We start from the raw sequence: 144,179 nt of genomic DNA, 5'->3' as shown, positions 1-144,179 counted from the left end.
TTCCAGACTCCGAGCTGATACTGAGCAGAAAATCCCAAATATCACTTTGTCCGACCCGGGCTTTGAACCCAGGACCTCAGAGCTCGTTCCGCGCCTGCAGTACAACTACGCCACCGAAGCTTTTTAAACATGAGATAGGATAAATAAAGAAGAAAAATAAAATACCTTTATTTCATCCAAAATTGTGAATAAAATCTTAAGGATTAAGCGAGCACTAAGAAAGAACTAATAAAAGAATAAGAAAAAATATTAATAAAAATCAGGAAACATAAATGTTAAGAGCCTTAAATTATGTTCTTTGTGTGCGATTTTTCCACTGTTCATAGTGGATTGTGGTATTTGACCTTTGCAATATTGTAAAACTCTGGCTCTAAAATTTTCATCTAGCATTTTGCGCTTTGGCATTTTATTTTTTTTGTGGGCGGTGGGCGTATGCTGTGCCTTTGTGGAATAAATGAAAATTGGATGCAAACTATACTTCCATATTTTAAGTTGCTGTAGCAAGCGAATCAAACGTGGTATGGCTAGGTATTGAATTGAATCGTTAATAAAGTTTTTTATATTCATACCTTCCTACTGTTATTTTTCAAAATATCGTGTTTATTCTGTAAATGTCCACAAAAGAATGTGTTATTCTTGTAGATTCGATATTAAAATTGAATTTTAATGCTGGATATATACTGGGATGTAAATGCGATGGTACTACCAAACCCTAAATTCTGTCATAGTGTAAGTATGTCTTAATTGTAAAATATACACAATAGAACTGACAAAAATAGGCCACCGCAATCTACTACACAAGAACAACAAAAACAAAAGACTACCTGAAAACAAAACATATCAAGATTCCGTTTTTAAATTAGCACCGAAAAAATGCGGTACCGTTTCAAAGTGCAAACAAACATGCACTAACCTTTATGCACACATTGTTCAAGATTCACAATGCTGCTAATGTAAGAGTGCAATGACTTCCATTCTTGGCCGACGACTGATTTTTTTTAATACATCGACCCCATCTTCCATAGTGTTATTGACGACAAATCTCAGGTTGTAACTAAAATATTTACAACTCTAATTTGACCGGCCCGAAGTCAGTCAGTTTTCATCCTGTGCCTAATATAATGGCAGAAACTACCTATGGCACCGTGACTAATTTCCATCAAGTCAAGATAATATACAATGACCTCCTAAGAAGAAATGACACTTGTTTCAAAAGAATATCTGGGCGCCAAGTTCCAAGTTTGTTCATTACAAACAATAACACTAAGACATGTATGCAGGCACTGTTTCAGGATTACGATAAAGGATTTAGTTTAATGGCTTTGGACGTGGGACATTTTTGAATAATATGGCATAGCAATACAAAAAAATATTATAATTACTAAGAGGCAATATTGCTTATGTACCGACAAACTTCAATTTTACTATGTCATGGTGGTTTAATTGGCTTTCTGTGCCTTTGCAACCGACCCTCTCTGTGTGCAACCTCTCTGATCCGCAAAAGCTATGCATACAAAATCATGTTTACTTTATATTTCTGACAGCAAAGGGATGTGTAAACATCATTATTGTGCGATGGAATTTAATAAGCATTTGCAGTAAATTATGCAATTTTGAAATTGTGTTTTTGTTTATTTTAAAGTGACAACATTCAGAGAATAAGTTTTGGTACAGAATTACAGATAGGTCGATTGTACGTCAAAGTGTAACCTTAATGAATAATACTTGAATGAAAAATAATATTATTTTATGTCGAACGACCATAGCAAGTTAATGTTGGTTATATTGCTTTTATAGAAACTCCATTTAACCTTATTTTAGATATGACCACATGAAACGCAAGCTTTTTTTTCAGAAGCAACCGCATGGCCAGTAAAATTGAAGGAAACCGTACAAAACCTGAGTACACTCTAGATTTTTTTATTTTTTTAAATTATGGATTCACCGAAATGGCTCATAGATGTATTGAAATAAATTGTTAAGATTAAATCTGTATAACATCGCATTAGTATTAACTGTTATGGTGTTATAATATATGTATAAATAAATAAAAAAAACATATTTTCGGAATACTCCTAAAAATTGGGGCTATTTAAAATCATCCACTACCGTGATTGGCATGATCTAACTTCATTTCATTCCATCAATTTCAAAGCCTAAATGTTCTTCTTACAGTTCAGAGCCTTATAGGATTATTGCAGTTCAGATTGCGTTATCAATTGTTTACAAACTGCTTTCGACGTTATGAAAAATAAACGATTAGTACATTATAATCACGTTTAGAGGTACTGGTAACATCAACAAGTGTGAATTGTCCTAGGCATATTAAAAGCTGTGAATTCATCGATTCCTTCCACGCCACAGAGAACTGACTTCCACAAATAAACATTTCGTAATCTTATGTTATTTGCATAATGGGAGCATTTCCTATGTTTTGCATTATGTAACGGCCGACGCAGCTCTAATCTGTTTATCTATAATTATGATTGATCTATGTAATAAGAGAGTATCGATTGTTTATGTTGCATTTGGGCCACCTTGTACTGTAATACGAGTTCACATTTTTACGAGATATCGAGGCCGTCAAGGTGTTTGCGAGATTGCAACTTGCAATCTTTGTTGACAAGTAGATATTGCGTAGTTTACAATTTTTGATGATTATTGAAATCTATTATTGTTTCATACGTGCACCAAGTGAAAGAAATGCGTAGCTTATTAGTACTAGGATGTTTTGGGGGCAGAATTATAAATTCTAGATACTTGATTACTAGGTTTATGACGAAAGAATGTATGATATTTCATTTTGTCTGTTAAATAACTGCATCTAGATCCCATGTTGAGTCTGACGTGATTCAAACTGAGAATTTTGTATTCGAGATTTGGAGCTTATGGTGTCCTCATAAGGTCCCTTCTGTTTGTACATTTGTGGATATTATTATATGTTCTGGACGAATCGTTCTAAAATTATCCGCAGTTACTCGTACCTGTTTAATGTCACCAGCTAATGGCAGCCGGAATCGGCTCAGATATGTGTGTCGTGCTAATTTCAGACTAAATGTAAGTTTTGAATGCGACCACGTTGATGTTTTAACGATACAAATAATATGTCCATTGATTGTACGAGATGATGTTGGGGTCGGTACCACCGAACATAAGACCTTTTTATATTTTTAGTCAATCTATAGACTTAGGCTATGCTATGGTCAGGTGGTGTTCATCTAGTAAAGGAGGTTGGCACAACTTTGACCGTAATCGTATGATCAATGTCTTGTTATTTGGTCTCACTGGACTATGAAAGTGAAGGAACAGAGAGTGTACCTGTGTATTGCGCACTCATTTGTGCACTAAAATATCTCCTGCGTACCTGGCTGATCTCCGTTGAGATTGGCAGGCCTGGCCGAAATTCGTTTAAGAAGAAATCTATTAATCAAATTCAGAATATTCTGATCAGTCTGTCGCAACTTCATAGTAAAAAATAAATGTATGAAACGAGACCAAATTTTAATGGTGACTATATTTGTCTCGCTCACTTTCTTAGTGTTCCTCACTCTCACCCACAATGTCATTCGAATCATTGTCTATGCGCTCTGTGTCAATCAAATATTACCGGCGGTATCATATTTTTTAGGTGAAAAAGTGTTCATTTACCAAGTGTATTACTACAAATAGGTGTTTCAAAGTGTTTATTCGGATTTAGCGTTATTCAGAACATTTTATTTATAAGAATGGCTTATAGAAAATGTGTAATATGTGGTTTGAGATCGGAACGTAAAGATGGCATAAAACGTTATTTTATAGCTAGATTTCCTCTAGATGAACGTCGGTAAGTTGGAATTTCTTTATTTAACAGATCTTTGTTTTGATTTTCATTCTTAATCTTAGTTTTTTCTCTAATAAATTAGTTTTTGAAAGTTTTAAATCAGGGAAATAGTGTTGGGAAACAGAATATTTACATTATCGATATTTTTACTTTCAGGTGTAAAGAATGGGTAAAAATGGCAGGAAATGAGGATCTAGCTTATTTGCCCATTGAAAAACTTAATCAGTTAAAATTCGTTTGTGGAAAGCATTTTAAAAATAGCGATTTTAAGAAAAAAGGAACACAGCTGAAGAAAACGGCTGTACCATCAATAAGGCTTACTTCTAAGCCACTTCCAGACTCCATTCTGGCAGAATTTCCCTGTCACCTTTTCAAAGAACAAGTCTCACGAGAAGGTTAGCAATTTAATAATTAGAATGTCCTAATATTTTTTTATACTTTATTATATCCACTAGTTATATGATTTGAGTTAAGGTTGTGATGTAGTTCAATTGTTGGCAGATGAAAAATCTAACCCAATGCTTAAATTGACTCTTTGCAGATGAGCCATCAACTTCTTCTATTCCTCAACCTCACGTTCCACCCATTTTAGAACAACCGTTACATTCTTTTACTCAACACGAAGAAATTGCTACGATTGAAGAAGCCTATCATATTTTTAACGAAGATGATGTTCCGCCAGTGCAATACACCGTGAATATTACTACAAGTGAACAATGCACTATTAAGAAAGGTTTGTTATAACTTCAAATTTATGTTGTGCTTATTAATATTTTAAATATCTATTTTTATTGCCAGATTGGTAAGACTTTATTTACAAATACAATATTTTTTTAAATTATGTCTGTAAAGCAGATTATCTACTTTAATGAAAAGTAAGTGAAGGCTAGTACCAAAACTAGAGAAAACTTAAATATTTGTTATAATGACAATGTAATTACCCCATGACAACTCTTTTTTGATTATCTTATTTAATTTCTGATTATCATTTCAGATGTTCCATCAACATCTTCAATGGATTTTTTACCAATAAAATCAACAGAACTTACATTAGATGGCAGCAAAAAAGGTTAGTAAGCTAAATAAATTCTTTTTATTTTATGTATAATGTCGCCTTAAATTTAATTTAGATCCAGATTTTCATTAATGATCGGGTTTTTAGATTTTTTAATACAGTGCTTTATTGTTATCTTGTTTCATATATTGCTCGTAGACACTTGAACTTGCATTGTTCAGGACAAATGTCTGCCTCATCTTTCAATTTTCTCTAACTTTCAATGTTTCTGGTTTAACCAAATAAAAGCTTTTTTTTTGCAGCTGCGCAAATAAAGAGTAGGCGACCAGAGAAAATGTACGATCAAAATGTCTCTCCACGAAAAAAGAAACTAATGAAAAAGGTTGAACATTTAAAATCGAAAATGAGAATATTTAAAAAAAAGGCAAAAATGTTCGATAATATTGAATCAAAATTTCTTAAGACGATGATGTTTTCAGCAATTAGAAATCAAAATCGTTCTGTTCTGGGCAAACGATGGTCTGAAGATGAAAAAGCTTTAGCCATAGCAATGTATAAAAAATCACCGAAATTATATAGGTATTTAAGACATTTGTTACCCTTACCTAGTCCAAGGACTTTACAAAATGTTCTTAGTAAGATGCCAATACATCCTGGATTCAACAAAGTAGTTATTGATCATCTCAAAAGAAAGGCAAATGAATTATCGGGTAAAAATAAAACCTGCGTTATTTTATTCGATGAGATGTCTTTAAAAAAGAGGCTAATCTTTAATTCTGCTAATGATAAAGTTGAGGGCTATGAAGATTTAGGAGAACATGGTCGATCGGGAAATTTAGCTGATAAAGCTTTAGTTTTATTATTACAAGGTGTGCATACAAATTTTAAGCAGCCGCTTGCACACTATTTTGTCAAAGGTACAATATCTTCAGAAAAATTAGTAGCCATTATTAAAAATGCAATTAAAATTGTTACCGAAATCGGGTTTAAAGTAATCGCGACTGTCTGTGATCAAGGCCCAACGAATGTTGGTGCTTTAAATTTGCTCAAAAAGTTATCTGGACAACCCGTTGATAGTAACTCTTACTTGGTGCATAATGAGAGAGTTTATATAATTTATGATGTACCTCATTTATTCAAATCGATCCGGAACAACTTTTTCGAAGGCGGTATTTTGGTTTTTGATGGAATTAAAGCTAAGTGGTCACATTTAGTTGAAATTCAAGAAAAAAATAGTAACACACTCCATTTCAAAAAAATTACACCGCTGCACGTAAATCCTAAGTTTCGCGCTAAAATGAAGGTAAAACTAGCCGCACAAATACTAAGTAATGATGTATCTGCTATTTTGAAATTATTTGCTGAAACATTTGATGTTAATGTAAAAGATGTTGATGGAACATTAAAACGTGAGTCAATTTTGCAAACCGCCAATGTCATTCAGCAGTTAGATAGATTATTTGATATAACTAACGGTCCAGCATCAAAAAAAGATGTGAAGAGAGGTATACGCGTAAATGTATCCAAAAACAGTATACATCATAAGTTATGGCTAGAGTTGAAAAAGAAAGTCAAATCCATGCACTTTTTAAAATCTGATAGTCGACTAAGATTAAGAAACGTCCGATGTGTAAATGGGTACTATACAACTATATGTTCTCTTCAAGATATTTGGAACTACGTTCAATCAATTGGATTTAAATTCCTTAATTTGCGCCAACTCAATCAAGATTCTTTGGAGAATCTTTTCGGTTTAATTAGGCAACATTCTCCAACAAACCAAAATCCGACATGCCACCATTTTACCGCTGCACTCAAAACCACTATATTAACAAAACTTAGTACTCCTATAAGGGGAGCTAATTGTGACCCTGATGATAACCAATCGATGTTAGATTTTCATGATTTGGTATTTAGTAAAAAATAAGAATCAGAAGATTTAATTGGTGTAGAGCACTCGTATCACACAGTTGCTTATGATATAGACGATTATTTATGTGATAGCAACGATGCTATTTTACATTTACCAGATATATAGATGGATGTAGAAAAGGATTTGTTTGAACGTTTGGACAAACAACCAGCTGTTTATGTTAGCGGTTATTTGGCCTCTGTACTGGTTAAAGGCACTAACTGTCGTAAATGTTGCGACAGTGTAAGGACGTTGAAGCCAGAAAAAGAGAAAATTTATAATTATATAGCCCTCAAAGAATGGTGGAAAGATAAGCTTTCCCTTACCTATCCAACTCTAAATCTCTGTAATACTGTAAACTCATGTGTATCTGTATTTGAGCGTGATGTGAAACACTGGTTATATATCAATGACATAGTTAAATATTGTTGTGTGACGATGCATAAAGAAATTAATTTAACATGGGTGTGTGACGAGCACAATGGCTTCTTCATAGACGCTTTATTGACCAAATTGTCCGTTTTACTTATAAGAAATGAATGTTATAAAATAAATATGGCTATTACCGAAGGGGAACAATCAAATGCAGATATAAATAAAATTGCTCAATTAACGAGTTCAGCTAAGTAATATAGTATTAGAATAATTGAAATGAAATGATTTATTTAAATCCGCAAAAATGTTATACATTATTAGATTCCGTCAATATCTTTCCACCATTCTTTGAGGGCTGTATAATTATAAATTTTCTCTTTTTCTGGCTTCAACGTCCTTACACTGTCGCAACATTTACGACAGTTAGTGCCTTTAACCAGTACAGAGGCCAAATAACCGCTAACATAAACAGCTGGTTGTTTGTCCAAACGTTCAAACAAATCCTTTTCTACATCCATCTATATATCTGGTAAATGTAAAATAGCATCGTTGCTATCACATAAATAATCGTCTATATCATAAGCAACTGTGTGATACGAGTGCTCTACACCAATTAAATCTTCTGATTCTTATTTTTTTACTAAATACCAAATCATGAAAATCTAACATCGATTGGTTATCATCAGGGTCACAATTAGCTCCCCTTATAGGAGTACTAAGATTCGTTAATATAGTGGTTTTGAGTGCAGCGGCAAAATGGTGGCATGTCGGATTTTGGTTTGTTGGAGAATGTTGCCTAATTAAACCGAAAAGATTCTCCAAAGAATCTTGATTGAGTTGGCGCAAATTAAGGAATTTAAATCCAATTGATTGTACCTAGTTCCAAATATCTTGTAGAGAACATATAGTTGTATAGTACCTATTTACATAGCATTTTTCTTAATCTTAGTCGACTATCAGATTTTAAAAAGTGAATGGATTTTACTTTCTTTCTTAACTCTAGCCATAACTTATGATGTATACTGTATTTGGAAAGACTACATACAGTACATGAAAGAGAGGAGAAAAAAAAATACAATTGTTTTTTTTATTGTTAAGTTTGACTGAATAAATATGTTTATTTGTACTCACTTCTTTATTTTACCATAACCTAGATTAACCGTCTCGAATCCGTCAATGACAACAGTACTGTCATAGGCGGTTTCGCGACGACAATAAAATATATTTTGTTTTCATTCTGTTGGATATTCTGGATATGCAGATTATTATCGATTTCGATGTTCCTACTAACTGCACAACACTATTTCGTTTTTAATCTTATGTTGGTAGCACTTTATGATGCTCGTTATTGTCGTTACTTTGCCTATGCTAACTTAGCCCTGTTTAACGTTTCTTACATTTATTTTTATATATGGAGGTCCCGTCTCTTCTTACGTAGTATTTGTATTCTCTTTGATTCTGATTGCACTTTGAATACTGTCAGGTGCACGCACGTGCAAGTGGCGTGTCGGGTTAAAATAATTGAACTACAAAATATGTTGACTGTTGGTTTTAAAATGTAAAATAAATACATAATATTGTTATTACACATTATATATATTGTTTGTAATAAAATAAAATATAATGCTTTATTCATCACGTAGTTGAAAAAACTTTGCACTTGTGACTAAGTCAAGGTATGAGAATATGTAATTATTACTAAAGTAAAGTCACTTATATAATTAAAGACATTTTATATGGGACATAAAATAAATGAAAGACTATAAAGTAAACGAAGAAGCCAGCTCAGGCTGGCAGTAAAGAAGAAATAATAAAGGTGTATATAATCTTAATAAAGATAAAGGGAGCAACGCGTCGGGATTCTCACCGGTGAGGATGATAAAAGACCTAACCTAGCTAACCTACCGGCCTTTCTCCAGCTACCTTAGCGACGACTACCTGAAGAAGAAAGACAGAAAGACACTGCGGGCTTTTTTGGCATCAATTGTCCATTGAATCTTTTGTATTTTTTTTCCAAATCTTTTGTTATTATTATCTTGTATATTATTACTCGGTGTTTGCTCGCTACTCCGTTGGCGTGTCTTTCCTGTTGCAAAAGTCCCTTAACATTGTAACAGTTCATAGCGCAAACTGTGCGACGCCAGCGCCATCTTTTTATAAATTTCAATTTAAAAAGAAATTTTGTGTAAAACATTGTGAAGGTAGTACCTGCATACCTGAGAAGCCCTCTATAGGACTTTTCAGGGTTTGTAAAGTTTAACCAACCGCACTAGGCCAGCGTGGTGGACTAAGGCCTAATCCCTCTCAGTAGAAGAGGAGGCCCGTGCCTAGAGGTGAGACTGTATATAATACGGGGTTGATTTTATTAAAATAGTAAGATAAGATAAGATTCGTACGTACTCATTGTATTGCTGTTTTACCATCCGAAAATAAACGCTGACGTTTTTTAATAATTGTTTTTTTTCCAAATTTAGAATGCATGAAATCCTTGGGTTAAATCTTAGCAACCATACTTAGGATGTGAATGAAAGTTTGAATTCAAAGTTTGATCCCTATATCGAGCCACTGAAATGATGAGTTTTTCGGACTGAAATTGAATTTGTGTTCGGGATTTATATTTGTAAGTATTTGCGATATGCTTATCGTATCAATTACAAGATTTTTTTTTGTTTATTTGAAAGAAAAATCTTTATCTAGCCATTGTGACAGGACCCAAATGAGTCATTATATACAGTACAAAAACATAATGACAAATTTGGTAGTAAAATCAAAATATATTAAAAACTATACCATAACTTAATAAATACCTATTTTTTTGGTAACTAAAAAAGTCATCTTGCAAACTTATACCACAGAATGGCTAATAATACCACAGTCCCGGCATCCCTTAGATAAAAAAGGGTCCAGCTGACGCTGTAATTGACGGAGAAGGTCAGTTCCAAAATCATTCCACATTAAATTTACCGTTTAAGTTTTATTTATAGAGAATATTTCATTGAATATATGGGTTACACTACTGGATATTATAATCTGTAATATAAAATAAAATGATATGGCAAAGTTATATGTAGCAGCTATATATAGTAACCTAAGGAAAATAATTTGTCCCATATTAAATTGTACTTCCCATACGGTGATTTATACTTCATATTTATTTGTAAATAATAATATTCTCCACAAATATACGCACATAAATGAATTAAATGATTGTATAAATATGTATTCTGTGTTATAAGTTGTTATGATTCCAGTATTTTTGTGGTGAATCGATAGGTAGTGCAAAAAACCCATTTCGATTTAACAATATTAAACCGCTTGAAAAACTACCAAAAAACTAAATAAAATATAACCTAACAGGTAACAAATAAACTTACTGGTTACCAGTTTTCGACTTGGTGACTAAATAAAATTAAGTTTGTATATTATTGTTTTCTTATATTTGTTAATTATGTAGCTAAGCTAGCAATTTTATTAGTTAAATATATGTTATTTACGGAATTTCATTCATTTTAGCAATACGAGTATGTTTTTGCGACGCTACCCAGTTGTTGGTATCATTCCATTAAAATAAATGGGAAAGTGTGTTAGTTTATTCCTTTATAAGGAACTTTAAAAAAAGGAGGAGGTTATCAATTCGATTTGTAAAGTTCTTTTATTTTTCGAAAGAATATACCTTCAGTTTGGTCCCATGATTTTTCCTTCTGTTATAACTATGCAGCTAAGAGTCGATAAATCTTACGCCACAAATCGATAAGACTTTTGGTGTCGTTTTCGAATATTAAAGAAAAATCCGAGTTGCTATTTATTTATTTTGGCAACGAAACAGATAACTATCAATGCATTACAGTAAGCTACTGATGCTAACAAGGCCGTTACGCAGTTACCATTTAAATATAAATACTTAGTTAATGAAACTAAATAAAAAAAATCTACTTATGACAACCAGGCTAGTGCTGCCAACACCTAAATTGCCGACGCCGGATAAACACGGCAAAATTCCCGGGCATTTGGGCGTAATATGGGTGTTTCCCCGGACACCACTGAACAAATATTTTTTACAACAAAAATAAAACCATCGTTATTATTTTTTAATTTTTATTAATTTACTGGCTTTTGCTCGCGGCTTCCCCCGCGTGAATGTGTTTTCCGGGATAAAAGTCCGGCTATATATTTTACCGGCATAGTACCCTACAACCTTCCCAGGGTCTTAAACTATCTCCATACCAAATTTCGTTTTGTTATACCACATTGTATGTCACGTCCCGTTCCCGTGGGAACAGGATTAAAAGTATCCTATGTCCGTCCAATTTTCAGCCAAATCGGTTCAGCCGTTCTTGAGTTATAAATAGAGTAACTAACACAACTTTCTTTATTTATATTTATATATAACAGCTTATTATAAATTTTTTTACTAAAATTTATTTCAATTTAACGCTTACCTATAAAAAAAATAATATTTCCCCTGACAGCAAAAGTGTAACTTTTTAAAAACCCCTGCCGCGGGACGGCCCTCGAGGGCCCTTCAAACTAGGACGAATCCGGAGCATTCCGGACGAATGGCAGTCCTAAGCTAGGCGCATGTGGAATCATTGCTGTGGACTCTGTAGCGCCCTGGATTTTTATGACTGACTAAAGCCTCGGTAACCTGCTACCATAATATTATTGGACTGCATTAATTCACGTTACTTCACAAATCGATTGATTCTTTTCGATTATGAAAATATTATCGATTAAAAACGTGGCCTGTATCATGCACACATTTGCCTTTTGAGAAACCGTAATCTGATGTTTACTACCACGTGGTGGACATTACCGGCATATAAGAACGTAATTCGAACCTAAATGTACTATGAATGATTCACGCATTGTCGTAACGTAAACTCCATTCACCTGACTGTACAACAAACAAGCTTTCAAATTGAAATTTCAGGGGATATTGCACTCTCTGTACAGTTAATAGCGATGTATAAGCGGCAAAACTAAATTTGTTGATGAAACGTATTTTTCTGTGGAACTGGGTCAATTATTTTGTAAACAATCGATTACAGTTTACAATTGAACAATTCCAGAATCGATTAGACGATTCCTGTGAAGAGCGCGCTATGCGGTGCCGTGCTGTCTGCTCCTGTGTTTTGAGAAATGTATGGGTAGGCTTTGTATTGTTTTTGAGAAACAATAAAGCTAGAACAATCGTTTTTCACAGAATATTTGAACAACAAGTTGATATGAGACAGGCGATTTGTGGAAGCGGATCTAGTTGCAAATGTTTAGTCTAGTCGGTGGAGTAAACTAATTCAAATGCATTCAACAACATTCTTGAGAATAGTTTGTTTTGCGACACAGTAGGGTAAGTATAGTACAAGTAAGATGAAAGATGTTTCCATACTGTCCTAATTAGAAGAATTTGCCTTGTATTTTGGTTTTATACTGGCCTCAATCGGCCTGACACACCTTTTAAATTCTTACGGAGTATTCTCAGAAGTAAGTTATAGGCACGTCACTCGCATAGTGTAACACAACGCTGTGATTGTGTAACGAGTCTGCGACACGCATCACGTACACTTGATTGTTGATATACAATATTTCGTGCAAAATAACTTAATTGCATAAATGTAAAACAATTTATGACTATAGGCTTATTAAGTACGCACTTGTTTTATAAACGTATTCAAAATACTTCACGGAGTGGTATAATTGGGTTATGTTTGGCTCTATACAAGCGTGGGTAACATGTATTTTCTAAAAGCTAGGTCATATTAATTGACCTAAGTATAAGATCCGAATCTCAAGGCATCATGGCGAGTATGCTGCCACTGGTCTGAGGGAGATTCAATAGTTCACGGCATATAGAAGTATTTTTTTTTGATACGAGCGTGGTCAAGTGACTCCACTACGCCTGTCAGTAAATGGAATGAGGTCCTGTGTTTTTCTCTCGCCATTCGACACAATTATGCCGGCCAGTATGATAGGATATATACAGGCTGATCTTGGAACGCGATACACTTACTTCGGCAACTATGGCAGGTTTTACACTTCATGTATGGTGCTCGATATTCGGGCGTTTATGAATATTTTATCACCACCTAATAAGGTTATCCTGAATTTATCTCTAAAGAAGTTAACGGTTATTGAGAGTAAGTTGGTAGGTACTTATCTATCTAGTGTTCAATCTTTCTAGTGTGCTTACGTCTATAGTTTTATAAGGCAAAGATTGTAGTTGATATTTTTTGAAACAACTGGTATATAAGTCTAAAAAATCACTAAAACGAACCTTCTACATACTCTAAAACTCTATATTAATTTAACCCCAGGAATGACCTTTCGGACCTCGCCAACAAAAGGGAATCTTTCACTAGTCGACACCATCTGGACCCCAACCCGCTTACCATCAGGTGCTACATCAGGGTTACCTTGTCAGATCCGTATAAAAATACTATGAAATTATATACCACTACATAGTATAAAACTGACTGCCTCGGTGGCGTAGTTGTATTGCACGTCCGGTACAATAGCGCTCTGAGGTCCTGGGTTCGAATCCCGGGTCGGGCAAAGTGATATTTGGGTTTTTCTGCTCGGTATCAGCCCGGAGTCTGGAAGTTGTGCCCGATATGGCGATAGGCTCGCCCCCTATCACATCTTGGGACGGAACATACTTGGCGAAAAGTGGGTGCCCTAGTTGCGCCTCTGCATACCCCTTCGGGGATAAAATGCGTGATGTTATGTTTTATGTACATAGTATAAAACAAAGTCGCTTTCTCTGTCCCTATGTCCCTTTGTATGCTTAAATCTTTAAAACTACGCAACGGATTTTGATGCGGTTTTTTTTAATAGATAGAGTGATTCAAGAGGAAGGTTTATATGTATAATAACATCCAATAAATAGTGGAGAAATACTGTTATTTTGTTATGTTATACCCGTGCGAAGCCAGAGCGGGCCGCTATGTTTTTATATACAACGTTTACAGTTTTTCTGTAGTGTATTTAGTATCAGCTTTGCACCCGTGCGAAGCCGGGGTGGGTCGCTAGTTATTATTAAATACTATGTAATTCAAATTTGAATTACATGTTTATATGTTGTTACCCGATATTACGAAGATGATATCATTAGGTCGCTGTTCCGTTTTAGGATGGCACGAGGCCGCCGCAATTAGTTCAAGGAGACAAACATGGTCTATTTATGGTTCATTATTTTAGGATACTTTAGTGTTGATTAATATTAAATATGTAGCCTACATTAGTGCGACGAAGCTGATAAAGACATTTTGATAATCTATGATTCTATTATACTTTAGTCAAAAACTTATCTGAAAGTTAAGTTGCAGGGTGATTTTAAGGAATTATAGTTTGTCTTAAATAGTTTGTTTGTATGAAGTTATTTTGAAAGTTAGAAAACTGAGGCTAATGGTATAACCTATGAAAACTTGCTTTTTGTGTACTTTGCCGTCTCTTAATTGTAACAGTTAGATGTATTTCTCGCATATATGTATTCTGGAAATGAATCGTGTAATACGTGATTTAACTCAAACTGTTTTTAGCATAAGTTATTAATTTCCGTATTTACATTTTAAACTTATACAATAATATAAAACAAAACATAAATGGCAACAATAACTACCATTACATTTTTATAGGTACAGCATAATGAACTCGTTGCACCTGGTGACCAATAGAATGTGGAGTGACTTGAGATGGTAGGATATATTTTACATTCGCCCTGATAAGACCACCGTCCACTGAACACAAGATGTTAAAACCCGCCATAGTAGTGGCTCACGTAAGTGTGTTGCATTCTGGCATCACAGCCTGCGTATATCCGACCCACAGGCCAGGTTAACTATGTCGACAGACGTGGGGTAACCATTTGTCACCAATTGGACCCCACTCCAGGTACCATCAAATGCAATTGGGTCACATTGCCTTTCTCATATTCAATAAAAAAGGACTAACTGTAGGTAGACAACTTGTGATCTAATATATTCATTAACAATCATGAAAAATATCAAGCTCATATTTTCCACTGTCGTTATTCATAAGATAAATACATTGAGTGGGTATTCGTTTTGCATAAAACTGAATGCTTAACTGTCTTACGCCATAATTTGTTGGTAAAATTTATTTACTGCTAAGATATCTTTAGCAATATTACCGAACTGCAGTATTTGCATTAATTGTAATAGTAGGCGTTTCTTTTAGCAGACGAAGTATCACAGTAAATTGATTTTGCTATGAAATTTTTGGTAGGCGTTTTATAGATTTCATTTGTTCAGAGATCTTTAATGCCTCTTTTGGTTGGTAACATACTTGCCGAAAATAAACACTGTTTTAATAAAGTTGTTACGACAGCTGTATATTCATATTTTTCAATAGGCGTACGTTTTACAAACCTTCCTGGCAACATGTTTGGTTTAGGACTGTTTTCAATGTCTCGAATGTATTATTATTGTGCCAATTTTTTCGATTCTAGTTTTTTCGATTTAGCCGGCGAGCCGCGTCTTAAAAGAGTAATTAGGAACATATTTTTGGAATAGTTTGTCAAGGTTATTGCAGTTTTGATGACTTACAATACCATTCGGATCGTAATTACCACTTTAGAAGTGATGCCATTCATTATGTGAATAAAAGATTAACCGCATAAAAGAAAATTAGTTTTTTTATAAAGGTGTAGGTATGTTTTCCCGTCATAGCTAAATGGATGTAATTCGTAATAACTTCACTTGCACGAGGCCCTACCTCTGTCTAGGGATTCATAAAGTCCACTAATCATAAGAAATTTGTGAAGGGCATTTTGCCAGCCGTAGGGCAAAAAGTCTGAAATGAAAATTAAATACAGATCTTTGATATTTATTTATCTTTAAGTAATACTCATACAAAAGTGATTTTTGCCTAGACTTAGTTACGTATTTACAATATGTGGATCACATAAATATATTTTCGGTTTATTGACAATAGCCTAGTTGGGTATGGAACGGTCTGCCGAGACGAATGTCCGCAGGTTCAAATCCCAAGGGCACACACCTCTGACTTTTCTAAAAAATCATGTGTGTATTCTTTGTGAATTTATCGTTCGCTTTAACGGTGAAGGAAAACATCGTGAGGAAACCTGCACATCTGAGAAGTTCTCTATAGGAATTTCGAAGGTGTGTGAAGTCTACCAATCCGCACTAGGCCAGCGTGGTGGACTAAGGCCTAATCCCTCTCAGTAGTAGAGGAGGCCCGTGCTCAGCAGTGGGCAAGTATATAATACAGGGCTGATATTATTATTATTATTATTGACAAACAACTATGCTATTAATTTTATGTTAGTTTGTAAGCATTGGTGTGATAAACGATGGTAAGCCTAATAAATAAAAAAATCTTACCGTAATAAGTACCTAAATACATTGTATTTGAAGATTGTATTTTATTTTATGTTTATAATCTATCTGAACTCATTAAATTTGAATATTTAATGGCTATATCTATTTATATTCTCCGTATAGTCTAGAAATAAAACTGTAAGTAAGTCGTCATAGAATAAAATCACTTTTTATCATTAAATCTGTGTTTTTTGTTATACGCGTAATCCTAAAAAATATCATACAAAAGGACTTGTTAACGAAAATCCCTTTTACCTTTTGATCTGTTATAATGGATAAGGCTTAGAGATTATTTGTAGAGATCTGTTTTCGGTATCCAAGTTAATAAATCAAACATATTATGTATTCTTGAAGTGCCTACCTACCCTTTTTGTTTCTTCTATTATAGCGGGCGATATTTGACCTTTATTTTTTTATACAGGGGAATAACAAGACGAATATGTAATGCCTTTGCCTAAGGGCAACGATTACAGTGACCTCGTCTAGTATTATTATATATTATAAGACGGTAATCTATCCATATTTATAGTAGGTATGTATTGTAAATGCGAAAGTAAGTATGTCCGAATTTAATGCTGTCACGGCTGAACCACTGAATCGATTTCCATGAAATTTGGTCTGGAGGCAGTTTGTGACTCTGGGAAAGCTACTTTTTATGCCAGAAAAATATAAAACGGAACTTTTATCTCGGGATTTTTCGTACGCGATTGGAGCTAGCTAGCTAGTAACTAATAAGCCAATAATACTTTTCAAAACGTTTACATACAATGTTCTGCGTGTTAAGGAACTGCACTCGGTACCGGAATTTAAATCTGATTGTTCGTGTTAGGATAGATGTATCTACCCAGAAAGCGACCATCTTATACGAAGTGTACATCCGCCATAGTGGCTTATGTGTTGTGTTCTGGGATATATCCGGTTGCAAATAAGCCGGGATAAATGTATCGCCTGGCCGGAGGTAATCATCTCTCATCAATGACACTCTATCTGGACTCTACTCGACTTACTATTAGAGGAGTTACTTTTCCAAGCCCTCATAAAAAAAACCGATTAACACGAAATTTTGCGAACTCTAACGGAACGTAAAAAACTTATAATCTAACTTGTGATATTAGGTACCTAGTAAGTAAATTGCAGTGGTGGGCGGCCTCCATCCAAAACTCTATTCGGCAAGTTCTTCAGCCCGTATTGCAACTTTGTAGAGTTATTTGAGCTATCTGAACGCAGATACCCATTCAGGTGTCTCATTTAATTATGTAGCATATTACATTCAGGGCTGAATATTTAATAATAAAATAAAAAAATTAATACCTCTCTTATTTTACTGACTTACTGATGGCCATTGGCCTCCTCTACTATTGAAAGGGATTTAGGCCTTAGTCGCCTACGCTGGCCTAGTACGGGTTAGCGGACTACAGATACTTTCGTAATTATTATGGAGAACTTCTCAAGGATGCCGGTTTCGTCACTTTTTTTTCCTTACCGTTAAAGCAAGTGATAACTCACAAAGAATACACACATAACTTTAGAAAAGTCGAAGGCGTGTGTGCCTGGATTTTGAAGCTGTAGACATTCGTCTCGGCAGTCCTTTTACTTCCAACGAGGCTATCATCGCCAATAATATAAATATTTTACATGAAATAAACTACACCATAAATAGAAGAAATAATACAGTTGAGCAAATAATTTTTATATTGTTAAATTACAATTTATTTGACAGTTTAGGGATAGCACATATTGAATAATGAATTTATTAATGAAAAATTTGCCCCTAACTGAATGAACATCTTGAACTTAACTGCATTCAAACTTCAACAGAAGATTGATTTATAGTTCACATCTGCGTGCTAAAAGATACCTCCTAACTTGTCACAATGTTCAAGATTAATGAACAATGAGAACAGCCCAGCGTGTGTGACTATCTACGTCGCGTTTTATTTAGTTTGAAACCTACTTATAAAATTGTCTGGTAAAATGCATAACTTTTTTGAAAAATGAAGCACAACAAATGTTTAATACGATTTCATATACTAGTGTAGATAATTTGGCTTTGATATTTAAGATATTAAAAGTTTAGATGTATTTTGATTCAATTTTTTTTCTCAAACTGAATGTAAAGTATAAAATCTTTATATTTATATAAATATATAAATATAAATTCATATTTATATAAATATAAAGATCATACTTGGCAGAAACAATCTGCCACCTTATTGAACCTTTAGGTAAAATCTCAGAGTTTATGAGAATTAATAAAATTTTGATTTATGAATATATGTTTGTGAAAATTCGGACGTGGGTAGTAGACTATTTCCTAATATCTGAGTACGGGCCTGTGTTAATACCGTCATATGGCAAGCTAGGCATTCCTTGGCGGCCGCTATGCTGTTATGAAGATATGACGTCACAGGAATTTCATTTCTATAATTAGTGTGGGGACTCGGATGTTCTGGCTTTATGATGAATTTGGTAGAGTTGTATATTAGATGTTCGATTCTTGATGGGATATATTTTACGTTGGGAGCCTTTGAGCAAACAATGGCGCCTCATCAATGACCACACGTATCTTTGGGCGCCAATATCCCATGAGCAGTGAAGCCAACATTATTGCGAGCATGACGGAATCTTCTCACTATAAACTACAACGTAACTATTTCGTACTGCATAAAGATTTAATGCATTATAAAATATTTCAAGGGTCCCTCCGTACTTCACTATACATCTACAGTTAACTTTATAGTCGCTCAACTGAACTTCACTCACCTTCTACATTTATTAATCAACCATAAGAAGAATAGCGACTCGTATCTTACACCAGTTAAAAGCATAGACGGTGCTGTTTAAAACACGAACGTATTTTTGTTTTATTTTTTTTTGTTTTTAAACAACGAGACGAGTTTGCCGTTCACCCGATGGTAAGCGATACTACCCATAAACAGTAGAAATATCAACACCTTGAATTACAAGGTATTGTTTATTCCACTGCGCTCACCATCCTGAGATATGAGACGTTAAGTCTTATTATGTCCAGTAGTTACATTGGCTACAATGTTAAACGTGAATGTGCGGCTCTTAAATACAGTAAACGTCTTAGCTAATCGAAAAAAAAGACAGATACAGTTATTTATTGGCCGTAAAATCGGTTTGTTTTTCTATAATGGTTAAGTTTATAAAGATACTACTGATTTCATTCTCTAGGTTTGTTATGTACTGTATCGATATGTACAGAAATATGATGCCATATGTAACAATATCCCAATCAGCATTTTGTTTTGATGGTGTGCACTTCCAAAGTCCACGTGAGCTGGTTGCCTGTACGTGTATTTTTAGCGTCTCTGACATCATTTTTACACCGTGCAGATTCGTAACAGCTTTCACGCCAAAAATATTTGCATCTGACACGCGATCACATGGTTTCGAATATGTTTTATCGCCTTAAATTTTTCTCAGTGCTAAAAAAAATATATTTTTGACTTCTTACCGAGTATACCAAATTGGTAGCTAAATTATGTAGAAGCTTCGATAGCTTAGTTGAGAATGGAACGGACTGCCGAGACGGATGTCCGCAGGTTCAAAACCCAAGGTAACGAACCTTTAAGTTTTCTAAAGTTATGTGTGAATGTTTATGTAGTTAGCTTGTTTCAACGGTAAAGAAAAACATCGCGAGGAAACCTGCGTACTTTAGATGTTTTTTATAACAGTTTTAAGGATATTGAAGTCTATGAATCCGGACTAGGCCAGCGTGATGGGCTAAGGCCTAATTCCTCTCTGTAACAGAGGCCGGTGCCCAACAGTGGGACAGTATGTAATACAGGGCTGATATTATTATATAAATTATTAGGTACTAATACAACATTAAATATAATAAGTTCACATTTTAGTGTTCAAAGTTCGGTTGCTATTGTTTTGCCATTTTTGTTATTGCCACTGCGTAGCACTCCATTGCCAAAGATTATGAAAGTTATCTATACTCCTCAGCACTGCGTTCGTCATACCTATAAAGCCAAAGTTACCTGTCGAAAACCAAAGTAACCATGCTTTTTATTAGATTCTAATATATACACTTTTCCATTAGATTAGATTAGATATAAATGTAAAGGAAAACACCAGTCACAAACTTAAATACCCAATGTTCTCCACAGCTTCCTAGATATCGCTCCCACATAGCCGCAATATAGCGTTGGTTGACGTCACACAAGTGTTGTCCAGGAAAACAAGCCGGCGTGGTTTTTATGACCAACGTTTTCAGATAGTGTATTGACGTGGGCTATATTGACAGCAATACTACAAAAATAAAGCCAAAGGTTATGAAGTGTAACATGATGCTATTCGTGCGATGTTATTGCGAACTGTGTACTTACATACGTATGTTAAAATAAGTGAACAAATTAAGAACTTAAATATGTCTATACATTGTCGTTTATTAAAATATTTGTTTTTATTTATCTAAAATTAGGTAAACCCTTTAAGGGTTATCTTAGGAAAGAAAAAATATTGTTGACAAGGACACAAAGTTTAAAATCGATTTGAAATTTTTAATTTTTTCAGCTATTTTTGTAGCTAAGAGTACATATATAAAAAAAAACGCGTGTCTTTAACTTGTTTAACATATGTGTGTTCATCGACAACAGAGAAAATTTATATTCCCTATTATTCGTTATAAAAATCGTATAATTTCCGATTAGTGAAGTTCTCTAGGTTTAGTGAAAACTTTTGAATACACACTTGCGATTCAGGGTAATTATACTCATAGTAAAATTATACATTTAGGTCATAAAAATACTTTTAAACACTCTGGAATTATGAAAACAGCAGTTTTCTTGTCTGGTAGTAAACATCACATCTTAAAACTGTACCAATTTTTCATCCGATGAACAAATACAATTCCCTCGGGCCTTTTATTCTAGAAAAAGACGGTCACGCGAGCAGAACCCTTTCCAAACAATACTTGTACAATAATGTTCCGAAAGTGAAAGCGGTTATAAATCATCGGGTCTCAACGCGCAGCTGCGTGACCCAGGCATTGGACTCAGCACCGGGATTGCATCAATTACTTAATAGATGTATGCGGGCACACGTATACTTGAGCACGTTTGTGGCTGTATGATCTAAGATTCCTTTGCCGTCGCTGTAAGGAAACTTCGATCGAATTACGATTACAAGATAAGTTAGATAGTATATATTTTAGCTATATTACGATCCGTCTGATCATGGTACTTAACCTTAGTTTTATGGAATGAGTAGAAAAAATATTCTTATAAATGTTTAGAGAGTAAAGGTACTGCTTAAAATCTGAATTTGGGTATATCTGGGTGTCTTGGACGTTTAACAGTGCTTGAGTCACTGTATAGACAGTTTTGTGTTAGATGCTGGTTGACCAGATCATACAGAAGAGTCATAAGCCTACAGCGTGACTTTATCTTTTGTATAACACGAACCATAGCCTTAAGTGGACTATGAGGGTTATTGCCCAAAAGGTAGAAGAAACATACTCGAACGGAATGCTTGTCTATTATTTCTAGAACATTTGAGGATGTTAGGCAAAGTCCTTTAGCAATCGCAATCACTTCATCGTTATCACTAGGGTCTTGCAGGTAATATAAATAAGAAGAATGGATGTCCTAGATTAATTTAACCAACTGTTTCTTCAAATTATTTCTATTTATACCAACTAGTTAGGGATCCAAGTAGATTCCAAAGACAGACTTTTAGGTATTATATAATGTGTCAAATACGTCTATGTATATTTTATTATTCTTATCTCGCGTAATTCGTAAATCCTCCGGGTCAGGCGAAGTGATATTGGGTTTTTCTAAGCAGTATCAGCCCAATATCTGGAATTTGTGCCTAATATATCGATAGGGTCGCCTCCTATCGAATCACGGGACGAAATACACGCGGCGGAGAGTGGGTGCACAAGTTGGGCCTGTGTCTACCCTTTCCGGATAAAATTTTATGTGTGTGTGATGCATAAATAGTGCCAATATTATTTTTCAGGTCTCGCTAATATAGGATTTCCTACAAATTATTCCTATTGTGGATTTTTATTTTGGTGATTGGTGTCTAGTCATTAGGGAGAATGACTGGGTACTTATATTATAAAATTGGTGTGGTTCTTGGTTCGATTCCTAGAAAAACAATCGTTTTTTTGTGGGTTAGTTAAAGAGATACGTGAAATGCTCTGTACTTGAATTGTATTCGAATCCTCAATATGGCGGTAGGCTCTATTACCCTAACATTAAATTCAGCTCAGCAAACATAGGCGCATTATTAGCTCCTCTGTCTATCCTTCTAGGATCGATAGGAAGGTATACCTTACGCAAAATTATAATGGAATATATTATAATGGAATATTTTCCTTTAAAATTTCAAATTACAGCAATCAAAATACGTCGGTAAACATTTTTAAAAGTGTTGATAGATATTAATAAAATTGTATAATAAATCAACAATTGTCTAGATAAAAAAATCGAAATGTATTGCTTTTACCAGCCCGCATTAGCCCTATGTTACGTGGCGAAGAAAAGACTTAACTTCTTTTAAAAATAGAGGGGTAATTAGAGGACCGATTGACTGATGCTATCATTCCCATGATTATTTCGATAGATCAGTCAATTTTTTTAAAATTTACGACGCGAATACCCGAGTTTCTATTCTTTAAATTCCAAATACTTTACTCTTCATATATTAAAGCAAATACGAATACAAATAAGACGCAATATTTAATCATTCCGTTAACGAAGTCGATCTTCTTGTTTTTCCATTGTATTCTATATGTTCATATCAAATGCCAGATGTGCTGTAAGTTACTATGTTTTATGCCTGAACACATTGGATGAAGAAGCGTATTGTAGGGTTATCACATTCAGAGATATATTCAGAGAGATAGCTTCATAATTATGTTGGAATGAAAGTCTGCAACAAATGCATTACTTGCAAATAATAACATTTATATTTAGTTTGTTCTTACTAATTTGCATAATATAATTGGATACGTTACTTAGTTTTAGGTAAACTTAATGATTATTAAAAAATATTATTTTAAAGTAAGCAGAACAATGTTTCTGCTTACTTTAAAATAATATTACTGCAAGAATGTACATAGAAAATATTTTTAATTGAAATTTATTATGATTAATTTGTAGTAAAACATTTCATTGTTACTTGAGGAGAAGCTTTACTCATTATATAGTAGGAAAATCAAAGACATTGGAAAAATTTGACGGTCATGCGGTGGTTATTTACTCAATCTATCGTAAAATAGCAAAAAACCAATGTAAAGTACTTCATATTTTCTCCATATCGTGATTTGCTCGATTTCGCATTGTAGTATATTTTCAGTAAATATGATAATATATTTGTATTAATATCGAAGGACACTGAGACATCGTGTCACACGGACGTTTCAAATAAGACATCGACTTATTACCAATTGGTAATAACTTTAGGAGCACTAATTCGGTCTGGATGTTCGGTCCATAACTGTTTATTTTATTTATTTATTTATACACTTCATATATAGATAAGTATACAGGCGGACTTAATGTCAGAGGTAATTTCTACGACAACCTAAGGGTGGTGCAGAGATAAACAAGGTAGGTGCTTTAGGTGCAATAATAATGTCTGATTAAAATAGTAAGGCAAGAAGACGAAGGTACGAGGCTTACCAGCCCTATGAGCCAAGCACGAGTGGCATCGCATCCGTGCTAGAAATCAAATGGAGCGATCTTTCGACGGAATGTTTACGTCATCTTAGCGCTGGTTGTGTAATTTTAACTCGCGCTAAAACATGTCCTTGTTCATATTTCCATCAGAAATTGAACACATGTGGAGGACGGTTTAACCGCGATAACTGAGAAATTGTTGGCAAATACGGTTGTACGTTGGTTTTATTTGACGGCTTTTTGTGCCGACTGTAAAGAGGGCTTGGGTTTGATCTCGAGCTGAGAATGTTTCCCTGATTTGTGAATAGTTGTCCTGGTCAATGGCTAAGTATTATGGGACAGTTATAAGAGAACAATATTTTAAGAACAGTTTTAAATTTTTTTGTTGTTAATTCCTGGATAATTATCACCCGTACCTAGAACAACTAAATCATTTTGTGTGCACCTAAACTGCGTCACAGAAAATGAACAATATTTATTAATAATAACTACGCATTCACGTGGGATTTCTTGTTTTACTGTTTTGATAAAATTATCTGTCCGTTCATTCAACGTTATGTTTAACAAATTCATTAATGTTATGTACAGATGTTTGACACTATCGCGCTCGCGCTGCGAGACCGCTGACGTAGGTACTAGGTACTTAGCTAATTGTTAAGTAAACATTAGTTATTCTCTATAAGCATCTTGTTTTATTTTAACGTTACACACGCTCGTACATCGTTGCTCGGCGACATTGTGTTACATTCAGCAGTTGGGCAAAATGTTGTTTACATTTTGGGTGCCGGGTGCGTAAACCGTAAACGGGTCACCTCGTTTCCGTGTCGTTTTTTAAAAACTATCGCCCGAAAGGTCACCGGCGAGGTTCGCGAGTTCATTATTATGCGATAAATAATGCAGGATGAGCGGAAGCAGTCGGTGCGCATGCGCGGGGTCCAGTTGTCCACCGGCGCGGTGAGCTGCGCCCGCGCACCTATCTAGTCGCCGCCAGCCGCCAGGCGTCGCGCCGCACTCTGTCCCGACTCGTCTCGCGGTGCACGCGCCTCAACGCCCCTCTCAGCTTTACACGTGCACGGAATTACCCGAGCTACCGATCTACTACAGCCCCTCGACCCGGCCTTCCACGAACCCCGATAATGGACAGATAATGGCTAATTAGCCGCGCAGTTAGCCACTCGGGTTCGAGTGACAGTGAGACGTCGCGAGTGCAGTGTCAGCGCCGGCATGGCTGAGAAACACGCGCTGATTCCGGAACCCATCGCAATGTACACACAGACGGACGCGTTGAACGAAACCAAAGACATGTCGAAAAATTTAATGAGTGGTGACTTCGAAAGACAATACACCGGTGCTATAGTGGACAAATGCGATCGTAGGAGAAAAGCTTTTTTGGTTACCGGCGCGGCGGTGCTGGTCGCCATGGTGGTCGGGCTGCTGGTGCTGGCCGTGTTCCGTGACGTGCAGGTGGCACGGCTGCGGGCCGAGGTGGACGAGCTTAGCGCCAGCATGCTCGCCATCTCCGCCAGTGTCAAATCGCTCAACCAGAAGATCACTAACAACAAACACTTCAATGATTTCAAGCCGCTTGAGGACACGGTGAGTAGTATTAATTTGTCAACACGCATTACACAGCCCGAGGAGAAGGGACGCGTGTAACGAAACGAAAATAATTCGCTGTAACATTTGAGATTCGGATATACAAATACACCTTAATGTATCTAGCTCTGGACGATACTCGTTTATCAAAAGTTCACGCGCCGTATAATTCATAAAAACTGGGTTAACGGCGTCAGAATGAAGCAGTTTCGAATTCCAGATACGTCTGTGTAAGTAAACAAACTAATGATACATGCGTTTCGAATAATTTATGAATTTTCATTGAGACTAAACATTTTAGCTGCGGTTGATGGGAGCGCGGACGTGCCGCGAATGTTTGATGTCATTAAACGTGTATAGTGATGGTGGAGATAAGAAACCAGGCAGACTGGCCAAGGCGCAACAGTAGATTCCTCGGCCAAGGTTTCCGCATAAACAGACGCTATTATTATTGCCAATTGAGCGTCCGATCGGGCGATTGTTTTGCGTGGCAACTTTAATAGACAACAGGACTTCGACGCTCCTTGTTCATAAATAAACTAAAATGTTTCTGCGAAATAATACAGAGATCTTTCGGATTGAATACTATGCACATATCTTTAAGGATATAGGGCTTCTGTTCCATTGTTAAAACAGAGTCCTTTAAAGAAAATATATAGCAAATTCAATATATAAAATTATCATCCGCCTTCATTTCTGATAATTTTTATTCTGTGCTTATGTTTAATATTTAAAAGACACAATAAGAACGTAACAGAACTACTTAACATAATCATACTCCAAAACCCTGCAATATTAGGCGAATTTCGGAGGGAACCATGGGTTCCGTTCGTGTGACAAAACAGGTTTCTGGGCATAAACCGGTTTGAGATGTAAACAAAAACGCGCCGGCCGGCACTCCTCGCCCCGCGCTCCCCTGAACACAGTACATTAATGACCCGTAGCGTCGTTAATTTTTAACTTCCCCCGTATTCTTGTGTATACAATATAGATTTATTTCTCCTGGTGGAATTATGTAAGAGGATGTTGGGGATTTTGTGATTTAAATGTCTACTTATTGTCTAGTTTGTAGGATATATTATTAAAAAAGTTGTATGGCATTTAATGTTTTTAGCATTTCGCCATTTCAACGATAAGAACCTGTATTTATTACTAAACATGATAATTATAATTATTGCTCGGAATATGGCACCAAATATCCGTTCATTATGATTTGTACTTATAAATAGTCTTTAGTACTTGTCTTTAAGACCTTGTAGATAAGTCTTTAGGCAATATTAATTAACCTTCGCCTTTGCCCGCGTTTGTTAATCGCTCCAGTTGGAAAGTCCTAATAGGTACCATTAAAATCTGTCTTTCAAAGACAAAATTGTAACGTTCATTCCAATTTCTGTCTTAAGATCTGATCATGGAATATAGACTCTATCATTATAGACTCTATGTAAGTTTTTGTATGATGTAATAAACCAAAATAGAGCCAGGGTGGTTGGTATAATAAAATTCATCAGATAGATTCTGCAAGATGTGCGCAAAGATAGAACAATCTAAATAGAATCGTGACCTTGTTCAGGTGGATTTTACGATTATTCTCAGGAAATCTATTTATACGACGAACTATAAAATGTATTCGAAATGAAGCCTCGAATACATATTAATAATCACACAATTTTATGAAGGATTCTCTGTGTATTAACTCTCAGAAACTGTTTCAACATGTCCCAGTTCCAAAACAAAATAAACATTTGCCGGTCACACAGTCCACACGGTTGTGCAAAATGCATCGACAATATCTTAATCAGTTTCTACGAATAGTGTGTAGTAGAAAAAACACAGTTCAGTAGCTTGATGATGGATTTTTTAATTATAAACAAAAACATAAATAACTTTATCCATAAAAATAAACGTAAACCTCTCAACAGCCCGTGAGAAATTAAACAAGCTCGATGTGATCTTTAATGTTTACGGCGTCATGTCAGTACGCTTTGACAACGTATTAAATGGCCTATTAAAAATTTATTAGTTCTATTTGTTTTATGCATAATTAAATTGTACAGTAAAAGTGTTTCGTGGAACTAATGACATTGTAATTAGAAGAGATTTTTAGAAATGTTTATTGATTTAACACCAGACTTCTTGAGAAATGTTTTTCTGTGTTCGTTTTATAAAATTATGGTTCTACAATCGTGTGATTTCGCAAGTGTAGCTTCGAGTTTGGCCAGACTCTTGTAACATTTATGAGGATTACAATTACTTCGACAGAAATAAACGGTGAAGCTAACTTGATTAAACTTATCAATAATAAACGCGCAGAATTATTTTCTATACTTCGACGAAGTTAGTCGGATGTTATATAAAAGTTAATTGAAATGACTTCACGTGGAAAGCGAAGTTTCCGCCAACACTTCACAAGCTGAGATAAACAAACTAGACTTTATGACGGAAACTTTTTTTTATTTATGGGCACGGCAAAGTGAACCCATCGCGTGGAGACTAAAGAGATTGACGAGAAATGATTACCCTTTGGCAGTCGGCACAATTATGCCGGCCTGTTGGAACTGGATATACACAGGCTGATCCCGGAACGCGACACACTTTTTGAGCGGGTTTTAACACCATAAATATAAAAAAATCTATCATTACATTAGGCTGTAATCCGAGTAACAAATATATGATCGAAGCAGTGGTAATTAAGCGGACCATATGTGACAAAACAGGCATTTACTTAAATAAATAAAATAAGAAGATATTTGACAGTCAAGTATGGTCACTGGATCATAAAGAATTATCAAAAGGATTTTGTACATTAACATGTTTCGTTGTGTCGGGGCCTACATATTGAATCTTCGGTTGAAAAGGCATTTACGATTCAGGTTGTAAGAAACTGGATTATATAATTAAAATTAGGTATGAATGACGACTACAAAGGCCTTTTCCCTGTTGTGGGACAGTCATGGCTTCCTAACTACATACAATAAAACAGCAGAGCTTGGTGTATGTAAATTAAAAAGTAATAAAAAAGAAAGGAAGTGAATATATAACAGCAACAGAGCACAATCATCGAACTAAAAAAAAAAATTACATCGAAAATTCCTTGGTATTCTGATATAATCATTTTGATATTTTTGTACGATGAATTTTGTTTTTTTTCGGCGTGTAATTTATTCGGAACTTAAATATTTAATATGTTAAAGACATTGATCATTGATCGTTAAAAATATCGTGTAATATTTTACACGATATTTTTAACGATCAATGATTATGCGGCATGGTCGCATTTTGGCGACTTCCTGCGCTCCATTGCTACATGGAAATCTCGATTTGTAATGCTTAGATATAAAGCTAGATAGATAGACGTTTAGGTAATTCGTTTGGCGTTGCATGAATACTCATTTCGTCGAGGTTTCGAAAAACCAATAAATCGTCAATCGCCTTGCGTGCAAAGCAAAATATAAATATTTCAGACAATGTTAAAACTATCGTGTATATTTTGGGTATGTACTATGTAGTCATTGCGTCATTTTGAATGAACGATGACTGACAGCGCTGAGAGAGAAGTGTGAACGCGGTACCTAAATAAAACATATTATACTAATTCCATATGTTTTGTACAGCTATTGCTGAGCATGGCACAATAATTACCTAAAGCTTAATTAGGTAAATTAGTAATACACAGTTGTTAAATGCTTCATATTTATGCAATAAATAGCACGCAATGGATGCGGCCAAATTACATCGGTGGGAATGTATTAGGTCTGCTAATGGCGAATGTTTTCTAGAATTCCGGCAACCGTCCGATTTTATTTATTTTTAATAGTATTTTGCGAGGCGTACGGGATTGGCCAGTGGCATATAAACGTATAAATATAGGCACGTCGTTTGAAAGTTTACAAACACTTTGTTGGAGTGATGCCAGTGTGACAGAGTTTACTACGAAATACCGTCCAGCCGGGCTGATACTACGAACTTCATTAAATGAAATATGTTAATTAGTCGTTAATGAATTTGTGATGCGATAAAAATGGAACGATGTTGGTGATTTTAATTTTTATTTACATTGAAATATATTTAGCATGGTGTCTTATAATGTGATGGAAAAACCGTTACACGAAACATTGTTTAATATTTATAAGATAATTTTTTTTTAGTTATAATAATAGAAATTTTTATTACGTTTTCTCTTATATCCATCCCATGGTTGTCTGTAAAACATTGCCTTGTGTATTGCATTTGCACTTACTTTTTCTCTTTTCTTGTACTATAATTTTTGTCTCTGGAGTACAATAAAGTATAATAAATAAATAAATATGGGTTGATCATCGACACTAGCGTCCATTACCGCCTGCTAAATATTACAATATATAAACATTAACATTTAACGATTGTAAGACATTCTTATCGCAATAATTTATTTACTTTTTAATATCAGAGTAGCTTCCCTACATAAGATCGCAACAAAATACTAATCGTTTGAGAAGCGACAAGTTGAAAGGAAGATTTATTATTGTCTATACCGAGAATAGACGGAATTAAACATTCGTTTTGCGGCGAATTAAACACAAAAGGTTAGTTGTTGTTGATTTATTGACGCATTTATTATGCGATATTCAACACTTAAATATCCTGGTTGTATAAATTGTCATTATTGTTAATGTGCGATTATATTGAAGTTTTATGAAGTTTTTTATTTTTATATTTATAAAGGTGGTAGGATATATCCGCCCGGATAGCGAGCACCGTACACAAAGTGTTAAAACCTGCCATAGTGACCTAAGTAGGTGTGTCGTCCTCCGGGATCAGCCTGTGTATATCCGATTCCAACAGGCCGGCATAATTGTGGCGACTGCCGAGGGATAATCATCTCTCGTCTTCGACTTAACATCAGGTGGGGTCACTTTTCAGTGGCTTTATAAAAAAAAAAAAACTATAATAGCAACTGCTAATGCCCTTATACATAAAGTATTTTGTACTAACTACAAAATTATCTACCTACATTTATATTTTTTTTCATTTTTATAAGTGGGTATGTTGGAGAAAAATTTTTTAATTCATGAGAATAAAAATAAAATAAAAATAAAAATAAAATACTTTATTTATCACGTAGGCGAACAAAGTTGCACTTATGATACGTCAAAACAAAGAATAAGAATAATTATTATTTCTAAACAACTATTAAAATCACTTATATAACTATGGAGATTTTAAATTAGGGATAAAGTTTATACAAAAGATTAGGTACAAAAGTACGAAGTAACCAGCTCGGGCTGGCAAGTAGGGGGAAATAGAAGGGTAACGCGTCGCGATCCTCACCGGTGAGGACATGAGCCCTAGCCTAGCTAACCTACCAGCCTTTCACTAGCTACCTAAGTGATGACTACCCGAAGAAGAAAGGCAGAAAGAAACTCCGGGCTTTTTGTCATCAATTGTTCAGTACTTCTTTGTATTTTTTCCAAGTCTTTCTTGTACATAGTCACAATAGTTATATAAGCTAATGCACGCACATCACCGTTAACATGGGATAAGATGAAATCCAATCGACTAAACCTGGAGCGGCATAAAATAAAATTAGCGATAGCAAATAAAAGAGAACATAGATTCATACTTAAATAACGGCGTACAGCGTGCATTCGCCTACATTTACAATCATAGTTTTCAATCATGAGAAAAGAAAAAAATAGTGATATTGAACAGGCAAACACAACATGATCGGGTGGTCGTCTTTCAAAAATTACATTTCATTAAGATATGATATGATTATGTCAAATTAGAACTATAGAAATGTCATTATTATAAAAAAGCATGTGAGACATGTAACAAAGACATTTTAGGCAGTTAATTAATTACTAATGTGTGCTAACATGGTGGGTCATTGTGTGCAGGACAAACTTTCCAAACCGTCTTATCATTAAGGTAATCAGATACAGTATAGTATCCTTTACACATTAATTCACGCTTAACATAACACTTGAATTTTTGTTCGGTCAAATTGGTAACTTCGAAGGGAAGTTTATTATAGAACTTAATGCTATTAACTAAGAAAGATTTATTGGTTTTACAGAGCCTATGATTAGGGACAACCAATTTATTTTTATTTCTGGTATTTAGACTATGCAAGTCACTGTTTTTAATAAAAGTACTAAGGTTTTACGTACGTACATTATATTCTGAAAAATATATTCGGCCGGCAAAGTCAGTATATTCACCTCCTTAAACATTTGCCTAAGGGAATCATGAGAGCGAAGGTTGTAAATAGCTCTAATCGCTCGTTTCTGCAAGATAAAAATGGTCTGCAGATCTGCAGCAGAGCCCCACAGAAGAATACAATAGGACATAATGCTGTGAAAGTATGCAAAATACACTAGCCTTGCCGTAGCCACGTCAGTTAATTGTCTAATCTTCCTAATAGCAAACACGGCAGAGCTCAGTTTACTAGAAATTTTTGAATATGGGGCCCCATTGCAATTTACTATCGATTGAAACCCCGAGGAAGACCGTTGAGGGAACTAATTCTAATTTATCCCCATCTAAATCAATATTTAGTTCCTTTTTTATTCAGTAACGAAAATCTGACACATTTCGTTTTTGCGGCATTTAAAAGTAAATTATTAGAAGAGAACCAGTCAGAAATCAAACTAAGTACTTTATGTGGCTCACCGAGATTCTCATCCCTTCTATTTAACTTAAAAATAATCGAAGTGTCGTCAGCGAACAATACTACATCTGCCATATTATCAACCATGTAAGGCAGATCATTTATGTAAACTAAGAATAGGAATGGACCCAATATGGAACCCTGGGGAACCCCAATTCTAACTGCGGACCCGGCAGAGGAGACGTTGTCGATAAATACTTTTGATTTCGACCTGATAAATATGAAGATATTAGTTTAAGTCCAATTCCTCTAATACCATAATAATGAAGCTTTAAAATGAGGGTTTTGTGATCGACGCAATCGAATGCCTTGGAAAGATCACAAAAGACCCCCAGTGCATCCTGGGATCCCTCCCAAGCATCTAACACAGCTTTGACTAAAGCACGTCCAGCATCTTGCGTGGATCTGCCTTTTGTAAAGCCGAATTGTCTATTATGTAAGATCCCATTTTTATTAAAAACACCAGCATTTGGTTAAGCATTAGTTTTTCAAATACCTTACTTAAGGCTGGTAAAATAGAAATAGGTCTGAAATTAGAGGGGTGTTAGAACAACCTGCTTTAAAAATTGGTACTACTTTACTAACCTTCATAAGATCAGGAAATATGCCGTCTCTGACGCAGCAGTTAAAGATTTCCGCAAGAATTGGGGCAATGTTGTCTATTACTGACTGCAACGCTTTAACAGATAAACCCCATAGGTCTTCAGTGCTTTTAATGTTTAAGCTCTTAAATACTTTTATTATATCAGAGTGCGTGACAAACTCAAATTCGAAATTTGGAATCGACAGATCAACATTTTGTTTTAAGAACGACTCAGCTGCCCCTGGTGAGGATGGCAGACATTTTGTCGTTTCAAAAGGTATGTTACTAAAAAAATGTTCAAAGTAATTAGCTATTCTATATTTATCTGAAACTAGCTCGTCATTAATGTTCAATAAAATCTTGTCATTAGTTTTATTTTTGCCAGTTTCAGTATTAATAATTTTCCAAGTAGTTTTAATTCTATTATCTGAGTTTTTAATATGACTACTGATATAGGCAGCTTTAGCATACCTACATACACGTTTAAAAATTTGAGAGTATGTTCTCACATAATTATTAAATTCGACATTGGGTGTAAAGGACCTTCTGTCATATAATTCATAGAGAACATCTCTACTACGTCTAATACCGTTTGTTGCCCAAGCACTGAATGATATTTTATTTTTTAGTGGCACTGATTTTACACTACATGTTTTATTAAATATGTTTGTAATACCATTTAATAATGTTTTAAACATATTATTTGGGTTGTCTGAACCGCAAGTCAGCATAGGCAACACCAAATTAAGCCTAGCACTAAATTTCTGTAGATTATATTGGGTTAGGGGTCTAAATTGTACTATGTTCTTACTTCTATTGCTTTCACAATTCAGTTTGACCATTTGACATGTGTGGTCTGAGCGAACGCCAGCTAATAATTCTTTAGAGTTAATTTTAAAATTTGAAATAACATTATCAATACAGGTAGCTGAAGTTGTAGTTAATCTAGTCGGCTCGAGAAATTGACAGTTTAGATTAAATGATTGAAGTAAATTCAAAAAAAGTCTTATTATTATGTATGTAATTATTATGTATGTAATTGTAAGTTCTATTGTTATCGACAATAGGGCTGAGAGCTCACCAAACTTATCGGCACACGCTATTATGACTTCAAAACATCGTGTTCCTTACCGAGTTCTTTAGAAGCATGCGTGTGTACGAACAAACTAATTCTAAAGCCAGGAGCTTAAACAAAAGTTTCTTGTACTTGAGGAAATATTCTGCCAAATATACCCAAAACTTTGATAACCTAATTCATTTTTTATTGTATATGAATAAGGCACTTTATCTAAAATTGCCTCTAATGAATAGCAATTGCAATTCCCTTTAATTCAAGTAGTACATGCAAAGAGTTATCGCACTAATGAATTCAAGTTTATAATGAATGAATGACGCTCATTTCTAGTAGTTGAATGAGAATTTTAAATGAACTAGCTTTTGCTTACAGCTACACCCTTGTGAAATACCTAAGATTTGTTACAAAAAATAGCTTATCATTATCTTAGGGTTCAAGCTTATGGAATACCAAATTTGATCAAAATCTGTTCAGTGGTTTAGCAGTCGAAACGTGACAGATATTTCTAACTATACCGCTTAATGTGTTTGTTACTTTCCTATTTATAATATTAGTATGGATAAAAACGTTTACTGACTTCATTCTACTATTCTATATCCGAGGTGTGGTTTTATCCAGCTTGAAAGAGATGCTAGCGGTTTTTCAATAACAGATTCAATTACGTCATTTGATTGAAAATATATATGAATGCGCTGAGATTCATGTAAAAGTTGCAAAAATAGTTAATAGAATATTTAGTAGTATTTCAGGTATAAGGCGGTTTGTTCAAATTCCTTAGTCCAGTGGTTCTCAAACTTTTTAAATGACGGAACCCTTTTGGGAAGCAAAATACTTGATGGAACCCTACAATAAAACAATTGTTTTTATAAGTGTATTTTTTATTAATCAGCATAATAAAAGTACAATGTCACAGTTACTAATTATTATTGAGAGAGGTGTTTTGATTTTTTTTTTCTAAATTCTTGCGGAACCCCGACAGAGGTATCACGGAACCCTAGGGTTCCGCGGAACACACTTAGAGTATAGCTGCCTTAGTCTATGCCTTATTGTGTCAATATAAGAAGAAAGTTTACATTCTATTATTAAAAAAAAAATTCAACGTACGTGAACATCGGTTCATTGACATCAATTGAATATTAAAAACAGTTCAAATTGTTATAAACCAAATAAGTCATAATATTTACATTTAAAATAAAGGATTCTTCCGATATGAAACAAATGTTTTATTTTTAAGAGTTCTTCAAATGGAACGGCAAAATAAAACACCGGGGGGTTAAAATAAACCCCATTTCTCATGTTTATTGTTTTGTTCGAAATCGTGTGATTCACGTAAGAACGAAAGTAAATATTGATAGGGTTGCCAACATTAAAATATTGTAGTGCTTCTGGTGCTAAAGAAAATTCTAGTTAAAAAATATTAGCGTAGTCCAAATATAGAAAGAAAGATTTATTATTGCACACAAACAGTATAACGTGCACATAGTAACAAATAAAGAATAAAAACATAAAATTAAAAAGAAATATATTATACCTATTGTGCCAACAATGGGAACCCTCATTCAGCTTCTTACTGCAGTACCAGTCTGATACCGCAGCGCTGATTTTCAATGAGGCACCCCAAATATAGGTATTTTGAACTATTTTCTTTATGATGAGGAAATTTTACTAATGATATAAATGGCATTTATGTGCTTAGGTTTCACTGTTTAACAGATGTAAAAACAGAAACTTCTAAAAGGATTTAAATGAGATTTATGCATACAAAAGGACCCTGCCTGATGTTATATACATCTTTCTGTATAATTTCTTATTGTTAATTATAGACGACTTTTCATTATTGTTTACGTGGACGGAGTTGCGTGCAACACCTACTAGCCAATAAGTCGCTATTAATTATCAAACATATTACTGTGATTTATTAGAGCAATTTTTATAATTTTATGTATACTGAAAGTTTTGAAATCCGCAAGATTAGCAGCCCTACATCAATATGTTTAGAATAATTCCGTTGGTAAAATATTGCTGTTTATTGGCACCGATGTTAAAACATAAAGCTGTTTTGAAGGCGAGTGCAGTATGCATCAGCGCAAATACTTTTTGGTAGTGTTTCATATATTATTTTAAACGTGATTTCACTGTACAATATTACTTATATTTGAAAGTTTTCTTATATTCATTATTGTTAGTTGAAATAGATTCAATATCCATAATGTTTTGCGCGAGTGTGGTGTGAAAAGATCTCTGTTTCAATTCTCGTTGTTGTAAAATCCATAATCTTTTGTTTCCACAATACAAACTAGCATTTTAATCTTAAGCCAAAATTTAAGTGTTGTTTGTAACATTAAATTTGAAGTTTTATATTGTACTTTTGTTTGCCCAACTTTAACACAAACTTTCTTTTTATTTATTAATATTGTGCTTTTAAAAACTACTTAATAATTTAGCATGTGACTGTTCAGCTTTCTCCATGAATAAATATGTGTTATTTGAGACGCTCGGTTCAGTAAACTCCAACATTAAGAAAGGAAAACATTGGCGAACTGGTGACAATAAATTCGGTACAAAATTTAACAAATATATGTAAAATCATAAATTTCAAAAACTTCCTCGAAACACGAAACATGTGTTCTTACACAAGGTTGTAAGTTTCTTGTATATGTGAACATGTCTGGATAGGTCAGTGCTTATTTTTGCCGCTAAGCTGTCGAACTGTTTTTATATTATGACACCCACAGAATCAAATGTTTTAGGCTGACGAGCGCAGTGCGGCAAATACATTTTGTGGTCCTTCGGTTTAAAAATTTTGCGACGTATTGCATAGAGTTTCTGATATTACATTTACAGGATAGGTTCCCACAGATATTGTTAATATTTGCAGTAAAAAACTAAATTGAATTTTTATGATCATGGTATAAACTGCATATTCGTTGAGTACAATAACATAAGGATGATGAAGATAACGAGACGAGTTTTCATAACAGCAACAAATCCAATTTCAGAATGAAATCGAAACATCGTATCTATAACAATATAACAAGCAACGAGCTTTCATATCGGTTTCAAATCCAATTTCAGAATGGAATCAAAAATCGTATCTTTAACAAAAACTAGCAACTTAGATTCGATATTTAAACTGTAAAATAAAATAAAATACTTTATATATCACCTAGACGAACACAATTTATAAGAATGATTATTATTATTTCTAAATAACAATTAAGATCATTTATATAATCATGGATATATTAAATTAGGGATAAAATTCATAAGGTATACAAGGCATAAGGTAAAACAAAGTAGCAAGCTCGGGTTGGCTGATTATAAAAGCAAAATATTTGCAACTCGTATTATTTTTATAGGTGACATCATTTGCATGTAGAAATTATACGAATATCGAATGAAGAAGTTTCATACAACCGGTTATACGAAACTGACCGTATTAGGAAATCCTAAATTGTCAACCGCGAAGATAATTTATAATGTCGATACTGTGGCCACGAATATCTTAAGTTTTTTGACTGAAAATCTTCACTCACGTTGCCTTATTTGAATGTTATTGAAATTAATTGTTATATTGACTAATGACGGCAAGTATTAGCGCCAATATTGGTCCAATGACATTTTTTCTTATTTGATGTAGTCTTAAATTGTCCTGGCTGTCCTGGCATTATGTATAAAGATTTGACGAAGCCAAATTATTCTGTCCTACGTTTCAAAGTCTAACAATTTTGTCAACACTTCAAAATTATTAAACCAAGTCCACGGTCATATTTCGCAAGTGAAGAGTCAGCGGTCGACGAAATTTAAGAGCCAATTTAAAAAGGATAAAGTGTTGAAGTTGTTTGTGAATCGATATCGAAATGATATTCAGTGTGCTCTTTTCGTAATTGAGATTATTCTAACCTAAGTTTGTGTCCCTGGTGGCTTTATTTTTAACAAACTCTCTTGAAATTATATGTTTTTAGGCTTATGTTTTTTATGTTTTTTGTAGTTACCATATTAGTTTAGTGGAGAATAATTTTCTTAAGTATAGGCCACACAGTTTATGCCGCATCGCATTACCCGCGACCGGGTGTCTATTTAGCAAAAGCATTGCAATAGCTAAAAACGTCTCTAATTGCAACCAATTCGTGCTTTACATTTGTGGATACCTGCAAAAAATATTCTCAGGTAAGGTAGGTACACAAATGGTCTCGCATTCAATTTTTAGAAAGATGTTCTTATTTGTGTTCCTATTTTAAAATATGCCGCAAAGGCAGCGGCTTATACAGCCTATTGACAATTCCGCCATTTGTAACAATATTAAAAATATATTTGGTGTTTTATTGCTCGGTTACTTCTACTACGAATTATTAAATCTTTAGTACCTATGGGTGTCACGCGTCCTGCATTTAACTTCGTATTTTCCTTAAATAACACTATTCATTCTTACATTATTAATATATGAGGGAATAACATTATTAGAAGGTACAACATCCAGTTTACTATACACGGTTTACTGAATCTGAGTAAAGTAATTGATGCGTCAACGTTTATTAGAATCTTAATATTCAAAGCAGAAGCTAGCTATTAGGAAAACAAGGGGTCATTAAACGACCTTTGATTACGATGCCAGAACATTACGTGCCCGATGGGGTTAGCAGAGACGGATTCAGACCAATTAGAGTGGCCGCTGGCACACGCCCACGAGTCTGTTCATATAATATCGCCCACATGAAAAATATTTTGTCGTTTACAGTTATTTTTATGGCTATATAAATTAAAAATTTAACGAATTGTGAACTGATATTGGGTGGAATAACAGTTTTGTGCATTGGAAATGTATATCATTTATTAATATTATAAATGAAAATTTTTATGAACATTTGGGGTTTGGATATTTTTTAGGAGGAAACGTCAAAACTACGAAACGGATTTGGCCGAAACGCATCAGAAAGACTGCGCTCTGGGTTTACAAAATATACATGAAAAATAAAATATTTATCACGTAGGCGAACATATTTCAACTTACAATACGTTCATGAGAATAATATATTATTGGATATAAAACATCTACGAACATTTTATCTAAGTATACATAAAAATTTTGAAAATGTATGTATAAAGGACATAGATAAATATAGTGTTAGTTTTGAGAAAGATTTTTACAGAGAGTGAGCTTCCTAGTCAAATATGTGTATCTGTATCTTACTTTAAATTTGTAATTTGTCTTTTTTCCTACCCTCTCAAGTACCAAATTTTTTGTGAATTGTGTTCACCATCCAACCAGGCAATAAATGCTTTTCTTTCTTCAAAATAAACACTTTATCTCAAAACAACACAAATTATCCCTAACAGACACCACAATTTAACTCGAATATCTAGTTCGTAGTCAACAAAAGGTAAGAAAGGCAATTTGTTTAAAAGGTTTTCAACGTCCCGAGGCTGACTTAATTTCCTCTAGAGCAAAAGTAATGTTCCCTTTACATCTAAACTAGAAAGGGAGTGCGCACTTTGTTTATATAATCTGTATCAGCTCTTTGCTGGCAAATTGAACGGGATGGAGTTGTGTTGACTTCTATGTAAAATGGGAGATGTGTTCCTTTTGGCCAGCTGCGTGGTGTAGTGTCAATATTGTGGTTGTGTGTAGAAACAGTTACCATTTGCATCATGGGATTTGTGAATGTGTTTTGACGAAGCTACCTTTTTATATTTAGGAGTGATTTGGCGTTTTGTAACTATCGCGGTATTTACCAATGCTACTCACGCCTTTGATCCCCGAAGGGGTAGAATGATGCGTAACTGGTGCACCCACGTTCCACTGTTAGTGTTCGAGAGTAAAACTATCGAAATATCAAGCACAAATTACAAACTCCGGGCTGATACTGAATGGAAATCTCAATATCACTTTGTCCGACCTGGAGATCGAACCCGAGATCCAGCAGTCAGCGCTGCAGTTGTACCGTAATACAACTACTTCACCCAGGCGGTTATACATATTATTAAATATACTTCTATTAGTATGGTGATTAGCTATAAGGTTTATGACCACAATAAATCATATTAAGGTTGTCGCAAAGGAATGTGACAATTAGACAACAGTCTTTATGACATTCCCTATTAAAATATATGTAGCAAGTAATCTGGGGTTGGCAGAGTCAAATGATACCAATTAATATTATCTTCTAAATTAGTTTAATGTGACAGCTCGATGATTTGAGAGTTCGTGGTGAGACAAGACGTAATAAAAGATAAAACGTACATAAAATGCATTTTTACTGTTGTTACTATAAAACTCGATTTGTTAGAAAATTTAACGAAATAAATGAACGGGTACAATTTACTTATGAATGGATTACAGCGAATTGGATTATAATTAATGTATTTTAGAGATCAATGAGTTTTATTAGGAAATTTCAATATTCGTACGAGGTGAGATATCACTAGCTGAAATCAGAATCTCTGTGAATTAGGTACTGGCAATATTTGATGGCAGTTAAAGTGCATAGTGGAAATTTCCGTGAAAAATATATCACGTGTGCAAAGTCGCGGGCATCACATAGTTGTTTTATAATTTGGAATGAGAAAATAAAAAAGTTAGAGCAGAAAATCTGAGATGTAGGGCAACTGCATAATATGAAAGGAACCTCAAGTTCTCAAAGGACCGCATTAAAAATGCTAGTTGGACGTTAGGGTTGCCACCTAAATCTAATTATAATTAATAACTCGGATTACCTTACGGCTTTGCGCAAAGAAGTTCCTCGTAGTATACATAATATATACAACTGTAAACTGTTATATAAAGTAGTCTATATGTTAACAGGAGATCTGGATGCCAAACATTCATAAACGTTCAGCGGTTTTGCATTTCATTCAAACAAATCCAACACTTGGACACTTTCTCATTCATAACGTTAGTGGGATAATCTATATTTCATTAATTATATTATTGTTTTTGGCACAGAAGTAACTTAAATAAACAATATTAATTTTACAAAATTATGCGTATTTATTAGAAAGTAACGCTACATGACTATTTTTCTTAATTAACATTAATTCAAACTGTCACTTACCATAGATAATAATTGTAAACACAGAGCTAAGCCAATGGCAATTTAGTTCATCTATAAATAAAGTATAAAGAGGCCCGCCATTAGCAGTAATTGTTGACTGCAGCGGAGTCGCTGTGTCTAATAGATGGAAATTGAACTATTTACGACTAATTTATGTCTAGGAAGCGGGCCCACGTACGTTGCAAAAATTTCATTAGGCATCCCCTTTGATATTTCCCTGTACGTCGGATGTGGGCTACGAGACTTTGAATTTATTTTGAGCGTTGCTTATGAATACATTTAAAATTCAATAATAATACAATTTTTTCTAGATGTTTCAAGGACTTTGGAGCCTTCGTGGTCCACCTCGTGACTAGGAAGGTTCGCGAACATTCGCGTAAATATAAAAAATCAATTTTAAATAATTTTCTATTAAATGTATTAGTTGTATATTGTTCAAAATTAAAATATCGATAATGACAGAGACATCGAATTAAAACCACCCATGTATGATCCGGTTATCAAAATTAATTAACAAAACTAGTCCCTATGTCATGCCCATTAAAGTCATCCTCAAATGGCTGCAGCCGCTGGACAGTTGACAAGTAATGATTTTGAATTTATAACGCACAAAATATAACAAAGGCTGAAACAAATTCCAACCCCGTTTGTTTTCGGTTGTCAATTTGTATCAATATCACCCTTATGACCGTCGGATTGCATTTATTTTGAATTCATGTTAAATTATCTGCCAATCAGCCCCGCCGTCAGTCGCTTAAAAGCCGCCCCGTAAACGTTTTTATCGGCAACAAATTGCTGCTCGTAATTACTGTTGAGCGGTTTGATGTCCTTTAACAACGTTTGAAGTCCTCAATTTTCTTGATTATAAACATCAACGGGAAGTTTATTACTATTAATTATTCAGCAAATAAACACCATCAGTTGTGTTTTTAATTCTATTTGATTTTTATTATTATGTAAATATCAGCCCTGTATACTCTCCGACTGCTGGGCACGGGCCTCCTCTACTACTGAGAGGGGTTAGGCCTTAGTCCACCACGCTGGCCTAGTGCGGATTGGTAGACTTCACACACCCTTAAAATTCCTATAGAGAACTTCTCATGTATGCAGGTTTCCTCATGATGTTGTCCACACCCAACTAGGCTATCGCCACTGATTGATTTAGTAATTGTTTTTTGTGTTATATGTATCATGGAATACGTAAAATTCATATAAGTGTAGGTATGCAATGTTTTTGTTGAGGATTTTGGATTGTTGTTTATGTGAACATAATATTACATTTTACAAGTTGCAGCCCCGGATCTAGGGGGGGCAAGCCAGGACCCGTGCCCCGGGCGGCGAATTCAGAGGGCGGCAAATCCAAACTTGGCAGACGAATACACAACTTATATTTAACGCAACTTTGACTACTAAGACATCCAGAACATTACACACATAAATAATCATTTCCCGCGGGGCGCGAAATGACGATGGTGATGACAAAGTTAAAAATATAGGTGGTCGGCGGCGGCATTATCCAGATTTTGCCCCGCCTCCAAAAAATTCAAGATCCGGGACTGACAAGTTGTGATACGTGCATGACAATTTGACTATATTGCTCCTAATGGTAAGTGGAGTGGGGTCCAATAGAATGTTGACTAATGAGATGATTATCCCTCGACAGTTGACACAATTATGCCGGCCTGTTGGAACTGGATATACAGGCTGGCACACACGACAGTCGACACACTTGCGTAGGCCACTATGGTGGGTTTTAACACCTTGTGTACGGTGGTTATAATGCGGGCGGATATAAAATATATCCTACCACCATCATTTATATTCACCATGGTTAAAGGAGTGTTAGTTAACTGAAAAATAATTACCTACATTTGCAGATTTGATTTACAAAAGTGGCCACAACGGGTAGTTCCTATTTAAAAGTTACAGAGGTATTACATTTTAACATCATTGTTTTTATCCCTAAGAACACAAATAAAATACACCCACACATACAACTTAATAAAAGAAATATTTTATTATGTCAGCGGTAAGAGCCATTGTTCCCTGACAATGGTCGGAGTGGTAGTGTCGAGTTACAGTTACCACTAACAACTAATAGGCCAAACAAAAGGATTTGTGCGAAGGTGTCCTTTGTTCATATTGGCTGAATAGGCGTCATGTTCGATATTTGAAACTAATCTCATTAAAAGGAAAAATATTTTATTTAAATAAATGAATTTTGTTTAAGGACAAAAATAATATAATTAATATATTGAGTGACACAATGTCACATCTTTAATGTAATATGTCCCATTGTTACCAGAATATTTATTTATGTCGTATAAGCGATATGCATATCTTTGTACGACCTTGGCTTATACAAATGCATTTTATTGATATAAGAAATATAATTAAATGTATAAAGATGACAATTTATATACGATTATAATTCGTACTGTTGGATATTTGAAATTAATGCATAACATTTAAGAATGAAATCATGAAAATGTAATTTAAACTTTATAATCAGGGAATTATAATAAAAATATGTTTATTCTGTTTATTGTGTTTGCGTATTTAAATAGAAAACGTTATAGTGCTATCTAATCAAGATCTAAAAGGTTTTTAGTAAACATAAAATAATCCTGTATAGAATTTTATCTATGTATTGAAAATGAATAACCTATTCATTTTCAATACATAGATAAAAGATCCGACAAAAAAGTTAAGGATACGGTTTTTATTCTCCCTTGGATATCCGCGGATACGGATATCCGACAAATTACTACTCATAGGTAGTTTTAACTACTTAAATAAATCCTAACAAAGGCTACAAATTATGTAGTCTGTATCTACCTGAACGATAAGACGAGCAAGTCGCTCCCATCATAAAGTAACGGCTGTTCTTAAACGATAACAACATCATCGAAAATATCAAAGACGAAGTTCTACACTTGAACAGCGCTCAAAGTCCTGATAACTCTACTAAAATTATAAATGCGAAAGTTTGAAGATTTAGATGGTTGTTGAAGCAAAATCGAGAATTGGTATTTACATAAAACAAGACTTGGATAACGGGTAGTTGTTATCTTAGAAAAGTGCATAACAGTTCTCTCATAGGGTTACTTAGTGTTACATATAGATATCAAAATTTATTATAATAGGCCTTAATAACCAATAGAGTAGGGACAATACTGTACACTGTACCATCGATTATCCTTTAGCGATACTATCACAACACGTCCATATTACGTGACCAGTAATATGTCGATGTTTCGACATTAGCAATGACATTGAACACTGCACAAACATTACAATCTTATCTGTGATGCGAGCATGTGCAAATATCATTAACCTTTTATATGCGATGTTTTTAAATCTGGTTGACAATGCTTCGACTTGTATCTAAGGCAAATTCATACTTACATCACGCCTCTATCCATAAGGGTAGACAGAAACTATGGATTGCCACTACGATTCTGGCATTCTTCTCTCGCTTCCTCTATCTTTATCAAAATTTAATGCATTCCCGATTTAGAATACTTTTGATCTGGCCATTATTAAAAATGTCAGTTACATTTGAAGGCAAATTCATGCATTTTCTATAATCTTATATAATGTTTTGTCGTATGTGCTACTGAGTCTCGCACTGGCGCTAATTTGGCTTCTTCATCTATCCAGAGATTTACTTTATATAAAAGTACCAACGAATTATAAAAACATAGATAAGTTTGTATACTCTTTAATTGTCGGTTATTATTGTGTAAAACTGGCATTGTAATATGAGATTATAAGTACAATTAATTCGCAGTAGAATGGGCCATAAAATGTAGATGGAAATAGATTGCATACCGCCTTTACTTTTACAAGCAATCGTGTAATTGTTGTTAATATATCAACATGTATAATGTATAACTAACAAATTATTTAAGGGGCTATTTTTTATCTACGAACATTATTAGCTATACGATTTAACCGCTATTATGGTCAGAAACCTGCTTTTGTTTCGCGGGAAATTGCCACTCGCTGTTTTGCGACGATTTCAACTCTATATGATGTCCATTACGCGGCGCACAGATTCTGTCTTGTTGACAGACTTTTTGAAAAGGTTTTAATAATCGATGGTTTAATATTATCAAAGATAGTGATAATTATGGTAATTAGCTTGGATACCTTTAAAACCCATAAAAAAACTTCGATACAAATTGCAATATATATACAATGGACGCTTCCAGCAGTGTTGCCATCTTAACAGATTTACTACTAAAACTGGTGGATTAGACCTACCTTGTAGTGCACAAAAATCGGTTTTAGTAGCTAATCGTATTTTTAATGGATTCCTTTACAATGGTTTGAGAAAAGTTGGCAACACTGGCCTCCAGCCTCGCGAATGCACCGCGCTATTTCGGTGTCATAACTAGGTTAGCGCAATTTTGCTCCGCGACACGTAATTGTTTTAGTGCTAGGCATGATATCGTTTGCCTTGTTGAGCTCTATTGTTTCTGGTCAGTGGATAACGCATTTTGTAAACTATATGCTTTGGAAGCTATTTGAAGGGAGAAATTTCTGTTTCCTACTTACAGGAATAACTATGGTGTTTGTTTGAAAATCTGGAATTAGTAAACACATTATTGCCATGATAAAATATTTTGTCTCTTAATCCTAATATAGGTTAAATATTTTACGTCTTATGCAAAACGGTTATTTGAAGCGAGATATTCGTTTGCTATAAAATTACAGCGGTGTTTGATTACAAAGCGGGGTTTCAGAAAATAGTGCGCTCTAAATGTACAATATAATCTATACAAAGTAAATGGATAAGCAATACTTAATATAACCTATTGACTTCCGACATAATTGAGATGTCAACTCATCTTAAATGGTTGCTGTCGCTCAGCCATCAGCCAGGGATACAGTCGAAGTAAATTTCGTCTGTAGGTTATTTATCTATGTTACGGTTATGGAGGATTATGGTATTAAGTGGGTTCAGATTCCCACTCAAATGAAATTATTTTAGTTTTATTTGTATGATAAATAATAAGTCAATTACACTTGTTGGTGAACGGTTTAAACAAAAATAAGTTTTCAGGTACCTAGCATGTTTTTAATTAAGCAGTCCAATAAAACCGCATCATTTGTTTACGTAAATGTTCTAAAGAGAAATCGGATTTGTATATCTACGGAATAAGTACTAGTGGAGTGTAATTTGTCAGGCTGCGGTGTACATGGTGATGGCCCGGTTTCTCACTATACCTTGACATATACTTCACATACTAAGATACACCAACAAGCCAACAGGCCGGCAAAATTGTGTCGACTGTCGTGGGGTAATCATGTCTTGTCAATCGACATTCTATTGGACCCCAGTCCACCAACAGGTGCAGTCACTTTGCGGTGTCAGTAAAAAATAAACACCAGCGAAGAATTTTGAGCTGTATTAACATTGTCACAGTAATCGGCAGTAAATATCACATATTATTTAGAAAGAAATAATTTGTTAACATCTCTCTCTCTCCCTCTCTCTCTCTCTCCCTCTCTCTCTCTCTCTGTCTCTCTCATTTAGTTTTAATTGATAATTTGCTCACTCTATTTCACCTCGATATGTTTTACTGCCAAGCACTGTATATTGCATGTAACCATTCCTCTACAGCATATAACATAACCAGTAGGTCGATGTTGACAAATGAGGTGTCGTTTGATTTTAGATAACAGTGGCGGTGGGTTGCTGACGGCCTTGTAATTAACATGACTGATGTTGCCCGCCATAATGGGTTGATAGGGTGTTGAAAACAATTCCGATTTAACAAAATATTTTGCATATAGTGAACTGAACTTTTGCGAGACGAAGAGAAATATCTCTATGTACATTTCTGTGATAAAAATTATCCTTATAATTCCGAATTTATAATAAGGTAACGGAACCATTCCTGGCCCACAAGATTTAAAATTTCTGTTTCTTAAAAAAAAATAACTGCCAGATATGACAATAAGCTCGCCTTTTATCACATCATGGGACTGAATAAACACAACGTAAAATGGTGACATCAGTTACGCATCTGCCTACCCTTTCGGGGGCAAAAGGCGTGTGTGTGTACATAATATTATATTTTACCTGTCTTTTACAGTTTTGTGCCTAGAATTCCCTCTCTATATACTGTCGCCTTCTGACGAATCTATTTACAACAATTTTTCATGGAAATCCCTCTACCTAATACGTATCACAAATTCAATTACCTATAACCACTATTTGCCCATAATAAACTGTAAATATTCGCGGTTTTTAAAACTGTAACAGCCTATTTTTGTATCAGACCCTCTAAGTAGTAGAGGCCCGTGCTCAGCAGTGGGCAGTATATAATATAGGGTCAGTATATTACTATAGATTTGGTGATGGCTCGGTGGCGTAGTTGTAATGCGTATGCGGTATGAATACGTCTACGGCGCTGAAGTCTTTGTTTCAAATCCCGGGTGCACTTTAAAAATTACTTAGTCACAGCTCGAAGTCAGGAAGTTGGCGGTGTGATACCCGCTTGCCTCGGAAAGCACGTAAAGTGGTTTGGTCCTGCGCCTAATCTCTCTAGTCATATTGGATTACTGTCTCACCGTACTATAAGAGTGAAGGAACAACGATTGCACACGTGGTTTTTTGCATACACTTGTGCACTGTAATATCTCCTACGTTGAACAACATTGAAATAATATTTTTTTGGATTTTATCATGGTCTTTTGTATTATTATTTTCTCCCAACGTTTCGAAGACTTTGTAGTCTTCTTGGTCACATGGGTACTGAGGTGTTGGTCGTCAATTGTACAAAATGTATTTGTACAATTGTAAAATGTAAGTAGATATTGTAACTTTGACTTTATATAATGTGAGAAACCGCGATAAAATCCGAAATAGAATTTTATTATTATTATTAAATTTGCGTAAACATATGAAATTATAATAGAATACATCTAAAAAATGCCTTCCAACACCAACAGTTTAAAGCCGAGCGTTGTCTTGAAGTTTTAAGAATCAGTAGTAGATATACTTGAGAATAATTAATGGGGAAAAACTGATGTCATGGCGACCTAAATACGCCTGCGAAGTGCTCGCCTTCCGCAAATTAAAATGTTCGCGACCGAAGTCTAGTTAGGTCATGATATTACTGCCATCCAACATTCTCGGAAGTTATAATCTTTTCCTGAGTAGTCAGAGGCCAAATTGAATTGAGGTGTATTAAAACGTATGACACTTGATGTTTTGTTTAGGATTTCTGTTATCTATTAACATCTTATTTTGTAGACGTAAAATGCACCACTACTGGGTAAAGGGCTCTAGATTTTTCTTTCTTAATTATTTCGTTAAATTTTACGGACAATTCTACCTTATAGCAATTAGACCTGATGTATTGTTTTGAGTTCTAGTCATCTATTGACATATTTTGTTGTCTTAAAATGCCCCACTCTGGGTAAAGGGCTCTAGGTTTTGTTTTCTTAATTATTTCGTTAAATTTTACGGACAATTCTAGCTTATAATCTTGATGAGTTACATCAATATTGAATTCAAGTTAAATTGAGTCACTATTATGAAATTAAGAATAGGAAATGACTTGTTTGTGCCAGTAACAAGGATCTATTTGTTTCTAACCTTTGTTGTTTCTATTGTTCATACACCGACTTCTAGTAACCGATAAATAACCAAAATCATTAATACAGTTTTCTACATAAATGAATCATTTTCCTATGTCATTGTGGTTTTATATGTAGAGATAATGCTACAAATGTTACCTAATTAGTACGTTGCTAAGTTATGAATGAATAAACGCACTGAATCATTTGTTTTTCATTTACGTTTTGTTCGAGTTTGGAAAACATGTTTTGCTTCGTGTATGACGAATTAATCGGTATTATTGACATAATAATGTAACAATGGAGTAATTTAGTAATCCTTATCTATCCTGTGACGTATTTAGCAATAAGGCATATTGTTTTGTGCCGGTTCTTCATTTGAATAAACAAGCTCATGATTTCTTTGTTTTCTTTTTTTTATTCTTATTTTAAATAATAAAATACAATAAGATTTCTAGCATAACGTACAAATATAATATTACCAACGTCTTTATAGTAAAGATGATAAACAAGAAACTGAATAATTATGATAGCACCCTCGGTTTTGAAACTCTCTAGTGTCAGATTTATTTTCACTAGCATTGTGTCTCATTCGGAAAACAAACCGGAAGCTTTGAGTGCATTTTCAATACAAAACAATTATTTATATCAGATTTCACAAAACAGTGATATAAGTCAAGCCTATCTGGAATGTCAGACTATATAACATGAATTATATTTATCATCTTTCTGCCCGCAGCTCCGCCCGCATAGAAAAATTCTTACCAAAGTTTTAAAGAAAATTATGATAGGTATCTTGAAATGACGGTAACTTTTTTACAATATCTGATTTTTATGCAACATCACCTTATATTCAATACACTTTTAAAAACTACATAAAATCCGTTCAGTAGTTTTGTAAATATGCACTTATAAAAAGAACAGAATTAGCTGATTTATCTTCAACTACTCTTCTATAATTAACTTATTTTTATTAGTGTTCTTTCAATCTACAAACATACCGGGTTATATTGATTTATTATATATGTAGATTATATCACAACATACAGTTTAGCAATTATTTGGCCTAAAGCTATTTGCATATCCTCGGAGGAATTCAAGTAATGTGTGATCCTGAAGGAGTGAATAAAGCCGGTGTATTATGGCTTAATGGAGTGCGAAGCCAACACGAAGCCCGCATAGCTGTGGAACTAATAGAGATGGGGCCATTGACACTAATTTTCTTATTATTGTAAATACGATAGTCTATTTGTTCTTAAGAGCAACTGAGGGAAATGTTTGTTTCTCAGAAAAATGCACAATTCTTTTAGAACTTACATTCTACGAAGATATTTTTATTTGGGCGTTGTTTGCTATTCATATTTTTTGTCCTTACTGTCGTATAGTTCATTTTAATACAAAATATTATAACTGATAGTATGATCAACCTATTTTCATTTGGTACTGTAAATGAAATGTATATGTTATATAAAACCAATTTATATTCAATGCCTATCGGATCCTAAGCTGAAAATAAACAGTTCTTTCGAATCTTAATTTTGTAGAAAGGCAATCAAGAGCCTTTACTTGCGAAGAATTCGAGTATTGATCTACGTAATTTAACTCTGATGGATTTAATCTGACTGAATGTACGAAATCGATTACTCGATATCAGACATCGTTTGACGTCCCTAGAGGATAATCTCCAGACGTGCCGTGACTACGTATTTAATGAAAGACATTGTCGAATATCTGAAATAATTCACATTCTTATGTAGGTGACAGGGTCAGTAAAAGCACATATTGGAACAAACAAAAATGATAATAATGAGGTATTATTTAAGTCTCTTGTGATATCTGCCAGTTCGCGAAGGTCAAAACATACTAATTGTTTTGGATATTCGACCAAAAAAACCATTCATTGATGACATAACACCATGTGTTTGTTAAGAAAAAAAATATTAAGATTAATAATTTTCATGAACGTTTAAACAGAAGGTATTAAATTATATTTAAATAAACAACACAGCGTGTAATTAACAGTATTTCTATAACAAACAGGGAAATCCAAATTAAAAGTCAGAGGTTACGCTGGCAAATACACTGATAGAAACAGTTGCTTGAGTCATGAGTTACAGCGATAAATATAGACGTGATTCTCGAAAACGAGAATTAAAAGTAAATGTGAATGAATGCATTCTTTTTATTACTTATTTTTCATTCTACTTTTATGAATTTCGTTGGATCTGTGCCGAGCTGTACCGGCGCGTGCTCTGTAATTTATAAACTTGTATGTATTTATTAAGTCGTCTACATTAGACTTAATATGACAAACGAGCGTTAATTGCTGTGTAATTGGTTGGAAGTTTGATGCGTTAACGTTTCCGCCTGTACTAATGTGCTGTCAGTCGCTTGTCACTGACAATTTGACATTTAGTTGTCTGTGATATTCCTTTTTTAAAAATTGATGAAGTTTCATAGACATGACTTCATGTTCTGCTAAGGCCAATGATTTTTGAAATTGGAATTTTTTGTTATGTTTGTTTAAATTTATCACAACATGGCTTTTAACTTGTTGCACAACATGGCCTGTAGTTATACGGTTATCTTTTTATGGTTAATGATCTCGTGAGACGCAATCACTAGCAAATCGTGTTTCTCATACGGAAAATTGCACATAAGTAATAGATAGAATTAATGTGGTCTATTGAGGTATATCATGCAAATTAATCACGTGAAATATTGTTAAACCATGAAGTATTTAGACGTTTATGATTACCAATTTTTATACCAAAATAAAATTATGAAAGCCTGTGTATATCCGGTTCCAACAGGCCGGCATAATTGTGTCGACTGTCAAGGGGTAATCATCTCAATCTCTCGTCAGTCGACATTCTATTGGACACTATGGCGTGCACGTGTAAAATACAGCACCAACATGTTTTAAGAACTTATGAAACGGGTAAGATCTTTGTTTTTATTTAGCGAGAAATAGAATATCCCGTGAAATAAAATAAGTAAATGACAGTTTTCTCGTTTTGAAAACACGTGTGATTAACTTTAAATTGTTTGCGTGAATGATTCTATCTACCCCTTATAACAACGAAAGATAAAGATAAGTTCTGCACGTCGAGGTTTAACTTGTTACATCTATAACTACCACCTTGAACATACATGCCTCAGTTTTTGCAAGATTCTTTTTCAATTCGATTCAACAAAAATACTTTATATGCATTTTTAAAATAATCAGACAGTCACCGTAAATTTCGTGAATAACTCCGCCTAAATTACAGCAAATAAAACAAATGATTTATATGTCAACACCTGTCACGAAGATTAAAATTAAGTACCTCAAATTTTTGTGAGAAAATTAACCCGAAGAGAAAATCCGTTTTAGAAATGCAGAGAGCTCGACGTCGTAAAACTTTGGGGAACGTGACAGCGTATTTATCGTACCACTAAACAATATTTATTATTATTTATTTTTATACGAGAAAAATTGAATATGATTTTAATATATTAATGTCATAAAAACCAGACAGTTATGTAAAGGTTTCTTATGTTTTTTCGGATTTAAACGTGGTTATATATATTATTAAATAATTTTCGATGGTTGGAAGACTTTTCCGCCTTCGTGGTTAAGGGGGACTAAAGTGTTTGTTGTTCGAAATTAAAAGTTACAATATCTACCTACATTTTACAAATATACTATTTTTTATTGCTTTGAATGACGAGACGAGCTTGCCGTTCGCATGATGGTGAGCGATACGACTGCCTATAAATAGTAGAAACACCTTCCAAAACCTTGAAATTCAAACTGTTGTTTGATATTCACTATTGACATGAGACGTTAAGTCTTATTATGTCCAGTAGTTACATTCAGCGGTTTCTGTGTTTCCATCTAACCAACATCCAAACCTCTTCCTAAAATTCCGTTTTTATTAATAGCGTTAGTGTCATATAAATGTTTTTATTTTTTATTTATTTTACTTTATTGTACACCAGGGATAAAAATAATATAACAAGAAAAGAGAAAAAAGTACAAATGGCGGTCTTATCGTACAAATCTCTTACAGACAACCATGGGATGGATATAAGAGAAAACGGAATAATAAGGGGCAGCATAAGGTGTATAAATGTTCTTATTATTTAAGATTTATTAATTATTCGTAATCAGAGAGTTATAGTGTCACAATAAGATTACCTTGCTAAGTATTTTGTATTCAATAATTCTTAAACAGAAGTGTAAGATTACTATGTGTAATTCACATAAAATTCGCGAGGATCTTTACAAAGTAACCGTGTCTCGGAACTTTTAAACCAAGACGTAACTCCAAGGCTATGGAGTTTAATAGTACACAACATTGCCGAGGATTTGTTTATATCTTGGTATATTTCCGCTATATCTGCTCTTACATTTTGTAACAAAACAGTTTGTTTATTTGCAAGTTCTAAGAGGAGAGGTTAGGGGAAGCTAGTCACGTGATTGGAGTTAATTATAGTCGTCCATGAAAAATATATATCAAGGGAATCATAGTGGATCTGAAATCTTGGAGAAGGTTTGTAAGCTTCAAATATTATTATATGAAACGAAACAAAATAATAAAACTCCATCCCTTCGGTTTCCTGCAAGACAGTTGTACTATCTTTCAAGATGGTCAATTAATTTTTATTCTATAGACTAATCTGAATTATCTATACTATTATATAAAGCTGAAGAGTTTGTTTGTTTGTTTGTTTGTTTGTTTGTTTGTTTGAACGCGCTAATCTCAGGAACTACCGGTCCAAACTGAAAAATTCTTTTTGCGTTGGATAGCCCTTTGTTCGTGGAGTGCTATAGGCTATATATCATCACGCTATACCCAATAGGAGCGGGGCAGTAATGGCTAATCTCAGGAACTACCGGTCCAAACTGAAAAATTCTTTTTGCGTTGGATAGCCCTTTATTCGTGGAGTGCTATAGGCTATATATCATCACGCTATACCCAATAGGAGCGGGGCAGTAATGGTTAATCTCAGGAACTACCGGTCCAAACTGAAAAATTCTTTTGCGTTGGATAGCTCTTTGTTCGTGGAGAGCTATAGGCTATATATCATCACGCTATATTCAATAGGAGCGGAGCAGTAATGGCTAATCTCAGGAACTACCGATTCGAACTGAAAAAATATTTTTGTGTTGAATAGTCCTTTGTGGAGTGCTCAAAGTTATATATCATCACGCTATGACCAATAGGAGCGGAGCAGTAATGGCTAATCTCAGGAACTACCGGTTTCAACTGAAAAATTCGTTTTGTGTTGGATAGCCCTTTATTTGTGGACCGCTATAAGCTATATATCATCACGCTATGACCAATAGGAGCGGAGCAGTAATGCCTAATCTCAGGAACTACCGGTTTGAACTGAAAAAATCTTTTTGTGTTGGATAGCCCTTTGTTCCTGGAGTGCTATAGGTTATATATCATCATGCTATAACCAATAGGAGCGGAGCAGTAATGAAACATGTTGCAAAAACGGGGAAAATTATGAGTTTTGAGAGCTTCCGTTGCCTGCGCTGCGTAAACGGTTAAAGTTATGCAACAACGATGTATGACGGGATTGTTTCACTTAAAAAGTTCTAAATAATATAACAAAGTCCCCCGCTGCATCTGTCTGCCTTAACGTGTTAAACTCAAAAACTACCTAACGTATTAAGATGAAATTTGGTATGGAGACAGTTTGAGACCCTGGGAAGAACATAGGCTCCCGGGAAACTACTATTTTTATAACGGAAAACTTTAGCCTGAAAAACTTTATAACGCGGGCGGAGCCGCGAGCAAAAGCTAGTTAAATATAAAACTAATCAATCATAATTCTTGTCACCAATTGAATACACTTCTACCCATGAACAGGAAAGGGGTGTGATTTTTCATAATGATATCATAAGTTTATTCCAATATTAGACATCTGAATAAAACTAGTTTACGGATTTTAATATTTTACTTTGCCCCCGAAATTCGAAGACCTTCGTGATCACGAGCCGAACTCCAGACGTTAACATGAAACATTAACCATAAAATGGAAATTCTCCATAGTCGGTAGCGGAATCTGCATTGGAATAAACTATAATTAATAGCAGTGTAAACACAAAATTCATACTACCATTCCAGAATATTCGGTATAATAGTCTCAAAGGATTCGAAGATGCTATCAGTAAACAGAACATTTCGCGCTATTGAAGCATGCCGTCAATAGCAATTTCACTTCGACGTATTCCGGTTGGATTGATTTAGTTTGTATGCGTCAGAAGTACGAGTGCACGCGTGGGCTGATTCAAAGGTCACCATCTGCGGGCTGAATGCTACATTACACTTATTAGTCTAAACACTGGAATATATTTAGGTCAATTAAACATTTACGTGTAATTCTATATGGGACGTGAGAGGTTTAAAATATTTTAAAGGAATTATTCTACTGATATAAATTAATTTCTGCTCGCGGATCAGCCAGGCAATAAGGGTCTTTTAAGATAAAAAACAATTCAATTTTATTATATTTTTCATAACTTTGATTTCGAGGAAGCTATAAGCTATATATGCTATCATCAATAGGAGCGGAGCATCAATGAAAACTGTTGCAAAAACTGGGAAAATTGATTCCTTTTCAGAGCTTCCATTACAGGCATTAAGTAATTTTAAATAACCACTCAAGAATTTTAATCACATTCTCGTTTATGTCAAGAGACTTGTTCTAGGCAGAGCATTACTACTCAATACTCGATCAATTAAACAAGCACTAAAAGCACTACGATATCATGATGCATCCGTAATGCCTTTGAAACCTGAAGGTCTACTTCGAAAAACGAAATCGGTAGATTCGGATGACGAATCGCATGTTTTGTTACTACAAAGTTTTACGGATCCAATCGCTTTATCGCAATATTTAAGACATGGAATTTGTTAAAACTTATAGGGTTTTTTTAAAACCATCTGCGAGGATAAAGTTCCACTGCATTCCCAAAAAAAAAAATACGGGCAATTGATCCTGCCACTAAGGTAAGCTACAGAACGGTGACGGATCCGAAGAGTCAAATCCGACGTTCATCGTTTCTACGTTTCGGACCGACGCGACGCGACGTTTCGACGTTCGTTTTTCGAAGTAGACCCTCTTTACTATGTGAAGATGGCGAGTGTCTACGCATACATTATAAGACATCGCAAAAGCATGTTCGACTTGTTTCTGTGCAAATGATGCTAGTTAATATTGGATATTATAAAAGCCGACTCTTCTTTCTATTCCTAGTAAATAATACTCAGTGTAATCGCCTTATGGAGTTGGATGGATTTTATTAATTATAAATTGACGCTATCAATATGAAAATGTAATGACTAGGTATTTACTTGTAATTGTATTGAGTAGTATTATTGATATATGATAACTACAAATATTAACAAAAATAAAAAAGAGATTATTAAATATAAGTATTAAGATACATTTTCAATTATTTATAAAAAGTCCGCGTGCTTTATTATTAAAATTTTAAGGAAGTCAATTGATTAGATCGGTAGAATTTATTTAAAAAAAGGAATTGTTTTGAATCGATATGGTTTTATAATTTTTAGCACACGGCTTAGTCAGAGGGCATTCGGTACTAGAGCCTCGAAAGAAACAGTTGGAAGGAATAAATAATTGCGTAAAGACTTTGTTGGCTTTAATTTACGGTTCCTCGCTTTGAATTTATTTAGAATATGAAACTCAAAGATTGTTAGATATATAAATTCACTCGAACATTATGCAAATACTATTCCACTCTAAGAAATGTTCACCCAAACGGACTCTTTTGAAGTCCTTCTTTATGCATTAATGGAAACAACTAGCATTTTATATAAGCTTGTACTCCTGCCGAGTAATACATGTTTTAATGATTTATAAAGTAAGTCAATTGACCCTTTGTTTTTATAAAATAAATTTAAATCTGTAAGTGGTATGGACAGGTTTGCGTTCGTTATGGTGGTATATAGGTTCGATTTTTTGTAGTGTACTCAGTGGGGGTTATTTGTCCACTTCTAAAATAGTGGGATTAATGGCCAAGAATTTTTAACAATTTATATTTGATTTTTACGTTAAGGTAATTCACGAGTACTGTAAATTAACGCGGCAGTTGGCAATAAAAAATGTGCGCATTTTATCAAGTTCAGTATACCTGCCAATAATTTTTTTTCTCATGATAAAATTTCCTCTGATTTTCGGGATAAAAAATAGTATTATGTTAAGTTATGTTCCAAATTTCGTCTTATTCACTCAACTGTTTTAAATGAATGGTAAAAATATCCAAATACATTCTAAGGATTAAATATGTATTTATATTATTTAAATGAAGGTAAAAATCCAAACATCTTAACATTAAATATGTATCTATAATAGTAGGATTTTCCAGTTAAATCAAGCTTGATATCAAAGCGGCGGATTAGTTAGCGGGTAAACAACTGTCTTGTTTATTTCCATTTCTACCGTCTGTCTTCGCTTTACTCGAATTTAAGATCCTATCGTAGGAATTTTCTCGTTCACTCTTGACATTTGCTTATAAATAACTGATTATCTAAGCGTTTGCAAACAAATATATTATTTGAAATCGCAAAATACGTAAAATAAAAAACAGAAATGTTCGCATTTTGGTGTATTTATCTGATTTTTGGTGAAATTCACGTTGATATTTATATCACTCGAATGGTCAAAGAAAATTGCAAAACCAAAGCATTTCGAAAGTAGAACGACAGACGGCGAAAATTAAAAATATTGTAGAAAGTATAAGAGTTCATTGTTCAATATCGTGATTGTTTCCAATACCAACAAGCGAGGAATTCGTTTAGCGTTTGTACAAGCTGAGAACAAAGAAATATCTCCCAGGCTGGGACCCGGGAATGTTCGATCACAACGAGCGGGCTGCCGTTTCCTTGTTTTCCCTCGAGAATCAGAGCAATCGCGAAGATTTATTCATTAATAATGCTGTCGATACTCGATGCCGTTTGGCAGAACAATTATTACTTGTTTTGGCAAAGGGAATTGAAAACTTGATAAAACAAAAGTATCGAAAAAGTTAATTAATGAAACTGTCAGCATGTTTTTTACCAATTTTGTCACAAACTTTCTGTTTTAAGCAGTGGTATCATATTTTAGTTCTTATTTCGAAAATCTCTAGATAGAATTAATTTTAAAAATTGAATTTGCATTTTTGCTCGGCGCAAATATGGCGAAAAATGATGCGAGATTATTGCGTTGCAGGCCATTTTGCATTTTACGGGTCACAAGGCTAATGGCTAGGAAATAGAGTGCAATCCACTTAGCGGACCAATTTCAGCCGAGTTGGCGCGAAATGGTGGGAATCAGTCGAAAACGTTTTACAACAAAATAGGTTACTCCTTTGATGTTTTGATAAACGTGGCTCACAGTTCGTCGATCCAAACGCGTGGCCTGAAAAAACAAAAATCTAAGCAAAACTATCTCTGCGCAGTTGATACAATGCCAGATCAAAGAATAACCGTATCGAGATTTTTTCTTTCGTATTATCTAATTTGTCATCATCGAATTTATAAGTCTATAAGTGGTATAGACAGGTTTGCATTCATTGTGGTATTCATTCAGTGCGGGCCATTATACAAAAATAGTGGGATCGATGGCCAAGCATTTAAATTGCTATGTCATTTACAAAATCCAAATAACATTGTCGTAATATTACTATAAATAATCCTGTTATAACGTCAATAGCAAAATAGGATATTCATATCACATATAGAGTAAGATATAAATTAACGCGGAAGTTGGCAAATAAAAAATGCGCGCAATTTATCATGATCAACGTGCCTGTCAATTATTTCGTATCTGGAGCAGACACTCGTGAAGGGTTGGGATATGTTTTAGTCGATTATTTTTGTTTTCATATAGTAAATTTTTTACACACACATTGGTATACATGATCAATAAAGAGTTTTAAATTTGATCGTAATATTTTTATTTGACACAGCCTTTAAAATAAACTTTAGTGTGCCTTATAGTAATTAAAAAGCCATAACACATCTCCTTATTAACAGGCCATTATCACAAATATAATCATTTCCCTTATTATCGGTACTTTAATTCTACATACCAAAACCAAAATACAAGACACCGAAAAATGCGCACCGTTAATCACAATGCGTCGCCAATTTTGAATCTGGAACGCACGTCAGTTGAGTTGGGGACACAAGAAATATTTTAGTCGATTATTTATGGTATCATCGCTTGATATCAATTAGTTACGTAATATTATGCACACTTCGATGGTAACAGCCATGTGTAACTCAGCGTCGGCTGTCAGAACCAATTTAGACGTGGAATTGATCGCAGGCATAAATTCAAGATGGCTTTTTGTACTTTTTTCGATCTGGTCTTTGTGATAAAAATAAAAGCGTAATTACACGCACGTCAGATGTTAAAGTGTTGACCGTAATTGTGTAGGGGTTTAATGTAATAAAGTTTGCTTCGAGTTGACCGTTTTAGTCGATTTTTAAAGGCTTAATATTACGATTATGTTGGATATTCTTTCCGACAGGGCCGATTCGTACACATAAAATTGTTGAAATATGTCAGGTGATAAAATCTCCAACTGCATGGCCATATTTCCGGATAAGACGGTACGGTCGGTACCAGTTCCACGCGGTTGGATTATCTGAATTATTGAATCAAATTAAACTGTGAACCTTTTGTGCTTTACTATGCCACATGATTATATTTAATTAAAACCACAAATTTATGAAAAATGAATAACCAAATTTTAAGGCAGTTTTAAAATATCACATATAACAAAACTCTTTAACTTTGAAATTTTACGTCTACATCAGATAATTCTGAACCATATTTATGACTCGTCTTAATCTAAGTAAACTACTTAAGACCAAGTTCTTGCATTAACGCAATCGGAGGCACACAGTACGTTGTAAAGACGTCTTAAATACCATATTATTCATAATTCAAGTTATAAATGAGCATGCAGTCATACGATGCTGCAGATTAGTGCTAAATCTATACTTAGCTAATAGTCGGTCGGCTCCTTCGGAATGCGGCAGACGAGATTTAGAATTACAATCACAATCTTACTGATTCTTTGAGAATTAGGAATTAGACACGCGTGTAAATTCTTCATTAATGTGTATTTAGATGCAGTTCTCTTGGATCGGTCGTGAGGTAAAAGAATAGCAATTATAACATGCTAGAGTAAGTCAATGTGCGTTGAAAGATAGATCTGGTTTTGTGACTAAGTTCGACTGTTCTATGCAGCTTATTATAATATATGGGAAAGGTTTGAACCTATTTACTCTGTTTAAGGTGCTGTCTGGTTTACAATGTAATCAAAATACAGTTACAAAATAAATTGTTTACGATGTATTCAAAATACAGTAGGATGTCTTGGAATTAGGACGTATGAAGTTGATGAGATGTGTTCCTATTAAACGTTATTATATCAGAAGAACTTAAATTTTTTTTCAATTTAACATCTTACGTATAATTATATATTAATATAATAAATTAATATTCAAAAATAATTAGTAAAGATTCAGTAAAATTCCCCAAAAACCCATAACTCTTCTTATTGAGTGTAGTCCTGTGGTTATAATTAGTATAAACAGTATAAACTAGTAAGGCATTATTAGGTCTCCAATATAAAAGCAATAGCAACATGCATTCAATAAAACTATTTACAGGTTCGAGGAATTTATTAGTAGATTTTTTCCAGTGAAGGCACGTGGCAAAGTTAATCTTAGTGCAAACATAACACTGCGTAGTCGGAATTAGTCAGGGACGTAAGACCCTGTGGCTTTAGGTGTGTACCGAATACCGACTCTTCTCTCATCAAGACTTTCAGGCGAAGATGTATAACAACTTTAGTTAATAATTTCGAATACTTTGGCAGATGACGTTTCATTTTACAAAGCATAATTATTGGAGTTACTTTTTAATTGTAATCTGGTCTAGGAAATATCGAAGATATTTTAATATAATTAACTTAACTAACTTCTTTTATAACTTTAACTTTAATAAAGAAGTGATAAATTGTAAGTATTTTCATAAAACTGAACTTTATAACAAATTTTTACTAGAATTATACGCATTATCTTCAATTTAAATTGCAAAATGACAATCATGTAAATATTTTTATCTTCAACTATAAATATAGATATTACCATCACAGAATACATGTTCGTTGATGCGGTTAACTGGTAAAGTTGGTAGGAATCAGTCTTGTCTCCCATCTTCCGTTCCAATTAAAACATCGTTGAGTTCTCGCTAGCTCGCTAGTCATGTTTAATTGATTTCCAAGAATTGTTTCTCGGCTTTAATTCTGTGACATACTGGATTCCCCGTGATTTCAGAACAAAGAAATGCTGATTTGATTAGGTAATTGAGAGCTAGCATTTAGCAAACACGTTTAGACTTATTAAGGTAATAAAAGACAAATTATTACATTATCATGTAATAAATCATATCACGCATCATATTTATTATACAAATTGACATCACATACTATAATAACTAAGAAACTTAACATGGCTTCATTGAAAAGAACTAGAATGTCAATTTTTAAAGATCCATTATTAATCTCATGTTTCGATCCTTGCGTTTCCACACAAATTGCAGGAAATGACGTCTGAATTGTTTCTAATAGAACCCTGTTCATATTGTGTTTATGTTGCTTGTTTTGCTCCAATCCTTGAGTATCTTTAATTAGGGAAGAGTATCCTTTAGAATTATTGATCAGTTGCTACTATGTTGGGTCTTCGAAGTATATCTTGAATTTCTGGCTAATGCCTATTATTCATTCACATAGTCCATTGATCCAATTGCGATATCGCAGTAAATAAAATAGTTATAAAATATAGATAAATACTTTTGTTTTAGTTGATATGTGTTAACTACAAAGTCAATAAATTTTATATTATTATAATCGTGAGTCGAAAACTTAGATCTTTTAGAATGCTGCTATGTGCCAATGATTGCATAAAAATAAGTACCCACAAAGCGAATGTCAAGCAATGCACATGAATTGCGACTTGATCGGAACATGCCCTTACTGATGTAAATCAAACTTTTGAAGCGAAAATTTTGCTTATTATATAAGAACTGTATTCTAAATTCACTTGGATAAATATTTACTGTCGCATCAGCCGACGATTGAAGATCCAAAAACAAAGGATACCAAAAAGGTCGCCTTTACCCTTTCCCTTATCCGCCACAAGCACAAACCACTTGAGTAGGCCCAACCATATAACCCCGTTTATTTTGTATACCAATGTTTCCGTCTCAACGAGTTTGTGATCCCATACCGAAGCTAAGGCTGGATATTGGGAAAAATTGAATCCCTATCCAATTTACATTTTGTTTGTGGTTCGAGATATCTAAGCCGCGACATTTGCCCTCGATATGTTTTATTTATAATATTGTTTTGTATCTTTTATATTGAGGTCATTATGCCATCGGATTAGCATATCAAAGTGGAAATAGGCGGCCCATCTGTAGCTTCTAGTCGAGGATTTGTCGCGTTGAGGTCTGTACTTGGAATAAATGTTCACTCTCGAGATAAAATATAGCCCATGCCACTTAGGATAATATTTCTAGGAAGCTTCAGAATCCGATGAACTAATAAAAAGTAGACTTTTACTGAGCTACGAATAATATGGCTTTTTGATGACTTGAATTACTTATATCGCAAAAATAATCTACCAACTCGACTTGCTGAACACGAGCCTCTACAACAGAGGCAGTTTAGTCCTCAGTCCACCATGCTGGCTAATTTCGGGTTGGCATATCAAATAGCACTTTATAATCCTTGAAATATTGTCTATCATGCCGCTCAATACTTCATCCCAGCCAAAAAGATTCGTGATATCCAAGACCTGCCTCTTTATTGAAGCCACTATAATATTAAGTAGATTATAATTATATCGATGTATGACCGTCTAAGATGTAAGCACATCATAAACACTCCACGGTTTATCTTCTCTTTACGGCCTCGCTACGTTTTCATTTCGCCTTACGAGCGTTTACTGCGAAAAAATTATAGGATCCTTGATGGTATGAGTGGGAGAAAAATATTATGTTTTATTATAAGTGTTTATTTTGCTCCGTGTTTTTCGTATTTTTCGGCGTCTTATACTTGTGTATTTTTTACGTTTGATGGCTGAGTTCTCATAATGGGGACAAGAATAAATAGACTTGGGACATTGGACTGATTTTGGCTTGGGTTTGTAGATTTTAAACTTATAATAATGAAGAAATATCTTGTTATACAGTCATTAGTGAGTAATGACTTCGTTTCGTAACAGCAATGAAAAGTTATTAAGCCTGTAATGAGTTTTATTTTCAACCTAAATAAATATTTTTTTGTAATAACGACGACCGCTTCAGTCGCTCGTAAAAGAAACGCTCGTAAATTAATTGGTTCATTTAAGCAGTCGCAAGCAGTTGAAATAGGATGGTTTTATTTTGATATAGTATATGTGGTATTTATACTATATTTTAAAAAAAGTATTTAACATTTTAAAAATACCACGGGCTTGAGAGCTTGCAAATTCTTATCAACTATTAAATTACGCCACGTGTGGCGTAATTTAATAGTTGATAAGAATTTGATAGTGGGTATGTTCGACGCTGTGCATTGTAATTTGATGCATTTCTTTTGCCTGTGTAGGCGAATTGCGATTCTATATCAACTCACCAAACAAAAGTTTTGTCTAGAGCTCGTTTCGTTATTGTGAAATACGCAATAGCGCAGTGTTCACACTGTTGCGGGTCATTGTACACATTACCTTATCCCAAACGCTTTCCCTGCTCTTTCCAAGACCTACTTCGATACGACAACTGCCTTAAAAGTAATTTCTTGCCAAACAACCGATTTCTTTGTTGCTTATACAATGTTTTATCCTCAACTTTGTGGGGCTTCTACTGTGTTGAGTATTTTATTACTTTTTTGCCATATTTGGGCAAACTTTGGCTCTGGGGCAGGTAATAATTTCACGAGTATTCTTTTACGAACCCATTCCGAGCGATACCAACTATATTTTATACAGTTCTTTGTAAGATAAACCAAGTGATCACACGTTGAATCTCCACTTTGCTCGGGATCAAACGGATTTATTTTCGAAGCGAAGTATTCAGAGTTTCTGCTACTGTGTGTTTCTGTTTCGTTCTTTTTCGAAGATTTGAGAGGGAGAGAGTCGCGGTGATATGTGATACTTGGAATCACGTTCCGTTTCACAAAGGATCAGTTGATTGCGCGCCCGCGTGAGGTTTCTCTGGCGCGTGTATCGATTGTTTTTCAGCGCAAGTGTTCGCGGTAATTGATGTTTTTATTTTGGGATTGCACATTAAAGTTAATTATTGCTTGCATTACCACGTGTTAATGCATTTAGATACAAATGTTAATACAGATAAATCCAACAAGATACTGTATTAAGAATATTTCATCTTGAAAGCGCTTTAATTCAAATTATCTTCTATCATAAATTTTATAATCAAATCATTAAAATCTCTATATTTCTGCGTAAAGATGCAAATATCTAACGGTATAGATATTTATAGACACAAACATCGTTTAATTGTAATTTGATTTTACGCAAAAACTTAACTACAAGGCTAACCGTCTAATTTGCTGACAGAAGCATTCGTTTTCGTATACTAGAATGCCAGATTTTGACGTCAACTATAAGATGAATGGCACACATTCCGTATTAACCGTTTATAAACACAATAGTTGGAAAAAATCTAATTAATATTACACACTCACGCCTTTTCTGAACGGGTACGCAGAGGCGCAACTGGTGTTATCACTTTCCGTCATGTGTGTTCCATCCCATGATGTGATAGGGGCAAGTCTATCGCCATATCAGGCAAAAATGCTAGGCTCCGGGTTAATAAAATTAAAAAAAACAAAATCACTGCGCGTCCTGAGGATCGAAGCCGAAACAGTACTCCAATCTTACCATAATACTATGACATCGAGGCAGTCTAATTAATGGTATTAATAATTTAAAATTTTGTTGTACTTTATTAATATAAAATAACATACATACATAACATCACGCATTTTATCCCCGAAGGGGTATGCAGAGGCGCAACCAGGGCACCCACTTTTCGCCAAGTATGTGATAGGGGGCGAGCCTATCGCCATATCGGGCACAAATTCCAGACTCCGGGCTGATACTGAGCAGAAAAACCCAAATATCACTTTGCCCGACCCGGGATTCGAACCCAGGACCTCAGAGCGCTATTGTACCGGACGTGCAATACAACTACGCCACCGAGGCAGTCTTAATATAAAATAAGTACATACATATAACTACCGTTTTAAAGTGTATGGTACAAAAAATGTTTATTTTTCACTACAGTGAGGTCTTCAGGAGTCTCTTTGTTGTTACCAATATTGATTTATTAAACCAAACTTCATTCTAATTCCTCTAGTCAATAATCACTAAACCTTATTCTCCAACAATAATGTATAAATGCTTTATAATCATCACTCTAGAGACACGAGAGACGATCAACAAATTTGTTACAATACAGTGTCTTGTTGCAACTGTAGATTAATTTATAAAGATGGATAGCGCCACACGACGCCGCGTTGAGTCTACGGCAAAATATCAATCATAGAGTGTCGCATAAGCGATGACAAATAGCTTACACCATATATAAATTACACACGGCGTTTTTAATAAGCTGGCGACGCGTTTTAAACGTATTGCATTATGCATTATGCCGGCCAGTTCGAAACTGAACACATGCAGGCTAATCCCGGAATGCAACGTACGTTGCTTACTAAAGCCGGTTGTATATATTTTTTAATTTATTCGGGCACAGCAAAATATCCCCCTGCACCTGGTGGTAAGTGGAATTGGGTGTAATATAATGTCGACTAACGAGAGATGATTACCCCTCGGTAGTCGATGCAATTATGCCGGTCTGTTGGAATCGGATATACACAGGTTGATACCGGAACGCGACACACGTAGGCCATTACGGCGTGTTTAAACACCTTCTCCCGTATGCTTCCTCCTTCTCTCGACGGACAAAGCTGTGATAACAAGTCTGTTTCTCAGTGCTGACGGCATGGCAGCCTTCGCAGTGCGTAAACACAGGGCCGTTGTGATTGGCTAATATTGAGATACAAAAAAAAAGTTTATTAATAGGGGGGTTTGTGTACGGTGGTGCGCCGCACGCGCAGAAAGCGCACGTAACAACTCGTTTTAACGTTTGAATACAATATTAGAAGTCTAATGAAAATATGAGACATGGCACTATTCACTGTAAAATTTAATCACTAGCATTGGACTGGAAATGTAAAGAAACGTCTACTTTCGTTTATTTATTTCTTTTGTGTTCTATTTAATTCCTACTTTTCGCCTTAATGGACAAAGTATAAAAACCATAAATAGTTATAGTGGTTAGAAAGATAAAAGTACTCCTAGAAGCATATTTTGCCCTACAATTACACATTAATATGATTTTGATGGCTTTTTGTTTAACTTTCGTGTTTACACAGATAGTTAACTATATCCTTTGTCTGTAGGGAAATCTGTGATATTGATAATCGCTGGCTTCGGGGAAATCAAATACATGGTAATATGGAATTATATAAAGGTATTACGTAATATTTCCGTGCCAGGCCACACAATTTTACAACAGCTATATCAAAGACGCAGATTAAGGATTTCAATGATTGTAATAAAAAATCATGAAGTAGAATATTTCGAAAATATACATCTTATATTAAAGTCTATAAAAACGTAAACTTAATGAAAGAATGAACAATAATATAGACGTAAATTTAAACCAAATATTTCCTTTATAGATATACGCAGACGAAGATCAAGACATAACCACACTGGAGGACGATGCAAAAGATTCAGAGAAGGATAAGAGCACCTACGATTCTCTGGAGAAGTTGCACGACCTGACTGTACTGGAGGGAGACAACATCGGTGATGACGAGGATATGCTGGATGCCGTCGACGACGCCGAGAGCGGGGATTGGTATCCTGACTACGATAAACGAGCAGAGAAGGTATGTAATGATTGAATGAGATTTTTATTATTTCATTGTAGACCAGGGGTGGCCAACTTGGTAAGACCCAAGATCTACTTTTCACTGATGATACCCTGTGCGATCTACAAAGCTACATACATCTTAAAATCTTAAATGAAACAACACAGTTCAGTGCACAATTTATTATTATTTTGATTAAAAAATTATACAAGACGATGCATGCAGCAGTTAGTGATTAGGCATGTTGCACGATCTGTTCTACTTATTTATATTTTTGCCTTGCCACGATCGACTGGACTTGTTGTCGCGATCGACCAGTCGATCGCGATCGACCGGTTGGCCACCCCTGTAGTAGACGATATACCGAGACATAAAACAAATCTCATCACAATATATTCATTGAATTTTAATATTAAAAATAAATATCTCAAATACATCAAGATTGTCATTGCAAGAATATATGCCGTTCTAAAAAGTATCGATAGACAACCTCAACACAACTACCTTATCATAATATGACATATAATTCAACACCAACAGCATTAATTAGAACAATAATTATCCGCAGCATCGCAAATGTACTGAGACGCGCCCTTGAACCTTTTCAACAGCACACACTCTGTACAGAGGTTATGCAAGCTGCGTCTGCGACGACCGATATGCTAACGAAACCTTGAACGGTGTTTTTTTAATTAAATAAACATGATGCCTGATGGTTCTCGTTAGACATGCGGCCTGTATTATAACACCACGTGTAAACTTTAAATTAAAAAGGACTGACTTGCACTACCTACAAATATCAACTTTAATAGTCTTTTTATGAACTTAAATGCTGCCACAAAGTGTGTAGGTATTTCATTAATTTCCATTAAATCGTTTGTACATTTCATTGACAATATAAAAAAAAGTATATTAGTGTATTATTCAAAAGGATCGGAAAAATCTATACACTTTTAATATACTTAATCATCAACCGTGTACAAATACTCACGCTTCAAATAGTTGAAACAGTAGTTAAGACTATTTCGATGTTTACCACCTCCCGCAGAATTTCCCTGGCACAGCACCAGAACACTTTGGTTACCGAAGGTCGAATGCCATATTAAGAACCGCATAAAATAACCGGATTAAGCACTCTGGCAGGCAAAGATAAACTTCAATTACAGAAATTGTCGGTGGATGTGAGAAATTATTCATTCGACCCTCGGCGATCCTTGCATTAATTTCTAACGGTCCCTGTGGTATTAGATCGTATCATGATGTTAAATTATAACACGTATAAGATATAAGATGAGTTAGCATAGACAAGTGCTGTATTAAAATTTAAGGATGATATAACTTTACGCGAAAACTCGAAAGTAACTTCAGTTTTATCAGTTTTCACAATCTCTTAACTAGAATCTTTATAAATAAGTATTAAGAAAGTGTTCAAGAAAGTTGGTATTATACATAACTAGAGAATAAATGTGATAGAGTTAGATAGACACACACACACAATCACGCTTTTAATTCCCGAAGAGGTATGCAGAGGCGCATCTGGTGTATCTACTTTCAGCTGTATGTATTCCTTCCAATGATGTGATAGGGGTAAGCCATGTACAAATTCCAGACTCTGAGCTAATTAGTAGAAAAACACAATATCACTTTACTCGACCAGGGGATCGTACCCAAGACCTCAGCACTGCAGTCGTACCGTAATATCGCCAACAAGTAAGTCAGAAAAGAGTTAGAAAGCTATTAAAAACACGCTTTATTTCTATTAACGTAGTTTAACATACAATAAACACGGCTTCGAGAACAATATCCGTTAAACAGAAATCTAAACCATCACTACGTTCGCAAAATGTATTTAGCGTTACATACCAAAATAAATCAAAACCGGAGCCTTTGTTATTGCTCCGAACAATAACCCGCGGAATTTATAGATTCAAATAACAAACTATTGAATGGCGTACTCCAAGAACTGTTATAATGGAAAAATATCTAGTTTCATGTTTTTTTTTTATCCAATAAACGGTCTTAACAAGCTTTCGGAGTGTATTGAATTGAGAGAATAAAAACATATTTATTGCGGCATCAAAGCCAGTCGAGACGTTTTTGTGTTCATCAAGGTAAATCGACTATTCGACGCTTTTCAATGTTCAATAGATTGGAGACGTGCCTTTGATTGAAGTGACAAGCGCCAATCTCAATTCTTACTCTTTTTACTTTATCAAACGATGTCATATTCAGTGAATCTCATATAGTCGAACAATATAGTGTACCCTCAATACAATTTAGGGTAATTTTAAAATAATAAACCCCAATATCAACTCGTGTAGTCGTGTTTACCTAATTTCAAATTAATATCCTCTGAAGATCTTATCTTTCTAATAACATCTCAAGAAATCATTAAAGGATTCGTTCTTAATTATTTAACGTTTCAATGTGGTGAATTTATGAATTTAAAAGAAATATGAATGAAGTAAGTTAAAATAAGGCTAGTAAATGTAATCTAAATAAGATGCTGATTGTGTGCGACAATGCATTATTACATCTCTGTTTTGTTTACTTTTGTCATCCGACAACAGTCTATAAGCAGTTTTATGGTTGAGATATTGCGGCCATTAGAAAAAATAAACAAATAGACCATAAAATATCAGAGATAATCATTCTTGTGTGGGCAAATAACAAATATCAGATAACGTCAATGTGTCTCTATGGTTTCGTTTCTTAAACAAATCTTTTCATCACAATAATTTCGCCTACAAAATCATTAGTGTTCAATGATGACATTTATTACTTCAAACAAAAACCTGAAAGTGTTATTGATGCCCTTCGTGCACATATTTCAGTTCAAAACATTTACTAAAGTAAACACTCCACGCTCGCGGCGACGGATCTGCATTAGCATTATAAACAACATTGACGCATCCCAGCCGGAGACATTAGGCTTCAGTTGGTAATACGGGCCATTTACCATCCCGCTTATAATAGCCATCGATTTTCATATTAATTCCACCTAGTGGCACACCGGCTACCGAGCCAGCTTTCAATTACCTTGTATTAGACGAGATATTAAAAACACGTTGGATGGTTCCAGAATTTTCCATTTCAGACGATAATGTGCGTTTTATATCACGCGTTTTCTGCTTTACTATAAACACACTTTATATTGTGACTGATTGTCTTGGTGGCGTAGTTGTTATCCATATGCAGTATGAGTGCGACTGTTGAGTTGAGATCCTGGGTTTGAATCCCGAGTTTGGCCAAATATAATTAAGACTGGATTTGACCATCTTAAAAATTCATTCATTCATACACAGTCCCAGCTCAGAATCAGGAAGTTCATGGTGTGATAAGCCCCGTGCCTCGGAAAGGACGTAAAGCCATTTGTTCTGCGTCTGGTCCCTCTCCGGTCATGTTAGATTGCCGTCTGACTGGACTATGAGAGTGAAGGAATAGAGAGTGCACCTGTGTATTGCGCAACACTTGTGCACTATAATATGATATCTTCTGCGTACATGCCTGATCTTTATCGAAATTGGCCGCCCTGGCCAAAATTCGGCTAGAGGGATTTATTGTGATTCGAGATTATATAAATAAGCCGCTATTAAAGTATCTAATCCAGTTCATTTCACCTAAACCTATAATACGCAGTAATTGTATCGCTCACTTTATCATAAATAAAGCGTATTAGAATTCCTTGCGGAGCCATGAATTCTTTAGGGGTAAAAAATATTTTGATGATAATATTTAGTTACGCCTGAATAAAATTGGAAGTTTAGTAGATATTCATAGTATTTTAGTATGATTGCCTGGAGCTCGTGGGCGGGACGGTTCGGCCAGGGATAATTCGGTATGCCTACATGATAGCACGCTTACGCCGCTTACGTTGATCATGCCCATGTCTAGAATTTTTTCTTTAAGCTAATACTTGAACATTACACTCAGTGCTGCCAGATTTCCAGATTGATCTGTATTTATGCAGACTTTTAGCACATGATACAAATATGCAATGATAAATTTATAAAGAATTAGAGATTACTTTTAGAGACCAAAATATAGCGCTTGCCAACGTAAGTAGTATTGGGATTTAAAAAAGTTCTCTGGAAATAAAATCAATGCTGATTTTATACCTCTCGCTAATTGAGCAGCACTGGTTACACTTTCCATGAGAAGATTTTGGAAAACTTCTTTAAAATTTAAAATACCTCTGGTCTGCGGTGCGGTGTCGGCACGGCGCGGCACCTCTTGACAAGGGTCGAGATCTTTAGGCAGGCTTGTCGAGACATTTCTATGGCTTAAGACATATTATGCATAAGCGTATCTAGCTTTGTTTGAGTAGACAGTAGACACAATGTTATTTTCTAAACGTTACCTAAAAATTCCCTACTAGGTCTTAATATAGCGTTAACCATATTAAAATCTTCATCAAAGAGATAATAATAAAGGTGTTTCTTTAACAGATTGGAACGACGAACATGGTGCACTTGAGGCCTGAAGACTTCACGGACACGGTGGTGACGTTCAACAAGGACGAGACCAACATCAGGGAGCTCAGGCGGATCATCAACGCGAATCCGGAGAACCCTGACTTGCCAGGCGAGTTTGGCTTTTCTTGCTAGAAATAAAATTTTAGACATTTGGTAGTAATTTTTGGAGGATAAAGTTGTAATTATACGCTAAACCATAATTTAATAGAGTCCTGGTCAGATTCCTGATAATTGTAAATGTCATGTCTACTCTTAAAGTGAACACCACGAAGATTTGTAATTTAAAAGATAATGGGATGATTACTCTGTTAATAAACGATTATAATTGTCATAAAATAGATACATATAAGTTGATGTTCAATATGCAAGTTTATCTTATAAAAGTTTTAATATAATGATTCCTCATGTTTACGCGAATGTTAGACATTAAGATAAAACTATTGTACGGATCTTATCACGGTTTTTATATTATAATTTTCTCCCGAAGTTTCGAAGACTTTGCAGCATTAATGACCATGAAGTCTGCAAATTATAATATAAAACCTGTAGTAATAACCGTAAAATAGTTGTATTTCAATTCTAATATAAGTTAATTACCAATACAATAGAAAGATATCTTCGTTGCAGCACTCCAGACTGTCCCGGAGTCAACGACGGCTGACTCCAAGGAGAGCGAGCGCAGCAAACGCAGCGTGTTCTCCGACGTATCAGAGGCTGTGGACCAGTTCTCTGCGCCGAGGATGGTCGCGAAGCCTGAGGAAAGGTATTATGAATTCAGTGACGTTTACTAAGTTGGTTTAAATTACGTTATTATAGATCTCGAAAGAAATTTCCATTTCCCATTTCAATTCTTAACCTTTCAATTCAAACTTCCACCGATTCCGTCAATATGCGTACTTTCTCGCTGCTTAGCAAAGTAATGTTACAACGAAACCTAAAATCATGACTCATTAATCATTTTTGTGTAACAAAGGATTTATAAAATATACAAAAAAAGATTTATTAACTAAAAATAACTAGTAACAAGAGATTATAAAAAAAGTAACAATAAAAATAAAATCACTCCTACAGCTCTCCCTCAATTGGAGACTAATTGGATCAGAGCGTAATAATTTTGTGGAAAAAAACGCACAATCTCCAGCCCACAAACATTATTAACTTCTTAATTGGTCTGGAATTAAATAATTCCGAGCAACAGCCGTGAAATTCGCCCATCAAAAGGATTACATTCTTAAACAATTAATTGTGAAAATAACAGGCTTATTTTCCGATAAAAAACTGTATTATTTTTAGAATTTATCTATTTGGACACTTTTGGTAATATTAAAAGGATTTACTTCAACTCAATTCAGATTTAGCTGGATTAGTTACGTTTATTTGATGTAATATGAATTTATATAAAATATAGCGTTTCATATAAAGCAATATTAAATACAGCGACTGGATGCATAAAGCAGTAGAGGCCTATGTCCAGCAGTGGTCTGCAACAGGCTGATGATGATGATGATGAAAGCGTTGTGTATGTTTTTACAATCTGCCATATGTTTTTTTCATCACGTACGTCCTATCAAGTTGCCTCCTAAAATGACCCAAGCAAAGCATCTTATTTAGTACTAGCTTCCGCTCGCAGCTTCGCCCGCGTGGATTTCGGACTTCAAAAATGGAGCCGGTCGCGAACATTCGAGAATGTTCGTTTTACGAAGCTACTCGCTAGGTGATTCGCTAGCCTCTAGGTGCCAAGCAAGCCGCCTGCCTGTGCGTTCGCGACCTTATATATATACAAAAATAATCCTTATAGCAGGATTCAGTATTCACGCATGATGGCTTATTATTAGCGTATTTCATGTATAACTTTGGTGTTTCTATACCGATTTCTATGATTCTTTTGTATGGAATATTTAATAATGTTAACTTTTTAATTAGGGATGACTGAGAGTGTTATAAACGTAAGAGTAGACAAATATAATGAGAAAGCTTCGAACTGCTAAGCTATCGGGAGTTACACGTGTTATTGTGAGTCAACCATAAAAGATAGACATATGCTGTCGTGGGATATTTTTTACATAATTTTAAGGAGAACATTTCCGTCATACATGATTTCTGTGTAGCTTTAACCATTAAGGATGCACACGCGACGGAAGCTTAAAAATGGAGTAACTTCTCCCGTTTTCCCAACATTTCCCTTCACTGCTCTGCTCCTATTAATTGTAGCGTGATGAAAAGTATACTATAACTAGCACAGGAGTATGACAAATAATTGTACCAAGTTTCGTTAAAATCCGTCGAGTAGTTTTTGTTTCTATAACGGTTATACAGACAGACAGACAGACAAAAATTTTACTAATTGCATTTTTGGCATCAGTATCGATCCCTAATCACCCCCTGATAGTTATTTTGGAAATATATTTCATGTACAGAATTGACCTCTCTACAGATTTATTATAAGTATAGAAGATAATTTGAAATCAAATAACCCGTTTCAAATGGAGTCCACTTTACACATGTACAATTATGTTTTATATCAATAAAGAGGCTTACATACATTCAGGTAAAAAGGTATATTTGATTCTAAGCCAAGTTTATTATTATGCACGACATTAAACAGTATAGTTAGATATAGACTGGACATCAGGACCTAATTTGTGTTCCAAAAGTTATTACCAATTGGTAATTCGTTGTTACATTCGAAACGTCTTTCTTACAATATGTCAAAGTGTCCTTATATATTAATATAAAAATAATATATTTACAGAAAAAATGTGCATTAAAAACGTGCAAATCACGATATGGAAAATATATGAAAAATTTTAATGCTATTTTGCTATGAGATAGATTGAGGCACATCGCATGAGCGCAAAATTTTTGTACGACAATCTTTGCAATGTCCTCTCTGTATAATCATAGGACTATCTTATTATAATCGTGTTTGAATTTATAAAGTATATCGTGTGGGACGAGTAAGCTCACGATTCCCGTATAATGCCATCTCGGACGATCAAAGAATGCGACCACAATGTCCTCTCCGGTTTCAATATCGGAGAAATATTCACCGGTTAAATAAATCGAGCGAATTTATGTTATTGTGGAATATTCCTAATAAGTAATGCTCAGCAAAATGTAAAAGCATTCTTTCTAAAGAAAGCCAGGTCAGAAGATATAATTTTTAAACCATTTTGTACTTAATTATTTTTTAAATAATTTAGTAGAGACGGCTTTCGAGAAAATGGGTCAACTAATGTTTACTAATAACCGGCACTCATAAATATTCACAATACTCGAGAGAAATTATAGTCCTTTGACAAAACCCAGTTTGTTTATAGAACGCTTTTTAATCCTTTTGCTAATAAAAATGTATGGCGTCGGTATTTTCTGTACATGTGGGCTTTTTGGTATTTACATCTACTTTATAATTGCAAACTCACTCAATATATTTCGTTTCTAGATATGAATGGGTCATACGAATTCTTTCAACTAGTTAGCCTTACTTTGCCTGATGAAATGTGGCGATCCTGTCAAAATATCTTCCTTCAACGGGAAAGGAAGTTACGTGTCCCTTCCTACTATACCCTTACTTCCTACTTATAACTTGGGGTTCTTCAAGCTGAGCATGAAGATGCAATTATGCAGGCCGACATGACTGTGCCGACCGTCTCGGGATGCCTGTATATTTTGTCGGTCGGTAATTTCTTTGGGTTTTACATCAGGTGCAGTTAAGTCACTTTGCCGAGGCTCGATAAAAAAAGCATTTGTATAGTTTATTTATATGCTAGCAAGAGACCCTACCGCCTAATATGGAAACACTAATCAATGTTTTTATGAATGGAAGACTTAACCAAACATTAGTTTCACTTTACAAAGTCTAGTCCAATATTTACGTTTGCAATATTATTTCATAAAATATGTCTAACGTCGGTCTTTTTGACCAAATATCTAAATTAATAGGTCAATCTAGTTTTATTACATAATATTCCGAGTCGGTTGCTTAAATGCCGCGACAATTTTCGTTAGATCAATTGGCATCAATTGCACCCATAAAATGTGTTAACTCGTAGACGTGTCGGATTTCCAGAACCTTGATGAGGATCGTAAACAGCTCTATTATGTACTATTCTAGTGTTATCTTTGTTATCTTAGTACGGTAATGCTAGAGCAAACACTCACTCAAGTAGTAAAAGAAATAGATTTGAATTTGTAAATTTTTCACTATAGCCTTCAGTGCAAATAAACATTTTAGAAAATATTTTGTCTTATTTTGTATTTTAAAATCCAGTTTTCATGGTCACGGAGCTGATCATGAAGGCATAGTATTTTAACCGTCGCGAGAAAATCTTTATATATAAAAGAAAACTGGGTTCTACATACGAGTCACGATGCCATCCACATTAATTTGTGCCATTACTCATGCCAGACACGATGAGGGTTTCGTTGCGGCCGACTGGGGCGTCAAATTATACACTCGCTAAAAATTACGAGAAATTTTCTCATAACACGATATGTGGATAAACATTTCTAATTTATTACGTTTATTCTTTTTTTAGTATGAACCACTTGAGTGATGCGTGTAGTGCAATTTTAATGTAGTGATTTAGAATTAAGTAGTTTTAAGTTCTGAATATTTTTATAATATGGGCAGTCTTGGTGTTAACCAGGCGGGATGCTGGTCTCCTCATTAAATATTATAAGTAAATACAATAGTTTTTGATTCTTTTGCTGTTTCCAACCCTCTAGTTTCGTGAGAGTTAATCGTAGAAAAAATTAATAGAACAAAATTTCATCTGTGATAAATATCGAATTCCGGGCGCTTTCCACTCCACAAAGCGTGTAATCTAAATAGTCCAAGGAACAAATATTTACCAAAAATTCAACTTATTCCAAGTTAACATTATATGAAGCAATTAAAAGTTGCTAAATATCTGCGCCTAAGGCTCTTGATGAGAGCCTATACTCGGTACACAGCGGAACCCGCAGGGTCTTACCTCCCTGAGTTGCTCGGATTACGCAATGTTATGTTTGCACTAAGATTAGCTATACCGCGAGTCTTCATTCGCACACCCCTTATAATTGTGTACAGTAGGAAGGATAGGATAGGTAGGTAGAATATGATTTTTAACCCATTAAAAAAACAAAAACATAACAAAAGGTATTGAAACAAAAGCAGGAAATTTATTAAAATAATGTTTAATAGCGTGGAAAATAAAAAAAAACCTAGCCATGTGATAGAATATGTAACCAATTTCTTTTACTGCCAACGTTAAATCTAAGTGGAACCCCATAGCTGGTCTTTATTTTTCTTGTTCAAGTTATACTTTTTATAACGCCACATACCCATTGTAACAAACTTTTAAACCAAAGTACATGCTATCACGTTCTCAATTGTTTGGTCCTTCGAGCTTACAAGCAACTCGTTTTGTTTCGATCTTACATTGAAAAGTTACCAATTCAGAGTCAATAAATACTCAATATTTATTGAAATATGTTCAGCGTGGCATTCCAAATAAGGATGAACGCAATCCCGACCCGTCACAGTTATATCTTTTATTACCCAATAAAAGTAAAAGTGTCCAGGAGCAGCGATAAACTTGAAGAGTTTCGGCGATAAAAACGTCACAAAGTGGTTAGTGGAAACTCTCAAGCACTTTTATGCGTTATATATTTGTAAAATATGGATGTGGGATTGTTTGTAAATGCTGGCTTTGTTTCTAGAGAATAGGCGGAGTACTTTTGAAGGGGAGATGAGAGGCGTTTTGAGACAGGGTTTCGAGCTAGTACACGCTAGGGTACTTGTTACCGCAATTATACGAGTATAGTTGCATCCATAAGTGCGTGATTCGTGTAAAATATTTGTGTGATTAACTATTAAATAGTATTGTTTTACTGACATTATATTTACACTAAGGGAGTTTTATTTTGTTTACAGGCGCAAAACGAAAAAGTTCCTAGGCAACACTGATCATAGTGCCAAGATGAGCATGCACACAGTCACACGAACAGCCAGGAACAGCGATAACGAGGTAAGATTTATTCACACGTGAAACATATTAGGTAGCACAACTATCGTATATAAAAATCCGTCTGGTAGGTTGTATAGCAAATCGCAATCTATTCTTGACGCAACCAATGTGAAAATAAATCGTCTTTGTTTCTTTTCTGATTTATGGATTCTATGCTAGGCACTGAAAACACAACGTTAAACATTTTAATACGATGAACATGGATAAGCGCATTTTGCTTTGTTATTCATAGTTCTGGTGGTATTTGTATTGTTAAGGGCGGTTGCAATGCCCATCAGACCAATAGCTTGCTTGCTTTTGTATTCAGTGTTGTAAAGAAAAAGGCAGGCTTCGTCTCAGCAAGCGTCCATATTTTTTTTGTACCCCAGAACACACACACATCACGCAGTTATCCGCGAAGGGGTATGCAGAGGCGCAACCAGGGCACGCACTTTTCGCCAAGTTTGTTCTGTCTCATGATGTAATAGGGGCCGAGCCAATCGCCACATCGAGTACAAATTCCAGTCCCCGGGCTGATATTGAGCAGAAAAACCTAAATATCAATTTGTTCGATCCGAAATTCCAACCCAGGACCCCAAAAACAATTATCCAATTCACATTCTCAGTATATTTGAACCTACGAACCTACTTCACTATAATAATAATTACGTAACTCTAAAGCAAATGAAAAACAACTAATTGCATTTTCAAAGCAAGCTATTGCCTTGTAAAATGAACGTTGAGTTTTGACCTTTGCGAATATTTAATGTGAATTTAATTGCAAACCAATTAGCAGCACTGCGTGGGCATCGTTTTAAAATAGAATAATTGTTTCAAAGTTCTAATGAAGGCAAATATTAATCAAGAAACTATCAAACCTTCTAAAACGGCTAAAAATAAGCGACAATAGGAGTAGAGGAAAGAAAATGAGTCGCCAGTTCGAATCCGGCTCCTAAAACTAGCACCTCTGTTAGAAGTGCCCAGAAATAGATCACAAAATATATGTCACTGAATAAATAATAAATCTGTAACAATGGGAACACTCGACCAAAAGAAGTTTTTTTTATGATAAAACATTTTCAAGAACCCGTGCGATCCGAAAATAAAAAACCAAACTTAATGATACGATATAGTATACTGCGAAGGCCCAAATGCACTTCCCCAAAAACGAATCTTAGCGCCAAAGGTTGGAACTTCGGAGGACATTGTAACCAAATTAACTAGGCATTATGAGACATCTTATGTCTCAGTTTAAGGAGCGCATTGGAATGCCATGCAGTACTTTGTAATTCAAAGTTCTGTATGATGTTGCTACTGTTTAAGGATGGTCGTGATGCTTTCGATCAGGCGAGCGACCTGCTCGTCTCGTCAATCAGTTCTAGAAGAACTTTAAATCCAACAACATTGTTTAAAATTTCTCAATGTTTATAACAATAGTGCTATCTTTAATTATATTTGTATGTGTACAGGACCAAAGGAGGCCGTTTGTAGCGGCCCATTTCCATGGAAATACGTCACATCTCAGCACAGAAATCCACGAGCACTACAAAGGTAAAACCGCTCCTTTGAAAGCAATCGTTAACACTTTTTGAATAATAATGTGCTTGGTCACATTCTGAATGGTATTTATACTAGGAGGCACGGGCGGTTTTGCTTCCATTTTCTTTATAATATTAATTTCAATAATTGCACAAGTTGTATAACTACTATGGTACATCATAATGCGTTTCGGAAATTTGCAATAGGTTTAAATTCTACATTTTATTAAATGCTTTGAGGCACATGCGTTATTTTATAGTTAAATTATATGGTACCAAAGAGAATGAATGAAGCTCTAAAATCGTCAGGAATAACATTTTACCTAAAGTGAAATTATCCTGCACGTAGTTCTTCAGACTGCTTGAAGAGATAATATCCGTCCGTATTATATCCTTTATCTTGATAAGTTGGAACAAACTTTTCTCAAAATTGTGCCGAAAAAGCAAACAGACAGATAGAGACTTCGATTTTATTGAATGTCCTATTTATAAGGGTTGAAGACGCTTAAATGATGCCGTGCCTAATGTGCTGTAAACGCTCCAGAAATCCATTATAAGTACGGATTATTGGTTTTAATGCTCATGTAAAATCAGGGTCGAAGGAATATTCTCGAATAGGAAAGGACCGTGTGATAGAGCATGAAATTGGATTAGTAAAAATAGAAAATTATCGACGCTGCTTTGTGGACAACAAGATTAGCCTCGTTTGCTTACACAGTCTACAAACGTGGGTTGTGGATTTTTATTATTATATGACCAGTCGTGGTTAGTGGATTTCAATTAAATATGAAATTTTCGAAAAAAATACTACACGACATTGTGGAAGTACCAATCCCTGAAAATACTTCAATGCTAGTACAATTTAGAATACTTTAATAAGGCTTAGGGAATATTATTAAGTGATATAAAATGGATTTTTTAACCTAACGTATATTAACTGTCACCACTATTCGAGACTGAGTCTTGTCTTTATTAACGTGCTAAATTTACAAGACGGGACAGATCGCAGAACAAAAATTTTGCATGAGTTTTTTAATTTGTAAATAAAGACGCTCTCTCTCGAAATAGAACATAATCTGCCCAGACCTTGCTTTATCTTATTGTAGAACAACGTGAGGGTTCAAAGTTAAATACAATTGTGTGGACTGTCAAAAAATAATCATCTCTCTTCAGTCAATACTCTATATGCTTATCTGCTGATAAGATGGAAATAACTTCTCTGCAACTGCTGTTGCAGAGAAGTTATTTCCATGCCTCTATATAAATATAATAATAATAATAATAATATCAGCCTTGTATTATATACTTGCCCACTGCTGAGCACGGGCCTCCTCTACTACTGAGAGGGATTAGGCCTTAGTCCACCACGCTGGCCTAGTGCGGATTGGTAGACTTCACACACCCTCGAAATTCCTATAGAGAACTTCTCAGGTATGCAGGTTTCCTCACGATGTTTTCCTTCACCGTTAAAGCAAGCGATAATTCACAAAGAATACACACATAATTTATTAGAAAAATCAGAGGTGTGTGCCCTTGGGATTTGAACCTGCGGACATTCGTCTCGGCAGTCCGTTCCACAACCAACTAGGCTATCGCCGCTTCTATATAAAAATATACTGTAATTCAATACATGTTAAGTATTTCAAATTGTAATGGTGTGTGATTTTTTTTTCGGAGTTCGAATTTAGCTCTGTAATACTATTATATGCATCCTTTTTATATAATTATTATGTATACTTTGTAGGTATGCCTAAATAAAATAAAACATTTTTGTAATTTCCAGGTAACGGTTTAGTCCGCGTATCACACGGAGCCGCGCATGATGTGTGGTATCCCGCACCGTGGACCGTCGCGTCTCCACACCCTCGCCCGACCCTCACCAGGAACGGGCACATCCATGTCCACCACACTGGAGTCTACCTTGTTTACGCTCAAGTAAGAACAATAATAATTTCAGAGATATGAGAACTGATGTTAAGATTGATTGGTCTGGAGTTGTGGTATTCAGAAAAGTAATCGGTATAACATTATTTTAAATAATTTCGCATGAACCATCTTTCAATAAATATTTCCAGATTTAAAGATCAAACACACTATCACGATCTCTCTGGCATTCTAGGCAACCTGAACCTACAATGAGCTACGCATACAATGATAAATGTTGTTTTATTTCCAGATCTACTACTTAGACAGTCATGACATCATATCATGGGTCCTCCACCGAACCAACCCTGAGTTGGACGGGCGGGAGACACTCCTGCAGTGCGCGCAGTCGTCTCACACCTCGGAGCCGATGGACAAGCCGAACTCTTGCTTCTCTGCATCCGCTTTGTTCCTGAAGGCAGGGGACAGGCTCGCTGTAAGAAACACTGGTGGAGACCGTCACTCCCTCATGCAGCCCGAGAAGAGCTTCATCGGCCTCATCAAACTGGCTGATGCCGAGGATCCCGCTCAAGAACTATAATTCTACTAATTCCATGTTCCCAAAATATTAATTCAAGAAATGTATCTGTTTGTAATTGTTATTGGCAACTCTCAACTACCGGATTTATTTTGAATCGATTTTAACAGCATTCGATTATGAATGCAATCGAAATATCGTTTAACTAATTTAACTTTTAGTTATAATTGAAAATGTATAATTTAGCTGAGTCATATATCCTAGTTTTGGAACATGGAACGGTCCCGGCTAATCTTTAACCGTGTAATTTTTTTCAAAATTTACATGTAAAATATTCGTTTTAGAACAGAAGTGATAATGTACTGTAGTCAACACGTGCCATTGTTAGAGCTGTCTTTAATTAAAAATGAAATTAGAATAAGCGTGGATTGCTTCAAATCGTTTGTTATCGTTGAAGGTCCACAGAAGAATTCGGAAAAAAATATATTTTGGTGCCATTTAGTCAGAAGCAAATATCTAAATTATATAAATCTAAAATCAAAGATCTCGTTAATTAGATTACGAATGCTTATTGAACGATTTGAAACAATCGGCCCTAAGTACTATAAACAGGGTGTAAACACATTGATCTGTGTTTTAAAAAAATTCACGTGGGCAGAAACTTAGTAATAAGATTATATTAAGATAAAATATTATAAAATTGTTAAATTATAGTTTATTGTGTTATGTCCATATTTGTTTAGCATTGTTTAAGTAAAAATATCCTCGTCTCAACCTTTGATAGTAAAAATCTGTGACGGATTGCGCGAAAAACTTCATAAGTACAAATTATAATGATTATGAGAAACAAAAACCGTTTTTTATGCAATTGATATAAATTTACTTATATATTAAAAGTGATGCGTCTCGTATATTTGCATATTGAACAACAATCCCTAACAATTTACGGTTATAAATTTATTTTGAAAGCAACTGCGTCATTACTTTTCTTTAAATTTATATTGTGCAGTCCGTCATATTTTATTTTTGTACTTTCGAATTCTAGTTGTGTATTTGCATGTGCGTAACTTAATACATATTATTAATGCATCGAAAGATCTGTTATACCATTGATATTATAAGCACTAATGTTAACACATACGGTAATCTTTAAATTATTTACACCTAAGTAATAAACGATACAAACGATAAATGCAAGTAATATTGATGTTTTTGTATGTTTAAACATTAAAATATATTGAAAATTATAATCATTATTTTATTATAACATAATTATTTATTTGATTCTGTTCTGAATATTATAATCTATTGTTCCATTGCCACGCTGCAGTTAGATTTGCAACATCTATAAAAAACATCAAATTTTTTGTGTTATAAACATATATGTATATGGTGATAAATACGTACGTTCGTTAGGCTATATTGGTGAAGTTTTTTTTCACTCAACTTGATGGACTCTACATCAAAAATTCATGCCTACTTCTCTGATATCAATAGAAAATTCATATAATATAATAATAATATAAAAACAGTTCCCTACTCGCCGTCTTTACGAATTTGTTTACGACGCAATTTGATTAAATTCGATGTAGCAATTTCTCGCAATAGAAAAATCCTTTAACTGCAGTCATCAACAAATATTTTTGTTTAATAAACCCGCCCCATTGACAGCTTTTACCTAAAATGACATCTATATATATGTCGGAGAAGCATTATTCCCGTCGACATCATCATTAGTGGTTGCGGACTTAGTGGGCGTTATCAATGTAAAATGCGAGCACAAAACACAATGATCACAGATATTTTTATATTCGGATTCAAATTAAACAATATTTGTCACTTTACAATAATGAAGATAGAAAAGTGGACAATTAAGACCGAGCAGCGGGTTCAGGGCACCGATCTTACTTTAATCAACAAATATTCTCAACGATCCGACTCGATCAACTCGACCAGTCACTATCATGATTCCTTCAACGAATGTCCAAAGCACTCATGGCCTACCTGAATAGTAAAGATGGCGCCTCGACCCCGCTCGAGGCATGTGCCTGCTCTGATTGGTCGTTTCGTAAATTATAATTTTTAAATAAACTTCTATTACATTATGGCTAATGCGTAAGGTTTTAAGTAATAGAAAAATGTAACAAATCTAATAAAATTAGATTAACAATTATTGTGCGTTATGCACGCAAACAACAAACAACCGGACACATAGCTTCCTCCGACATATATAAAAATTAATCCCTATTTCCCTTGTACACGCCATCACGCGTGAACGGCTGGACCGATTTCAGTAATTTTTTTTGTTGTGTTTGTTATTGTCAGAAGGTTCTTATGAAAGAACAAATTCAAAAAATTGCGCGGGAAATTAGAAAATTTCAGAAAACTAAACGAAAATATTAATTAACTGTCAATTGTTTGAAATATCTGTCAGCGATTGACAGAATGCGCGCTGCAAATTCATAGTTATGACGAAACAACGTCTGTCGGGTCAACTAGTTAGTATATATACATATATATTGATGTGTATATAATATGAATAACTTTACAAGATATTGTGTAGGACTAAGTGTAAAAAGACTCGCATGCCACGAGACATAAACGCCGGGTTCCGTTTCAAAAAAAATCACCCTTCGCCACTGAAAGCCATAGTACAAAAACCACATCTAACTGATAAAAGAAATATTAAAAAAACATATAAATAGTACAGAATATGCGTACTATAATAACTTGTTTGAGTAAACATACAAGAATACAAAACGATAAAAGCTGCACTTCAAACATTCATAAAAAAAAGTATTTAATCTAGTAACACATTTGAACGGGCAGGCGTGGCGAACAAGAGCCAGGGGAATCGTGTTTATATCTTTATTATATTAACTACTACATTCAACTCTATTGTATTAAGGCTGTGACCAACTGGTACCCCAGATACGCTAAACGAAGCTAAATAAGTTAAAACTTGCAACTCGTAACTAAAGTGTAGGCGAGTGAGATAGAAACCAGGGGAAATTACTAACTTATCACTGTTATTAAATTACTGTGCAATATTTTAGGTCGAAACCAGGGTAGTACTTCAGAAAACTTATGTTAAGTGAGTCAATTACTTGCGAGGCCTTTTTACCTGATTGCCAAAGGATTATGCATTTATTTCCGAGCTCGAAGCGCCAGGGTGATTGCTTATTGCCGCCACTGCTTTTTTAAGGCCGACAGTGTACTAAACAAATAATTGATTCCTTTAGTAAGTATTGTATGTGTTTATGGGTAGTGGAGAACAACTGACATCAGCCGGTCTACGCTACAATAATGATAAATACAAAACCTAATTCATAATTAAAATCTAGAATATAGTTAAGTATACTTTTCTTTATTGATATAATACCAATATAAAACTTGGTAACAGCTGCTCACAAAAATACATTATCCCTAGTGTATTACGAATCTATGATCACCCGAATAAATTCAATAGACGAAACATTTTCGTGACAAAGTGTACCCTAAAAATATTGCGTCGCACATAAATTGATTTCGTGGTAAAATATAATTTTCTTATATTACACCGGTCGAATCAAATATATCCTTTACGTATGGGACCTCATTTCAGTCGCAAAGGATCTACTCTGAGAATAAAATATTCTAAGAAAATATGAATACATACACACACACTTACCCTATTTATCCTCGAAGGGGTAGGCAGTGGCGGAACTGGTGTACCCTATTTTCGTCGTGTGTATTCCTTCCCATGGTGTGATAGGGGGCGACACTATCGCCATAATAATATCAGCCCTGTATTATATACTTGCCCACTGCTGAGCACGGGCCTCCTCTACTACTGAGAGGGATTAGGCCTTAGTCCACCACGCTGGCCTAGTGCTGGTTGGTAGACTTCACACACCTTCGAAATTCCTATAGAGAACTTCTCAGATGTGCAGGTTTCCTCACGATGTTTTCCTTCACCATTAAAGCAAACGATAAATTCACAAAGAATACACACATGATTTTAGAAAAGTCAGAGGTATGTGCCCTTGGGATTTGAACCTGCGGACATTCGTCTTGGCAGTCCGTTCCACACCCAACTAGGCTATCGCCGCATCAGGCCCAAATTCAAGACTCCGGGCGGGTACTGAGTAAAGAAATCTAATATCACTTTGCTCTCATGTTGTGTTTGTTTGGAAATGAACACATAAAATATGAAAATACTTAATAATTTATAACAAAGTTTTGCTGGCGGATATACCGAAGTAAATATTCATTCTTAAGAGCTTAGATACAAGATCTGTTTGTTATCCCTTACAGATAAATGCTTCTAAGTAGACAGTGAACGAAATTTCGGAATCGGAGCAGGATTTTTTGTTTTTTTTTTGAAATTATTTAATGTTCGTTAGTGTCCACGATTTTAGTATTGGGACACAAATATTTCAGAAATTGTGCCTTTTTTAATACCCACATGGAGTCCGCACACTTAATAAAAATCTAGGTCAACGATTTTGTTAAGATAACGATTAACACTTTCTGATACGCAGAATAAAAGATAAAATTCAATACGGCTCCGAGGGGCAAGGGAGGGTCAAGAACCGGCTAACCGCTTGAGCTCCTCGACTGTGACGAGAGACCTCGAGATATCCAACTGAGAAGCTAAGTCATTATCACGTTTCCCAATGCAGATGCATTGGGAATCGTGATGCTGACTTAGCTTCTCAGATATCTACGGCTGTCGGAACCGGGGACCTTTTGCCCCCGCACGGGGCTTCGCACTGGCTAAGTTCGCCATTGGTCCTTACCTGGTGCCAAAAGATAGACATTGATATTTTGACATTGCGATAATAAATAAATCTATATACTTGTCTTCTTAAAAACAACACCACCATATATTTATGGTGGTGTTGTTTTAGTATAACAATATAAGAAAATTATAACAATATAAGAAAACAAAAAGGGATAAGTTTGAATCAAAAATAAATATTTAAAAAAGTAATTTTAATTTTACATACTCAAACAAGCCCATTACTACGCGAAGAATTTGTCGGAGCGGCATCATCATACATAAAGATAGAAATTTACTGACACGTACACCATAGTTGCACTTAACTATAAAATGATCAAACATTCAGGAATCTAAAACCGGGATTTTTGGCACAATGTTAGCAAAGGTAAAGACGAATGTGGTTGCATTTAGTAATGCAATGTGAACCGGTAAACAAAACTTGATACACAAGTAATGGTCCTTATCAAATGAAAAGTACTCTACAACCTTCCGATTATAGTATTAAAAGCTCCGGCATTTCTACCCCAACATTTGCTCTCAAATCGAGTGTAAAGAGCATATCAGCTGTTTGAAATACGACGTATTTCAAAGGTTTTTAGTCGGCATTGATTTCCAGTTCGCTTGTCCGTCCCACGCACTGCTTCAGGATTTATAGCGCTGGTGGCCTCTGCTTTGTAGGGTTGAATGTTTGAAAAAAGAATATGTACTTTTTTGTGAACTACGAAAGGAAAATTGAGTGATTTCAATATTGACATTTCGAAATTCGAATTTCTTTTTTTTATTTCCTTAATTCAAGCTAAGGGAATAAATGTACTATGGTTAAATATTTTTTAAAAGCTATTAAAAAACATTATTTATCAATTTGCTTGCAAGACATGAAATGAGGTCCCAACCACGATTTAACAAGAAATATTTATGATTTTTAAAGTTTCATAAACAAATATAGAGGCGCACGCCCACGATATTTTTCTGCGAAGCTTACACAACCCACGCGAATAGACTTCATTCCGACTCTACTTTTAAATCAATACTGCAATATTGTGCGCATTTAGGTATATATTATTAGGACTTTTCAATATTTGTTTGAGCGACGTATTTATAAAACTTCACATATTATTTTATTATTAGTGTATACTACCTTATGTACCGAAGTAATGATATTTTTTTACAGGTTTGTCGCATCATTTTTCATTTTGTTTATTTTTTCCAAAATTATATGAAAAATTCACATTGATGACCTTGAATAAAGTAACTACTTAACATGAATGTCTCGTTTCAATTACTTAAGGGTAATTTAGATAAACTCTCCTTCAGATTAGGTTTAGGTGACATCGGACTACGTTGTTTGTATTTCAAAAAAAGAACTAGCCGAAATTAAAGAAAGGTTAATTAATGAGTTTTCATTCCAGTATAAAAATGTAACCTATGCATCATCCAAAGGAACATTGGTAGAGAATGCCTCTGGCATTAAGTTCGCCTTTATTAATTCATATATAAGAAGTGTGTAAATAAATAAATAATTATATATATGAAGCTGAGTTTTTGAACGATTTCATTTCTGTATCATCTGCGTTATTTCCAAATTATGGTAAAGAGCTCGCCGCCTATCACATCATGGGACGAAATACACAAGGCGAAAAGTGTTGGCACTAGTTGCGCCTCTGCTTATTCCATCAGGAATAAAAGGCACGTGTCTGTGTATAAGTTATGAAACAAATATGATAGTCTTTAAAGAATTCCTAAAGTTCCTTAGAAGTTAACTCGTAACCGCTAAATGTGCTGGTGATAGGATATATTTTATATCCACACGGATAGCGACCACTGTACACTAGGTGTTTTACTTCTATAACGGCCCAAGTAAGTGTGTCGCGTTTCGGGGATCACCTTGTGTATATCCGATTCCAACAGGCCGGCATGATTGTGTAGTCATCTCTCGTCAGTCGACAATCTATTGGACCCCACTCCTTACCATCAGGTACAGTGAGGTCACCAGAGGCGGCTCGTGAAATTTTTTGATGGGGGTTCACAAAAAAATAATTGAAAAACTAGAGCTTACTATTTATTTTATTTGTATTTAGCCGCATTTCTTTTCACACTGTTTAATAAAAGATATACTGTATTGTTCCATTTTAACACAAAATATCGCCCACAAACTATTTTTTAATACTTATTTTTTAAAAAAACTGCGAATTAACTGACGAAGTCGATGAGCTTGCTTGAAGTTGTTTGTATTCATAAGAACGACAACTGCGCATAAGTAGGATATTCCCTCAGTGCGCGCACGGCACGGCTGGCGGAACGACACCTGAGTGACGCGTGAGCGGCGCTCCAGACTACGCTAATTTCTCATACGATATCTTTTGTTTCACGCGTCAGTCCGAGTCGATCTCTCTCTTTCGCACTCATTGAATACAGTACTAAGAGTCGTACTAAACTTCGTTTCATAGGAGCAAAATCGCTGGCGCTCCGCTCGTTACAAATTGACGCTATATGTACTATATAGGTAATATAATAGACTTTTTATAAGCATAGTAAAATATAAAGAATGTAATGTAAGGATCTTATGTATTATAAATATATATACATTATTAAATTAGCTAAGTATGGAATTTTCGTGGGAGTGCACTGCACCAGCGCTCTTTCGGATGAGCCGCCACTGGAGGTCACTTTGTCTTGCACTTATAAAACATGAAATTGAATACATTACTAAACAAAGCCCTACGTTAAAATAGGCCACTTTAATCGCGAAACTGTAGTGCGATTTTTATTCCTGGAAGAACGTTCACGTGAGCAACGCCGCGAGCCAACACTAGTTGCGAAACGTTTACATAATGTTTACCTCACGAAGTTATATTCGTCTTTAGATGTTGGTAATTAAGTTTGAGCACGTGGCACGCTAAATTGAAACACGAGACGCATTTCATAAGCAAGACTTACTAGTAAATTATTGTACCTAAAATATACGCATCACACCTTTATTCCCAAAGGGATAGGTAGAAGAGCAACCACCACACACATGTCATACCCTGAATTACGCCCTTGGGATTATCCGGGTAAGTAAAGGTGCATCTAAGGCAACCACTTTTCGCCATGTTTTCCCATGATGTGAAAGGCGGTTAGTCTATTGCTATAACGGGCACAAATTCTAGACTCCGGACTGAACAGGAAAACCCACTATCACTGCTCTGTAACAATGAGCCAGCGAAATGTGTATGTCTTGATTTTATTTGCGATTTCTTTGGAGCGGTAGTCTTAATGTAACTTAACTAATCGTAAAGTCATACTAATGTTATTTTACTGTTCCTTCGATCTAAATTTTGACAATAATTCCGGCATAATCATATCGGTAGGATTTAATGGATGTTAATTTTATCCAGGCAGTCCCTGGGGTCGTAATCAAGATGTCTCTCTACAATCATTAACGCTAACTTTATGTTTTATAATGACATAGCCTAGAGATGTACTTATCGATAGGTTATGTTATTCCCATTATTTTTATCTGTTTTCTATTAGCGTTACCGATTGTAAAAGCATATTGTTTACGGCCTCCTTTTAAGAAAACATGAATATTTCTGATTACTCAATTAGGATAAATTTGAGGTATCGCCTAGAGTTAATGGCCTTAAGTAATTCACTTCATACTTGAAAGCGCGTGACGTCCAGGCGGAGATACGATAAAATTTACGAATAATCTTATTCAAAAAATTATTTTAGGTATTTCAAAAAAAAAACAATATATTTCTTATTAAATTGTCTGTATAATAGTGTCGATTGCTAATTAAAATTATATTCTTCAGAAAATTCACTTTATTAACAGTTTTAGTCATGAAATGAATGAAACAATATCCATATTATGAAAAATTGTATACAACCAAAGTGAAAATAAGATTTTGCAAAAATATGATCGATTTTTTTTTTCTATATGTATCATAAATTTCGAATGCAACATTTCTAAAAATACAGTTAGCGCACCGTTTTGCTGTGGGAGAGTATTAACACACATTTTGCTATATGCGAGGGTTCAAACAGCGTGTCCAAATAACGCTAACACTCCACCACGTTGTACCGTCACGTTCGTACTCAATTTTAAAACAAAGTATAAAGCTTCAAATTTCGAGCATCCATATTCAGTTTTTAATACGCTACTGCATAGCTAATTTATTTGTGATATGTAGGTTGTAGGTACACACTCGCATTTACGCCTAATCCCCGAAGGTATAGGCGGAGGCAAAACTGGTGCATCCACTTTCCGCTGGGCGTATTGGAAACCGAACCGTAGTATCTATACATATATGAATATAATATACGTCTTCACATATAATACACTATATTATTGTATAACATAATGATTATAATACCTTACTTCATAACCTACTACAATCAGTCACAAAAGTAGCCGAATAAGTGCATAACTCTAAAACGCCTATACACATTAATATTGATAGAATGACTTCTCCTTTGAGTATAGAAAATCCCCTTTCAATATTTATTTCCGTCAAGAAAAAAATTGGCTAAGAACCCAAAGTGTAAAGGCGATTTGAATTTTCCAATTCGTTTAGCCACTTTTGTGGTTACATCTTTAATATATTACGAATAAAAGTAAAATATCCATATTAGTATGTGTCACAAGATTCAATTTGCAACTAAATATAAGAAATTTATTACTGCGATAGCTACTACCTCCGTTTCATAATCAAAGAGCATGCACGTGACGTTATAGAGCGGAACATGTGCCTTACTAATAATAATTATCCACTCGCTATTGATCGTGACTACGCCGTGTTAAAAGCTTTCTCGGGATAATAAATAGTTAATCGTATACAATAATAATGGGATTATCTGTGAATGAAAAGAAAACGTAACCAGGACAACATTTAACAGGATAGTTTATTATTGTTACACATTATTGGAGCTAGTTATAATGTAACAACTATTGGATGTCCCAATTATAAATTGATTGATTCCTTTTTAATCGAATTTCGGCCACGGCGGCCAATGTCAACGGAGATCAGCCAAGTACGCAAGAGATAGTGTAGTGCACAAGTATGTGCGCAATTTACAGGTCTCCCGTCCAACTATCCTGAGAGGGCTCCTTCTCCTTCCTCTTCTCTTCCTTCTCTCTATCCCCTCCCTTCTTCCTCCCAGGCCCTTTAACCGGATAGCTGCGGCCGCCAGCGTACCGTCCGCTGGCACCCTCAGTGATAACGGTAGGGCCCACTAAATCTTCCTAGGGACTGCCGTGGTTGCTAAGCCGGGGGATCGCCTGTACCTCGTTAGCAGGGTAACCCCGGAATAACCATGGTAACTCTCCAAAAAAAACACTGGTGCACTCTCTGTTCCTTTACTCACATAGTCCAGTGAGACGGCAATCCGACATGACCAGAGAGAGATTGGGCGCAGGACTAACAGCTTTATGTATGAACATAAATATAATATCTATTCAAAGGCTGACGATGACCTTATCGCTTTTTATCATAAGAAACTTTACATTTAGGGCAGTGGGCTCATTTTGCTATGTCCGTATATAAAACCACTCACACTATAATCATCTATTTTAGTTTATAAAAGAATTAGCTAAAGTTTTTTTTTGCTTAACGTGCTAATCTTTGGATTAGCTCTATAATAATAAGCCTAGATCTTGCAACGCTGTATTGGGATCGATCTATTATTACAGACAGGACAATTGTTGCCAATAAGCCTGATATTGTGATAGTAGATCGATTGTCGCGCCGGGCAATACTTGTTGATGTCACCATTCCGCATGACGATAACCTTGTTAAGGCCGAAAAGATAAATTGTCCAAATATTTAAACTTGGCACATGAGGTTACCGACATGTGGGATGTGGACTCTACAATTATTGTCCCGATTGTCGTTTCTGCGCATGGATTGATACCAAAGAGCCTCGACCAACATCTTCGGAAGCTCTCAATTGGCCGTTGGGCCGGAGGCCAGATGCAGAAGGCAGTATTGCTGGACACGGCGCGCATTGTGAGGAGATTCCTCACTTTGAATCCCTAACCGCCGGTGGCCTGGGTCTTGCGCTTCGCCATCGGAGGGTCATACATTTTTTATATTTTTATATGCATGTTTTTTTTAAATGTATATGTAAAAATGTAAAAAAAATACCTTTAAAATAAAGAGAATTAACCAGCCTAGATTTGATATGATATTTAATAACATAAATAATATATATTGATATATCTTATAGTCACAAGATATATTGTTTATACATGGTCCCATACTAACCTCAAACTTTACAATTCACGTTCATCACACAAATAAGGCGCTTAATTTTTTTCATAATTTAAACTTGATGTTTTAAAAATAAAATTTAAAATTCATCGCAGTTTAAATGAGCACGCAATCCAATGGTATTAAAACAGAAACACAACAAACACGACCTAATTTGAATAGTACAAAGAACTTGCACAGACACAAAAACATTGCCTAGTACACGCAAAATACTAAAACCACAGCACTATAACGTAATAAAACCAATTAATCAAACCTCATAACAAGATATGACGGTATGTTAGCGAGCACGCGATTGCTTTCAAAGAAACTCTGCGGGGAATTTCATGATGAAATATTATTTTATTTATTCAACATAGTACACCTAATGTAATACCTAAGTATTTGCTCTCGGTTAGGTAAAGACGCATTTAATGCACTTATCGTCCTGATTGTATCACACGGTTTGATAAGTGGCGGGTATATCGCCGAATTTAAATTTCTATCCCGAACCACTAAAATACGTTTTCATAAGTAAGTTTCTGGATATCCGTCGCAAAGGGTCCATATAATCCGATTCCGGCCGGTTCTTTTTGTAATTTATATGAAATCTTATTATCTTTGAACGAATTCCAGACCGCATTTATTTATTTATTATCAAACTAATACTACTTACAGGGTCATTACCCCAATGTTGTAGTATCGACAATCTATTTACATGTGTATATATATAATAGTTATTTAGTTTATGCAAATTAATAGTACCTATATGTTGTATCGATTTCCCTCAGAACAAGACTTGTCATTGTTCTGAGCGATTTCCCTAACGCATAGATTATATTGTTTCATAGTCATGTCATTACAAATATAACAAGAAATTATATCAAGTATAAGGCAATGAGAACAAAAGGAATGATGGTAATGATCCACTCGAACTTGAAGACTCATTCAGTAACTGTATGTAAAACTTCATCACTATTCCTAGAGCTCAGTCTACCGATCACATTATATTTATTACATCAGCCGTAACTTGGACAACAGCACTTTAAAGTTAGTAACTAACGTAAATTTATTACGACGTCCCCGTAACTAACTCTTTTCTAAGAAAATCACTTGTATTCAGTAAGGTTAAAGTTCATACTTCTATAACAATATAACAAAGAGCGTCACATTGACGTCCGTCCGTTGTAAAGGTGTATTGTTTTAATACTGAAAATTATAAAGTGTTCTGAATTATTTCAAAATTACTTAAAAATTTATAAAGTTCAGATGACTTGCTTTTACATTCCCTTTGGGTCGATAAATTTCCTTGTACTAGACATTTGTATTGTTTTCTAAAATATAGTTTTGGTACGGGACTCTATGTAGAGATCTCAGTAGCACACAATTTTTTTTCTAAAAGCCTCGTGCATTCTATACTAAACAGTGCCTAATCGAAGTACACAAAATAATTTATACATAGAAGACAAGTTCTTCCTGCTTTTTTTCAAGGTCGGTTAAAGAATATCATGTACATTTCTACAACTATTATGCTACTGAGGTGTGCACGAGACCAAACTCGTCGAGAAACTGTTTTGACAGAGTTAATTAGATCACTGTCACATGCTATTAGCGTTTTAAAATTAGGCGCTTCGTAAATAAAAAAAAAAACAATTTTTTTTTTAACTATTTCATGACTCGGACCGAGACATGGGCGTAGCCAGCTGGGAAGGGGGATAAAGCAGAAATATCATATAGCCAGTCCCAAGAACTATTAATAGTTATTCCTAATAATAATTCATCACAAGAACATACAAGAGTATATACTTGTGTGGAATATACGGAGGGGGAAGGCAGTCGCCATGGGTCCCGGGAGGGGGCTGCATGTAAGTTTACGTGCACTGGATAAATCTGCAACAATAGACGACAGAGGTTTTATATCATAAAGCATTTCCGACACCTCCGTGATTTTAATTTGAAAATAAAATCTCAATGATATTATTTTGTAGTATAGTGCATAGGTGAAGATGCACCTCCCTAGACTAATCTTGGCGGCGCAAATTGCAGTTGCCCTTCCCTCTTTCACTTTATAAGTCTGTACTATTATTTAGTTTAAAATAAGGGACTGTTTACGATCCATTTAAAAAACATATAAAATATTTTCCCGCCCCATCCAAGCTGACGGTTAATTAATTTGTTCAGAAAATGGCAAAGGTCAAAACTTCAAAAGCCTTGTTGTCACAATTATTTATAGCTTGTGTATTATTGCGAATAATGTTATACTCATTCATTTCTATTTTAGGCAAGTGGTGGTGGGTTTAGTATCTTTTTCGCCCCTACGCATGAATTGCTTTAATCGTTTTAGTTTAGACTACGCGTTGGTTGCAGTCTCACCCGCGTAATACCCTATTCCCAGTAGTCCAACTGTGGAGGCAAAAAAAATAACCTATTTGATTTTACTAGTGTCGTCCAATAGCCAAAATTCGACTATTGAATTTAGTATACTTGCAACACCTATTACAGAAAAAAAAACTTTATATGAACATAAATTATGCCAAATTTCACACTCCTCCGTCACACAATGTGTTTAATGAGGCCAACGGTTGCTCTATACGTACTTATTAATGTTTAAATGGTTGACATTATGATTATACATACTTTGTCTCAAATGTATTTGTTTAATGCTTTTTTTTATTAGTTTAGTGTATTTCTATTTCATACTATATAAAGACATAAGTTTTAAGCACTCCTTCATATAACTTTAAAACGCATAATTTTCATAAAAAGACTTTAGGAGTTTTTACACATATTAATATATAGATTATTAGTCCTATGACGTAAGATCTCCCTCTTTATAATGCACTTCTATATGAAATATATATCTAAAATGCAGTCTTTATCAGTCGATAGTGCTATCAGCCGTCTGTTTATTTACCGACCGACAGTACATATCCACGCAGTATACGACAACTGTTTAACCCTTAGGGGTTTGGAGTCTGACCATAGACATTGTCTTTGAAGCCTGGATCCTCGAGTAAATATTTGTTTGAGACTATTGTCTTTGTTGACGTAAGTAGGGTTATAGTTAAAGATGGATATGAGGTTCATTTGCCAAAAAGTCTCAAATCGGTCTTGTTAACGACCAGTCCAAAAAGGAAAATTTCCTAAATTCCTAGTTAAATTTACTAGTTAGTACACAAATTAATCAATATAAATACGGCATTGTCTTCTATCGTCTTGATTCAAAGCCGTTTTCAATAAACTATCTCAAACTATATCTTTAATCTGATTCCGGGAATGGACCAATCAAAATAATTCATTCATAAGCGTGTTAAAAAACCTTTAAACCTAAGATCGATAAAAATGATTGGGATCGTTTATTGAAAAATGTGGTTAAGGACTTTAACAAGGAGTTACTAAGCCTCATAAGATTTACCATCGTAGTTGGCATAGCGAATTTACCATTGATGTAGACCTAAAGCCTGACTATCTCGACACATAAATTATATAACAAAGGGAAAAATTCAACCCATGCTATAATTTTATATTTCCATCAAACAGATTGCGTATATTCCTGTATTTTTTCGTATAAATATCATTATCGAACGGAAAGATATGATAAAGTTTATTTCTTTCCTCTCCAGGCACCAGTGCAAATATTTTCAATATTTTACCGTATAATTTCCATGTTATCCAAGTATTGGAACGAATTCATATTCTAATAGAAAGTATTTGTAGTCACGGTAAAGTGACCCCACTACACTTGATGGTAAGTGAAGTGGGGTCCAATAGAATGTCGACTGACGAGAGGTGATTACCCCTCAGGAGTAGACACAATTATGCCGGCCTGTTGGAACCGGATATATTGACTGATCCCGGAACGCGACACATTTACGTGTGCCACTATGGCGGGTTCTAGCACCTTGTGTACTGTGCTCGCTATCCAGGCGGATTTAAAATATCCTACCACCAGCAAACTTCGTAGCTGTTATGCTTCAAACATTATATAAATTATAATAATAAACTAACAAATGAGAACAAAACTACTGCCAACATAAGTAATAATAATGAAGTTATTAAACATTACGCTGTTCAATAACGTTATTTGATGAAAATATGTTATTCAATAAAGCGTTAACAAACGAAAATTAATGAATGCCATAAATAATGTATTGAAACCACACGGCGACAGATGTCGGCACATGTCGACGCTAGGTATTAAATCTGCGGCAACACATTTGACTGAAATTATTACCAATTGTATTTATTTTAACTGGCAATTTTCATATGCGTTGTAATAGTTATTTATATTACCGGAGTTATTGATCATTGCCATGCCAAACTCTGAAAGATGCTCCATGTTCTTTTCTATGTAAGCATGCATTTACAATGATTTATTACTCTTTCGAAGCAGACTTCATCTTTAGCGTAACATTCTTCAGAGTTTAATAAGTATATTCTGCAACGTCGTTATTAAAATTTCTTATTGTAACTTCTTAAGGCTGATATTTCAAGACGAAGTTATCTCGTCTACGAACATCAATCGTCCCTTAAGTGTTAAAATTGGGAAATTCCTGGAATTTGTCTTCGCACACTATTCTGCTTACCATCTCCAAGACAATATTGTTACTTTATCTACAATTCTGATTATTGATTAGACAGAACTTTGCTCGTTATTGCGATGGGCATTGGGATGCCTATCGCAATAATGGTCCCATCATGGGACGGGATTCGAGATCCTGTAATGTGGCTGCAATAATTACAATTCTGTCTAACCCTTCCACAATAAAGACTTGAGCAGAATATGTAATGTTATCGCTACAAGGTCGTATGCTATGTTTTCACTAGGTCTCAAATTGATGTTTCTTGTGAATATGTAATAACGAATTACCTTTCATAAAAGCATAGACTTCACACGTTTCCTCAATACCAAGTAATGAACTGACAAATTCGTACTGACAAAAGGCAAAGACCAAAATCCAGGTTGAACAGTAAACAAAGGAAATGTTTCATGTACCACCTTTAGCAGTTTGTACAAAGGTTGAAAAAAAGATCCAATTAGAGACCGCATAAACATCACAAGCATTTGTATTAATTTAATTGAGTTCATCGCGAAAACCTGCGGTTCTGAGCGTTCCATTTTAACGCTTCACAAAAAGAAAGGAAACCTTATTGACTGCACCTTAACCCTCGTTCATAAAATCGGGTGAAGGAACTTCTGAATGAAGCTCTTTGTTAATTCGGGGTTGTCGTTTGCTAGACTTATTACTAATAAAAATTTTATTAAAATGTAAATGGATGAATATACTTCTTTGTTGGAAAAGCCAGAAAGTTGCTGAAATTCACTTGGTTCTTTGTTATTTTAGGTTTATCATATAAGGAAAAATATTGAGATGCAAACGGTAACATTTCTCTAATTCGAATGGATAGTAAGCCATCCATTATTTTAAATATCGCTTAATATTTTATAATAAGTAGATTTTTTTAAGCAAGCGTAACTGAACTGTTTTCTAAGACACATGTAAAAGGCATATCAGGATTATAGCTTTATACGCTTCCTTTCAAGAATTTTAGACACATTACCACAGTCATATTTCAACAGGTTATAAACCAACATTCACATGTATGTAATTTATAATCTCATAAAAGCACCCAAAAAACCAAACCCAACCAACAAAACACAATTGAGGTAACAAAATAAAGAGGATTAAACCTGAATAGTTTCCCGATGGAAACGACACGCCATGTGGACGGGTGTTTAGCTTGCCGCCCGCCCCTGTATCGATCGCGAGCGTTATGTAACCCCGCCCGCGCGCCCCTCGCCCCGCACCTAACACAAGATACCTTTCAGCCAGTATCATTCATATATAAGGTTCCGTGCCGGCTGGGTCCTTCGAGCCGGATCTACTGCGCACCGAAGCGCGCATTTTGCCCAGAGCCCAGTTGTTGTCCAACAGTTGCTGTGAACGCGCGCTGTGTTTTGTTGTGTCACCAGATGTTTTAAGGTAAGCATTGGATGTCTGAATTTTATTTTTTATTTGGATCTGGACTTTGAAGTTCTTTGTTATGTAGTGTGGTTGTAACTGCTTTTTAACCTTTGTGCCATAATAAAGGAAGTTCTTTATTTTTTTTTAAGTTGTAATTAAATATTGACATATAATTTATCATTTATTGTGTTTATCATAATTACGATACGGGGTTTATCCAAATCTCTAGTTAATGAGGTTCTGTTTGTTGTGTTGATAATGTAATGTGTTGACGCAAGCTTTACTCGATCGATTACTTTGTTTAACAAAATCTCTCGCAAATAAGATCGACTTATTTATAAACTTATTAAGTTGTAGCTTTACTAATATTGTTTCGGCAATTGCTTTATTTATTATTTTAAATGTTCGTTTTTTATGAAGTTTTCATGATTTTAAGTATGGATATGCGTACTATATATTTTGATATATTTACCTTCTAAAATATTCACTCAACGTATCACACGGGTTAATAAAATATGGAATAATCAGTTCGATTACCTACATTGTAAAAGACATGATACAATGACAAAGAAAGGCGATTTTCGTAATGATAACATAGGAAAACGTTTAGCTATTGTCGATGTATACACGACCTTCACCAGGTCATCGTATTTTTTTTTTTATTTTTTTAATATTTACACGAATTGGATTTAAAAATGTTCCTTCTCTAGAACCCCGATCTTTTGAATTACGTTTTTTTTTTTTAAATATAATGGGTATATCTTAAATGACTTTGAAAAAGCTGTTGAAATGAAATTGCAATCACAAATATACCTATTGTAAAAGATAATACTCATGATTAAAAAGGTTTTTACTTCATAAAATATTGTAGTTTATAACAGTTCAATAATGTTTCAAGGGTGTAAACTAATATTATCATATTGGAAAAACTAAACAATCACACATCACGCCTTCATATCTGAAAGTGATAGGCAGAGGAGCAACCAGAACACCCACTTTTCACCATATATGTTTCGTCCCATGATGTGATAGGGGGCTACCTTATCGCCATACAAGGCACAAATTTCGGACTCTGAGCTGACACTGAGAAGAAAAACTCAAATAACACATTAACCGATCCGGGATTCGAACCTAAGACGTAGGGCACGACGGGAGATAAGAATTAACAACGATGTCCAAATTAGTCTATGCCTGTATCGTGGACATCAAAAACAAAGTTTAATAGGAAAAACTATATACCATCTACAAGTGCCATAGTAATACATGAATTTGAATAAAATGAAAACAAAAACAGTAAAATACATACATTTTACCTTAATATGTAGTATTTATTTGCATATCGCGAAAAATGCGTTTTATCTACATGTTTAACATAGGTAAACTATATTTTATATTTCTACAATTTTTTGTTTTAAAAACACATTCGACCTTTCGAGTGTTTGGCAGCCCTCGAAGCGAGGTGCGAAAATAAAGGCTTTTTGTGCCTAATGCGTAAAAAGGTTCAGTCTACGGCCGACAGGGCAGTAATGTGGGGTTCGTGTTGGAACATTATTTTTATTCTTATCATCATTGTGTCATAATTTTATAGTTATATAGTATTGTTTAGGTATCTGGTGACAGCGAATGGACGGATAACTTTCGTTTAGGGACTACGTTCAGCATTATATGGTTATAGGGTGATTAATTAATTATCATTACTGCTAGTTAAACTTTATATTTATTACCTAAGTCGGCACATGGGCCCGTGGGTGATAGCAAATCATTTGCTAAGGCTGTAAATACCTATGATACAAAAATAATTGTAGATCCATTACCGACTTTAAAGAAATAGGCGTTAGGGGATACAAGGAGGTGTTTCAACATTCTCATACAAAATGTGACGCTGAGTTGTCACTTAATTTTGTTTCTCTGTGACCGCGTGTAACTACCCCGATACTATAAAGAAATATGTCTTGACGCTTTACCTTTGCAAACTAATTATAACCTTCTTATGGTACCAAATCAGCCAGCATATTTAATTTACCGTTTAATGAAGGTCTTACTCATTATATTTATTACTCGGTTACTAACATCTTCCAATAATCCGGAATTTTTCATAAAGCGGTTTTGAGAGAATGACAAATTTCTCATTTCCTTTTTTTGTCCGTTATAAAGGGTCTGGACCCTTTGGACTGTATAAATTTACATTACCACGCCATTTGGTCCGTAGACTTCAATAAAAGACCTTTTTCGAATGAACTTGCATAATAAATTTGATGTTATTAGACCTCCGTGTGACCTTTACAATTTTCTAAAGAAAGATAATATTCCCGATCGTTGAAAACCTGTATAGTATACATAGCTTTATTAGGTATACCTTTCTTGGCATACATTGTGGAATAAAGGTTGAAAGCAGTCTGGCAGTTTGCCAGAAATCTCCTTTTCAAAGGCCAAGGCTCCAGTCAGGCAGTTTACGGCATACCGCTATATAGAAGCTTGACTTATATTTGTTCACACTTACGTGGGACACTGGAGGGATTTTGACACTTTGTGTACGGTGGTAGCTATCCGGGCGGATATAAAATATCCTACCACGAGTAAAATGTTTGGTGTTCTCATTGTTAAATGTTATAGTTATTTGTCGTGACTGACTGATGAATCCGTACATGCAGCAGTTTCTTTGATGATATCAGCAAGTCCATACAGCGCCAATCCCCCGTACCGAAATCTTTTGGCTCCGTCTTGGGCATTTTGGACTCCGGTATCCTTCAGTTTTTTGAGTCGGTATTTTCTTTTTTCCACATGAACCAAATATATTTTAAAAACCTACAAGATGAAATGATGTTAATAATTAAAACATTTTATTGAACTTTGATAAGATGCTGCAGGTATCTAATATGTTTTAAAAAAACTTTACAACGGATTTTGCGCGTCGGATTTTCACTAAATGAAATGTAAATTACTCCTGATTGTTATCGATTATTTTTCGAAAGAAAGTTAACGCGTGACCAATCGCTAGCAAAATATACTCTTAAATATAAATATATAATTTTATAGTCTATGTAATATGATAATATACCAACATATTTTTAACAAGTTTTCGTACCTAAACCAGCTCTTTCCTGAAGGTTTCTATGTGGTCAGTAAATTTGCAAAAAAATTGAAATAAATGAGTCATAATTAAAAAATAACATATCTCCGTTAGTTAAGTTAAAAATAAGTACGAAACCAAACAAAAAGAGGCGAAAAAATCTCTGAAGTAATTATCTTGAAGGAAAGTAATTATTCATGAAATTCCTAACAAGCTTCATGTACACAACTTCCTGTTTCCTGTGCGTTATTAAATTATAAACACTCTAATGAAAAGGAAGCGGAGCGACCCTCCTTTATAAAGTTATAACGCGAGCTTAATTATTATTTATGCCCCGGAAAATCTCGCCAGGTTTCGGAAAAACGTTTTAAATAGTCATAATTTTCATTATTAATTAATATATATAAGATAATTGATTTAACTAAAAATTACATGTAACATGCAAAAAATATTTGGCCAACATTATTGTGGTAAATATTTAAAAAAAAAACTTTATATTCAATTTGCATTTATATACCATGTATGTGAATAGACTAAACACTCCAATCCGTAATCATTTCAAGAATTTGTTACAACAATCAATCTCAATTTCAAATTTAAATTACCCGAAGTTTCTATCAACGAAAAACTGTATTTCTCCGCAATTTTCACTCTTGGATTTCAATCATTGGAAGCGAAACATTTCCGATATATTTCCATCGAAGTCTTTAACCGCAATTTAAATAAGAATCTGATAACGAGCCTCCACGGGCCCGACAAGTTTTCCATAAACAGTTTTGCCGGTCGGCCAAGCGAAACGTTCCCGCGGGGAAATTTGATTGACGTCACCCGACATCCACTTATCTCAAGCCATTCTATACGTATATCGAAATCAGTCAACATACGTTCAACAAGTAATGTCGATCAATTCGACTTGAATATTTGTAACTAAATGCAGTAAAAGATCACAAATCACTCATCATCCATCCTCTTTTTTCCATGAGTAGTTGTAAAGGAGAGTTAGAATAATCATACTCTATATTTATTTTTCTTTAAAATGATTATAACGGCAACATTGGTTACTTTTATGTTTGCAATTGAAATAATAAATTTAATAATTTGTATAATTAAACAATCTTTTAACTCTTTTACTCCTGCACTTGGTAATCACTGCACCAATCATTGGCTCGGGCGAACACATATTTTTACGGTGTGAGCTATCGAAGTCGGTCAAAAAACAAAGGACAATCAATAAAGTAAAAGAAACGAAAGGAAGTTATTGAGAAACGAAATATCAGTCACATAAAAGCCGCTGCCCAACAAAAAGCTGTAGTCTATGTAAGGCGGTAGGAAAATTGATTGTAACACTAATAGTAGTTTGCGAGTCACGCGATTTGCCATTTTTCCATCGCCAAATTATGTTATTACTCCAATCACATTACGTAAATCAAACTTTTTTTTTTTTTTTGTTTTCGCGGAGAAAGTGTCTTATGACTACGTGGAAGCTTCAAATTAAATAGTGCTTTTGATGGTAATAAAAATATACCAAACATAACATTTCAATTGTCCAAACAAAGACAGTAAAGTAAAGTAAAGGTACACAATGAATTGCGAATTAACAAGACGTACAAAATATAGACAATAACTAACTCAGTCCACTTAATAACTCGTGTTTAGAACTATTGTTTACATATTGTATTAAAATTTTAACTGATCGCATAATCCAGTTATAATCCGTAGTAGGATTACTTCGTATTACGAAGCGTTTGTTCTTAATTATACGGTTTCAGCAGATGTTAACTTACATAAGATTTACTGGTAGAGTCCAATGGTAAAGCTGTAATATTTTTATGATCCATGCGAAGAAAACAGTCAAAATATCTTAACAAACCAACAATCTGGTTTCCTAGAAAAATAATGACAAGAATATCCAAAATATATATATTTTTATATGTAACATCACATATACCAGGACTTGCCGCAATGAGCGTGACGTGGCTAGTACTATGGGCTGCGTGCGCCGTCGTGTCCACGAGCGCTGAACGCGGCTCTTCGCTGCGAGGCGCCTTGGAAGCACTGCAGCGGCGACAGCGAGGACGTATGCATGGTCCCATCATCCCCCAACCTGACTATGATGCGCTCTACGAATTTGTACCACCGCAAGGCTACCCTGGTAATATATGTTACATTGTTCAGGATTTAAGTTATATTTTTTAATAATAGGTTTAGATTTGGACGGAATTATATATCTCATCGGTACCTGAAGTTGTACATCAAATGACCAAAGTGTATTTTTGACAGAACCGGAATATGCTGTGGATGTCGAGGATATGGATGAAGAACCCAACCCGAAATACATTGTCAAACTGCTAGACGACAATGACAGGCCACCTGAATCTTACGAATACAAATTAATTAAAAAGAAAAATACAGTAAATGTACTACCGAAAAAGGAATCTGCTTTTCGTGAAAGAAGTCATCATACTGACAATGATAGACTGCGCGATTTATTCATGGACAAAAATGAGGCCGATGATAAAAAGGAGTCTCCTGCAATAAACAAGAACGATGCTGAATATGCATTACTTTTGGGTCAACTATGGTCAAAATACAAATACAATAAGGCACATGGCAACACAGTCGATAATGCACCCCAAGGTGTGGTAAAACTATACAAGGAAAAGATTGTTAAAAAGCGATATCCCGACAACTGGGGTCCTATCGCTTTCAAGCGGAAGCGAAGCCCGGACTCCGATGCTGATCGACCAATCCTACCTGATTACGAAGGAGCAAAGCAAAGGGCTGGAACTGTTGATCCTAATTATAATGCTTATGAAATACCTGATGAGGACAAAGATGATTTACTGGAGGAATACGCTATCGCCTTCCAGCCTTTAGATGATGATAGCTTATCAGACCTAGCTGATGACGACCAGTATACTTATGACACTGTCGAAAAACGTTTCCCTGTTACCAAGCGAAGTAGCGGACCTTACGACTTCGGATCACAAAAGAAAAGATTTACACAAAGCCAAAAAAAACGTGATACTGCTAAAACATTTCGTAGCAGCGCAGGCACGGACCCGAAGATTATAAAGGATTTATCAAAAATATTCGGAGAATCTGAATCGGACATTATCAAATCACCAGTAAAACGAAGTAGCGATCATGAAGAAAGCTTGCATGATGTTAAACCTCCGACGTTGACAGCAGTGCATCATAATAATACTCATGCCAATAACTCTGTTACTCTCGATGATGACAGCCATGAGCATCATGGTCACAACATTCACCATCCAGGCACAACCGGCAAAGAATCTGAACATGATCAAACTCATGATAATAATGAAAGCGAAAAGCCAATAATTGTCAAGAAAAAATCAATTGACTGGTCTGACTACTTTGGAATCGACAAGCGCATGAAGAAACCAACTCCTTATGTAAATGACCTAACTCAGGAGAAACTTCGCAAACAATACTTCGACACCTTCAACAAAGAAGTGATCTATCCGTACAACTCATACCGAACACATACCAACGTAAAGAGGAACTACGTCCAACCTAAACTCAACGAGGAAACTGAAATCCAGATGGACACGGCTCAAGCACTTGCTGTACAAAACGACAACAAAAGAAATGCCAAAGACAATGATTCAAAATTGGATAACATTGATAAAAAATTACGAAACATGGAAGGACTCATTGTTGACGAGGCATTACACTATTCCAACATTGGCGACGATCTGGACTCAAAGGAAGAACAAGAAATGAAAGAAAAATTACTATCGCGGCTGGCTGCTGCATATAGCTTGGAAAAGATGAGAAAGGCCTTAAAAGAATTTAAACAGAGTTTGCAATCCCAGAAGGCACTAGCTGTACCCTCTCCGAATCCTGCAGACGAGGTCAAGTCTAAAAGAGTTGCAGTGAAGAAGGAACTGATTACTAGCAATGAGATCCCCGCTTTCAACAAAGACGAACGCCATGAAGATTTCGAAGACGAACAAGGCGCAGGACATTATTTAAATGGGAAGATGGAAGAGTTCTCTGAAGGATATATGGGCGGCAGCGGCAGACATCGTATTCCTGTTACATCTACTGGTAAATTATAATATATATTCTATATATTTGTTTTGATCAATATTTCAATCTAACTCCCTAATAATTACGATTTCGCTACAGCAACTGCCTCAGGATCATGTCCAGTTCTTGCGAAAATTGTACAACGTTGCCGAGGCGTGGATCTGTTGGCCGGCGATCGAGGACAGCTTTTCCTGCCACTCTGCAGCCTCCACCAGATCTGCTACCTATGTGTTTGTATTTCGTTTATTTCTCTAGCATAAGCTTTGGATCGATTCAGCAATCATAATTGATTTTTTACCTGATTTTTTTTAGGGCGAAGCTCCACCGACAACCTGCGACTTGGTATTCCTCTCCGAAGCTGACACAACATGTGAAGGAGATATGAGCTGCCAGCGCGCTGCCCGCTCCGCTCTCATGGCCCTCAGAGAACTTCACGACAATTTGGCTGATGAACTGGATGGGGAATGTGAGGCGAGCCCGTGTCTGCCAGCCACCCTAAAACTCAACATCGGCTGGCAACGGGCCCTACAGCGATAGACCGTTAATCCCAAATCGAAACTCAAGGCAGCAAATGATATCAGAAGCCTGAACTGCGTTTACGAGCTTCTTTGTACCACTTCGGTTCTAAACGTGGCACAGACTTCTCTACTGACACTTCTCATCGAGGAACGCGTAGACCGTGGGATAGGGGCAACGTTTCCAATCATGTACTTGAACTATCATTTCACTATAACTATCACTTAGACAAATCTTTGTAATATTCGTACGATTCTAACCAGCCATAGATTCGTAGGAATAATGATCAACAAATGAATTAAAAGTTAAATCAGCTAGCGTGTTATTTATGCGAAAATTCTACGCTTTCATTGTTAAATGTAATTTGAATATTATATTGTATTGAACGTTGTGTGGACGATTTTCTAGATATGTTTTTGCTAAAGTAACACAGATCGACCTTGTTCCCCGGACGGAGCGTCGGGAAGGGCTAGGTGTTGGAAATGAAAGTGTTTATGGATGTAATGAGATGGTCACTTTATTGTTGTTAAGTATTTACCTATTAAGTGTATTTGTATTTACATGTGTCGACGTAAGTATTGGAACTTAACGGAAGATTATATATGTATTTTAATGTAATTGTCCAAGCCGAGTGCAGTATTTAGAATACAATTGGCACTTTTATACATCAAATACAACTTATATATCTATATTTTCTATTGCTTTTAAACTTCTCTCGACAACTGAATTTTGTAAAACGCGTGTGATCTCAAACGACTGTTTGCCCCCGTTGAAAGTTTTAACTCATTTGAGGTCGCGACGAAAAATTTTAATACTAGGTCGGCACTATAGACTATACTAGGACAATAACGTTCGGTTTACACAAATGACTAATTATAACGATTAGTCATAAGGTCAAGAACTATTCTTTATACGAGTGGTATGAGCCACTCTGTCTTCAAAGTCTTCCGTCGAAATTTGGCATCAAAATGTGTCCTTCGTACCACGGAATCTGGCCGAGTTCTTTTAAAACTCTCCTTGATGGAATTTTAATATATATCTTGACATATACAATAAAGGTTAATCGGATACATTGATAATTAGATAGTAAATGATTGTAATTTAATATAAAAAAACAATGTATTTAACGGTGTATGTTGCCGTTCAATTTAATTACTTGGATGTTATCACTTGACTCAGTATTAACACGCGAACATAAATAGTTTTCAATAAATTTTGTTTCAATCAAATCTCTTTTCCTTTAAACTCCGAATTGGCAATTAGTAGCTGCCTTTCCTCAGCCGATTCTTAAACCTTACGTGAACTAAGTCATAACTAACATAATGTCTCCTGCACGCAGGCTCATAGCAAAAAAACGGTTATAAATATTTAATATTTATTATATTTTCCTATAGCATTTAGCACAAATTGCTTATATTTTATAAACCCAGGTAATTAGAGAGAAGCAAGGAAGGCAGGTGTTAGTAGAAGCTATGAAAATCAAATCAACGAGTGAACTAACAAGCTCATTTTGAATAAAATTAAATTATTGTCCAGTAGTAAGAGTAAGTATACAAACCTATATATCGTAGAGAGTGCTACAGTTTGGACGGGGTCGCGACAACAATGAAAGAAGATGGACCCTGGCAGAAGGCTGGGATAACGCTACGTAGAAATAATTAAAGACACTAACCTATATAAGCCATTAACCATTTTGAAAATGAATAACAATTATATTTTGTTTCTTGAAATTGGATAGAATGTTACGTTTATGCAATGCTATTTATGTTATTTTAATTTAAACGAAACATAATATAACATTACAAAGGTTAATAAACAAAGAGTCTATGCAGGTACTCCATGCTCTGTAATAATAAAGAGAGAATTTCAATTGAAAGAATGTTAATTAATGTTTTGATATAAACACATTGTATTGTATTGTATATCTAACAACATTAACCATAAACATTACTAATTAAGGTTCTAAGTAATCACTGTTTTATCACTTTCTTCTTTATGTCGTATACTTTGAGTCATAGATACACTGATTAGGATAATCATATTAAACAGTTATTGATACGGCTTTAGATTTCTCGAACAATCTTTTTTGAATCTATATTCAAATTGCGATATAAAATTATATAGGTAACGCAGTCACTGAAAAAATATTTAATAAGCGTTAACAAGCCACTTAAACAAATAGAAAAAACCAAACAAAAATAACTGAAGATAATGAGGTAACATTAATTACGAATGCAACACAAGTACACACATATACGTATCGATGTTCCACTGATAGTGCTGATATATCTGCTATTGATAAATAGATAAGTGAGCGAGTGTAAATCGTTGATACAGCTCAGTAAAACAACATACTCACAACAAAGAACATTAAATTAAACATCAAAACATTTGCACAAAGTAGTGAAATATAAAATGGTGGATTCTGTTAATGGAAGATTCGATAAGGGAATAGACAATCCAGCTGCTACCGACGGTAAAGATAATATTATCTATGTTTGCTTATATTGTGTGTATATTTGCCACATAACCGATATAGATTCTAGCGGAGGGGGTGGGGTCCAAAGAAGTAGCATTGCAGAATCATACTTAGGAAATGAAATAGTTGTTAGAAGTACAAAACATTGAAAGCCACCGTTTAAGTCTCGATGTGTAAGGTCTAGCAGAAACAGACGAAGCAAAGAAAGGAGATACTGAAGAATAATATAGTTCGTGTACCTATTTAAAATTCGATAAAAGAGATTTTTTTTAAATATTGTTGAACAACTATCAAAGGGCTCATCTGATTTATAAGCGTCATGAGTCATTAATGCCTATAATACACATTGTTAACAATACGCACACTCATTTATTAGTTACTAACTTTTTATTAATTTCTATGTCTTTTAAAACTATACGAAGCAGTACCTATTTGCATCCCACAACAAGATAGCAGAATCAGATAACTCATGAAGAAACAGGATTTTGCAATTGATAGGTCAGCTACAATCTAAATCTTTCAATATATTTAATCCAAATAAGTTCGTAGTGAGCATTATATGGTCCCGTTGATAATATAAGCAGATATTAACAAAATAAAAAAACGCGATGGTATTCTTTAAACCTTAGTACTATGACTGGTTTATAATGTTGTTGCATATGTGAGCCCCTAGCACACTTACTCAGAGTAACTCAATACAATTAAATAACACATGCCATTGCAGATGATGGTCTACAAGTCGCCTCGAGACCTGACTTAGTGATAAGCGTCCAGCCGCAAACGCCTGGTAAGTAAATAAACAAATTTAGATAAAGAAATACATATCGCTTTCCTCCAGTATATCGCTTATGTGTTTTTTCCTGACTGAAAGCAATAAAAAATTGTTTAAAGAATAACATTTTCAATGGATTCCTAAATTTAATGAGATTAGAATAAAATAGGAATTATTATCATTGTATTTCGTCAGTATAATGGGACGGATTTGAGTTAATATATATATATAAATTATCTTAAACTTATAGCATCCCTCTTCTTCTGTCGGGGGTTATAATTTAAAAGAAAAAGATCCGTCCCATTATACATATATATATATATATATATATATATAAACTGGTTTGGAACTTGGAACTTATTATTTTATATTTAATAAAATAATATTGATCAACCAAAAGTTCCAAGTTCCAAACCAGTTTATCATATTAGCATCACATAGATGTTCACAAAATACAAATAAGATTGTACAAAGCACTTGGCTAGACGACAGCTTATAAAATAATTACTAAATATAATTCTGCTCTAGAAATATTATGTTTACAATACACATTTCCTTTATGACTTTATAATTACTTTCGTCTGTGTTCACAAACATGACGATATTAATTTAAACCCATTGACATCGCAATGTGTGCACAACACGACACCTGACAGTTGTTAACGTTGCACTCTTGTTTTAATATAACATTTTATAGTTTGCATAATGACTAATAAACAACTTGCGCGTAGTAGCAACCATGCTCATTGATAGCTACGAATAAGGGTAAAAGTGTTTTAATAAAAGTGATATTTTATAGACTAGCTAATGGGTAAGTAATCACTACTGATAAACACTCTGGAATCATAAATAAGTTAACATATTAACGTTTGAGGCAATTAAAAAGGAGTTCCATTTCACGGAATATAACAAAATAGATCTTTTGCTGCGGTTTCGTAAAACATGGCGATCTTTGCAGTTCTTAAAACCAAGCACTGATGTATAGGGGAATTTAAAGAATTCCGCCATGGTAACTCCTATCTGTATTAAAGAGATAAAAGGCGCTATTAAGTTCTATAACATAGATATTACCTGCGATAAAAAAAAACTTTAACAGAGAAGTTAAAGTTAAAGTTAAGAACATTGCTCTATCTACCACAAAAAGATATTATTAGAAAGCCTTATAGCTAAAATTATAGCATATCATGTATGATTTACCAGGTCATCGCGCCGAGCTGCCCGTGTCCACGGTGGACTGGCACACCGCGCCTCGAGGCCAGTTCATCCCTGTGCATGGTCTGGACTTCCTCATAGGCGTCACCAGTCTCCTGATTCAACAAACCGTTGAACTCAATGATCGTCAGTAATGATGTGTTGTACCAGATTAAATTATAAAATACTAGGCTTTGCTCTCGGCTATGCCCGCGTGGTAGAAATTTCCCGTATTAAAATTCCATTTTCTGGGATAAAGAATATTCACATGGTTGTTTACTTCTTTCAAACATTAAAATATCTTTACAAACTATCGTAGTTATAACAATCAGTATGAGTGTATATTTTATGATATTAATCCTTCAAGAATTTGTATAACGTTCAATTTTGTTTTAAGTATTGAAACCAAAACATAGTGTATATGTGCTATTACTGTTTAGATTATACTAATCAGTGAAAACTATAATATCTTAATCTGCCAGGAACAATATCAAATCATTATTAGTGACGCACATACTTAGTAAAAAAAAAACAAAATTAATTTAGAATTGGGCTGATACTTTATTGATAATTATGATATGATTACTGTCTAAACACTAATACAGAATAATGAATAATAGAGAACGAAGTAGGGACGAACTACGACCAACACAAAGTTGAAGTTTTCTGGACCACCACGGTCCCAAAATCCTGTTGTTGAATAAGTCGCAAATTATACTACATTCTCAATGTCGGTAAATTGGATTCATATTGTATGCTTAACGGGATTTATGATTTTTGAGGTATCTCATCATGTAAATCTACCAAAGCTGAAAATACCTAATGATTCATAAAAAAAACATTTTGCACATATCTTTCTTCTGTTACCATGTGCAAATCCATTAAATTCCATTTCCATACATTAAACCCTTCACTATACATTTTTCAGTGACAACAAGGATAGAATCAGAAAACCGTTACATAGTACGAGTGCCAAATGGCGAGGCATTATACATCGCCAGCGAAATGTCGAGTTCAACCCAGAGATGCGTTTGCGGCAGCGGCCGGGCGTTCGTGATGCACCTCCACGACAACACCAGGCAGGAAGCCATGGTGCTGAAGAGACGACTGGCAGGCGCTTCGTGTTTATTTCCTTGTAGACTGCAGGTAAGCTAACATCATTAGTTGAAATGCTGTTTAAAATAATTTGAGAAGCAAGTCCACATCGTGATGCTGAAGACATGTCTTCTGCGAATTTTGTAAGCTCCAACGAACGAAGCTTAAATATGAAATTTCAGTGACCTATGTACTTAATTTTATAATCGTTGTCATTATAAAAGTCTTGACCATCGTGCATAAGGGGCCGTTCAAGTATTACGTAACACAATTTGGGGGGTGGGGGGTCTTGTAAATCGTTACGATGGGCAGGGAGGGGGGCGCGGGAGGGGGGTCACGTACAAAGCGTTATGTAACATTGTTTTTTTTTACTTTAAAACAATAACAAAGGTATTTTAGCGACTTTCCGATATTTTGCGTAAAATAATTGTGAATTTAACAAAAAAACTTGTCACTTTAGAGTTACATAACTTTTAGAGGAGGGGCGGGGGCATACAGGAAAACGTTACGGCGCGTTACATGGGGGGTGGGGGGTCAAAAATCTTCAAAAAATGCGTTACGTAATACTTGCATAACTGTCTAATAATATCATTCGTAATGAAATGGAAATATCACAGTGATGTCAGAAACAGGTGATAATTAATCCAAACCCCTATCGATGTATCGTATTCTGCAACTTCTAGGAGATGAAAGTGGTGACGCCGCCTGGAGACTACATAGGCCGCGTCCAGCAGCGGTGGACGTGGATGGTGCCGCTGTACCTCGTCAGAGACGCCAACGATATGGTGCTCTTCGTGATCGAGGGTCCTGCAGTCTTACAGAGAAGTGCCTTGATGCTGTCTGAATTTAGGGTTAGCAAAAACTAAATTTTTCGTAATTTTAGCATCTTTAGTCCATAGTGAATAAATTTACGAAACAAAACTTTGACTGTAAATTCTTTTTAAAGTTCTGATGGAAAATTTAATTTTGAACAGTTTTTGGCGCTTAGCAAATTTTGCTTCGTAAAAATTTTAATACTTCCCAATTTATTTGTATGTGTCTAGCAATGTCTCAATAATTGCCCAACACAATGATTTTACATGTTTGAGTGTAATTTAAAGATGCAATGTCATATTTTCAGATAATGACTGGCGACTCGCTTCGGGAAGTTGGCAGGATAGCCCACGGCTGGGACAGAGACCTGGTCAGTTTCGTCACCACGCTGCAAATTCCCGACGCTGCTGTCCAACCTAAACACAAAGCATTATTGCTTGCTGCTACATTTCTTTTGGTAACTATGATATTCTCTAGCTATCCAGTATCCTTCCTCTTGCTACGAAAATTATTTATTTAATAAACTGTTAACATAACGAAAGTCACTCCTGTACCCTTCGAGGGGCACGAAGAGTTGTTATTAACAAGTAGTGCTCATAAATTATTTCAGGTTCCCTCAACTTATTACCGCCCTATAAAATTTTAGAAACAGACCCTTAACTTGCCATATCGGGTACTAAATTCAATACCAAGCTTGAATTCTAACTGAAAATGTAATAAATTGACTTTGAGATCTATCCTCAAGACGTCGCCAATTTCAATGTAGGGTCAGCGCAACACACATCAACAATAAGTAGAATTAAATTGATTTTGTTTTTACGGCTGCCTGCCAGATATCAGCGCTTTCCGTGTGACCCAGTTTAAGAAATCAAGTTAGAAAAACTCCAAAGTTATGTCTAACCTAGAATATGAACCGACGAGTGAACAGCCTTTAATTAAGTTAATTTATTTCAGGAATACACGTACTTTGAAAGAACGAAATCAAGTTGTTGCCGGTGTAGCTGTTTTTAAACATGACCGCCATAAAGAGACAATAGTTAAGTTGGGATAGAGTTACTAGTAAATTAAGTTATAGACATAAGATTTTATACGCAAAAGATTTGTTATTGAGTAAATGATTTTTTATACTATTAGGTCAAGGCGTGTGTATTGTGGAATAAAATAATTTGTAATTAAATTAAACTTTTTGTTCTAATTATATCTAAAAAATATTAATTATGTAATATTTATATAGCGTTTTCATCACCAATCTCGTACGCTTTTCCGCGGTTAGACCACATTTTTTAAGTTCTAACTCTACAATCACGACAGTATTAGGTAGATGCCTAATACTTAGGATATATAGATATATATCCTCTAAAAAGTATCTAAATAAATGAGCTTGCAAACTTCGTGGTATTGTACCAATAATAAATGCTTTTTATTTCAAAGTAATGTCACTATGATCTTTGAAATGTTTTTGGCATGTCAAAACGACATTACTATAAATATTTACAATATATGTAGGTAATATAATTTTTGATATGTTTTAAAAATTTGAAATGGTGAAAAATGATGAAAATTGTACGTCAGGCCAATTAATTCCAACAACAGCGGAGAAAATATGGCCTTACGAACAATATTATTTAGGGCAGAGAGATCAAGAAAACAGGAAAAATGGTCAGGGACAAAACTGCTGGACAGGAGCTGAGGTTACATCACATTCATATTATAATGCTTTCGTTCGTCCTTGTCAGTCTTCCCAATAAACCTGAAAAGCATTTCTTATTAGCAATACGAGTAGGTAAACTTTTAATTGAACGTATCTTAAAAACCTATGCACACAACGTAGGTTATGAATGTTATAATCATAGCATCTTACTTCTTAAGGCATAATATTTTATTAATGATATTATGAATAGTATTCAATAGTTTTTAGGTTCATGATATTACGAAGAACACGTTAAAGAAAATTCTTGTTTGCTTATTCTTGCTTATAGCATATATGAGGATATGGTCGCGATTGGCCCGCGATGTTCTCTCATCATAAAACCATTACCAGTTATAATTTAACAGTCCTTAGATTCGTACACTGGCCATTTTCTACGAGACACCATGCACGGCTTGGGCGACTATAGATGGCGCTACTGCGGCCCCGATGGAGCATTCGTCACCTACGAGGGTAGTTTCTACGCGAATCGCATGCATGGATATGGAACCATGTCGTATCCTAACGGGAAAGTGTTCACCGTTAGTAGTATTTACGAACTACACAATGAATATGAGATCAGCTAAGTAGGTAGGTACGCAGAAGAAATTATAGTGCACACACTTGTGCTGCTGATCTGGCGTCTTCTGATAGTAGACTACACAGTAGTAGGAACTGAGAAGACTTATTGTTAAAAATAACCGAGGAGAAAATGAATATCGTTACATCGATTATAATAGGTCATATTTAAACATTAATTAAAGAATAATGCGAACCCAAGGCATAGAATTACTTCCTAATAGTTTCACAGTTTCTAATTATATTTTAAAATAACTTCCTGTCAATTTCTATAGGGTATATACCACAGTAACATGCGCTGGGGTCCAGGGGTGGAATCCATGGCGTGCCTTAACGAAAACGTGGGCGTTTGGCGTGGAACCCAGCTGGTCAGGCTGGCCTGGAGGCCTTCTGCTCCGAGTGTAGCTGTCGATCTGGCCTCTACTTATATAGGCAGAAGTTGTGTAGAGCCACACCGAGTTTTGCTCACTCCAAGCATAAAGGCTGTTAGTCAAATTTCTGATATTAAATTATAAATATTTTTCTTTAATATGAATTTTGTAGAGACTACTCTTTTCTTAAAATATTAAGCCTAAACTTGCAATTGTTAAAAACAAAGTATTACTTAGTCATTAAAACATTATGAAATGACAACTATGGAAAATGCCTCGCAAATACTTACGTCACATACCACTTAGGTATCGAGTAGTCAAGCCATACTCAATCTGTTTTAAACAACTTTAATCATTGAAATAACTACTTTGCTGATTTTATCGCGGGTTTTATATTCTAATTTTCTCCCGACGTTTCTTTTGGGTTTATTGTAATTTTGACTTTTTGGGTGACCAACTCCTCAGTCTGCCCCGTTACCACGAAGATGCCAAGTCTTCGAAACGTCGAAAGAAAATTATAATATAAAAACCGCAAAATAGTATTATTTCAATATCGTAACAGTCGCGAAACATAAGAACTCATAACTTCAATAATTATTATCAAGTACTAGTGATTATACAAAACTTTGTTACATTTGTTGTTGAAATAGTTAAATGAACACTTTACAGATCGGTGAAACGAATAGTGCTTTAGAACTCCTCAAGCAATGCGGCTCCGAGCCCATGAAAGCCGCTGAGAAATGGAATGAACTCTATTCAAAATACTCCAATGACGTAGAAAGCCAGCTATGCCACGTTGATGTGTTTAACCATGATTATTATAAAGGACAAGTTCCAGTCCTTGAAGAAGTTACTATAGATTCTCCTAAAGAAGTAAAGATTTTTCTTCTTAACGCTGAATTTAATAAAGCAATACTTTTAACTAATTCCAATATCTAAATATACATACATTTTCAAGAACTTTATTTACACTTTGTAAGGAAAATGCTTTAACACAGATTAGCACTTTCATTTATAACAACAGCATTATTCGACTATTCTAAAGTAATAGGTATTATTTTACTTTGTTTTCATATCAGACGCCACCAAGTGACGATCAAGCGAAACTGGATTATCCAGAAACAGAAACCTATTACGCGTGGAACAACAATCAAATGATGATCCACATGATGAAACACTGCTTCACGCATGAGAGTCAAAGAGATCAGTCCTTATTTGACATCACTAGTGTACTCTCTGGTCCGAGGAAACGGTTCAAGCCGGCTGCTCAACATGAACTGGATTGCAGGTGACGCTTACAATTTTATTTTTTGGTTATTATTCAAATTAAATTTAGAATCAAATTGAATTTTAACGCTATTGTTATTGAAACTTATTATCGTTTGACTATTACGAGGCTCCCTTACCAGTTCCGGTTAACTTTAACTCTACATTAAAAGAAATATAATGTTACAATCTAAGGTCCATACCAATAAACATTTTAATCAGTTGTTAACCAAAAAAATAGATAATAGGTATGCATCCATATCTACACTGACTGTCTCTGTGCCGTAGTTGTGTTACGGCACTCTCGGGTTTGATCCCCGGGTCGGGCAAAGGGATATTGGGTTTTTCTACTCAGTGTTGGGCCCGGAGTATGAATTTTGTGCCCAACACGTCGATAGGCTCGCCCCATGTCATTATGGAATGGAATACTCCCGGAGGAAAGTGGGTGCACCAGTTGCGTTGCTTATCCGTTCAGAGATAAAAGGCTTGAGGCTTTTTGAGGCTCTACAAAAAAGGTGCTGCGCTTGCAAACAAATATGATTTTCAATACAAATGCTTATTATTATCATTGTCAGAACTCTGCTAATGGCAAGTTACCTTGGACATGTAGCTAATGTAGCTCAACTTATCAACGAAAGTGATGTCCATCCGGATGTGGCTGACATGCAAGGGAATTCTGCTCTTATCTATGCTGCTGTAAGTGCTACATTTACCCACGAACTCGTTTTCTAATTGAATATACATTAAATTATATGTATGATTTCAGTGCGGTGACCAGACTGATATAATCCATTTCCTAGTGGAAGCTGGTGCGAATATTGATAGTTATAATGACTCGTGTTGCACTCCTCTGGGTGTGGCTTTGTTGAAATTTGCCTGCACTGAGATTGATATCGCGGCCAGCGGGATGATTCAGGCTTTGATGCCACCTCCCACAGTACCGCCAGCTCGTGAGATTATAAATCATTTTCTTGGTTGAAGTATAGTGTTATATAATTTTAGTAAAAGTTTTTGGCCTTACCTTCTAGATACAAACCCAAAGCTTCTTTTTTACTATATATTGTTCTATTAATATACAGAAAATATGTAGGCTAATGTTGCAAATGCGAAAGTTTAGATGTTTGTTACTCAATCATGCCAGAATAGATGAACGGATCTAGATAAATTTGGCACAGAGATATAGTCTGAAGACTACATAGGCTACTTTTTCTCCTGGCAAAATATATAGTGGAACTTTTATCTCAGGAAACCTGTTTCACTCGGGCAAAGCTGCGAGAAAAAACTAATTTCTAATAAAAATATCTCTTCGCATATTACACTTCGTACATTCTCTTAAATAACGTAACGTAACTTAGCAAACACCATTTTCCAGCCCCCATGGAAGAGAAAGCCATTGAGTGGAATCTACTTCGTTTTGTATCCCCTCCAAGCCCTACAAGCACAGTAAATAGAACTCCAAGTAAAATCATGAAGGCGGCTGCAACGAAAAAAGATAAATCCTCAATGTCTTTAAAAGACGCACCAGGCATCAAGAAAAAATCGGAATTGCCTGGACTAAAAGGAGATGTATATGATAATGAATCTGTGGAGTCATTTTCTGACGACAAACGACTTTACCACAACATAAATGTTGCTTATGCACTGAAAGTTCATGACCTATTTCAAATACCTAGTGCCATTAGTCCTATTCCGTATATTTTCGAAGTAAATGATATGGTAAGAGAAATAGATGCTACCGAAGAAGACCAGAAGAAAGTAGCAGAGAAAGCACCAAAGAAAATAATATCTAAAGTGATTAAAGACACCATGAAGCCGAGCAAGGAGATGATGTGGCAGAGTACTGACAAAGACGACTTTACGTCTATTGACAGTAGTGAAAAATTAAAAAATGACATGTAAGTTATTTATAATACAATATACAATCATTGAAATTAAACTAATTTTTCGGATTCTATCGCGGTTTTTTGTTTTTTATTTTTCTCCCGACGTTTCGAAGACTTTGCAGCCTTCATGGTCACGGGGGGGACTGAGGTGTTGTTCATCCGCAAAGTCAAAGTTACAATATCTACCTACATTTTACAATTATACAACTTTTTTAGAATTTTTAGCTGTTGGTGGTCCGATCTACGCAGAATGAGCTCACAGTGTCTTGAAGTCTGGCAGCCGGTCTTTTGGGTTCCGATTTAATTAAATGTAGAACTGGATCCCAGGCTTGTGCAAGCTTCCAACCATCTTCCCTATTGAAATTAGGATGTTTTTAATTTCAATAGCCTCGCGAATCATCCTGGGCAGAATCGGTGTTCTTTGGCGAAGATTTGTGGCTTGTCTAGTCGCAGATAATGATTGGCGCCTCCTTCAGAGTGTTCAGCGACTGCAGACTGCGTCAATGTTCTTTTACGCGGATATTTCTCCGATAGCGTTGGTATACTCGGGTCGGTATACACTGACTGGTAAATCTAATTTGGAAGCACGCTTCAGGACTGTCGGTGACTCCTCTTACATATGGTAATACAACCGGAACACGTTCAACTGTGGCTGGTTTCACTCGGTTTCTGTGACGGCGGCGTGGAATTTGGAGCTTGTTGTCTCGCAGCACTTGCTTGACATGTTGCAGCTCAGCGGCCAGGTGTTTCTCGTCACAGATTCCTTGTGCTCTCTGAAACAAAGATTTGCCCACGGTAGCTAACTGTTTTGGATGGTGATGAGATTCACCGTTCAGATATTTATCAGTATGGGTCTGTTTCCGATGCACAGTATGACTTAAGGTCTGATTAGGATTACGGATGATTAAAACATCTAAGAAAGCAAGAGAACAGAACAGAATAAATCGCTACCGTGGGCAAATCTTTGTTTCAGAGAGCACAAGGAATCTGTGACGAGAAACACCTGGCCGCTGAGCTGCAACATGTCAAGCAAGTGCTGCGAGACAACAAGCTCCAAATTCCACGCCGCCGTCACAGAAACCGAGTGAAACCAGCCACAGTTGAACGTGTTCCGGTTGTATTACCATATGTAAGAGGAGTCACCGACAAGATTGGCTACATCCTGAAGCGTGCTTCCATAAAAACTTATTTTAAGCCGCCTAAGAAGATTAGTCAATTTTACCACCCTGTCAAGTGTCATATACCTCTACAAGAACCGGGAGTATACAAAATAGCTCGCCACCGTGGCCTCTTATATCGGACAAACAAAAAGAAATATAGGGACCCGCGTAAAAGAACATATAGCTGACGTGAAACACCGACGCTCGACGAAGTCTGCAGTCGCTGAACACTCTGAAGGAGGCGCCAATCATTATCTGCGACTAGACAAGCCACAAATCCTCGCCAAAGAACACCGATTCTTGCCCAGGATGATTCGCGAGGCTATTGAAATTAAAAAACATCCTAATTTCAATAGGGAAGATGGTTGGAAGCTTGCACAAGCCTGGGATCCAGTTCTACATTTAATTAAATCGGAACCCAAAAGACCGGCTGCCAGACTTCAAGACACTGTGAGCTCATTCTGCGTAGATCGGACCACCAACAGCTAAAAATTTAAAAAGTTGTATAATTGTAAAATGTAGGTAGATATTGTAACTTTGACTTTGCGGATGAACAACACCTCAGTCCCCCCGTGACCATGAAGGCTGCAAAGTCTTCGAAACGTCGGGAGAAAAATAAAAAACAAAAAACCGCGATAGAATCCGAAAAATTAGTTTAATTTCAATGTCTAACATTCGCGTAAATATAAGAAATCAATATACAATCAGGCATGCTTTTTATCTCTGAAAAAGTAGAAACTTATATTCATCTCATTATGTCATCTATAAAAGGCAAGCCCACAGCCACAGTGACTGCACATTCTAATCACGGCTAACTTAGGTAAACTATTGTGAGGCGCCATCTCTTTACATATTTTGTTATTGTTTCAGGTTAGCCCGCAATATGCTAACAATACTACAACTGTTAAGTGATGGAGCCGACCCTCGACTAGTGAGGTGTCCACAGCCAGCTTTATTCATCGCAACCGTCTCCGGTAACGCCGATCTTATTCGCCATTTGGTATCATACGGAGCGAACGTGAATGAAATGTATCCTCAGGTGTGTAAACGTGTACTATTAGTTATATATTTTTTTTAAATTGCTTAAGCTTCGACATTTTCTATGGTTCTGTAATCCTACGATTCCTTTTACATTTCAGACACTCAACTATACAGCATTAGACGTAGCTGTATCTCGACCTTTAACGTACCAAAACTTAGAATTAATTCGCGCATTGCTTGAATGTGGTGCTGATGCAACCCACCGATTGCAATATGATGATTTGGAGTTAAAGGATCCTCTGATACTCGAAATACCTGGACCGACCTTGTTGCATGCCGTTCTTGCTAAGAAAACCGAAATAGATAGCCAAGAAGAGGTATCTATAGCTCACCTAATTTAATATCTTACGTTTTTATTATTTAATTGTAATTGGTCCTTAATTAATGTGTTTTGTGAATTCCTAATAAACGGAATGGAACATTTTAAATGCTTAACGATCAAAAAAAAATTGCAGATACGTCATCAAGTGATAGAATTGCTGCTAGATTACAACTGCAGTCCAACTCTGCAGTTCAGAGGGCGGTCGGCTCTGGAGGTGGTGATGACTAAACGAATAGACCTCCTGGACACGTTCATAAAGTGTCCACGGACAGATCTGAACGCGGTGATAAACTCTAACAATCAGACACTTCTGGTTAAGATGTTTTCTGTGCCATTTTGCAACTCGATACCGGCGTCGGAAAGATTGCAGGCAGTGTGTATTTTAAATTTTTAGTGACATCCATTTTACTAATCATATTGTTTGCGTATCTGTACATAGCAATAGATAGTATTGCTATCCAATAACTCTTTGTTTACAAAGTAGGTGCAATACGCTCGTCACTGAAATGTTACATGAGATGTCACATGCCATATACATGTTATAATATAAGTTATTATACTAGCAACAATAATCTGGAAATCGAAACACACATTGTGTGCTTCTGCTCTGCCGGTTGGTGGTAGAAATAGACATATCGGTGACATTTTCTCAAGATTCTTGTATTTTCTTCTATTTACCTACTCTATGCAGATCTAAGGCTCAGTGAAAGTGTGCTGAAACGGTTCTGGCTTCTAGTCGTGATTGTTGTGTTTGAGCCTATCTATTTTTTTTTAAATAATGTGATAAAATACATTTTAGCTTACCAACGTACTGCTGTTCGGCGCTGATCCGCTCGCTAGTTGTCAGAACTGTGATGAGACGTTTCAAAACCTATTTGTGTATGCGCAGAGAGTACTGTCGACAATGGAAAGTCCTTCTACTAAACAATCTTCGGGAGGTAAATTTTGTTGACTCTTTGGTTTTATTTTTACTGTTATAATGCACTTTTTAATTGATTTCAAAAAAGGAGGTCACTATTCGACCTGTATGTATCACCGTGATTTTCTCAAAAACTACTCATCTGATTTGGATAGGGTTTTCGTTACATTATACACCTGCCTTCGTCTATCCCTTCACCACCTTGATTTTGTCTGAATGAGAATGCCTATATCCTTAACTCTGCCCGTATACCGAATGTACAAAGTGTATAAAATAAATCAAATTAGTATAAGTAGTTTTTATGTATTTAACTGTGTACTATTAATCAGTACAATATTAATATGATCTCCTCTGTGGATATGATAGTCGATATAATATTATGAAATTGAAATCACTATCGAATAGGGCAAACATTCTAATGATTTAAGTAATTTGCGCTTTTTCTAAGTAACCTAACCTTTAACAGCTGGTAAACCCGATCCAAAAGCCAAGAAAGTTGAAAAGCCTAAAAAGGATGATAAACTATCGATGAAATCGCTTGGGAAATTGGGCACGGACGATGTAGGGGACTACAAACAGGCAATCGACTTGGTGACGGAGTGCGCGAGACTGCTGCACATCAGATGGCTGCAAGCAAAGTTGGTCATCGAACTTCTCAAAGTTATTGAAAGGTTAGGCCGCAAATGCAAGATAGATGTATACGGTTTTATAATAGCATTATGCCTTTTTCGCCTTTCAGGAGGAAGAGGTGTTATATATCCAAATTTCGTTAGATATTTTGACATAGCAACCATCTCAGGGTTCAGACGAAAAACAAAAACCCAATATATACCTTTATTCACGGCAGTAAACTGTCAAACGCGTGTATATTATTATTACTCCGGTAATATCAGTTAATTAAATCAAATTACGAAATTGCTACTTTTAGATACAAACATCGCCAATGGAACATGATAATTAAAGAACACAAGAATAAAAAATGCACAGGGATCTGGGTAACAGCTACGCGATGCTTGGAGGTTTGGGACATATTGAAATCGACTAAGAAAAAGCTATATAAAGACAATCGTGTTTTAAAACAATTGCTATATATAGTTCATTTCTATAACACGAGGCCGATGACTAAATTCAAACAACCTTACATGACTGCTAGAGACAAAAGCATGATAGAGTCTGACGTGAATTACATTTTATATGAGCACAAGATGGCTACGAAACTTAATCCCGAAGTGCCACTAAAGAGACCCTACGTTACTCCCGAACTTTATGTTAAAGCTGTGAGTATTATTTGGCTCATTCATTTTTAATATTTCTTTTTTTGCTCTACATGAATGTTGGAAATTATATTAGGTAGGAATTTAAATAGGTACTTAGCACTTGAATTTTAAGTATATATTAATCATTTTTGCCATATTAAAATCAAATCTTGAGTAGGTATTTTAAAAAGTAAACTTAAGTGGTGGTCGCAATAAAACGGCGCGCTTACCATATGTTTAGAAGCTATCTATTAGAAATTTAAGAAACATATAGAAAAAATTTACTCATATATCTCTACATATATTGTTTCTTTACTTTGGACTTTTAATTATAATGTGAATATTAATTTTATAATGAAAAAGCCACTCAAATTGTTGATTTCGTGCATCACTCCCTATACGTTATTTTAATTTGCAACCAACACTATCATATATACAATTTAATAAGGAATCTTATGAAATTTTAAATTATAAAAAACCATAAAATTGATTTTTTAGACAAATTATTTGTAACTCCTTGCATACTTCCGCCCGTACCTCGTGCGCAGCAAATATGTGGAATGAATACTCTTAGCTATTTACTTGGGGGTGCGCCTTAATAACTAAAATTTACCTACACAAGCCCCTATAGTATAAATCTGGACAACGTTACTGGTATTTCTAGTCATTGTCGTATTATTATTTCAGGATGAAAAATTTTACGTGTGCTTCGAATGCGCTATGCCATTTGAAGAAGACAAAATTGTTTGTCCTGTGTGCGAGCTAGTATCCTTCTGCTCTGATGATTGTATTATGATAAATATTGAGAGGACTAACTGTCATCCATGTAAAAATTATCTCAAGCAGAAATACTTCGCATATCCTGAAAATAGCGGATCATCAGTTTAAATGACTCAGATAATAAATATGTCAATTATTACAGTTTTTTTAATAAGTAATAAATTACACAATATGAATACAACAGTGACTACACACTGCTGCTTAGCGGCAGAAATAGACATTGCGGTGGTACCTACCCAAGCGGACTCTCACATATTGTGAGAGACCTACCACCAGTAGAAAGTACAAAGCTTGTCAGAGATGGAGATCTGTGAACTTTGTCTTATCTGTTAACTGACAAATGTCATTATTTTGACATGTCAAGGTCATACTTTTTTATTTACAATCTGTGGTAGCTTGTAATAAATGGCGGGTTTACTTTTTTATTTCGCAATTATTTGAAAATTAATGCTGATCATTCGTACAGAATCCTTAAAAGTTGTATTAAAAATGGCATCGGCTGCAAAAAAACCTAAATTATCAACATCGTCGCTATCAGTAACGGCGGAAACAGGGAAGAATGTTGAAGAATTTATGAAGGCTTTGCAGACAAAGAGAGAGACCACCGCTGACTCTATTTTGAAATATAATTTCAACAAAAAGAGGATTAGAATCATATCTCGAGAGCAGATGGTCCCGGACGACTGCGAGGGGATAGTGTATTGGATGTCGCGCGACAGCCGGGTGCAAGATAACTGGGCTTTCCTGTTCGCACAAAAACTCGCACTCAAGAACGAAGTACCGCTACACGTTTGCTTTTGTCTAATTGCTAAATATTTAGACGCTTCCGTGAGACAATTTCATTTTTTAGTAAAAGGTAATTATTTAACATACCTCGTACACATTATCACATCCATGAAATTTATCATTTACTGCTCACCACACAAATCTCGATCATTTAGTAGTTAAAGTAAGCATTGTGATCTATCAAGATGTTTCACTTTGTTATTGAATTTACCACAAAATTCCAGGTTTGGAAAAAGTAGCAGCAGATTGCAAGAAGTTGAACATATCATTCCACCTGTTGGAAGGTAGTGGAGCTGAGGTGTTACCACAGTGGGTCATTGACCATAAGATAGGGGCTGTGGTGTGTGACTTCAACCCATTACGAGTCCCACTGGGATGGTTGGAGGGGGTCAAGAAGGACCTCAAGAAAGATGTACCTTTAATTCAGGTATTGTTAACTCTTGCTATTTTACATATATGTGTAGTATTCTTGCTGATTAGATGATGTATAAATATTTATGTATCATTCTAAAAACTTCTACAATACAAATATGAAACAAAAAAATTATCTTGATTAATTGTTAGGAATATGAATCAATAATGTAGTATTTCTGTATTTACCAGGTGGATGCCCATAATGTAGTGCCATGTTGGGTGGCATCAGATAAGCAGGAATATTCAGCAAGAACCATCAGAAACAAGATAAACTCTAAACTTGATGAATATCTTTCAGAGTTTCCACCTGTCATCAAACACCCATACACCAGCAAATTTGAACCTGAGGTAAATATACAAAAAAATGTGCAAAATACGAAAGATATGATAATGGTGCATATATATTATGATATGATGATAAAAACCTAATCTGGTGCTCAGAAATGATGGTTATCATTTAAGATTATTATTTGCAAATATTGCATGTGTCATGCTGTTTATGCAAATAAAAGACCATCCAAATATTAGTAGGCTAAAGATAATCCTTTATCAATAAGATCAATGACCTATAGTTGTATGTATTGCAGTATAGGGTTTGCAATTGATATGGTTTCAGTGAAATGATTTCACGATATTATAATAAAATATACATGGTAATTTTGACATTGCGTTACTGAATGTATCCACATACTTTTGAAAATAACACTACAATGAGTTCCTCAAACTTTAAAATAATAAGGGTTTAAATGATGAAAAATTCAGAAAACTCAAGGAGGGATAATTGTTGAAATTATTTGTTATTCATTAATTACAGTTTGATTTATTAAAGCATTGTCAAGATGACCCTGTATAAATAAAAAAAATCGTACAAAACTGTTTTGCAACATAAAATAAACCTCTCCTCTATAATATTTATTTATATATTAATTTACAGCCTATAGACTGGGACAATGCTATAGAAACAAGAGAAGCTGATAAAACAGTGGGTCCTGTTGAGTGGGCAAAACCTGGATATGATGAAGCGCTGAAGATGCTCAAAAGCTTCATTGACAAGAGGCTTAAAATATATGCAACAAAAAGAAATGATCCGACTCAAGATGCTTTAAGCAATATGTCACCATGGTTCCATTTTGGTAAGTGTTATATACTTTTTTTTATTTGGACATGGCAAAGTGCCCCTGTTGGTAAGTGGAGGGGGTCCAATACAATGTTCATTGATGAGAGATGATTACTCTTGACAGCTGATACAATTATACTGGCCTGTTGGAACTGGATATACACAGGCAGTTCCTGGTATGCGGCGGACTTATGTGGGCCACTATGGCAAGTTTTAACACCTTGTGTATGGTGGTCACTATTCAGGCCAATATAAAATATATACTACCACTAGCCAAAGTGCTTATTGATCTTCATCTGATCTGTTTATTGATTTTTATCAGATCCTCACTGTTTCTCCATGTTGGCACACCTGTTAGTCTGCAGAATTTATTATTGGTTGTGGAAGTTGATTTGAGACAAAATTATTGATTATGGCTTCAACTGATATACTCATTTAAAAACCAGAATGGCAGTTAATGTAACTTGGTGTTTTAGGTCAAATATCTGTTCAAAGAGTGGCATTATGTGTACAGGAGTACAAATCTAAGTACACGGAGAGTGTGAATGCATTTTTAGAGGAGGCCATAGTGCGGAGAGAGCTGGCAGACAACTTCTGCTTTTACTGCGAGCATTATGACAGCGTGAAGGGAGCAAGCAACTGGGCACAAAAGACATTGGATGATCACAGGTAACATAAATGTTTAGTTACCAAATTGTTTATTTGAAAGCAAGATAGGCATATTTAATTATTAATGTTTTAGGCAACTCAAAAACACGGCCCTTACAAATTTTGTCTACATAAGATTTTTTTATTTATAATTAATATGACACTAAAGTCTATCTTATAAATTCTGCTATATTTATTATAGCAGAATTTATCTTGCTATTTACGACTCATAATTATTTTGTTTACATGTACCTATACATTTTTTTACAGAAAAGACAAGAGATCTCACATATACACATTAGAAACTCTCTCCAAATCAGAGACTCACGATGACCTGTGGAACTCGGCTCAACTGCAACTGGTCAAGGAGGGCAAAATGCACGGGTTCCTGCGCATGTACTGGTGTAAAAAGATTCTCGAGTGGACGCCCAGCCCGGAAGACGCGCTCAAGTACGCGATATATCTTAACGATCACTACAGCATTGATGGAAGGGATCCCAGTGGATTTGTGGGTAAGTTTTGTGAAACCTTTTCATTGTGGTTTCTAATGCCTCGTCGTAAGGGCTTACTCAAGTCCAGCTGTAATATAGTGGGCAATATTCTATTAGACTATCACTCGTATATTTTTTATTACCTTGTGACAATATATTTTTTCCTTATTAGATATTAGAGTATTAGTGATTGTCCTAAAACGAATGCATTCATCCTATTGAATTCTTGCTTCATCTTGTAGGTTGCATGTGGTCGATATGCGGCATCCACGACCAGGGCTGGGCCGAGCGAGCGGTGTTCGGCAAGATACGGTACATGAACTACGACGGGTGCAAGCGCAAGTTCGACATTAAGGCTTTCATAGCCAGGTACGGTGGTAAGGTGCACAAGTACGTACCTGCAAAGGCAGGCAAGTAATAATCGAATACTATGTGTGTTTGATATTCGAGGTTTATCAATCGTGCCAGTTTGTGAAAAGAGATGTCAATGTTCTCGGCCAATGTACTAGATAATAACGCATAATATTATACTCCTAAAAATACTTACATTAAAATCAAGACCATTACCAATGATCGATACGTAAGTGTAAGTGTGGAAGTTACAAAATGATGTGGTCTCATGATGCCACCATCTTTACACTCAGAAACTATCGATAAGCTGACTTTGAGCAGTCGATAAGTCAGTATTCAAACATTAACAAAATTTTATATTAAATAATCAGTAGATTAGTATAGTATCGAGTATCGATAAAATCCATAGACAGCCTACTTTGTACCTGTCGTTAGTCTTCATGTGATCACCTTATTTATATAAGATATGGTTTATAATGCGTGTGTCAAAAATAAAACATTTTTATCGCACTGTTTGACCAATTTACTGAATAAACAATACTTTATCAATTATAGACAAGGACGTGTCCAAAAAATGAAAATTAAGCTAATTAAGTAGACACGACATCGAATATTTGTGAGTTTAATAATTAAATTGTCATGCAAAGTCATGCAATTGTATAGCATCAAAGTTGTTTATTACGATTTTAGCAGCATTTTCTGACTACTTGATGTAATTACTGGAAAATTTATTTATACAATTAATTCCTTTATCTTGATCACTGGTTCATCGTGTATTTTACAAATATTGCTACATAATATTATACATGTTATGTTTTTATTGTAATTTTAGATTTGTAATACATTTTCATATTTCAACAGCTCAATTATAATCTCGGTAAACAATTTTATCGTTAAAGTTGGTTTTAATATAAAAATCTACATAATTTTTTTATATTATACAAAAGGGTGAATTGCTTTTAATTCCCAATTTTAATATCAATTGGATTAAGATCTGTGTGAAATCTACCTCTCCATCTGACAATTTGTCAATTTTAGTCTCTTTGTCGATATTTGTATGAACGTGATCATTCATACGATGTTTTATGGCATTATTACTTATCGAGACGAGAGATATGTATGTGGCATACATAAACACAATCTATGACAATATAAACTAAACTTAAGGCGCTTCCTCCAAAAAAATGGCACACTAACCGTATTTTTAGGAGATATCGACCCAATATTTACAAAATACAAAAACTTCAACATACATATTTCTACAAACGTTAAGTCTTAACTTTTGTTGTTTTAAATTTTTACTATCTGGGTATGGTGTTATCAATTTCACAATTAAAATACCTCTAAAATTGTTGATTCCCTGCATTTTTTCTTAAATTACACATAATTTTTGCAACCAACATTATTAAATAAGTCTTTTTTTCATTAAATTATTTAAATCTACATTGTCTCGCCGTAACTCGTGCGCCAAAAATATGTTGAACTAGTGATCAAGGCCATTTGCTTAGAGGAGGTTCTTAAGTGATTAGATAAATCATATATGATTAAAATTCAATATTACTTCCACATACAAACTACTCGTCTCTACTTTGAATTACATACTAAATGTATTAAGTTTTGTTTGCAATATTTACATGTTTATATATAAGTAGAAATGTAAGTAACCACTGCGGGTCATTGATTTTTAATCACAATAATGTTAAGATATTATAGTTCAGTATTGTAGTTTGTTTCAACTTGAGATATTTTATATCTTGTTACTTTGTATGCCTACTTTAATTCTACCTCAGTTTGTCAATAAAATTGCTTTTTGTAAACATGTTTTTAATAAAGCGTTTATCAATGTGTGTTAAATTTTATTTGCAATAGTAACATAATCTAATTAATTTCTCAAGGTTTTCTCGTCCACTAAAAGCAGGTCTGGATATTCAAAATAATTAAAACGTCCGTAGTTATGTGACATTAATTCTTTTTTAGAAATAGTTATAAATATTCTAATAAATTGTTTTGACGTATCATAGGGGCAACTTTGTACGTCAACGTGATAAATAAAGTATTTTATTTTATACTTTTATGCGAGATTTCGTGCCATTATTTCCTAGTTTAGCTGAATAACAGTTTTGGACAGCGATCTCACGCCACAATCCATGAAGGGTTAGCAATAAAATAAAACATCAATAAATGCTTATAAATATTTTTATTTATGTGATTGTTCCTTTAAATGTTTTTATAGTTCGATAATCTTCATAAAATTAGAAATAGAAAAATAATATCAAAGACCTATTTTATTTATTGGAACTTTTAGTGAGTCAAATTTGTATTGCGTACGGGTACATCGTTCAGTTAGAATTTCAGTTATTTTGTCAAGTATATAGTTTTAAACAGTTACATACTTACATCGGAGTCCAACATAACCAAACGATTTACAAAACTAAAATACAACTCATAGAATATTTCGTCAAATAAAATATTACATCGTCTCGGGAAAGCAACTGGTAAGGTTCGGTATTATGACGTATTTTATTAATAATAAAGTCTACAATAGGAAAATAACATTTAGAAAAAGAAAAACATAATGTCACACAAAGAAATTAAAAATAAATTGAAAAATGTATCAGTGACGTGGACTGTGTAGTTATTACAGATATGACATTTTATTATGATTATAAAGTATAAATACCCGATCAACTGTTTCAACTATGAACACAAATCGTGGCTCGCTTCTAGTAACATATTCCACTAAGACACAGTACAGCACAAGGGTTATACGCGTTACTTCCGACATAATAGCGACAAGGCTCCAAAATTCATAGAAAACGTATAAACATTTCTATTGGACATTATAAAAAGAAACGTACGGCGCGAACCAAAATAAACGGGAATGTGTGCAATGTTCCAAGCTAGTCCGTTGACATTGCGTCGTTCGGTTAACAACCCGGTGAAATGATACAAAATGATACTTCAAAACTGCGACGTACTATGAATAAAAAACCTAAGTGAGTTGTGTATGCTCCCCTTGTCGGTGTGTGTGTGAAAGCAGAGCTACATCATTCGCTGTTAGGGGCGCGGGACGGTTTCCTAGAGACTCGGCGGCGGAGCGGCGCGACCTACTGCACGCAGCAGTTGTTCTTGTGCCCATTCTTCTTCAGGCGAGACTTCGGCCGGTACTTCTCTAAGTAGGAAAGTTGCTTGGCGTTGATGGCGCCCCGACGCTGACTGGAACACGACAACACGTGCATTATAACACAAGATACGAGACGACTGGTAATGCACACCAATTATCAGTCTTATAAAACTTTCGCAAAGCTATGCTTAGTTAAAACGGAATATTTTCGATCAGCTGTAAGTCAAAACCCGCCATCTTGCCTCTTAATAAGGTTAAAACTAGGAAACTGGTGATGTTTTTGACAGCTATTTAAGTAATTCTTAACCACCTCTTAACGCTAAAATAAGTGTATCAGACTGTATATTTAATACTGTAAATACGCGATAGTCGCTGAGTAGGAACGATTTATTAGACAATGAACATCGACTCCTACAACTTCTGTTTATTACCAACCTAACTTTTTAACTTTACTATAACCTTGCGGAAACCACGCCTTTATTAATATTATAGCGCGACACAAACATTTTTATTTAAAATAAATACAAACATTTGTATGTACACAACGAAATCGAGTGGAAAGTTTGTACAACTTTCGCGTGTATTTGTAATTGCGTCGCGCTGGCTCGGCCGTTCAGTGGATGCAAACGGGCCAAGGTTCACAACGCACCAGTAAACAAGGACGCAACATATATACAGATGTAACATTATTCACCGTGGATAATTTACATCCAATGCAATTATGTATTGACGTGGGCTTGCAAAGGATATTATTTATTATAGAGCCCGGAATAAATTTCTTAGAACTAGACATGTATAACATGAACTATTTGCGACAATCAATTACAATTATAGAGGGCATGTTGAAAAAATAAGTAAAAATATAAATTGATATAACAAGACAAAATCTTAAGGGTCCTGATCAGGCTATTTCTATTTACATCTTATAGTCGGAATCTGAAGATGACGCGCCCCTTAACAACATAATGTATCGGTGATTTATCATGAAATCTGAAGTTTTATCATCGCGGCGGCTTGTTGAAGGTGCGACCGCAACAAGGTCGTTTAACCGCAGTTACTTGATACCAGACGTCGAATAATACTACTTGATGCATCTACCGAATATTCATTACTTATGAATTATCAGTAAATCGGGAGTAGCAACGATATTAAAGAAGTAAATAACATTCTCATAATCATTATATTGAGTTCCGCGATCGAGAAAAACAACCATATTGAAGTAAAAGAGCAACATTTTCACTTTGTTTGGCATCTTGCGTCTGATATCCTGTCCGTGGAATTTTATTTTACAATACGATCGAATTTAGTTACTGTGTCCAATTTTGTACACATCATCCTACCCATGACGCCCATTAGACGTTCAATCCTACAGATGTAATATCATTAGCATTTAATTAATGTTTGTATCACGGTCTGAAATACTTATCAATAAAACAAAAGTTATCTTTGCGTTTATTATTGCAACTTCTTTAAAGAATAGTGTTTAGTGAAAAAGCTAGGTGAAACGGTGGCTTGACCGAATAATAAATTCTTTCCCAACTTCTAAACTGAAACACAGTGAGCTGTCAACGCCATAGCAAGAAGAATGCGATACCATAGCTATAAAATCGAGCTATAATTCGTGAACTTTTAGAGTAACAGGCTAAAGTAAAAGCTACAAGAGGTGCTCACGACAAAATAGTCGTAATTTAAGCAAAATTGACAAGAAATTTTACTGTCAATGAAGAAACTATTAGGTATATAAAAGTCTACTCACTCCCTGATAGTTTCAACGGCTTCCTCGTATTTCATGCCCAGTTCGATGAGGGCGATGGCGACCATCACCGGCGCGCGGCCGAGCCCCGCCACACAGTGCACTGCCACAGCCGCGTCCGGCTTGTTCTGGGCCCTGACAACAACATTAAATTACATTAGCTATTTGCAAACGCTTACTAACTACATTATTTTTATATAGTTGAAGGTACAAAAACGTATGGGCCTTCAGATGGCGAGAGCCACAGTAACACGCAGAAAGCAACTAAAATCATTACTACCGTCGTATTGAACAAGAAATACTAAATGAGAAGGAATTGACAAATCGATAACTAAAATTGTTTCTCAGGCTAATAGATGTTTTTAAATTCTCACTAGATAACACAAATTTACGTTAATTTTATACATTTTAAGACAGTTTTATTTAAATTACAGTAATCTTTTCGAATACAGCCACAGAAAAGAGGTTTGAAGGTCAAAATTGCAATTAAAAAGTCTCGACTTATTTTCATTAATTATTCGATTTGTATCAAAAATAAAAGCGCAATTAGTGCGCCATATCTCATGTGTTTGTTTACGTTATTCTGACATTCCAGATGTAGTAATAGTTGCAAATGTTATCCGACAGTTAGAGTAACAAAAACAATTATACGCCACGCTGTCGGAATTTAGCATGGAAAAATAAATACTGCCAGATTTTTATAAATTAGTTACCATCAATTACATTTGCCGTAAGACGTTACGTACAACACTCAAGTAGCAGTGTGCAAGAAATATTCAGTTTCGATTCGAAGGATATTGTAGTCATTGTATTTAACCCACTCGGCATACATAATAACATCTGTCTCGCGAAGACGAGTGCATTGTACCACCCAATACAAAATACTTTAAAATTTGACTGCTTAATCTTTCCATATCCCTCAAACAACAGTGTGTACTGCTGTAATTAATTTGGACTAGAAAGTTTTCACAGCAACTTATTTCACAAGATTTCTAATATGCGTTCAAAATAGCTGGAAAATTTCAATATTTCTATACAAATGCAATTCGACGTAAGTCCTGCGAGCATCGAAATTTGCAGAAGTCAACTTGGCGTCATTGCTCACACCGTATTACTTGCAGAAGTGACCTGCAAGTTTCCTGGTAGTAAATGTTATGTATGTAGAATGCAACTCACTTGTCGCGCAGGATCTCGAACCAGTCGTCGACGACGTTGACGGGCGGGAAGGTGCCGTCGTCGTATGCCAGGTCGCGCACCTCGATGTTCTCGGCCTTCAGCGGCGCCGTGTCGTAGCTCGGCTCGCAAACGCGCACCACAGTGCACACGTTGTGCTTCCTCAATTCCTGCAAACAACGGAATGTTCACTTAAATACAGAATCAGTCAAATTAATCCAAGATATGCATAAGGAAAATGTGCGTCCAATGTAAATGGAAACCTTTAGTCAAATTATAATCAAGATGCTTGAACTGAACGAGGTCAATGCAAAATATGTTCTCTATCCCGGTGCCTACTTGTTTTCTTATTTTGTAAATTATGTGAACTTACAGGAATATTATTGAAATGTTGAAACGTAAGCCTTTGCATTGTCGTGTCTTCTACGCTAGTCCCAATTTCCTTAATATTTCATTAGTAACTCGACATTTGGTGAGCAATTTTTGAATAATAAGAGCCTTGTACTCGTATATATTGTACTATCCCACAGTTGGGTCCGCGCCTCCTCTACTATTTTTTTAATTTCTCGTTTTAATATGAGGTTCCCACATCTATAAAAGCCGCAATGCAGATAAAAGTCAGGTTTAAAAACATCCTTTGTTGCATTAAAACCTCTAGATCAGGCAATAAAATCTTATTAATAATTATCTGTAAGCCCGCTTATAGTTGCAGTAACTGAATATGAATTAATTACTGTCCTCAAACTCATGGATGTAAAAAGATAATGACTGGCTTTATAAGTATTTTGTATCTACGACTTCTTTCCTGGAGCAACATACTTATAATGCATAAAAGCAGTATCATTATAAATCTTCAAAGCATTATGCAGGTAAGAAGGAATTTAAAGAGGAAAAATAAACTATTAGTTGACTTTGTTTTTTCATCACGTCACTTTGGCACATGAACGTGACTATGCCAACATTATCAGAAACTTTTAATAGGGAACGTATTTCATACTTTGTGTTCAATTATCTTACATACAACCAGTCAAAATTTTGAGATTCCTGTACATAATCGTATGTTTCGAATTATTTTTCTTATTAATAAAAACGAATAACAATAAACAAGTACATTGTTAATTGCTGCAAGTATAAAGTTTTCCTCAACATTCCGTGCGATATCGCAAAGATAAAATTGTCTAAAAATAAGTAATATTTAAAAGGAAATAATATTTAGAAGGACTGGTCTCTCATATGTGAGTGTCCGCCTGGGTAGGTACCACCGCAATGTCTATTTCTAGAGCCAAGAAACACTGAAGTCACTGTTGTGTTCCGGTTTGAAGAACAATGTAGCCAGTGTAACTACTGGACATGATAAGACTTAATATCTCATGTCTCATGGGATGGGATGGCGAGCGCAGTGGAATACCAAACAATACTTTGTAATTCGGTAGGTGGATAGTGTGTCTACTGTTTATAGGCGGTTGTATCGCTAAACATCAGGCGAAAGGCAAGCTCGTTTCGTCATTCAAAACAAAAAAAAGAAGAAAATTAGATGTGCATAATTTATAACAAATTTAATGAAACTGGATCAGTCTCGGCGGGCGACCGCTGCCTCGTGTTTGTCAATTAACACGACATTGAAGACCCCACCAATTTATAAATTCGGTTGGTTTTAATTCGTTGCGGACATAAACGTTATTATTATCATTCATTGCATATTACATATTTATTACGGGAAGCTAACAGTTGAAGCCGGCCGTTTAGAATTCTATGATCAAATACCATAATCAAAATGGCATCAGTCGGTGAAAGAAACTCTTTGCGAACAGTAATTTAGATAATGGAAACAAGATAATATTCTACATGTTTTTATTGGTTAAAAAATCCGAAAAAGAATTTTCTGCATTACAATCGTATGTTTTTGCATTGACCTCATATACGCAATTATCGTTAACCTAAATCCTAATGCTTAGGTTCGGAATTATCATAAACTGATGTCGACCATTGAACGTCTGGAGAAGCCAGACATTTACGCCACCACTTTGTGACTAACAAGTCAACGTTATATGCGTTTCTAGAATACTAAATAACTTTAATGATCACCTATACAAGTTACGAAAAAATATGACAATATAGTCGCAACATTACAACAAAAACATCGCTGTTCAATATCAACAGATAATAAGGACAAGGCCCTTTGTAAAAATTACTTCCTGGTCAATGAATAAGTAAATGGTTGACACTCACCTGAAGATACGCCTGGATAGAGACATCCGAGGGACGATCGGTGATGAGAAAGCGCATGCCCTTGTACTCGATGAGGGAGGGGGCCGGCCTGATGTCCTTCTGCTTCATGATTACCAAGATGGTTCTCTCCGAGCCACACGCGAAACGCACCAGACAGAATCACTTCACACGCGTCAGAGAAAGGTGTAACGGTCCGTCAGAGACTAACAGGCAAACTGTCACTCTATTTCCACACAACACACGACAGTTTCTTTACTTTTGTTTTGAAAGGGTCCAATTATATAATGGGAACTACCCGCATGGATGTCGCTTTCAACCACTCGAGAGCATTCGAACGCGAACAAATAAAAGTTCAGAATGTGGAATGAGAACTAAAAGAAAATTATGCGTCAAACATAAGTTTATCACTTCGTCAACTAACTGATATGCTCCAACGAACAGGGGTTCCGAATTTAAGGTAACTGAAACAAAAATAATGATGTTATTAATAACAGATGCGCGGGCGCGGACGCGAACGGCGGTTCTGTGTACACTCTGTATATCATTTTCAAGATGCTTGTGCGTCAAAGCCGCAGTCGACTGAAGTGGAATAAAAAATAGTTTCTAAAAATAGTGTGCGGATAAAGCGAAGTTCGGATCATGTGGACGTCTGAAGTGGTGAGCACGTCGTGTTCCCGCGCGATGGCGGCGGTATTTAGCGAGCTGAGCGGCGGCCAACAGGCGTCACTTGTTAGCGGTCGCATTTCACACATTTAAACACAAATACGAGATAACACGCATTGTAAACACGACGCTTCACGGCGCCTAACACTGCTGCTCACCGATACCAGTACTAGCGCGGGTACAATTCACCTCGGATGATGTAACTCGGTAGATACGTCGCGAGCGCGCCGCCGATTCCTTGTCTTGGTCAGGCCTAGATAACGACTGATACGTCGTCGGGCGGATGGCAGATTTCATATAACCCCACTCTGATAGCAAATACGGGGTCGGAAACACCGTACGGGAGGCCAAACATAACGGTACTTAATCTAATCGCCAATTATTTATTGTTTGGTAATGCAGCGATGCACAATGCAAGCGTGGCGAATGTGTTACTCAACCGGTTTGCAACTGGACCGTGATCGATTCCCCGTGACGAGAACGTTGTTAGGCTTCTAATTTCCGAAGTTGGATATTGGACGAAAACAAATGGCCCATTTAAGTTTCGTTTTGAAAACTATGTCACAAACACAACGGTTTGATTAAATGCCATAGTAATTGAAAAGGTAACAACTTGGTATCGATTCACCGCTTTTTGTTTGTGCTAACAAATCAATACGTTTGCGGGAATTGTAAATTCTTTCAATAGTTTATTCAAGCTTGAATTATGTTGCCACCATTACTGAATTGCTGCGACGTATGGCCTTAATTAAAACGCTTCTAATTTTAGCTGACTCGTGATATTTATAATTTTGCTAACTACTTTAAATACGCAGCAAAAATATATGGGTCTCCAACTTTGCCAATTTTAAACCCGAAAATTTCTTTCTACAGTCAACCGCCTTTAAATATTTTACATTAATAGCATTAAAATTATTTATAGAGTGACCTGCAAAATCTGAAATCGGTTTACTAGACTCAAGCAACCTTTTTTAGGATTTCCATACTGTCTGGATTTGACTCCGTCTAGTAGAACCGTGTGTATGACAAGTTCTTGACGCAGCGTTAGTAAGATAATCATAAGGATTACATTTGTATAAAACTCTAAACGTCTTCTCACCTGTGGGTGGGTGTACGTCAAACAGTGCCTGGGGTGCGTGTAGTGTGCGCGCGCCACTGGCAGCATCGGTCCGCGGCGCTCCAGCTGCCTCGCTCACACTTCACTCTTTATTTGTGTTGGGCCTGGCAGTACTCCGCGCTGTCCAAGCGGAACTCCATCAATTTCGCCACAGAAGGGATATCCAGCTGAAACAACACACAATTCGTATCAATAACACCGTTAAACTTTATTGCCCTCATTATATTTAACGATTATGAAGGATGATGGAATAATAAGGAAGTTTGTGCGCACGATTCCAAATTCCAACTAAATTAGCAAAGATGAAAAAACAAAAGTGAAAAATTGGTTTTGCGGTTAAACGGAACTAGTGCAGACGGACTTGTAGCGCGTGGTGTACCGAGAAGTTGCTAATGAGATTTTAAATACGGAATTACGAAGGAGTAAATATTTTCCCCTCAAACATTAGACGTTTTAATTGTTAGTAAATGTCGTGTAAAGCTAAGTCCACCACGCTAGTCTAATGCAGCTGAGCAGTCGTCACAACCTTCAAGCATTACTAAGAGTCCCTCGAGTATGCAGTTCTCTAGTGATGTATTCTTCAACCATTAGGCAATGAACGCACGGTTAACTTTTAAGAGATGTAGTCCTGGGATCAAACTTAAGACTTACGAGTTACCGCCGTATTCAATAAACGTCCCTAATAGCTTTTTCAGATTTATCTCAAGACTTGACCAATAAGAAGTACATCCATACAAATATTAGTTCATTCACGGAATCGGATTAAAGATTGAATTTGGAATCGTTTATTATAAACTGCTATTAGTTGTCCATACCTACTCTAGCTCTTCTTAAAACAAACATATTTTCTTATAGCCTAAATAGTACATTTGAATGACGCATTACTGCAAACGATAAGCAACAGTCAACGGAAAGACAATGACTCAACTGAGCTATTTACGTTAATTAACAATGTTTGAACTGTTTATTAATAGCACGTTGCTATTTGTTCAAATCATTCTAACTAAAGATGTTATCAATGAACAATGAAGTAGATATTTGAATATTTGTAAGCTAAGTATAACACGACGTGTGCCATATTTCCCAATAAACATAATGTATGGCTTGCTTTTGGTCGCGACTTTGGCTACGTTAAGCTCTTATTCTGAGATGCTAAACCACTTTCTAATATCCTCCGCCTTTTGTATTTGGTTAAAATAGGGTAAGCGGGTTGAAACATTTCTTAAAACTCTCATATTTAGGTTTTTATTACCTGGGTATACCCAAGTAAATGTTCTTATGAAAACGCCTTTATTTTGATATCACAAACTATCCCTTTTATTAATTTACCTTTGTAGATAGTATGTTCACCAAGAATCTTAATATAATGTTTATCGTATCTAATGTTGCGGCGTGTCGCAGCGGAGATATTCTCCATGATCTCAACATCCTCGTTGTCGTGACGATCTTTTTTCAAATAATTCAACATCTATCTTTTTTAACAAACCACTTTATATCATAAATGGAATTTTTTATAATACCTCATGATTATAAACCGGAACTATTTTATTATTTTATATCGTATATCAATATTACAATAAACCGGACGAAGACTTATCAGCGGCGATAAACACTTCACTATATATTACTTTGAGATATCTTATATCTAGATCTTAGATTTAATATTGATTCAATTCCAGGTATATATTATGAAAATTCTAATTTCTATTTGCTCGCCAGGGATTCTAGGAATTGAGTTTCTCTAAAACTCTAAATGTCGAGAAGGGCAATCGATGTAAATGAAATTTGTCTTGGGGCATGTTCTTAGAAATATTCTTAATAATACAAATAAATGTGAATAATCTTTTTAGACAGCTCTTAACAATCGTAAATAGTGTTAATTTCTTATTAATTGAATGATTTAAGAATAACAATGAAGTTAAATAGGCCATAATGGAATTTGTATAAGCTTATCTTAAAGATATTACTGAAACGTCCGAGATAACGCCATATTGTTTAGTTTCGCGGAATGATCTTGAATACCCTCTCTGATTATATTTTTAAATGTCGCCATTGAAACGACGCTATTAGCACTTAAACAATATACAACAAATTAGCACGAAACGTCGATGAATCGTCGAAGTCGCCGCGCGATCACTGAAATGCGGCGCACCACATTCTGGCAACTAAAATAAAAGCGTGGGACTTACACCGACACGTCCATGTTTACGTTTGTATTCCCGATTGTTTTATATACACCGAGAAAATGAGCAGATTAATCTAATTTCGAATCGATTAACTGATTATTAGTTGGTAATAAAACTTAAAAGCGATTATGTTTAATCGAAAATATCCATTATCGACACAACGTTAGGTTAAAGATTCGTTATAGATAAAAATGTCAGCAAGTAATCGAACAACGAAAATAACCTCGGTTCGTGGTATTGAATTTGATTACATTAAATCGATGAGTCTGTTATGCCTCTGGTTTACCGTTTCTATACATTGCAACTTTTTTAAACTATTTTATTAACAACGGACTACAGCGTCGCTCCAAATGTCAATAGGAGACTGGTCGGTGAAATTTTAATCGTATACTGCAACTCCCGGATAGACGTTACGTTTAATGCGATGGGCACAATCGATAGACCGGTTGCCGTACGTTACAGAAGCCCGGTGAATGTTTTGTAACGTTTTTTGCTTTATTTCCTTCAGATTTTATCAAGGAGATGTTGCGCAGACTTGGGATGAGGCCAAAACGAGCCGCACCGCAGCCGCCCGGCCCGAAACCGTCTCAATTTAGTAATTTAATTTTCCTTGAGCGCAAATAGTAACGAATTCATATTGTTCCATTAAACCATGGATACAAATTGGTTGATGTTCCATTGGTTATCGTGACAACTGTCGCTGTGGGGGATAATTGGCTGATCAATCTAGAATGAAATAGTCCGCGAAAACAGCAATTTATTAATACATGCAAAACAATTAGCCGGGGAGTGACAGCGCGAACAAAGGCAATAAATCGTCATGAGTTATATAGCCAATGATACTTCATATTACAATTTATATATTCGTTGATTCTTTCACGATGTAACATATAACAAATGTCTTCGAATATGTTGTTACCAGTGTGTTTCCGAGTTGCTAATAAGAAACATTTTTCAAGTTCTCGTTAAATACTTCCCAGTCACGATTTACAAACATAGCTTGCATAACATAACCTTCAAACCCATAACTCTCCTGCCTCACTTTGTTGCATACTTTGTCAACTAGTATAACACCCACGAGCCACATGTACGTATGTGCCGATTTAATTTTACTTTCATTCTATCTCTGACACACCCACCTTTCACAGCCATGGCACCGTCGTGACGCCGCGTAGGCGCCGATATCATACTGATTTAAACCGTCGCATTTTTAAAGTGAATTGTTATTATCACCACACTGTTCAGAATCAAATGCCAAGAATGCCATTATGGACGGACGCGAACCACGCCTCGGAATCTGAATAATGTGAAGTAAGGTCATGGAACGTAAACTTATTGTTAAATGTTTCCGCACGACATGTATGAAAATCTGAACCTTATGGCGGAAATAAACGCGAGCAACAAAACCGGCCTGGCTCGATTCGAGACGTATTGTAATGCGGGATCGGGAAGATTGTCCGAAAGGCGGTAAGCGGACTAGCCCAACCCGCCAGGCCCCCGGAGCCGACAATGCCAGACGCGACGGTCGATAAACTCAGACGCAGACTACCAAATGTGTGCAGCGCCGAGTGCAGATGTGACCCCAACGTCTGGCGAATTCGCGACCGTCTCGACGATACGGCTGAACAAATTCCTTCGGCAAACAGTGAATCGACAGTTGATCGCTTTATGGATTTAAACATTCACGTACAGCACGTTGTGGAAAAAGCTAGAGCGGCTATAAAATCGACAATTAATTTGTTTGTACACATGTGGCATTGCAAGGTCGATCAGGACGAAAGATTAGTTCATGCGATAGTTACTATTAATACCTAAATTGCATTTTTTATGATTGATTCTAATTTAATTTAATAAATTTTGAAATACCTATAGCTCGGGAACCTAGAGACAGAAGTTAGATTCACGTTTAGAAATAATAGTTTGTAGAATTAAAACAGTGTGATTCAACAATAATAAAGTAGTTTCCTAGTGTTTATTCATTAATAACCTAATGGGGAATCAAGATATACTTCTGATATTTTATATTCACAAGCATTTGTCTAGGGATTCACGCTTCGTAATGTGATAATGGTATAATACCCATTGAAATCTCCCCCAGCGGTGTAGAAACAAAGTGTTTATTGTCTCGCAGAGGCGTTAAAGCTCAAGACTCAAGTGCACGCGAACGGGCACGGATGTTATTCGTCTATCAATAGCGTTGGCATCAGCCCCACTAGGAATTCAATGGACGAAGACGACTATCAAAACATGTTTATGGAGCGCCGACACGTGGTAAACACTAATGCGTTCATGACCGCTAAATATTATGTTACCAAAACAGTGTCGATTGTTAGAAATCGTACTGAATACAGACATTTGCTAGGTGAAATTAATTAGTTTTATAGGCTTGGGAAACAGAACAACGTGAATATTGGTGATAAGTAATGATTAGTTTAGGTTCCAAGTATATTTTAATCCTAATACACCATTGACAACGTAAGATTTTTTAACCCCTTTATAAAGAATAGCCACATTTCTACATGCCAACAATCTAGGCACTAGTAAACTAGTCCATATAACACTATCGGCTCTAAAATATGAAACATACATTAATTATCCCAATACAAATTGTATGTTAGCATAGGACGAAGGTCAAAAAATATGGGCTACTATTCTTTCGACAAAGAAAGTATGTATCTACAATAATTTGTATGCCAGTTAAGTTCTTTCAGTTATCTGGGACCACTTAAATAAATTGACATAAAGTAATAAGGGTCTCATTGTCCAATTTGTAATATCAGGCACGCGACCACGGTCCAGTGAAGAGGGTCGTTGTGGTCCACAATAAAACCCACGCTAAATATTTCTCCAAGCTTAATAAGGTTGTCATTTCTTTTGTATTTATAATTTGAATTGTATCATCTATTCATTATAATATTAGATAATTATACATTTTTAATAGATCCTCTTTTTAAAATTAAACCAACACGATGTTCAAAATAAATAAGCAAAATGAATGTTTAGTGAGTTACATATCCGTGTTCTAGTGTTTTATTGGCTAGAGACAAACTAAAAATGTAATTAGCGATAATAAATGAAGGTCAAAGGAAAGAATAGTCTACAATATAATTCATTGAAGCGATGTTTTAACAAACAGTTTCGCCAGGTACATAAACTATTCATACAAACGAGGTCCCGTTTTAAAAACATGAAATAACTTTTCTAACTACAATTTTTTTATTACCCACGAGAAATCAGACACCTTTTTATTATAATACGAGTGTGAATACGTCGAGAGGCTCAGACTGAACATTTTTATGTCTTCAAATTTATAAATTAAATCAGTTAACACGGAGTTTGTATCATAAACATCTATCAAATAACTGGTGTCTGATAGAAGATTGAGTATCACAAGTATTTGCTTAGTTCTTTCTCCCTGGACTGTTATTAAAAATATTTTTGCTTCTTTTACTTATTATATTGAAAACTCATTTCCAATACTGCTCTCCTAATACCCTTGGCTTTTCATGATTTTTGTCATTCAAACCTTATGAATTCACAATGGTATGCCATTAAAGATTATTATTATATAGTCCCGTCTCGCACGAACTCTTTCTCAAAAAGAAAGGTAAGGTCACGGACTCCGAGTTTATTATTAGAAATTAGCTATGCCATTAACATTTAGAGCTTCCGCTCTAAATCGGTAGAAATCTTTGTCTAACCAATGGCAATTTCCTAATCATTGTTCTAAGTTTTTGGATTTTAATGGAAGACCAGCAATTGAAAGCTAATAATGAAGTCGTAATTGCCTAACCAGAAATGGCCTCAATGAATAAAATAATAGAATAGGTAAAACATCTCATACTCTCTCTACGATATAAAACAATAGCAACACATGTGACTATTCATAGGCGCTTCACATGGTTCCTTAGTTGAAATAGATTCAGATTAGAAGTGCTCCCACTAGTGCCAACGTGGTTACGGAAACCAAGCGAGGCCGCCGTCGCACTCGCCTGACTGCACCTCGGTTGCACGTTTAATGCTATTACGTTTCTAGGAAACTAGTTACAGGCCTTGATGCATTGTGTTGGGTGAATTAAAAAGCAATTTCTTCCACGATTACCCTGCTTTCAGTTGTTTGCGTTGTGCGGGGCGACTGTACTTCATTGTGTTTACATTTCAATAAATATGTATGACGGTTATGACACGCTATTATACTGGTTTGAGAAATATGAGGTTTTTATAGGAGATAAACGTCCTATACAGTTTTGAATTTAAGGCATATGTTTTTTTTATCTTTATATTTTTGATACCGTAATTTTAGTTATGAACTTCAGTTATATCGCAATTTCATTTATTATTTAATTCATTCATTTATTAATAAATTAACATACTGAGCGACGATCTTGGCACACGCTTTTTTGACCCTTACAAGGGTTTCAGGTCAGGTATTTATACTAAGCTTGACGTGATAATAATATGTTTTTAAATAACATTCTTCGAACTGACGGCCGGTAAACCGAGGGTTCATAACGATGAAGGGATTAACTCCGTTTACCCAAACTTTTCAAGCATACAATACTCGGTCCCTGTCACTTACTTTTTTCTATTTGAATGGCTTTATATTATAAAAAAAAACTTAAGTTTATTTTATCGCGGTTTTTTATATTATTATTTTCTCCCGACGGGGGGGACCCCCCCGTGACCATGAAGGCTGCAAAGTCTTCGAAACGTCGGGAGAAAATAATAATATAAAAAACCGCGATAAAATCCGTTTAAATAGTTTTTATTTCAATGTCT

The 144,179-nt window shown here is 35.2% G+C and overlaps 7 protein-coding genes across 13 annotated transcripts in view; 6 read left to right on the top strand and 1 right to left on the bottom strand.

Moving 5' to 3' along the window:
- Positions 1-3,457: 3,457 nt before the first annotated feature.
- LOC115455366 lies at positions 3,458-6,762 on the top strand. Its single transcript, XM_037442790.1, has 5 exons — positions 3,458-3,823; positions 3,977-4,215; positions 4,362-4,553; positions 4,815-4,889; positions 5,138-6,762. The coding sequence occupies exons 1-5, from the start codon at positions 3,726-3,728 to the stop codon at positions 6,760-6,762; spliced, it is 2,229 nt and encodes a 742-aa protein (XP_037298687.1). The 5' UTR covers positions 3,458-3,725.
- Positions 6,763-24,852: 18,090 nt separating this feature from the next.
- LOC115441451 (protein eiger) lies at positions 24,853-82,375 on the top strand. Its single transcript, XM_030166242.2, has 8 exons — positions 24,853-25,738; positions 66,527-66,739; positions 71,170-71,305; positions 71,824-71,959; positions 77,114-77,207; positions 78,656-78,737; positions 80,508-80,659; positions 80,901-82,375. The coding sequence occupies exons 1-8, from the start codon at positions 25,367-25,369 to the stop codon at positions 81,186-81,188; spliced, it is 1,473 nt and encodes a 490-aa protein (XP_030022102.1). The 5' UTR covers positions 24,853-25,366; the 3' UTR covers positions 81,189-82,375.
- Positions 82,376-97,976: 15,601 nt separating this feature from the next.
- On the top strand, positions 97,977-106,947 carry LOC115441468. The gene is made up of 5 exons (XM_030166272.1): positions 97,977-98,107; positions 103,111-103,311; positions 103,440-105,236; positions 105,318-105,448; positions 105,531-106,947. The coding sequence occupies exons 2-5, from the start codon at positions 103,122-103,124 to the stop codon at positions 105,753-105,755; spliced, it is 2,343 nt and encodes a 780-aa protein (XP_030022132.1). The 5' UTR covers positions 97,977-98,107; positions 103,111-103,121; the 3' UTR covers positions 105,756-106,947.
- A 1,037-nt stretch (positions 106,948-107,984) lies between these two features.
- LOC115441471 (phospholipid scramblase 2) lies at positions 107,985-113,266 on the top strand. 2 transcript variants are annotated; one of them, XM_030166274.2, is made up of 7 exons: positions 107,985-108,210; positions 108,938-109,000; positions 110,186-110,323; positions 111,105-111,322; positions 111,955-112,122; positions 112,392-112,541; positions 113,039-113,266. In XM_030166274.2, the coding sequence occupies exons 1-7, from the start codon at positions 108,150-108,152 to the stop codon at positions 113,093-113,095; spliced, it is 855 nt and encodes a 284-aa protein (XP_030022134.1). In that variant the 5' UTR covers positions 107,985-108,149; the 3' UTR covers positions 113,096-113,266. The 2 variants fall into 2 exon arrangements, with proteins under 2 accessions (XP_030022134.1, XP_030022135.1); XM_030166275.2 differs by lacking the exons at positions 107,985-108,210; positions 108,938-109,000 and adding an exon at positions 109,629-109,796.
- Positions 113,267-113,473: 207 nt separating this feature from the next.
- On the top strand, positions 113,474-123,903 carry LOC115441467 (ankyrin repeat and MYND domain-containing protein 1). Of its 3 annotated transcripts, none has more exons than XM_030166270.2 (15): positions 113,474-113,775; positions 114,140-114,313; positions 114,626-114,835; positions 115,391-115,594; positions 115,801-116,009; positions 116,563-116,683; positions 116,754-116,937; positions 117,360-117,882; positions 119,901-120,069; positions 120,170-120,388; positions 120,527-120,766; positions 121,193-121,331; positions 121,779-121,983; positions 122,241-122,589; positions 123,256-123,903. In XM_030166270.2, the coding sequence occupies exons 1-15, from the start codon at positions 113,626-113,628 to the stop codon at positions 123,454-123,456; spliced, it is 3,297 nt and encodes a 1,098-aa protein (XP_030022130.1). In that variant the 5' UTR covers positions 113,474-113,625; the 3' UTR covers positions 123,457-123,903. The 3 variants fall into 3 exon arrangements, with proteins under 3 accessions (XP_030022130.1, XP_030022131.2, XP_037298853.1); XM_030166271.2 differs by having other exon boundaries at positions 113,474-113,863; XM_037442956.1 differs by lacking the exon at positions 113,474-113,775 and having other exon boundaries at positions 114,171-114,362.
- On the top strand, positions 123,747-129,002 carry LOC115441470 (deoxyribodipyrimidine photo-lyase). Its single transcript, XM_030166273.2, has 7 exons — positions 123,747-124,204; positions 124,359-124,561; positions 124,738-124,896; positions 125,483-125,681; positions 126,142-126,334; positions 126,584-126,825; positions 127,047-129,002. The coding sequence occupies exons 1-7, from the start codon at positions 123,796-123,798 to the stop codon at positions 127,220-127,222; spliced, it is 1,581 nt and encodes a 526-aa protein (XP_030022133.1). The 5' UTR covers positions 123,747-123,795; the 3' UTR covers positions 127,223-129,002.
- A 337-nt stretch (positions 129,003-129,339) lies between these two features.
- Positions 129,340-144,179, bottom strand: part of LOC115441472 (protein tyrosine phosphatase type IVA 1) — a 35,978-nt gene continuing 21,138 nt past the window's right edge. For 3 of the 4 annotated variants that reach the window (XM_030166276.2, XM_030166278.2, XM_030166279.2), the window contains exons 2-6: positions 137,197-137,381; positions 135,435-135,895; positions 133,209-133,375; positions 132,036-132,167; positions 129,428-130,371 (exon numbers count right to left, since the gene is read on the bottom strand). In XM_030166276.2, coding sequence (XP_030022136.1) covers positions 130,263-130,371; positions 132,036-132,167; positions 133,209-133,375; positions 135,435-135,542 — 516 coding nt within the window. In that variant the 5' untranslated portion in view covers positions 135,543-135,895; positions 137,197-137,381 and the 3' untranslated portion in view covers positions 129,428-130,262. Of the gene's footprint in view, positions 130,372-132,035; positions 132,168-133,208; positions 133,376-135,434; positions 135,896-137,196; positions 137,382-144,179 lie in introns of those variants that run through there. The other variant, XM_030166280.2, reaches the window with a different exon arrangement.

This window comes from Manduca sexta, chromosome 25 (assembly GCF_014839805.1).
Source record: "Manduca sexta isolate Smith_Timp_Sample1 chromosome 25, JHU_Msex_v1.0, whole genome shotgun sequence".
NCBI lineage: Eukaryota > Metazoa > Arthropoda > Insecta > Lepidoptera > Sphingidae > Manduca > Manduca sexta.
The sequence above is the reverse complement of the archived record's forward strand: the minus strand, read 5'-3'. Positions and strand labels throughout refer to the sequence as shown.

Excerpts from the sequence above, each read along its gene's own strand:
- LOC115441468 (XM_030166272.1), top strand. The coding sequence starts at position 103,122 with ATGAGCGTGACGTGGCTAGTACTATGGGCTGCGTGCGCCGTCGTGTCC. Across the intron at positions 103,312-103,439 it reads ACCACCGCAAGGCTACCCTG|AACCGGAATATGCTGTGGAT; the intron begins GTAATATATGTT and ends TATTTTTGACAG. Across the intron at positions 105,237-105,317 it reads TATTCCTGTTACATCTACTG|CAACTGCCTCAGGATCATGT; the intron begins GTAAATTATAAT and ends ATTTCGCTACAG.
- LOC115441467 (XM_030166270.2), top strand. The coding sequence starts at position 113,626 with ATGGTGAAAAATGATGAAAATTGTACGTCAGGCCAATTAATTCCAACA. Across the intron at positions 115,595-115,800 it reads CTATAGATTCTCCTAAAGAA|ACGCCACCAAGTGACGATCA; the intron begins GTAAAGATTTTT and ends TTTTCATATCAG. Across the intron at positions 116,684-116,753 it reads CTGCTCTTATCTATGCTGCT|TGCGGTGACCAGACTGATAT; the intron begins GTAAGTGCTACA and ends GTATGATTTCAG.
- LOC115455366 (XM_037442790.1), top strand. The coding sequence starts at position 3,726 with ATGGCTTATAGAAAATGTGTAATATGTGGTTTGAGATCGGAACGTAAA. Across the intron at positions 3,824-3,976 it reads TTTCCTCTAGATGAACGTCG|GTGTAAAGAATGGGTAAAAA; the intron begins GTAAGTTGGAAT and ends TTTTACTTTCAG. Across the intron at positions 4,216-4,361 it reads AGAACAAGTCTCACGAGAAG|ATGAGCCATCAACTTCTTCT; the intron begins GTTAGCAATTTA and ends GACTCTTTGCAG.
- LOC115441451 (XM_030166242.2), top strand. The coding sequence starts at position 25,367 with ATGGCTGAGAAACACGCGCTGATTCCGGAACCCATCGCAATGTACACA. Across the intron at positions 71,306-71,823 it reads GGAGAACCCTGACTTGCCAG|CACTCCAGACTGTCCCGGAG; the intron begins GCGAGTTTGGCT and ends TCTTCGTTGCAG. Across the intron at positions 71,960-77,113 it reads GTCGCGAAGCCTGAGGAAAG|GCGCAAAACGAAAAAGTTCC; the intron begins GTATTATGAATT and ends TTTTGTTTACAG.
- LOC115441470 (XM_030166273.2), top strand. The coding sequence starts at position 123,796 with ATGCTGATCATTCGTACAGAATCCTTAAAAGTTGTATTAAAAATGGCA. Across the intron at positions 124,897-125,482 it reads CCAGCAAATTTGAACCTGAG|CCTATAGACTGGGACAATGC; the intron begins GTAAATATACAA and ends ATTAATTTACAG. Across the intron at positions 126,335-126,583 it reads AAGACATTGGATGATCACAG|AAAAGACAAGAGATCTCACA; the intron begins GTAACATAAATG and ends ATTTTTTTACAG.
- LOC115441471 (XM_030166274.2), top strand. The coding sequence starts at position 108,150 with ATGGTGGATTCTGTTAATGGAAGATTCGATAAGGGAATAGACAATCCA. Across the intron at positions 108,211-108,937 it reads CAATCCAGCTGCTACCGACG|ATGATGGTCTACAAGTCGCC; the intron begins GTAAAGATAATA and ends ATGCCATTGCAG. Across the intron at positions 109,001-110,185 it reads CGTCCAGCCGCAAACGCCTG|GTCATCGCGCCGAGCTGCCC; the intron begins GTAAGTAAATAA and ends ATGATTTACCAG.